This window comes from Ranitomeya imitator, chromosome 2 (assembly GCF_032444005.1).
Source record: "Ranitomeya imitator isolate aRanImi1 chromosome 2, aRanImi1.pri, whole genome shotgun sequence".
Classification (NCBI taxonomy): Eukaryota; Metazoa; Chordata; class Amphibia; order Anura; family Dendrobatidae; genus Ranitomeya; species Ranitomeya imitator.
In genome coordinates this window covers 284,470,224-284,614,402 of record NC_091283.1, presented here as the reverse complement: position 1 = coordinate 284,614,402, position 144,179 = coordinate 284,470,224, and the positions used below count along the sequence as shown (strand labels likewise).

The following is a 144,179-nucleotide window of genomic DNA, read 5'->3' as shown; positions in this document are numbered from 1 at the left end:
GGTGCTGGAGGCTCCATTATTCTCTATGTGGAGTGCGGCTCTGCGGGTGGAGGCTCCATTATTCTCTATGTGGAGTGCGGCTCTGCGGGTGGAGGTCGGTGCTGGAGGCTCCATTATTCTCTGTGGAGTGCGGATCTGTTGGTGGAGGTCGGTGCTGGAGGCTCCATTATTCTCTATGTGGAGTGCGGCTCTGCGGGTGGAGGTCGGTGCTGGAGGCTCCATTATTCTCTGTGTGTAGTCCAGCTCTGCGGGTGGAGGTCGGTGCTGGAGGCTCCATTATTCTCTGTGGAGTGTGGCTCTGTTGGTGGAGGTCGGTGCTGGAGGCTCCATTATTCTCTATGTGGAGTGCGGCTCTGCGGGTGGAGGTCGGTGCTGGAGGCTCCATTATTCTCTATGTGTAGTCCAGCTCTGCGGGTGGAGGTCTGTGCTGGAGGCTCCATTATTCTCTATGTGAAGTGCGGCTCTGCGGGTGGAGGTCGGTGCTGGAGGCTCCATTATTCTCTATGTGGAGTGCGGCTCTGCGGGTGGAGGTCGGTGCTGGAGGCTCCATTCTCTGTGGAGTGCGGCTCTGCGGGTGGAGGTAGGTGCTGGAGGCCCCATTATTCTCTATGTGGAGTGCGGCTCTGCGGGTGGAGGCTCCATTATTCTCTATGTGGAGTGCGGCTCTGCGGGTGGAGGTCGGTGCTGGAGGCCCCATTATTCTCTATGTGTAGTCCGGCTCTGTGGGTGGAGGTCGGTGCTGGAGGCTCCATTCTCTGTGGAGTGCGGCTCTGCGGGTGGAGGTCGGTGCTGGAGGCTCCATTATTCTCTATGTGGAGTGCGGCTCTGCGGGTGGAGGTCGGTGCTGGAGGCTCCATTATTCTCTATGTTGAGTGCGGCTCTGCGGGTGGAGGTCTGTGCTGGAGGCTCCATTATTCTCTATGTGGAGTGCGGTTCTGTTGGTGGCGGTCGGTGCTGGAGGCTCCATTATTCTCTGTGGAGTGCGGATCTGTTGGTGGAGGTCGGTGCTGGAGGCTCCATTATTCTCTATGTGGAGTGCGGCTCTGCGGGTGAAGGTAGGTGCTGGAGGCTCCATTCTCTATGGAGTGCGGCTCTGCGGGTGGAGGTCGGTGCTGGAGGCTCCATTCTCTGGAGTGCGGCTCTGCGGGTGGAGGTAGGTGCTGGAGGCCCCATTATTCTCTATGTGGAGTGCGGCTCTGCGGGTGGAGGTCGGTGCTGGAGGCTCCATTATTCTGTATGTGGAGTATGGCTCTGCGGGTGGAGGTCGGTGCTGGAGGCTCCATTATTCTCTATGTGGAGTGTGGCTCTGCTGGTGGAGGTCGGTGCTGGAGGCTCCATTATTCTCTATGTGCAGTGCGGCTCTGCGGGTTGAGGTCGGTGCTGGAGGCTCCATTATTCTCTATGTGGAGTGCGGCTCTGCGGGTGGAGGTCGGTGCTGGAGGCTCCATTATTCTCTATGTGGAGTGCGGCTCTGCGGGTGGAGGTCGGTGCTGGAGGCTCCATTACTCTCTATGTCGAGTGTGGCTCTGCGGGTGGAGGTCGGTGCTGGAGGCTCCATTATTCTCTGTGGAGTGCGGCTCTGCGGGTGGAGGTCGGTGCTGGAGGCTCCATTATTCTCTATGTGGATTGCGGCTCTGCGGGTGGAGGCTCAATCATTCTCTATGTGGAGTGCGGCTCTGCGGGTGGAGGTCGGTGCTGGAGGCTCCATTATTCTCTATGTGGAGTGCGGCTCTGCGGGTGGAGGTCGGTGCTGGAGGCTCCATTATTCTCTATGTGGAGTGCGGCTCTGCGGGTGGAGGTCGGTGCTGGAGGCTCCATTATTCTCAATGTGGAGTGCGGCTCTGCGGGTGGAGGTCTGTGCTGGAGGCTCCATTATTCTCTATGTGGAGTGCGGGTGGAGGTCGGTGCTGGAGGCTCCATTATTCTCTATGTGGAGTGCGGCTCTGCGGGTGGAGGTCGGTGCTGGAGGCTCCATTATTCTCTATGTGGAGTGCGGCTCTGCGGGTGGAGGTCGGTGCTGGAGGCTCCATTATTCTCAATGTGGAGTGCGGCTCTGCGGGTGGAGGTCTGTGTTGGAGGCTCCATTATTCTCTATGTGGAGTGCGGCTCTGCGGGTGGAGGTCGGTGCTGGAGGCTCCATTACTCTCTATGTGGAGTGTGGCTCTGCGGGTGGAGGTCGGTGCTGGAGGCTCCATTATTCTCTGTGGAGTGCGGCTCTGCGGGTGGAGGTCGGTGCTGGAGGCTCCATTATTCTCTATGTGGATTGCGGCTCTGCGGGTGGAGGCTCCATTATTCTCTATGTGGAGTGCGGCTCTGCGGGTGGAGGTCGGTGCTGGAGGCTCCATTATTCTCTATGTGGAGTGCGGCTCTGCGGGTGGAGGTCGGTGCTGGAGGCTCCATTATTCTCTATGTGGAGTGCGGCTCTGCGGGTGGAGGTCGGTGCTGGAGGCTCCATTATTCTCTATGTGGAGTGCGGCTCTGCGGGTGGAGGTCTGTGCTGGAGGCTCCATTATTCTCTATGTGGAGTGCGGCTCTGTGGGTGGAGGGCGGTGCTGGAGGCTCCATTATTCTCTATGTGGAGTGCGGCTCTGCGGGTGAAGGTAGGTGCTGGAGGCTCCATTATTCTCTATGTGAAGTGCGGCTCTGCGGGTGGAGGTCGGTGCTGGAGGCTCCATTATTCTCTATGTGGAGTGCGGCTCTGTGGGTGGAGGTCGGTGCTGGAGGCTCCATTCTCTGTGGAGTGCGGCTCTGCGGATGGAGGTCGGTGCTGGAGGCTCCATTATTCTCTATGTGGAGTGCGGCTCTGCGGGTGAAGGTAGGTGCTGGAGGCTCCATTATTCTCTATGTTGAGTGCGGCTCTGCGGGTGGTGGTCGGTGCTGGAGGCTCCATTATTCTCTATGTGGAGTGCGGCTCTGCGGGTGGATGTCGGTGCTGGAGGCTCCATTATTCTCTATGTGGAGTGCGGCTCTGTGGGTGGAGGTCGGTGCTGGAGGCTCCATTCTCTGTGGAGTGAGGCTCTGCGGGTGGAGGTCGGTGCTGGAGGCTCCATTATTCTCTATGTGGAGTGCGGCTCTGTGGGTGGAGGTCGGTGCAGGAGGCTCCATTATTCTCTATGTGGAGTGCGGCTCTGCGGGTGGAGGTCGGTGCTGGAGGCTCCATTATTCTCTGTGGAGTGCGGCTCTGCGGGTGGAGATCGGTGCTGGAGGCTCCATTATTCTCTGTGGAGGGCGGCTCTGCGGGTGAAGGTAGGTGCTGGAGGCTCCATTATTCTCTATGTGGAGTGCGGCTCTGCGGGTGGAGGTCGGTGCTGGAGGCTCCATTACTCTCTATGTCGAGTGTGGCTCTGCGGGTGGAGATCGGTGCTGGAGGCTCCATTATTCTCTGTGGAGTGCGGCTCTGCGGGTGGAGGTCGGTGCTGGAGGCTCCATTATTCTCTATGTGGATTGCGGCTCTGCGGGTGGAGGCTCCATTATTCTCTATGTGGAGTGCGGCTCTGCGGGTGGAGGTCGGTGCTGGAGGCTCCATTATTCTCTATGTGGAGTGCGGCTCTGCGGGTGGAGGTCGGTGCTGGAGGCTCCATTATTCTCTATGTGGAGTGCGGCTCTGCGGGTGGAGGTCGGTGCTGGAGGCTCCATTATTCTCAATGTGGAGTGCGGCTCTGCGGGTGGAGGTCTGTGCTGGAGGCTCCATTATTCTCTATGTGGAGTGCGGCTCTGCGGGTGGAGGTCGGTGCTGGAGGCTCCATTATTCTCTATGTGGAGTGCGGCTCTGCGGGTGGAGGTCGGTGCTGGAGGCTCCATTATTCTCTATGTGGAGTGCGGCTCTGCGGGTGGAGGTCGGTGCTGGAGGCTCCATTATTCTCAATGTGGAGTGCGGCTCTGCGGGTGGAGGTCTGTGTTGGAGGCTCCATTATTCTCTATGTGGAGTGCGGCTCTGCGGGTGGAGGTCGGTGCTGGAGGCTCCATTACTCTCTATGTGGAGTGTGGCTCTGCGGGTGGAGGTCGGTGCTGGAGGCTCCATTATTCTCTGTGGAGTGCGGCTCTGCGGGTGGAGGTCGGTGCTGGAGGCTCCATTATTCTCTATGTGGATTGCGGCTCTGCGGGTGGAGGCTCCATTATTCTCTATGTGGAGTGCGGCTCTGCGGGTGGAGGTCGGTGCTGGAGGCTCCATTATTCTCTATGTGGAGTGCGGCACTGCGGGTGGAGGTCGGTGCTGGAGGCTCCATTATTCTCTATGTGGAGTGCGGCTCTGCGGGTGGAGGTCGGTGCTGGAGGCTCCATTATTCTCTATGTGGAGTGCGGCTCTGCGGGTGGAGGTCGGTGCTGGAGGCTCCATTATTCTCTATGTGGAGTGCGGCTCTGTGGGTGGAGGGCGGTGCTGGAGGCTCCATTATTCTCTATGTGGAGTGCGGCTCTGCGGGTGAAGGTAGGTGCTGGAGGCTCCATTATTCTCTATGTGAAGTGCGGCTCTGCGGGTGGAGGTCGGTGCTGGAGGCTCCATTATTCTCTATGTGGAGTGCGGCTCTGTGGGTGGAGGTCGGTGCTGGAGGCTCCATTCTCTGTGGAGTGCGGCTCTGCGGATGGAGGTCGGTGCTGGAGGCTCCATTATTCTCTGTGTAGTCCAGCTCTGCGGGTGGAGGTCGGTGCTGGAGGCTCCATTATTCTCTATGTGGAGTGCGGCTCTGCGGGTGAAGGTAGGTGCTGGAGGCTCCATTATTCTCTATGTTGAGTGCGGCTCTGCGGGTGGAGGTCGGTGCTGGAGGCTCCATTATTCTCTATGTGGAGTGCGGCTCGGTGGGTGGAGGTCGGTGCTGGAGGCTCCATTCTCTGTGGAGTGAGGCTCTGCGGGTGGAGGTCGGTGCTGGAAGCTCCATTATTCTCTATGTGGAGTGCGGCTCTGCGGGTGGAGGTCGGTGCTGGAGGCTCCATTATTCTCTATGTGGAGTGCGGCTCGGTGGGTGGAGGTCGGTGCTGGAGGCTCCATTCTCTGTGGAGTGAGGCTCTGCGGGTGGAGGTCGGAGCTGGAGGCTCCATTATTCTCTATGTGGAGTGTGGCTCTGCGGGTGGAGGTCGGTGCTGGAGGCTCCATTATTCTCTATGTGCAGTGCGGCTCTGCGGGTGGAGGTCGGTGCTGGAGGCTCCATTATTCTCTGTGGAGTGCGGCTCTGCGGGTGGAGGTCGGAGCTGGAGGCTCCATTATTCTCTATGTGGAGTGTGGCTCTGCGGGTGGAGGTCGGTGCTGGAGGCTCCATTATTCTCTATGTGGAGTGCGGCTCTGCGGGTGGAGGCTCCATTATTCTCTATGTGGAGTGCGGCTGCGGGTGGAGGTCGGAGCTGGAGGCTCCATTATTCTCTATGTGGAGTGTGGCTCTGCGGGTGGAGGTCGGTGCTGGAGGCCCCATTATTCTCTGTGGAGTGCGGCTCTGCGGGTGGAGGTCGGTGCTGGAGGCTCCATTATTCTCTATGTGGAGTGCGGCTTTGCGGGTGGAGGTCGGTGCTGGAGGCTCCTTTATTCTCTGTGGAGTGCGGCTCTGCGGGTGGAGGTCGGTGCTGGAGGCTCATTTATTCTCTGTGGAGTGCGGCTCTGCGGGTGGAGGTCGGTGCTGGAGGCTCCATTCTCTGTGGAGTGCGGCTCTGCGTGTGGAGATAGGTGCTGGAGGCTCCATTATTCTCTGTGTGTAGTCCAGCTCTGCGGGTGGAGGTCGGTGCTGGAGGCTCCATTATTCTCTATGTGGCGTGCGGCTCTGCGGGTGGAGGTCGGTGCTGGAGGCTCCATTATTCTCTGTGTGTAGTCCAGCTCTGCGGGTGGAGGTCGGTGCTGGAGGCTCCATTATTCTCTATGTGGAGTGCGGCTCTGCGGGTGGAGGTCGGTGCTGGAGGCTCCATTACTCTCTATGTGGAGTGCGGCTCTGCGGGTGGAGGTCGGTGCTGGAGGCTCCATTATTCTCTGTGGAGTGCGGCTCTGCGGGTGGAGGTCGGTGCTGGAGGCGAGGCTCCATTATTCTCTATGTGGAGTGCGGCTGCGGGTGGAGGTCGGTGCTGGAGGCTCCATTATTCTCTATGTTGAGTGCGGCTCTGCGGGTGGAGGTCGGTGCTGGAGGCTCCATTATTCTCTGTGTAGTCCAGCTCTGCGGGTGGAGGTCTGTGCTGGAGGCTCCATTATTCTCTGTGTAGTCCAGCTCTGCGGGTGGAGGTCGGTGCTGGAGGTCCCATTATTCTCTATGTGGAGTGCGGTTCTGTTGGTGGAGGTCGGTGCTGGAGGCTCCATTATTCTCTGTGGAGTGCGGATCTGTTGGTGGAGGTCGGTGCTGGAGGCTCCATTATTCTCTATGTGGAATGCGGCTCTGCGGGTGGAGGTCGGTGCTGGAGGCTCCATTATTCTCTGTGTGTAGTCCAGCTCTGCGGGTGGAGGTCGGTGCTGGAGGCTCCATTATTCTCTGTGGAGTGTGGCTCTGTTGGTGGAGGTCGGTGCTGGAGGCTCCATTATTCTCTATGTGGAGTGCGGCTCTGCGGGTGGAGGTCGGTGCTGGAGGCTCCATTATTCTCTATGTGGAGTGCGGCTCTGCGGGTGGAGGTCGGTGCTGGAGGCTCCATTATTCTCTATGTGGAGTGCGGCTCTGCGGGTGAAGGTAGGTGCTGGAGGCTCCATTATTCTCTATGTGGAGTGCGGCTCTGCGGGTGGAGGTCGGTGCTGGAGGCTCCATTATTCTCTGTGGAGTGCGGCTCTGCGGGTGGAGGTCGGTGCTGGAGGCTCCATTATTCTCAATGTGAAGTGCGGCTCTGCGGGTGGAGGTCGGTGCTGGAGGCTCCATTATTCTCTATGTGGAGGTCGGTGCTGGAGGCTCCATTATTCTCTGTGTAGTCCAGCTCTGCGGGTGGAGGTCTGTGCTGGAGGCTCCATTATTCTCTATGTGTAGTCCAGCTCTGCGGGTGGAGGTCTGTGCTGGAGGCTCCATTATTCTCTATGTGAAGTGCGGCTCTGCGGGTGGAGGTCGGTGCTGGAGGCTCCATTATTCTCTATGTGGAGTGCGGCTCTGCGGGTGGAGGTCGGTGCTGGAGGCTCCATTATTCTCTATGTGGAGTGCAGCTCTGCCGGTGGAGGTAAGTGCTGGAGGCTCCTTTATTCTCTGTGGAGTGCGGCTCTGCGGGTGGAGGTCGGTGCTGGAGGCTCCATTATTCTCTATGTGGAGTGCGGCTCTGCGGGTGGAGGTCGGTGCTGGAGGCTCCATTATTCTCTATGTGGAATGCGGCTCTGCGGGTGGAGGTCGGAGCTGGAGGCTCCATTATTCTCTATGTGGAGTGCGGCTCTGCGGGTGGAGGTCGGTGCTGGAGGCTCCTTTATTCTCTGTGGAGTGCGGCTCTGCGGGTGGAGGTCGGTGCTGGAGGCTCCATTATTCTCTATGTGGAGTGCGGCTCTGCGGGTGGAGGCTCCATTATTCTCTATGTGGAGTGCGGCTGCGGGTGGAGGTCGGTGCTGGAGGCTCCATTATTCTCTATGTGTAGTCCAGCTCTGCGGGTGGAGGTCTGTGCTGGAGGCTCCATTATTCTCTATGTGGAGTGTGGCTCTGCGGGTGGACGTCGGTGCTGGAGGCCCCATTATTCTCTATGTGGAGTGCGGTTCTGTTGGTGGAGGTCGGTGCTGGAGGCTCCATTATTCTCTGTGGAGTGCGGCTCTGCGGGTGGAGGTCGGTGCTGGAGACTCCATTATTCTCTATGTGGAGTGCGGCATTGCGGGTGGAGGTCGGTGCTGGAGGCTCCATTATTCTCTATGTGGAGTGCGGCTCTGTGGGTGGAGGTCGGTGCTGGAGGCTCCATTATTCTCTATGTGAAGTGCGGCTCTGCGGGTGGAGGTCAGTGCTGGAGGCTCCATTATTCTCTGTGGCGTGCGGCTCTGCGGGTGGAGGTCGGTGCTGGAGGCTCCATTATTCTCTATGTGGAGTGCGGCTTTGCGGGTGGAGGTCGGTGCTGGAGGCTCCATTATTCTCTATGTGGAGTGCGGCTCTGCGGGTGGAGGTCGGTGCTGGAGGCTCCATTATTCTCTGTGGCGTGCGGCTCTGCGGGTGGAGGTCGGTGCTGGAGGCTCCATTATTCTCTGTGTGTAGTCCAGCTCTGCGGGTGGAGGTCGGTGCTGGAGGCTCCATTATTCTCTGTGGAGTGTGACTCTGTTGGTGGAGGTAGGTGCTGGAGGCTCCATTATTCTCTATGTGGAGTGTGGCTCTGCGGGTGGAGGTCGGTGCTGGAGGCTCCATTATTCTCTATGTGTAGTCCAGCTCTGCGGGTGGAGGTCTGTGCTGGAGGCTCCATTATTCTCTATGTGAAGTGCGGCTCTGCGGGTGGAGGTCGGTGCTGGAGGCTCCATTATTCTCTATGTGGAGTGCGGCTCTGTGGGTGGAGGTCGGTGCTGGAGGCTCCTTTATTCTCTGTGGAGTGCGGCTCTGCGGGTGGAGGTCGGTGCTGGAGGCTCCATTCTCTGTGGAGTGCGGCTCTGCGGGTGGAGGTAGGTGCTGGAGGCCCCATTATTCTCTATGTGGAGTGCGGCTCTGTGGGTGGAGGTCGGTGCAGGAGGCTCCATTCTCTGTGGAGTGCAGCTCTGCGGGTGGAGGTCGGTGCTGGAGGCTCCATTATTCTCTATGTGCAGTGCGGCTCTGCGGGTGGAGGTCGGTGCTGGAGGCTCCATTTTTCTCTATGTGGAGTGCGGCTCTGCGGGTGGAGGTCGGTGCTGGAGGCTCCATTATTCTCTATGTGCAGTGCGGCTCTGTGGGTGGAGGTCGGTGGTGCTGGAGGCCCCATTACTCTCTATGTGGAGTGCGGCTCTGCGGGTGGAGGTCGGTGCTGGAGGCCCCATTATTCTCTATGTGGAGTGTGGCTCTGCGGGTGGAGGTCGGTGCTGGAGGCTCCATTATTCTCTATGTTGAGTGTGGCTCTGCGGGTGGAGGTCGGTGCTGGAGGCTCCATTATTCTCTATGTGTAGTCCAGCTCTGCGGGTGGAGGTCTGTGCTGGAGGCTCCATTATTCTCTATGTGGAGTGCTGCTCTGCGGGTGGAGGTCGGTGCTGGAGGCTCCATTATTCTCTATGTGGAGTGCGGCTCTGCGGGTGGAGGTCTGTGCTGGAGGCTCCATTATTCTCTATGTGGAGTGCGGCTCTGTGGGTGGAGGTCGGTGCTGGAGGCTCCATTATTCTCTATGTGGAGTGCGGCTCTGCGGGTGGAGGTCGGTGCTGGAGGCTCCATTCTCTGTGGAGTGCGGCTCTGCGGGTGGAGGTCGGTGCGGGTGGAGGTCGGTGCTGGAGGCTCCATTCTCTGTGGAGTGCGGCTCTGCGGGTGGAGGTAGGTGCTGGAGGCCCCATTATTCTCTATGTGGAGTGCGGCTCTGTGGGTGGAGGTCGGTGCAGGAGGCTCCATTCTCTGTGGAGTGCGGCTCTGCGGGTGGAGGTCGGTGCTGGAGGCTCCATTATTCTCTTTGTGGAGTGGAGGTCGGTGCTGGAGGCTCCATTATTCTCTATGTGGAGTGTGGCTCTGCGGGTGGAGGTCGGTTCTGGAGGCTCCATTATTCTCTATGTATAGTCCAGCTCTGCGGGTGGAGGTCTGTGCTGGAGGCTCCATTATTCTCTATGTGAAGTGCGGCTCTGCGGGTGGAGGTCTGTGCTGGAGGCTCCATTATTCTCTATGTGAAGTGCGGCTCTGTGGGTGGAGGTCGGTGCAGGAGGCTCCATTATTCTCTATGTGGAGTGCGGCTCTGCGGGTGGAGGTCGGTGCTGGAGGCTCCATTATTCTCTATGTGGAGGTCGGTGCTGGAGGCTCCATTATTCTCTATGTGGAGTGCGGCTCTGTGGGTGGAGGTCGGTGGTGCTGGAGGCCCCATTACTCTCTATGTGGAGTGCGGCTCTGCGGGTGGAGGTCGGTGCTGGAGGCTCCATTATTCTCTATGTGGAGTGCGGCTCTGCGGGTGGAGGTCGGTGCTGGAGGCTCCATTATTCTCTATGTGGAGTGCGGCTCTGCGGGTGGAGGCTCCATTATTCTCTATGTGGAGTGCGGCTCTGCGGGTGGAGGTCGGTGCTGGAGACTCCATTATTCTCTATGTTGAGTGCGGCTCTGCGGGTGGAGGTCGGTGCTGGAGGCTCCATTATTCTCTGTGTAGTCCAGCTCTGCGGGTGGAGGTCTGTGCTGGAGGCTCCATTATTCTCTATGTGTAGTCCAGCTCTGCGGGTGGAGGTCGGTGCTGAAGGCTCCATTATTCTCTATGTGGAGTGCGGTTCTGTTGGTGGAGGTCGGTGCTGGAGGCTCCATTATTCTCTGTGGAGTGCGGATCTGTTGGTGGAGGTCGGTGCTGGAGGCTCCATTATTCTCTGTGGAGTGCGGCTCTGCGGGTGAAGGTCGGTGCTGGAGGCTCCATTATTCTCTGTGTGTAGTCCAGCTCTGCGGGTGGAGGTCGGTGCTGGAGGCTCCATTATTCTCTGTGGAGTGCGGCTCTGCGGGTGGAGGTCGGTGCTGGAGGCTCCATTATTCTCTATGTGGAGTGCGGCTCTGCGGGTGGAGGTCGGTGCTGGAGGCTCCATTATTCTCTATGTGGAGTGCGGCTCTGCGGGTGGAGGTCGGTGCTGGAGGCTCCATTATTCTCTATGTGGAGTGCGGCTCTGCGGGTGAAGGTAGGTGCTGGAGGCTTCATTATTCTCTATGTGTAGTCCAGCTCTGCGGGTGGAGGTCTGTGCTGGAGGCTCCATTATTCTCTATGTGAAGTGCGGCTCTGCGGGTGGAGGTCGGTGCTGGAGGCTCCATTATTCTCTATGTGGAGTGCGGCTCTGTGGGTGGAGGTCGGTGCAGGAGGCTCCATTCTCTGTGGAGTGCGACTCTGCGGGTGGAGGTCGGTGCTGGAGGCTCCATTATTCTGTATGTGGAGTATGGCTCTGCGGGTGGAGGTCGGTGCTGGAGGCTCCATTATTCTCTATGTGTAGTGTGGCTCTGCTGGTGGAGGTCGGTGCTGGAGGCTCCATTATTCTCTATGTGGAGTGCGGCTCTGCGGGTGGAGGTCGGTGCTGGAGGCTCCATTATTCTCTATGTGGAGTGTGGCTCTGCTGGTGGAGGTCGATGCTGGAGGCTCCATTATTCTCTATGTGCAGTGCGGCTCTGCGGGTGGAGGTCGGTGCTGGAGGCTCCATTATTCTCTGTGGAGTGCGGCTCTGCGGGTGGAGGTCGGTGCTGGAGGCTCCATTACTCTCTATGTGGAGTGCGGCTCTGCGGGTGGAGGTTGGTGCTGGAGGCTCCATTATTCTCTGTGGAGTGCGGCTCTGCAGGTGGAGGTCGGTGCTGGAGGCTCCATTATTCTCTATGTGGAGTGCGGCTCTGCGGGTGGAGGTCGGTGCTGGAGGCTCCATTATTCTCTATGTGGAGGTCGGTGCTGGAGGCTCCATTATTCTCTATGTTGAGTGCGGCTCTGCGGGTGGAGGTCGGTGCTGGAGGCTCCATTATTCTCTATGTGGAGGTCGGTGCTGGAGGCTCCATTATTCTCTATGTGAAGTGCGGCTCTGCGGGTGGAGGTCGGTGCTGGAGGCTCCATTATTCTTTATGTGGAGTGCTGCTCTGTGGGTGGAGGTCGGTGGTGCTGGAGGCCCCATTATTCTCTATGTGGAGTGCGGCTCTGCGGGTGAAGGTAGGTGCTGGAGGCTCCATTATTCTCTATGTTGAGTGCGGCTCTGCGGGTGGAGGTCGGTGCTGGAGGCTCCATTATTCTCTATGTGCAGTCCAGCTCTGCGGGTGGAGGTCTGTGCTGGAGGTTCCATTATTCTCTATGTGAAGTGCGGCTCTGCGGGTGGAGGTCGGTGCTGGAGGCTCCATTATTCTCTATGTGGAGTGCGGCTCTGTGGGTGGAGGTCGGTGCTGGAGGCTCCTTTATTCTCTGTGGAGTGCGGCTCTGCGGGTGGAGGTCGGTGCTGGAGGCTCCATTCTCTGTGGAGTGCGGCTCTGCGGGTGGAGGTAGGTGCTGGAGGCCCCATTATTCTCTATGTGGAGTGCGGCTCTGTGGGTGGAGGTCGGTGCAGGAGGCTCCATTCTCTGTGGAGTGCGGCTCTGCGGGTGGAGGTCGGTGCTGGAGGCTCCATTATTCTGTATGTGGAGTATGGCTCTGCGGTGGAGGTCGGTGCTGGAGGCTCCATTATTCTCTATGTGGAGTGCGGCTCTGCGGGTGGAGGTCGGTGCTGGAGGCTCCATTACTCTCTATGTGGAGTGCAGCTCTGCGGGTGGAGGTCGGTGCTGGAGGCTCCATTATTCTCTATGTGGAGTATGGCTCTGCGGGTGGAGGTCGGTGCTGGAGGCTCCATTATTCTCTATGTGGAGTGTGGCTCTGCTGGTGGAGGTCGGTGCTGGAGGCTCCATTATTCTCTATGTGCAGTGCGGCTCTGCGGGTGGAGGTCGGTGCTGGAGGCTCCATTATTCTCTATGTGGAGTGCGGCTCTGCGGGTGGAGGTCGGTGCTGGAGGCTCCATTATTCTCTGTGGAGTGCGGCTCTGCGGGTGGAGGTCGGTGCTGGAGGCTCCATTATTCTCTATGTGGAGTGCGGCTCTGCGGGTGGAGGTCGGTGCTGGAGGCTCCATTACTCTCTATGTGGAGTGTGGCTCTGCGGGTGGAGGTCGGTGCTGGAGGCTCCATTATTCTCTGTGGAGTGCGGCTCTGCGGGTGGAGGTCGGTGCTGGAGGCTCCATTATTCTCTATGTGGATTGCGGCTCTGCGGGTGGAGGCTCCATTATTCTCTATGTGGAGTGCGGCTCTGCGGGTGGAGGTCGGTGCTGGAGGCCCCATTATTCTCTATGTGGAGTGCGGCTCTGTGGGTGGAGGGCGGTGCTGGAGGCTCCCATTATTCTCTATGTGTAGTCCAGCTCTGCGGGTGGAGGTCGGTGCTGGAGGCTCCATTATTCTCTATGTGGAGTGCGGCTCTGCGGGTGGAGGTCTGTGCTGGAGGCTCCTTTATTCTCTATGTGGAGTGCGGCTCTGTGGGTGGAGGTCGGTGCTAGAGGCTCCATTATTCTCTATGTGTAGTCCAGCTCTGCGGGTGGAGGTCGGTGCTGGAGGCTCCATTCTCTGTGGAGTGCGGCTCTGCGGGTGGAGGTCGGTGCTGGAGGCTCCATTATTCTCTATGTAGAGTGCGGCTCTGCGGGTGGAGGTCGGTGCTGGAGGCTCCATTCTCTGTGGAGTGCGGCTCTGCGGGTGGAGGTCGATGCTGGAGGCTCCATTATTCTCTATGTGTAGTCCAGCTCTGCGGGTGGAGGTCGGTGCTGGAGGCTCCATTATTCTCTATGTGGAGTGCGGCTCTGCGGGTGAAGGTAGGTGCTGGAGGCTCCATTATTCTCTATGTTGAGTGCGGTTCTGCGGGTGGAGGTCGGTGCTGGAGGCTCCATTATTCTCTATGTGGAGGTCGGTGCTGGGGGCTCCATTATTCTCTGTGTGTAGTCCAGCTCTGCGGGTGGAGGTCGGTGCTGGAGGCTCCATTATTCTCTGTGGAGTGCGGCTCTGTGGGTGGAGGTCGGTGCTAGAGGCTCCATTATTCTCTATGTGTAGTCCAGCTCTGCGGGTGGAGGTCGGTGCTGGAGGCTCCATTCTCTGTGGAGTGCGGCTCTGCGGGTGGAGGTCGGTGCTGGAGGCTCCATTATTCTCTATGTAGAGTGCGGCTCTGCGGGTGGAGGTCGGTGCTGGAGGCTCCATTCTCTGTGGAGTGCGGCTCTGCGGGTGGAGGTCGATGCTGGAGGCTCCATTATTCTCTATGTGTAGTCCAGCTCTGCGGGTGGAGGTCGGTGCTGGAGGCTCCATTATTCTCTATGTTGAGTGCGGTTCTGCGGGTGGAGGTCGGTGCTGGAGGCTCCATTATTCTCTATGTGGAGGTCGGTGCTGGGGGCTCCATTATTCTCTATGTGGAGTGCGGCTCTGCGGGTGGAGGCTCCATTATTCTCTATGTGGAGTGCGGCTCTGCGGGTGGAGGTCGGTGCTGGAGGCTCCATTATTCTCTGTGGAGTGCGGATCTGTTGGTGGAGGTCGGTGCTGGAGGCTCCATTATTCTCTATGTGGAGTGCGGCTCTGCGGGTGGAGGTCGGTGCTGGAGGCTCCATTATTCTCTGTGTGTAGTCCAGCTCTGCGGGTGGAGGTCGGTGCTGGAGGCTCCATTATTCTCTGTGGAGTGTGGCTCTGTTGGTGGAGGTCGGTGCTGGAGGCTCCATTATTCTCTATGTGGAGTGCGGCTCTGCGGGTGGAGGTCGGTGCTGGAGGCCCCATTATTCTCTATGTGTAGTCCGGCTCTGTGGGTGGAGGTCGGTGCTGGAGGCTCCATTCTCTGTGGAGTGCGGCTCTGCGGGTGGAGGTCGGTGCTGGAGGCTCCATTATTCTCTATGTGGAGTGCGGCTCTGCGGGTGGAGGTCGGTGCTGGAGGCTCCATTATTCTCTATGTTGAGTGCGGCTCTGCGGGTGGAGGTCTGTGCTGGAGGCTCCATTATTCTCTATGTGGAGTGCGGTTCTGTTGGTGGCGGTCGGTGCTGGAGGCTCCATTATTCTCTGTGGAGTGCGGATCTGTTGGTGGAGGTCGGTGCTGGAGGCTCCATTATTCTCTATGTGGAGTGCGGCTCTGCGGGTGAAGGTAGGTGCTGGAGGCTCCATTCTCTGTGGAGTGCGGCTCTGCGGGTGGAGGTCGGTGCTGGAGGCTCCATTCTCTGGAGTGCGGCTCTGCGGGTGGAGGTAGGTGCTGGAGGCCCCATTATTCTCTATGTGGAGTGCGGCTCTGCGGGTGGAGGTCGGTGCTGGAGGCTCCATTATTCTGTATGTGGAGTATGGCTCTGCGGGTGGAGGTCGGTGCTGGAGGCTCCATTATTCTCTATGTGGAGTGTGGCTCTGCTGGTGGAGGTCGGTGCTGGAGGCTCCATTATTCTCTATGTGCAGTGCGGCTCTGCGGGTTGAGGTCGGTGCTGGAGGCTCCATTATTCTCTATGTGGAGTGCGGCTCTGCGGGTGGAGGTCGGTGCTGGAGGCTCCATTATTCTCTGTGGAGTGCGGCTCTGCGGGTGGAGATCGGTGCTGGAGGCTCCATTATTCTCTGTGGAGGGCGGCTCTGCGGGTGAAGGTAGGTGCTGGAGGCTCCATTATTCTCTATGTGGAGTGCGGCTCTGCGGGTGGAGGTCGGTGCTGGAGGCTCCATTACTCTCTATGTCGAGTGTGGCTCTGCGGGTGGAGGTCGGTGCTGGAGGCTCCATTATTCTCTGTGGAGTGCGGCTCTGCGGGTGGAGGTCGGTGCTGGAGGCTCCATTATTCTCTATGTGGATTGCGGCTCTGCGGGTGGAGGCTCCATTATTCTCTATGTGGAGTGCGGCTCTGCGGGTGGAGGTCGGTGCTGGAGGCTCCATTATTCTCTATGTGGAGTGCGGCTCTGCGGGTGGAGGTCGGTGCTGGAGGCTCCATTATTCTCTATGTGGAGTGCGGCTCTGCGGGTGGAGGTCGGTGCTGGAGGCTCCATTATTCTCAATGTGGAGTGCGGCTCTGCGGGTGGAGGTCTGTGCTGGAGGCTCCATTATTCTCTATGTGGAGTGCGGCTCTGCGGGTGGAGGTCGGTGCTGGAGGCTCCATTATTCTCTATGTGGAGTGCGGCTCTGCGGGTGGAGGTCGGTGCTGGAGGCTCCATTATTCTCTATGTGGAGTGCGGCTCTGCGGGTGGAGGTCGGTGCTGGAGGCTCCATTATTCTCAATGTGGAGTGCGGCTCTGCGGGTGGAGGTCTGTGTTGGAGGCTCCATTATTCTCTATGTGGAGTGCGGCTCTGCGGGTGGAGGTCGGTGCTGGAGGCTCCATTACTCTCTATGTGGAGTGTGGCTCTGCGGGTGGAGGTCGGTGCTGGAGGCTCCATTATTCTCTGTGGAGTGCGGCTCTGCGGGTGGAGGTCGGTGCTGGAGGCTCCATTATTCTCTATGTGGATTGCGGCTCTGCGGGTGGAGGCTCCATTATTCTCTATGTGGAGTGCGGCTCTGCGGGTGGAGGTCGGTGCTGGAGGCTCCATTATTCTCTATGTGGAGTGCGGCTCTGCGGGTGGAGGTCGGTGCTGGAGGCTCCATTTTTCTCTATGTGGAGTGCGGCTCTGCGGGTGGAGGTCGGTGCTGGAGGCTCCATTATTCTCTATGTGGAGTGCGGCTCTGCGGGTGGAGGTCTGTGCTGGAGGCTCCATTATTCTCTATGTGGAGTGCGGCTCTGTGGGTGGAGGGCGGTGCTGGAGGCTCCATTATTCTCTATGTGGAGTGCGGCTCTGCGGGTGAAGGTAGGTGCTGGAGGCTCCATTCTCTATGTGAAGTGCGGCTCTGCGGGTGGAGGTCGGTGCTGGAGGCTCCATTATTCTCTATGTGGAGTGCGGCTCTGTGGGTGGAGGTCGGTGCTGGAGGCTCCATTCTCTGTGGAGTGCGGCTCTGCGGATGGAGGTCGGTGCTGGAGGCTCCATTATTCTCTATGTGTAGTCCAGCTCTGCGGGTGGAGGTCGGTGCTGGAGGCTCCATTATTCTCTATGTGGAGTGCGGCTCTGCGGGTGAAGGTAGGTGCTGGAGGCTCCATTATTCTCTATGTTGAGTGCGGCTCTGCGGGTGGTGGTCGGTGCTGGAGGCTCCATTATTCTCTATGTGGAGTGCGGCTCTGCGGGTGGAGGTCGGTGCTGGAGACTCCATTATTCTCTATGTGGAGTGCGGCTCTGTGGGTGGAGGTCGGTGCTGGAGGCTCCATTCTCTGTGGAGTGAGGCTCTGCGGGTGGAGGTCGGTGCTGGAGGCTCCATTATTCTCTATGTGGAGTGCGGCTCTGCGGGTGGAGGTCGGTGCTGGAGGCTCCATTATTCTCTATGTTGAGTGCGGCTCTGCGGGTGGAGGTCTGTGCTGGAGGCTCCATTATTCTCTATGTGGAGTGCGGTTCTGTTGGTGGCGGTCGGTGCTGGAGGCTCCATTATTCTCTGTGGAGTGCGGCTCTGCGGGTGAAGGTAGGTGCTGGAGGCTCCATTATTCTCTATGTGGAGTGCGGCTCTGTGGGTGGAGGTCGGTGCAGGAGGCTCCATTATTCTCTATGTGGAGTGCGGCTCTGCGGGTGGAGGTCGGTGCTGGAGCCTCCATTATTCTCTGTGGAGTGCGGCTCTGCGGGTGGAGATCGGTGCTGGAGGCTCCATTATTCTCTGTGGAGGGCGGCTCTGCGGGTGAAGGTAGGTGCTGGAGGCCCCATTATTCTCTATGTGGAGTGCGGCTCTGCGGGTGGAGGTCGGTGCTGGAGGCTCCATTACTCTCTATGTCGAGTGTGGCTCTGCGGGTGGAGGTCGGTGCTGGAGGCTCCATTATTCTCTGTGGAGTGCGGCTCTGCGGGTGGAGGTCGGTGCTGGAGGCTCCATTATTCTCTATGTGGATTGCGGCTCTGCGGGTGGAGGCTCCATTATTCTCTATGTGGAGTGCGGCTCTGCGGGTGGAGGTCGGTGCTGGAGGCTCCATTATTCTCTATGTGGAGTGCGGCTCTGCGGGTGGAGGTCGGTGCTGGAGGCTCCATTATTCTCTATGTGGAGTGCGGCTCTGCGGGTGGAGGTCGGTGCTGGAGGCTCCATTATTCTCAATGTGGAGTGCGGCTCTGCGGGTGGAGGTCTGTGCTGGAGGCTCCATTATTCTCTATGTGGAGTGCGGCTCTGCGGGTGGAGGTCGGTGCTGGAGGCTCCATTATTCTCTATGTGGAGTGCGGCTCTGCGGGTGGAGGTCGGTGCTGGAGGCTCCATTATTCTCTATGTGGAGTGCGGCTCTGCGGGTGGAGGTCGGTGCTGGAGGCTCCATTATTCTCAATGTGGAGTGCGGCTCTGCGGGTGGAGGTCTGTGTTGGAGGCTCCATTATTCTCTATGTGGAGTGCGGCTCTGCGGGTGGAGGTCGGTGCTGGAGGCTCCATTACTCTCTATGTGGAGTGTGGCTCTGCGGGTGGAGGTCGGTGCTGGAGGCTCCATTATTCTCTGTGGAGTGCGGCTCTGCGGGTGGAGGTCGGTGCTGGAGGCTCCATTATTCTCTATGTGGATTGCGGCTCTGCGGGTGGAGGCTCCATTATTCTCTATGTGGAGTGCGGCTCTGCGGGTGGAGGTCGGTGCTGGAGGCTCCATTATTCTCTATGTGGAGTGCGGCTCTGCGGGTGGAGGTCGGTGCTGGAGGCTCCATTATTCTCTATGTGGAGTGCGGCTCTGCGGGTGGAGGTCGGTGCTGGAGGCTCCATTATTCTCTATGTGGAGTGCGGCTCTGCGGGTGGAGGTCTGTGCTGGAGGCTCCATTATTCTCTATGTGGAGTGCGGCTCTGTGGGTGGAGGGCGGTGCTGGAGGCTCCATTATTCTCTATGTGGAGTGCGGCTCTGCGGGTGAAGGTAGGTGCTGGAGGCTCCATTATTCTCTATGTGAAGTGCGGCTCTGCGGGTGGAGGTCGGTGCTGGAGGCTCCATTATTCTCTATGTGGAGTGCGGCTCTGTGGGTGGAGGTCGGTGCTGGAGGCTCCATTCTCTGTGGAGTGCGGCTCTGCGGATGGAGGTCGGTGCTGGAGGCTCCATTATTCTCTATGTGTAGTCCAGCTCTGCGGGTGGAGGTCGGTGCTGGAGGCTCCATTATTCTCTATGTGGAGTGCGGCTCTGCGGGTGAAGGTAGGTGCTGGAGGCTCCATTATTCTCTATGTTGAGTGCGGCTCTGCGGGTGGTGGTCGGTGCTGGAGGCTCCATTATTCTCTATGTGGAGTGCGGCTCTGCGGGTGGAGGTCGGTGCTGGAGGCTCCATTATTCTCTATGTGGAGTGCGTCTCTGTGGGTGGAGGTCGGTGCTGGAGGCTCCATTCTCTGTGGAGTGAGGCTCTGCGGGTGGAGGTCGGTGCTGGAGGCTCCATTATTCTCTATGTGGAGTGCGGTTCTGTTGGTGGCGGTCGGTGCTGGAGGCTCCATTATTCTCTGTGGAGTGCGGCTCTGCGGGTGAAGGTAGGTGCTGGAGGCTCCATTATTCTCTATGTGGAGTGCGGCTCTGTGGGTGGAGGTCGGTGCTGGAGGCTCCATTCTCTGTGGAGTGCGGCTCTGCGGGTGGAGGTCGGTGCTGGAGGCTCCATTCTCTGTGGAGTGCGGCTCTGCGGGTGGAGGTCGGTGCTGGAGGCTCCATTATTCTGTATGTGGAGTATGGCTCTACGGGTGGAGGTCGGTGCTGGAGGCTCCATTATTCTCTATGTGGAGTGTGGCTCTGCTGGTGGAGGTCGGTGCTGGAGGCTCCATTATTCTCTATGTGCAGTGCGGCTCTGCGGGTTGAGGTCGGTGCTGGAGGCTCCATTATTCTCTATGTGGAGTGCGGCTCTGCGGGTGGAGGTCGGTGCTGGAGGCTCCATTACTCTCTATGTGGAGTGCGGCTCTGCGGGTGGAGATCGGTGCTGGAGGCTCCATTATTCTCTGTGGAGGGCGGCTCTGCGGGTGAAGGTAGGTGCTGGAGGCTCCATTATTCTCTGTGGAGTGCGGCTCTGCGGGTGGAGGTCGGTGCTCGAGGCTCCATTATTCTCAATGTGGATTGCGGCTCTGCGGGTGGAGGCTCCATTATTCTCTATGTGGAGTGCGGCTCTGCGGGTGGAGGTCGGTGCTGGAGGCTCCATTATTCTCTATGTGGAGTGCGGCTCTGCGGGTGGAGGTCTGTGCTGGAGGCTCCATTATTCTCTATGTGGAGTGCGGCTCTGTGGGTGGAGGGCGGTGCTGGAGGCTCCATTATTCTCTATGTGGAGTGCGGCTCTGCGGGTGAAGGTAGGTGCTGGAGGCTCCATTATTCTCTATGTGAAGTGCGGCTCTGCGGGTGGAGGTCGGTGCTGGAGGCTCCATTATTCTCTATGTGGAGTGCGGCTCTGTGGGTGGAGGTCGGTGCTGGAGGCTCCATTATTCTCTATGTGGAGTGCGGCTCTGCGGGTGGAGGTCGGTGCTGGAGGCTCCATTACTCTCTATGTGGAGTGCGGCTCTGCGGGTGGAGATCGGTGCTGGAGGCTCCATTATTCTCTGTGGAGGGCGGCTCTGCGGGTGGAGGTCGGTGCTGGAGGCTCCATTATTCTCTATGTGGAGTGCGGCTCTGCGGGTGGAGGTAGGTGCTGGAGGCTCCATTACTCTCTATGTGGAGTGCGGCTCTGCGGGTGGAGGTCGGTGCTGTAGGCTCCATTATTCTCTATGTGGATTGCGGCTCTGCGGGTGGAGGCTCCATTATTCTCTATGTGGAGTGCGGCTCTGCGGGTGGAGGTCGGTGCTGGAGGCTCCATTATTCTCTATGTGCAGTGCGGCTCTGCGGGTGGAGGTCGGTACTGGAGGCTCCATTATTCTCTATGTGGAGTGCGGCTCTGCCGGTGGAGGTCGGTGCTGGAGGCTCCATTATTCTTTGTGTAGTCCAGCTCTGCGGGTGGAGGTCTGTGCTGGAGGCTCCATTATTCTCTATGTGGAGTGCGGCTCTGCGGGTGGAGGTAGGTGCTGGAGGCGCCATTATTCTCTATGTGTAGTCCAGCTCTGCGGGTGGAGGTCGGTGCTGGAGGCTCCATTATTCTCTATGTGAAGTGCGGCTCTGCGGGTGAAGGTAGGTGCTGGAGGCTCCATTATTCTCTATGTGGAGTGCGGCTCTGCGGGTGAAGGTAGGTGCTGGAGGCTCCATTATTCTCTATGTGGAGTGCGGCTCTGCGGGTGGAGGTCGGTGCTGGAGGCTCCATTATTCTCTATGTGGAGTGCGGCTCTGCGGGTGGAGGTCTGTGCTGGAGGCTCCATTATTCTCTATGTGGAGTGCGGCTCTGTGGGTGGAGGGCGGTGCTGGAGGCTCCATTATTCTCTATGTGGAGTGCGGCTCTGCGGGTGAAGGTAGGTGCTGGAGGCTCCATTATTCTCTATGTGAAGTGCGGCTCTGCGGGTGGAGGTCGGTGCTGGAGGCTCCATTATTCTCTATGTGGAGTGCGGCTCTGTGGGTGGAGGTCGGTGCTGGAGGCTCCATTATTCTCTATGTGGAGTGCGGCTCTGCGGGTGGAGGTCGGTGCTGGAGGCTCCATTACTCTCTATGTGGAGTGCGGCTCTGCGGGTGGAGATCGGTGCTGGAGGCTCCATTATTCTCTGTGGAGGGCGGCTCTGCGGGTGGAGGTCGGTGCTGGAGGCTCCATTATTCTCTATGTGGAGTGCGGCTCTGCGGGTGGAGGTAGGTGCTGGAGGCTCCATTACTCTCTATGTGGAGTGCGGCTCTGCGGGTGGAGGTCGGTGCTGTAGGCTCCATTATTCTCTATGTGGATTGCGGCTCTGCGGGTGGAGGCTCCATTATTCTCTATGTGGAGTGCGGCTCTGCGGGTGGAGGTCGGTGCTGGAGGCTCCATTATTCTCTATGTGCAGTGCGGCTCTGCGGGTGGAGGTCGGTACTGGAGGCTCCATTATTCTCTATGTGGAGTGCGGCTCTGCCGGTGGAGGTCGGTGCTGGAGGCTCCATTATTCTTTGTGTAGTCCAGCTCTGCGGGTGGAGGTCTGTGCTGGAGGCTCCATTATTCTCTATGTGGAGTGCGGCTCTGCGGGTGGAGGTAGGTGCTGGAGGCGCCATTATTCTCTATGTGTAGTCCAGCTCTGCGGGTGGAGGTCGGTGCTGGAGGCTCCATTATTCTCTATGTGAAGTGCGGCTCTGCGGGTGAAGGTAGGTGCTGGAGGCTCCATTATTCTCTATGTGGAGTGCGGCTCTGCGGGTGAAGGTAGGTGCTGGAGGCTCCATTCTCTATGTTGAGTGCGGCTCTGCGGGTGGTGGTCGGTGCTGGAGGCTCCATTATTCTCTATGTGTAGTCCAGCTCTTCGGGTGGAGGTCTGTGCTGGAGGCTCCATTATTCTCTATGTGAAGTGCGGCTCTGCGGGTGGAGGTCGGTGCTGGAGGCTCCATTATTCTCTATGTGAAGTGCGGCTCTGCGGGTGGAGGTCGGTGCTGGAGGCTCCATTCTCTGTGGAGTGCGGCTCTGCGGGTGGAGGTCGGTGCTGGAGGCTCCATTACTCTCTATGTGGAGTGCGGCTCTGCGGGTGGAGGTCGGTGCTGGAGGCTCCATTATTCTCTGTGGAGGGCGGCTCTGCGGGTGGAGGTCGGTGCTGGAGGCTCCATTATTCTCTATGTGGAGTGCGGCTCTGCGGGTGGAGGTCGGTGCTGGAGGCTCCATTACTCTCTATGTGGAGTGTGGCTCTGCGGGTGGAGGTCGGTGCTGGAGGCTCCATTATTCTCTGTGGAGTGCTGCTCTGCGGGTGGAGGTCGGTGCTGGAGGCTCCATTATTCTCTATGTGGATTGCGGCTCTGCGGGTGGAGGCTCCATTATTCTCTATGTGTAGTCCAGCTCTGTGGGTGGAGGTCGGTGCTGGAGGCTCCATTATTCTCTATGTGTAGTCCAGCTCTGTGGGTGGAGGTCTGTGCTGGAGGCTCCATTATTCTCTATGTGGAGTGCGGCTCTGCGGGTGGAGGTCGGTGCTGGAGGCCCCATTATTCTCTATGTGGAGTGTGGCTCTGCGGGTGGAGGTCGGTGCTGGAGGCTCCATTATTCTCTATGTGCAGTGCGGCTATGCAGGTGGAGGTCGGTGCTGGAGGCTCCATTATTCTCTGTGTGTAGTCCAGCTCTGCGGGTGGAGGTCGGTGCTGGAGGCCCCATTCTCTATGTGGAGTGTGGCTCTGTTGATGGAGGTCGGTGCTGGAGGCTCCATTATTCTCTATGTGGAGTGCGGCTCTGCGGGTGGTGGTCGGTGCTGGAGGCTCCATTATTCTCTATGTGTAGCCCAGCTCTGCGGGTGGAGGTCTGTGCTGGAGGCTCCATTATTCTCTATGTGAAGTGCGGCTCTGCGGGTGGAGGTCGGTGCTGGAGGCTCCATTATTCTCTATGTGGAGTGCGGCTCTGTGGGTGGAGGTCTGTGCTGGAGGCTCCATTCTCTGTGGAGTGCGGCTCTGCGGGTGGAGGTCGGTGCTGGAGGCTCCATTCTCTGTGGAGTGCGGCTCTGCGAGCGGAGGTAGGTGCTGGAGGCCCCATTATTCTCTATGTGGAGTGCGGCTCTGTGGGTGGAGGTCGGTGCAGGAGGCTCCATTCTCTGTGGAGTGCGGCTCTGCGGGTGGAGGTCGGTGCTGGAGGCTCCATTATTCTCTATGTGAAGTGCGGCTCTGCGGGTGGAGGTCGGTGCTGGAGGCTCCATTATTCTCTATGTGGAGTGCGGCTCTGTGGGTGGAGGTCTGTGCTGGAGGCTCCATTCTCTGTGGAGTGCGGGTGGAGGTCGGTGCTGGAGGCTCCATTATTCTCTGTGTGTAGTCCAGCTCTGCGGGTGGAGGTCGGTGTTGGAGGCTCCATTATTCTCTGTGTGTAGTCCAGCTCTGCGGGTGGAGGTCGGTACTGGAGGCTCCATTATTCTCTATGTGGATTGCGGCTCTGCGGGTGGAGGCTCCATTATTCTCTATGTGGAGTGCGGCTCTGCGGGTGGAGGTCGGTGCTGGAGGCCCCATTATTCTCTATGTGTAGTCCAGCTCTGCGGGTGGAGGTCTGTGCTGGAGGCTCCATTATTCTCTATGTGGAGTGCGGCTCTGCGGGTGGAGGTCGGTGCTGGAGGCCCCATTATTCTCTGTGTAGTCCAGCTCTGCGGGTGGAGGTCTGTGCTGGAGGCTCCATTATTCTCTATGTGGAGTGCGGCTCTGCGGGTGGAGGGCGGTGCTGGAGGCTCCCATTATTCTCTATGTGTAGTCCAGCTCTGCAGGTGGAGATCGGTGCTGGAGGCTCCATTATTCTCTATGTGGAGTGCGGCTCTGCGGGTGGAGGCTCCATTATTCTCTATGTGGAGTGCGGCTCTGTGGGTGGAGGTCGGTGCTGGAGGCTCCATTATTCTCTATGTGTAGTCCAGCTCTGTGGGTGGAGGTCGGTGCTGGAGGCTCCATTCTCTGTGGAGTGCGGCTCTGCGGGTGGAGGTCGGTGCTGGAGGCTCCATTATTCTGTATGTGGAGTGCGGCTCTGCGGGTGGAGGTCGGTGCTGGAGGCTCCATTATTCTCTATGTGGATTGCGGCTCTGCGGGTGGAGGCTCCATTATTCTCTATGTGGAGTGCGGCTCTGCGGGTGGAGGTCGGTGCTGGAGGCCCCATTATTCTCTATGTGTAGTCCAGCTCTGCGGGTGGAGGTCTGTGCTGGAGGCTCCAATTATTCTCTATGTGGAGTGCGGCTCTGCGGGTGGAGGTCGGTGCTGGAGGCCCCATTATTCTCTATGTGTAGTCCAGCTCTGCGGGTGGAGGTCTGTGCTGGAGGCTCCATTATTCTCTATGTGGAGTGCGGCTCTGCGGGTGGAGGGCGGTGGTGGAGGCTCCATTATTCTCTATGTGTAGTCCAGCTCTGCAGGTGGAGATCGGTGCTGGAGGCTCCATTATTCTCTATGTGGAGTGCGGCTCTGCGGGTGGAGGCTCCATTATTCTCTATGTGGAGTGCGGCTCTGTGGGTGGAGGTCGGTGCTGGAGGCTCCATTATTCTCTATGTGTAGTCCAGCTCTGTGGGTGGAGGTCGGTGCTGGAGGCTCCATTCTCTGTGGAGTGCGGCTCTGCGGGTGGAGGTCGGTGCTGGAGGCTCCATTATTCTCTATGTGGAGTGCGGCTCTGCGGGTGGAGGTCGGTGCTGGAGGCTCCATTATTCTCTATGTGTAGTCCAGCTCTGCGGGTGGAGGTCTGTGCTGGAGGCTCCATTATTCTCTGTGTAGTCCAGCTCTGCGGGTGGAGGTTGGTGCTGGAGGCCCCATTATTCTCTATGTGGAGTGTGGCTCTGCAGGTGGAGGTCGGTGCTGGAGGCTCCATTATTCTCTATGTGGAGTGCAGCTCTGCGGGTGAAGGTAGGTGCTGGAGGCTCCATTATTCTCTATGTGTAGTCCAGCTCTGCGGGTGGAGGTCTGTGCTGGAGGCTCCATTATTCTCTATGTGGAGTGCGGCTCTGCGGGTTGAGGTCGGTGCTGGAGGCTCCATTATTCTCTGTGTGTAGTCCAGCTCTGCGGGTGGAGGTCGGTGCTGGAGGCCCCATTATTCTCTATGTGGAGTGCGGCTCTGCAGGTGGAGGTCTGTGCTGGAGGCTCCATTATTCTCTATGTGGAGTGCGGCTCTGCAGGTGGAGGTCGGTGCTGGAGGCTCCATTATTCTCTATGTGGAGTGCAGCTCTGCGGGTGAAGGTAGGTGCTGGAGGCTCCATTATTCTCTATGTGTAGTCCAGCTCTGCGGGTGGAGGTCTGTGCTGGAGGCTCCATTATTCTCTATGTGGAGTGCGGCTCTGCGGGTGGAGGTCGGTGCTGGAGGCTCCATTATTCTCTGTGTGTAGTCCAGCTCTGCGGGTGGAGGTCGGTGCTGGAGGCCCCATTATTCTCTATGTGGAGTGCGGCTCTGTGGGTGGAGGTCGGTGCTGGAGGCTCCATTCTCTGTGGAGTGCGGCTCTGCGGGTGGAGGTCGGTGCTGGAGGCTCCATTCTCTGTGGAGTGCGGCTCTGCGGGTGGAGGTCGGTGCTGGAGGCTCCATTATTCTCTATGTGTAGTCCAGCTCTGCGGGTGGAGGTCTGTGCTGGAGGCTCCATTATTCTCTATGTGGAGTGCGGCTCTGCGGGTGGAGGTCGGTGCTGGAGGCTCCATTATTCTCTGTGTGTAGTCCAGCTCTGCGGGTGGAGGTCGGTGCTGGAGGCCCCATTATTCTCTATGTGGAGTGCGGCTCTGTGGGTGGAGGTCGGTGCAAGAGGCTCCATTCTCTGTGGAGTGCGGCTCTGCGGGTGGAGGTCGGTGCTGGAGGCTCCATTATTCTCTGTGTGTAGTCCAGCTCTGCGGGTGGAGGTCGGTACTGGAGGCCCCATTATTCTCTATGTGGAGTGTGGCTCTGTTGATGGAGGTCGGTGCTGGAGGCTCCATTATTCTCTATGTTGAGTGCGGCTCTGCGGGTGGTGGTCGGTGCTGGAGGCTCCATTATTCTCTATGTGTAGTCCAGCTCTGCGGGTGGAGGTCGGTGCTGGAGGCTCCATTATTCTCTATGTTGAGTGCGGCTCTGCGGGTGGTGGTCGGTGCTGGAGGCTCCATTATTCTCTATGTGTAGTCCAGCTCTGCGGGTGGAGGTCGGTGCTGGAGGCTCCATTCTCTGTGGAGTGCGGCTCTGCGGGCGGAGGTAGGTGCTGGAGGCCCCATTATTCTCTATGTGGAGTGCGGCTCTGTGGGTGGAGGTCGGTGCAGGAGGCTCCATTCTCTGTGGAGTGCGGCTCTGCGGGTGGAGGTCGGTGCTGGAGGCTCCATTATTTATGTGGAGTGGAGGTCGGTGCTGGAGGCTCCATTATTCTCTATGTGGAGTGTGGCTCTGCTGGTGGAGGTCGGTGCTGGAGGCTCAATTATTCTCTATGTGGAGTGCGGCTCTGCGGGTGGAGGTCTGTGCTGGAGGCTCCATTATTCTCTATGTGGAGTGCGGCTCTGCGGGTGGAGGTCGGTGCTGGGGGCTCCATTATTCTCTATGTGTAGTCCAGCTCTGCGGGTGGAGGTCTGTGCTGGAGGCTCCATTATTCTCTATGTGGAGTGCGGCTCTGTGGGTGGAGGTCGGTGCTGGAGGCTCCATTCTCTGTGGAGTGCGGCTCTGCGGGTGGAGGTAGGTGCTGGAGGCCCCATTATTCTCTATGTGGAGTGTGGCTCTGTGGGTGGAGGTCGGTGCAGGAAGCTCCATTCTCTGTGGAGTGCGGCTCTGCGGGTGGAGGTCGGTGCTGGAGGCTCCATTATTCTCTATGTGGAGTGGAGGTCGGTGCTGGAGGCTCCATTATTCTCTATGTGGAGTGCGGCTCTGCGGGTGGAGGTCGGTGCTGGAGGCCCCATTATTCTCTATGTGGAGTGTGGCTCTGCGGGTGGAGGTCGGTGCTGGAGGCTCCATTATTCTCTATGTGCAGTGCGGCTCTGCGGGTGGAGGTCGGTGCTGGAGGCTCCATTATTCTCTATGTTGAGTGCGGCTATGCAGGTGGAGGTCGGTGCTGGAGGCTCCATTATTCTCTGTGTGTAGTCCAGCTCTGCGGGTGGAGGTCGGTGCTGGAGGCCCCATTCTCTATGTGGAGTGTGGCTCTGTTGATGGAGGTCGGTGCTGGAGGCTCCATTATTCTCTATGTGAAGTGCGGCTCTGCGGGTGGAGGTCGGTGCTGGAGGCTCCATTATTCTCTATGTGGAGTGCGGCTCTGTGGGTGGAGGTCTGTGCTGGAGGCTCCATTCTCTGTGGAGTGCGGCTCTGCGGGTGGAGGTCTGTGCTGGAGGCTCCATTATTCTCTATGTGGAGTGCGGCTCTGTGGGTGGAGGTCGGTGCTGGGGGCTCCATTATTCTCTATGTGTAGTCCAGCTCTGCGGGTGGAGGTCTGTGCTGGAGGCTCCATTATTCTCTATGTGGAGTGTGGCTCTGTTGATGGAGGTCGGTGCTGGAGGCTCCATTATTCTCTATGTGGAGTGCGGCTCTGCGGGTGGAGGTCTGTGCTGGAGGCTCCATTATTCTCTATGTGGAGTGCGGCTCTGCGGGTGGAGGTCGGTGCTGGGGGCTCCATTATTCTCTATGTGTAGTCCAGCTCTGCGGGTGGAGGTCTGTGCTGGAGGCTCCATTATTCTCTATGTGGAGTGCGGCTCTGTGGGTGGAGGTCGGTGCTGGAGGCTCCATTCTCTGTGGAGTGCGGCTCTGCGGGTGGAGGTAGGTGCTGGAGGCCCCATTATTCTCTATGTGGAGTGTGGCTCTGTGGGTGGAGGTCGGTGCAGGAAGCTCCATTCTCTGTGGAGTGCGGCTCTGCGGGTGGAGGTCGGTGCTGGAGGCTCCATTATTCTCTATGTGGAGTGGAGGTCGGTGCTGGAGGCTCCATTATTCTCTATGTGGAGTGCGGCTCTGCGGGTGGAGGTCGGTGCTGGAGGCCCCATTATTCTCTATGTGGAGTGTGGCTCTGCGGGTGGAGGTCGGTGCTGGAGGCTCCATTATTCTCTATGTGCAGTGCGGCTCTGCGGGTGGAGGTCGGTGCTGGAGGCTCCATTATTCTCTATGTTGAGTGCGGCTATGCAGGTGGAGGTCGGTGCTGGAGGCTCCATTATTCTCTGTGTGTAGTCCAGCTCTGCGGGTGGAGGTCGGTGCTGGAGGCCCCATTCTCTATGTGGAGTGTGGCTCTGTTGATGGAGGTCGGTGCTGGAGGCTCCATTATTCTCTATGTGAAGTGCGGCTCTGCGGGTGGAGGTCGGTGCTGGAGGCTCCATTATTCTCTATGTGGAGTGCGGCTCTGCGGGTGGAGGTCGGTGCTGGAGGCTCCATTCTCTGTGGAGTGCGGCTCTGCGAGCGGAGGTAGGTGCTGGAGGCCCCATTATTCTCTATGTGGAGTGCGGCTCTGTGGGTGGAGGTCGGTGCAGGAGGCTCCATTCTCTGTGGAGTGCGGGTGGAGGTCGGTGCTGGAGGCTCCATTACTCTCTATGTGGAGTGCGGCTCTGCGGGTGGAGGTCGGTGCTGGAGGCTCCATTATTCTCTATGTGGATTGCGGCTCTGCGGGTGGAGGCTCCATTATTCTCTATGTGGAGTGCGGCTCTGCGGGTGGAGGTCGGTGCTGGAGGCCCCATTATTCTCTATGTGTAGTCCAGCTCTGCGGGTGGAGGTCTGTGCTGGAGGCTCCATTATTCTCTATGTGGAGTGCGGCTCTGTGGGTGGAGGGCGGTGCTGGAGGCTCCCATTATTCTCTATGTGTAGTCCAGCTCTGCAGGTGGAGATCGGTGCTGGAGGCTCCATTATTCTCTATGTGGAGTGCGGCTCTGCGGGTGGAGGCTCCATTATTCTCTATGTGGAGTGCGGCTCTGTGGGTGGAGGTCGGTGCTGGAGGCTCCATTATTCTCTATGTGTAGTCCAGCTCTGTGGGTGGAGGTCGGTGCTGGAGGCTCCATTCTCTGTGGAGTGCGGCTCTGCGGGTGGAGGTCGGTGCTGGAGGCTCCATTATTCTCTATGTGGAGTGCGGCTCTGCGGGTGGAGGTCGGTGCTGGAGGCTCCATTATTCTCTATGTGGAGTGCGGCTCTGCGGGTGGAGGTCGGTGCTGGAGGCTCCATTATTCTCTATGTGGAGTGCGGCTCTGCGGGTGGAGGTCGGTGCTGGAGGCCCCATTATTCTCTATGTGGAGTGCGGCTCTGTGGGTGGAGGTCGGTGCTGGAGGCTCCATTCTCTGTGGAGTGCGGCTCTGCGGGTGGAGGTCGGTGCTGGAGGCTCCATTCTCTGTGGAGTGCGGCTCTGCGGGTGGAGGTCGGTGCTGGAGGCTCCATTATTCTCTATGTGTAGTCCAGCTCTGTGGGTGGAGGTCTGTGCTGGAGGCTCCATTATTCTCTATGTTGAGTGCGGCTCTGCAGGTGGAGGTCGGTGCTGGAGGCTCCATTATTCTCTGTGTGTAGTCCAGCTCTGCGGGTGGAGGTCGGTGCTGGAGGCTTCATTATTCTCTATGTGGAGTGCGGCTCTGTGGGTGGAGGTCGGTGCAAGAGGCTCCATTCTCTGTGGAGTGCGGCTCTGCGGGTGGAGGTCGGTGCTGGAGGCTCCATTATTCTCTGTGTGTAGTCCAGCTCTGCGGGTGGAGGTCGGTGCTGGAGGCCCCATTATTCTCTATGTGGAGTGTGGCTCTGTTGATGGAGGTCGGTGCTGGAGGCTCCATTATTCTCTATGTTGAGTGCGGCTCTGCGGGTGGTGGTCGGTGCTGGAGGCTCCATTATTCTCTATGTGTAGTCCAGCTCTGCGGGTGGAGGTCTGTGCTGGAGGCTCCATTATTCTTTATGTGAAGTGCGGCTCTGCGGGTGGAGGTCGGTGCTGGAGGCTCCATTATTCTCTATGTGGAGTGCGGCTCTGCGGGTGGAGGTCGGTGCTGGAGGCTCCATTCTCTGTGGAGTGCGGCTCTGCGGGCGGAGGTAGGTGCTGGAGGCCCCATTATTCTCTATGTGGAGTGCGGCTCTGTGGGTGGAGGTCGGTGCAGGAGGCTCCATTCTCTGTGGAGTGCGGCTCTGCGGGTGGAGGTCGGTGCTGGAGGCTCCATTATTTATGTGGAGTGGAGGTCGGTGCTGGAGGCTCCATTATTCTCCATGTGGAGTGTGGCTCTGCTGGTGGAGGTCGGTGCTGGAGGCTCAATTATTCTCTATGTGGAGTGCGGCTCTGCGGGTGGAGGTCTGTGCTGGAGGCTCCATTATTCTCTGTGTGGAGTGCGGCTCTGCGGGTGGAGGTCGGTGCTGGAGGCTCCATTATTCTCTGTGTGGAGTGCGGCTCTGCGGGTGGAGGTCTGTGCTGGAGGCTCCATTATTCTCTGTGTGGAGTGCGGCTCTGCGGGTGGAGGTCGGTGCTGGAGGCTCCATTATTCTGTATGTGGAGTGCGGCTCTGCCGGTGGAGATCGGTGCTGGAGGCTCCATTATTCTCTATGTGGAGTGCGGCTCTGCGGGTGGAGGTCAGTGCTGGAGGCTCCATTATTCTCTGTGGAGTGCGGGTGGAGGTCGGTGCTGAAGGCTCCATTATTCTCTATGTGGAGTGCGGCTCTAGGTGGAGGTCGGTGCTGGAGGCTCCATTATTCTCTGTGTGGAGTGCGGCTCTGCGGGTGGATGTCGGTGCTGGAGGCTCCATTATTCTCTATGTGGAGTGCGGCTCTGCGGGTGGAGGTCGGTGCTGGAGGCTCCATTATTCTCTATGTGGAGTGCGGCTCTGCGGGTGGAGGTCGGTGCTGGAGGCTCCATTATTCTCTATGTGCAGTGCGGCTCTGCGAGTGGAGGTCAGTGCTGGAGGCTCCATTATTCTCTATGTGGAGTGCGGCTCTGCGAGTGGAGGTCAGTGCTGGAGGCTCCATTATTATCTATGTGGAGTGCGGCTCTGCGAGTGGAGGTCAGTGCTGGAGGCTCCATTATTCTCTATGTGGAGTGCGGCTCTGCGGGTGGAGGTAGGTGCTGGAGGCTCCATTATTCTCTATGTGGAGTGCGGCTCTGCGGGTGGAGGTCGGTGCTGGAGGCTCCATTATTCTCTATGTGGAGTGTGGCTCTTCGGGTGGAGGTCGGTGCTGGAGGCTCCATTATTCTCTATGTGGAGTGCGGCTCTGCGGGTGGAGGTCGGTGCTGGAGGCTCCATTATTCTCTATGTGGAGTGCGGCTCTGCGGGTGGAGGTCGGTGCTGGAGGCTCCATTATTCTCTATGTGGAGTGCGGCTCTGCGGGTGGAGGTCGGTGCTGGAGGCTCCGTTCTCTATGCTGCCTATCATCCTGCAACATTCCCTTCAATGAAGGTATTATCTTGTGCAAGGAGGTATGGTTGTAGCCAGGCTCAGTGCCTTTAATCATGTAACCTCATGTAACTGAGTCCTATAAATTTAGTAGCATCTTAAGGGGTGCATGCATGTGGGGTCAGGCACGCGTATCCCTGCAGCTAAGCATAGAAACGCCGCAGTTATTTCAATGCCAGGAGTCAGGACTCCACTCTGTATCTGTCTCTTTTGGGTATGTCTGCTGAATAAGCACTTCTTATTACTTGAACCTAGCTTTTCTATTAACCCATCTTACTCCATAATGTTTACATATGCCCCTACAGTGCTTGCTCCACTAATCCTCTCTCTCCTTCGCTATCCACAAACCCCAGCACCCTCTAACCAAATAATCATCTCCACTGCACTTCTACCTCCCCACCTGTCCTCCTCTACTGACCTGCTCCTCAACCTCAAATCTGTCCTAATAAAACAAGTCGCCCACTCCCTTTCTCCCACCTGCTCTCCCTTTCTCTGCTTCTCACTGCTGGCGACATTTCTCCCAACCCTGGACCTCCATAGCTCATACCTCGCATGACTACCCACTCCTATCGCTCCCTATCTAATAGGAACTACCACAATCTTTCCAACATAAAACCTGTGCCCCTTACACCCACCCCTCTGCTCTCTCTGGAGCACTCTGGAATTCCCGCTCAATCTGCAATAAGCTTCATGTGATTCACAACCTTTTTCTTACAAGCTTGCCTTCCTTGGCCTCACATAAACATGGCTAACACCCTCTGACACCGCCTCCCCTGCTGCGCTGTGTTACGGCGGCCTCCACTTCATCCACACCGCTCGTCCCGGCAACAGACATGGTGGAGGAGTGGGTCTTCTCCTTTCTTCTAACTGCACCTTTAACCCAATTCCACCTCTACCCTCCCTTATCCTAGCCTGTTTTGAAGTCCACTCTGTCCGCATCTACTCTCCCTCCAACCTCTAAGTGGCCGTCATATACCGACCTCCAGGCCATTGCCTTTGTTGACCAGTTCTCCACATGGCTTCTTCACTTTCTCTCTGCGGACATTCCCACCATCATCATGGGTTACTTCAACATCCCCACTGATGCACCTCAGTCAACAGCCTCCAAACTTCTGACCATTACTTCATCTTTTGGACTTACTCAGTGGTCCTCCACAGCCACCCACATAGACGGACATACCATAGACCTGGTCTTCACTGCTCTCTATCTAACTTCACCACCTCCCCTCTCACTCTATCCAACCACCGTGTGCTCACTTTCTCATCCCTGTCCTCCTCACTGGTCACCCATGTCCAGCAACATGCGCACCCCCGCAGAAACCTTGCACACCTAGACTCCCACATGCTCTGACGCTATCCTACCACTGGCATCCATATCCTCACTCCATGACACAGACACTGCCACTGCTTTCTATCATGCCACTCTCGCATCAGGTATTGACACGGTTGCCCCTCTCGTTCATGGCAGAGTGCGACGTATCAATAGACAACCCTGGCACAATAACGCCACTAAAAAGCTCCGGCAACAGTCCTGGGTTGCAGAGCGGCATTGGAAGAAAACACATTCACAAGACAACTTCACTTCATTCAAACAGGCAACACTCGCTTTTAAATCTGCTCTCACCTCTGCTAAACAGGCCTACTTCACAACCCTTGTATCCTCCCTATCCTACAACCCTAAACAGTTATTCAAAACCTTTAACTCCCTCCTCCGTCCCCCAGTGCCCACTCCAACCTCCCTCATCTCTGCTGAGGACACACTTTAAAAATAAGATGGACCAAACAAGGCAAGTCTTCATTGTTCAACAACCACAACCCCATTGAATACAAGACAAATGCCCAAACCCCATAACCTCCCTCTCCAAAATTACTGAAGAGGGGCTTAATTGTCTCTACTCCAAATCGCACCTCACCAACTGTACGCTCGACCCCATCTCACCTCCTCCCCAACCTCACCACCACACTTATCTCATCCCTAACCCACCTCTTCAACCTATCACTAACTTCTTGCACCTTGCCTTCTGCTTTCAAACATGCCACAATCATGCCACAATCATGCCTATCCTTAACATGCTAACCCTTGACCCAACAGCTATGTCCAGCTATTGCCCAATATTGCTGCTCCCATTCGCTTCCAAACTCCTGGAGCAGCACGTCCACGCTGAACTTTCCTCCCACCTCTCCTCTAACTTGCTCTTTGACAATCTACAATCTGGTTTCTGCCCCCATCACTCAACTGAGACTGCCCTGACCAAAATCACTAATGACGTACTTACAGCCAAAGCTAACAGACAATACTCTGTACTCCTCCTTCTAGACCTGTCTTCTGTTTTTGACACAGTTGACCACTGCCTCCTACTACAGATCCTCTCCTCCTTTGGCATCAATGACCTTGCCCTATCCTGAATCTCCTCATACCTTTCCAACCGCACATTCAGCATCTCCCACTCCCACACTACCTTCTCATCCCACCCTCTCTCTGTTGGAGTCCCCCAAGGCTCTGTTCTAGGACCCCTACTCTTCTCAATCTACACACTTGGCCTGGGACAACTCATAAAGTCTCATGGATTCCAGTACCACCTTTATGCTGATGACACTCAGATCTACCTTTCTGGCCCAGACGTCACCTCTCTGCTGTCCAGAATCCCGGAGTGTCTATCAGCCATATCCTCCTTCTTTTTCTCCTCTTGCTTTCTCAAACTCAATGTGGACAACTCTGAACTCCTCATCTTTCCTCCATCTCATAGATCTTCCATACCTGACTTATCGCAACTAACTACATCACGCTTTCCCCCATAACGGAAGAGTGCGACGTATCAGTAGACAACCCTGGCACAATAACCCCACTAAAAAGCTCCGGCAAGTGTCCAGGGTTGCGGAGCGGTGTTGGAAGAAAACACACTCGCAAGATGACTTCACTGTATTCAAACAAGCAACACTCTCTTTTAAATTTGCTCTCACCTCTGCTAAACAGGTCTATTTCACAACCCTCATATCTTCCCTATCCTACAACCCCAAACAGTTATTCAAAACCTTTAACTCCCTCCTCTGCCCCCAGTGCCCCCTCCAACCTCCCTCATCTCTGCTGAGGACTTCGCCACACACTTTAAAAATAAGATCGACCAGACAAGGCAAGTCTTCATTGTTCAACCACCACAACCCCTTTGTATACCAGACCAGTGCCCAAACCCCATAACCTCCCTATCCAGAGTGTGGCTCTGCAGGTGGAGGTCGGTGCCGGAACCTCCATTATTCTCTATGTGGAATGCGGCTCTGTAGGTGGAGGTTGGTGCTGGAGGCTCCATTATTCTCTATGTGGAGTGTGGTTCTGCGGGTGGAGGTCGGTGCTGGAGGCTCCATTATTCTCTATGGAGTGCGGGTGGAGGTCGGTGCTGTAGGCTCCATTATTCTCTGTGTGGAGTGCAGCTCTGCGGGTGGAGGTCGGTGCTGGAGGCTCCATTTTTCTCTATGGAGTGCGGGTGGAGGTCGGTGCTGGAGGCCCCATTATTCTCTATGTGGAGTGCGGCTCTGCAGGTGGAGGTCGGTGCTGGAGGCTCCATTATTCTCTATGTGGAGTGTGGTTCTGCAGGTGGAGGTCGGTGCTGGAGGCTCCATTATTCTCTATGTGGAGTGCTGCTCTGCGGGTGGAGGTTGGTGCTGGAGGCTCTATTATTCTCTATGTGGAGTTCGGCAAATTTTAGGCCATGCCCCTGACCACACCCATTCATAATTAGTCACACCCATATCCACGTCCCAACCACACCCATTTAGCACTGCTGATCCCACTGTTTCAGATATACAATAATTATAAACACAAAAATATGGCCACACAGTGCTCCATACTGTATAATGACCCCACATGATGCTCAATACTGTATAATGGCTCCACATGATGCTCCATACTGTATAATGACCCCACATGATGCTCCATACTGTATGACCCCACATGATGCTCCATACTGTATATTGGCCGCACATGATGCTCCATACTGTATAATGACTGCACATGATGCTCCATACCGTATAATGACTGCACATGATGCTCCATACCATATAATGGCGACACATAGCTACTCCTACACACGCGGCTGCGCTCTGTACACTTTGCACACACGGCTCTGCTCCGTACACCTCGTACACACACGGCTCTGCTCCGTTCACCTCGCACACACACGGCTCCGCTCCGTACACCTCGCACACACACACGGCTCCGCTCCGTACACCTCGCGCACACACGGCTCCGCTCCGTACACCTCGCGCACACACGGCTCCGCTCCGTACACCTCGCGCACACACGGCTCCGCTCCGTACACCTCGCGCACACACGGCTCCGCTCCGTACACCTCGCGCACACCTCGCGCACACACGGCTCCGCTCCGTACACCTCGCGCACACACGGCTCCGCTCTGTACACCTCGTGCACACACACACGGCTCTGCTACATCCACACTGTACACCTCCTGACCCCACACAAGGCAGCATACTTACCTCATCCTGCGGCTGCAGCACCATGTGGCAAGTTGGGAACCAGCACAGGCAGCAGAGTCCTGCAATCCACGGAGGTCCCAATCATGTGACCCCTGACTCCTCCCCTCCTGTGACCTCATCACAGGTCCTGTGCACAGAAAGCAGGCAGCCATACGGAAAAGTAAGGGCCCGGGGCATGGCTTGCACAAAGGGGCGTGTCGGTCCTGCTGTCTGCGGGATCAGAGCGTCCCGTGCTGGACAGCAGGGCAAAGGCTCAAAACTGGGATAGTCCCGCACAATGAGGGACGGTTGGAGGCTATGACAATAGGGATGAAGGGACAATGTATACCTGGCTTATACTCAAGTCAATAAGCTTATCCAGTTTTTCGTGTCAAAAGCAGGTGCCTGAGCTTATACTCGAGTATATACGTTATATGGAATCCAAAGCAAAAATGCTAAAAAAAAAACCAAAAACCTATCCAGAAAAAAAACACTGTACATTTGCATTAGATAACTCCTGTCTTGTTGTTCTTACAAACCATCTTTTATAAAAGCCTCAAACTTCTGTGTGTGAATCAGACCTGAGATCTAATGTGATAGATGATTACAGTGCGGGGAAGACGGGAAACCTTCATATAGAGGCCGGTGGTGATGGAGTCAGTGATGGACTCTGGACAAATATGTTCCTAGAGCCGTAATAGAAGATGAAGATGTCGTCCTCATCATGAAGTAGTTATTTCTCCTGTCACGTGTAATGAATATCTCCTGCAGTATTGCTAATGCCGATTCCAGTGTCGGTAAATGAGACAAGAATTTGCGTTATGGAAGATGAGTCTATGAGGAACGAATTCAGCTGCTTACTCCGAGGAAGACACTGCTTGTTGTCTGTGGCCTAAATATATAGGTTTTATTAGTAGATGTAAAGAAGAAGATTAAATACTGTAAAATAATAAATCTCATATGTTTCACTTATTATCTCCAGTAATTGTATTATTACACATGATTTTTATGATGTTACATCGGCTCATCTTCTCATTCAGGTCTCTACAATATCGGATCCTCTCAGTGAAGATCTTCTATATAAGAGAATTTTCCTGATTTACCCACCAAAGATGGATATGGACAGAGACAAGATGGTGGAGAGGATATTACACCTCACCCTAGAGATTCTCTTCCGTCTTACTGGAGAGGTGAGAGATTCTGATGACGTCACATTACATCATTCTTATCTATGGCAATAACAGATGGACAGAACTGGAGAGGTGAGGACTCTGGAAATGTCTGTAGTGAGGTTTATTAATGTGTCTCTCCATAACCAGGATTACACAGTAGTGAAGAAGACCTCTAGTGAGCGCTGTCAGGCCCCTGTGTCTGAGGGATGCGGAATACCCCTGAGCCCAGTCACGGGGCCTCCACCTCACCCCCTGATACATGAGGACATCAATGACCAGAAGATCCTAGAACTCACCTACAAGATGATTGAGCTGCTGACTGGAGAGGTGACACTGCTGGGAATGCTGGGACATTATACAGTAACACTATGAAGGGATCGGGGGATGACTGTATCATTGTATGTGTCAGGTTCGTATAAGGTGTCAGGATGTCGCTGTCTATTTCTCCATGGAGGAGTGGGAGTATTTAGAAGGACACAAAGATCTGTACAAGGACGTCATGATGGAGGTTCCCCAGTCCCTCACATCACCAGGTAATAGACAGGACTAAATACACACGGCCTATAATTATCTGTATGTAAAGAATGAATTCAGTCCCTGTATGTGTTTCCTCCAGATCTATCCAGTAAGAGGACAAAACCAGAGAGATGTCCCCGTCCTCTTCTTCCACAGGACAGTAAACAAGAAGATCCCAATGTTCCTCAGGATCATCAGGTAGATGGAGAGAAGGTGTCATGAGATCTCCCCTATAATGTGTAGACGGCTGTGAAGGTCTTGTGCTCAGTCTTGTTTTATCCACCAGTATTATATGTTTTATACTTGTGAAATGAGAACGGTGGAGATGGCAGGATTAGAGCTGATCATAGGTGTGACTTCTCCATCTGTCTGTGACTTTTACAATATTTGTTTCAGGGTGAAGATCTGACCCATATTAATACTACAGAGACATATGTGAGGGGTGATGAGCGGTGTAAAGAGGAGATTCCTACATATGACTACCCAGGTGAGTAGTAACTACTAAATGTTGAGAAGTCACAGATTCTTCTCAGTCACCGGCTGTGGCTGCTTTATCGGTGGTGTATTCCGACAGTATCACAATTTTGTGATCACCATTTTGCCTCTAGACCATCACATTCTCCTTCACACAAAAATGTTCAAATCACTTTGGGCATCAAAAGCCCTTTTCCATAGAACGTATAGCCTGGAGGATCCACCTACTCCCCTTGGTTTAGGAGACACTGACTCTTACCTGCCAAGATCTGTAAACTACAAAGCCAAATGACAGCGTACGTAGAATGTGCTGACAAGTTAGAAAATCACTTATTATAAATTAAAATTATTATAATGGCCTGTAAGAGAAAGCGGAGGGTAATGATGCTGTTGGCTTCCTAGATCCCTGATATCTTATTGGATGAATCTACCTTCTCCCCCTTCTGTGCTGCTGAATGTGATCATATGGTCCCTACAAGACCAGGTCCCGTCTTTCTTGCCAAACTTCACTTTTATGATCGACAACATTAAATGTGAAGTGAGGCCAAGTGTGAATCTCTGTACAATAACAACAAAGTTTTACCCCTCTTCATGACAGCACCCACTAGAGAGAGGGGATCCGCCCATAAGAACAGGAAACCTACAGAAATAAAAAGGGCGGTCAACCTCTCCTCCTCAGTTGGTTTCCTGTTCCTATGGGAACCGAAACATGGACACCTACGGAAGAAAGAGATACCTGGGCCAATTCACGCCGCCTGTGTGGTTTCCGTGGGAACGGCAGGGCTGCGGTCCAGAAGCAGCGTCTGGGTAGCTCTATCAGCCTCCCTCCTTGTCTGGTAAGGAGTCCGTGTGTCACGGGTCTGGGAATGGGTGAGGCCACCCAGACTCGCTCAACACTGCGGGGAGCATCCGGTCCAGATTCCGGCCGCCTCCGCTAGTATCGGTTCCATGGAGTGAGCAGGGCGGCCGGGGTACGAGCGGCATTATGCCGGGGAGCGCTCCTGCCCCGGAAGTGATGGTTACTTCCGAGGCAAAATGGAAGAGGCGGGGTTAGCCATCAGGAACCACGCCAAATTCAAATATAAGAACGAAAAACATGGGAGAATGGTGTGCTAGGATGTCGTTCCCACAGGAGAACGTGCACCCACCAGAGATGGACCCTCAGGCGCAGAGTGCTGAATCCGGCCACTCCAGCAAAGGTTCTGCAGGCAGGAGTCGGAAAGGTGATATGGCAGATGCACCTAGGACTAGGACTGTACCTCATCCTCCAGAACCGGTGTTGTATAAGCTTCACTGGGTGAGTATATAGAACTCTGCCTATTAGGCTGACTTTTTCCTTTGCTGTATACCCCTTCTTTCAGACTAAGAAGAGACAGAAAACAAAACATAAAGATTGTGCCCTGTGTACCAAGCCCCTCCCTGACTCCTACCCCAAGAGATTGTGTCGGGATTGTATTTGTAAAACAATACAGGAGGAGATGGCGGTGTCATCAGTAGACATCCGCAGGATGATAAGGGAAGAGCTGCAGGCACTAAACCGGACCAGTATACCCGAGAGGCACAGGAGCAAGAGGAAGGAAATATCCCACATCCTCAGTTCGGATTCCGACAGTGACATTAAGGGAGCCTCCGACTCCTCACATTCATCTCCGATACCTCTCTCATCAGACATAAAGGACGCTCGTGCTTTCCTATAGACAGTATCGACAATCTAGTTAGATAGGTTAGAAATACTATACGGTGCGCAAATACTAACGAGGCCCAAACACCGTAAGAAATAATGTTTGCAGGACTAGCAGAAAGTAAAAGAGCCTTTCCCTTAGTTCCAGCAGTAAAATCCCTAATTTAAAAGGGAATGGGACAAACAGAATCAGCGGGGCTTCCTTCCCTCGGCGTCTAAGAAGAATCATCCGTTTAGTGATGAGGAGCTACTGAACTGGTCTAAGGTCCTTAAGGTAGACGCAGCTGTAGCCTCTACTTCCAGGCAGTCGGTTCTACCAGTAGAAGATGCAGGCATGTTGGTAGAGCCACTTGATCGCAAAGTAGAATCTTCACTTAAAAGGTCGTGGGAAGCCACTACAGGAGTGTTTAAACCAGCCATAGCCAGTACATGTATGGCTAGGTCCATGCTGGTATGGATTGATCAGCTGGAGCAGAAAATTCAGCAGAATGTGTCTAGAGACCAATTGCTATCTTGCATTCCGTTATTCAGAGGGGCTGCAGCATTTATGGCCGCTGCTTCGGCTGACTATTTATGCCTGGCAGCCAGGTCAGTGGGCCTGATAATAATGCAAGACGCGCTCTATGGCTCAAGAGGTGGAAGGGGGACACGCAGTCTAAATCAAAACTGCACTATCCCGTGTCAGGGTGAGTTTCTCTTTGGAAATGTCCTAGATGAAATTCTCACCAAGGCAAAAGAGAGAATGAAAGGTTTCCCTAATCCATCTCTCCCATTCTTTAGGAGAACATTTAGGAGACGTCCATTTAATAGGAGGGGGGAGTCGGAAAGACAGAGCCGTTGGACTACAAGGGAAGACAAGCATAAAGGTACCATATTTAAAGGATCTTCCTTCCGGAAAGGTGGTGGATACTGATAATCCTGATCTTCCAGTAGAAGAAAGACTAAAAAATTTTTCCCAAAAATGAGAAACAATAACAGCGAGTACCTGGATCTTGAACATAGTTAAAGAAGGACTGAGATTATAGAACCCCTGACAGGTTGTTCAAGGCTGGGCTTAGGCAGAACTCGGAATGCCCTCGGTGCTCACAATCCCAGGCGGGGATATTGCATATGATGTGGCAGTGCCCTAGACTGTCCTCTTTCTGGATAGTTGTTTTAAATCGTATTGAACTGGTGTATGGATGTTCTGTCTCTAGGGTTCCACTGACTTGCATATTGGGATATGTGGAGGAAATTGTTACGGACAACATGTTTAAAATAGCTATTGCACGATTGTTATTCATTGCTAGGAAATTGATCGCCAAATTTTGGATTAGAGAAGAACCTCCAAAAAGAAGAGACTTTCTTAAGCAAACGGAGCATATACTTACTTTGGAGAAAAGTATCTACACCAAATGGAATAAGCTGGACATCTTCCACAAGCTGTGGCAACCGTGGATGGACTTGAATTAGGATGATAAATGAAAATATAGGGAGCCTAGTATTCAATGGAAATATAACGGATGTTTATTCAAATGTTTGAATGATGGGAAGTGGGATGGCTCTGGCTGAGGGCTCTGGCTGAGGTCTCTGGGGTTGGGCGGGGTGGGGGGGCTCTGGGTCGGGGGGAAAAAGTTATCTGTAAATGTTTAATGAAACATTGTCATGAGAAATATTCTGATTGTTTATTCTTTGCGGATAATAAAAATGTATCTGATTAAAAAAAAAAAAAAAAAAAAAAAAAAGGACTGAGATTAGAATTCCATCAGGTTCCTCGGGAATCATTTATAGTGACATCTCTCAAGTCGCCATTACAACAGGCGGCTCTTGAGTCAGAAATTTGCACCCTATTGTCTAAGGCAGTTCTAATAAAGTATAAATAGCAAAAAGGAAAACCTAAAATATAACATTTAATAAATACTAATTAAAAAACTATACGACACAACAATACATATGACAAACTCATGTATTGACCAACAGGTCAATCAGACAGAGAACTGATAAACAGTCCAAAGAGAAAAAAACAGTAGTAAATTTGGAACCCTACACAACCTTCAGGGCTTATTATCGTAATATGCACCCAGTCAAGTAAAGCAGAGGAAACCAACATAACAAGTATATACTACTGTGAAAAAAATATAACTTGAGGTTCTATATAAGGTGAACGGGGAAAATACCACTATCTATCACCAATAAGAAACCTTCAAATACATGGGGATACACATAAAGCTATTGGAACAATCTCACCCAGATGTGATGCTGCAGCATATTGAAATGTGCTCCCCATGTCAAAATCAGAGTCCTATGGATCAGGTTCCGACCATCTAAGATCCGTTGGACTCCCGGACCACTTCCTGCGTAAAAGACCACCTCCCTACGCGTTTCATCTCAGGGAAGAATCCTCAGGGGACACGGCAGTCAGTACGTGGTCAGGATTTGATGGAGTGCTCAACCGAGACAAAAAATCTCCAGGGAGCCTCTCAACAAACCACCCAAGAATGGCGTCTCTTTTATATGGTACTCCTATCAGGGATCATGCCTATTCCTCCAGAACAGCTGAGATTCAGCCAATCAATCCTGGGCCTATAACCCACATACAGCGGTCCAACTAACCTCATTGGTGAATCAGGGTTAATGGCGGCGGCATGAACTCCACGTGGGATACACAACAATGAAGGTGTGTGTTAGGTACACTTCCGTCTCTCAGTGAAGAGCACGCACCTCTGACTCAAAACAATGAGTCATGGACATGCGCAGTGACTCTGGAACGCAAGCGGCATTAGTGTTGTCGGAGCATGCGCATCCGCCTCAACATAGTGAGTCACAACCCTGCGCCTGGAACGCAAGCAGCGGCTAGTACATTTCTGCCCAGGCGCGCATATATGACTCACCAGAGTGAGTCACAGCCATCCGCCCGTGCTACAGACAGGAGGGGGGCGTGGATCACACTGTGGCTAATGCAAATACCAGGTTCACAGTTCTGACGTAAGGTGTGATCAACACCCTGATGGTACTGCACAAATCAATAGTCAGTAGAGATCCACGCAAGCAAAGCTCACCCACCGCTTCCAAGCCCGAGCCCACCCAGCATAATATTACAAAAAACGGCATTAGCAAAAAGTTCTATTCCCTTAGTATTTTATAATATAAGACACATCGTACCATTTAGTGCCATGCACAAAAAATTGGAAACATCCTATTATATGTCTTTTAACCTAAGGGGAATATAAGAAAAAAAGTGTCGTGACTATTACGTGGGGGATTCACTTTATAAGGAAGGCGGACCACTGAGTTTGGGAAATAAGCACTAGGCTGTTGTGTCTTACCAAAGAGAGAAAAAATAATTCAAAAAAACTAAAAATTCCTCTCTTCTCAACTGGGATAGACACAAACCATTGGCTCACTGAGGTCAAGGACATTTTTTCTGATCGGGAATTCCAACAAAAAAAAGTACACTCCATCATTTAATTCTGCCTTTAAGGAACTCACACGAGTGTATAAAAATCAGATTATCTCTTGGTGGGAGGTACAGGGACTCGAGAGTTATATTAAGGCCGGTATTGTGCCACGCCACTTGAGGATTTCTTTGGCACCTGGCCTTAGATATAAGAGCCCAGACCTCCTCACTAAATGGGAAAGAGAGGCTACAAATAGCTCATTGAAGTTCATGCAGATCTTATTGGATGAGGAACGGTTAATTTTGAATAAATCTAACGAAACACTTAGAGAACAAGTTGAGATCACTAAAAAATTCTCAAGTGAACCTGATTTTGCCGCTAAGGAACTTTCTTTGCAAAATACTATTGAACGCTTTCAGTTCCATTTAAAAGACCGGAAACATAAACAGTTCATTCGAGATCTGCAGGACTTCAGGGACAATAAAGCCTATCTCTACCCTAATCGGGATTCAAGGGTACCTGAAGTGGACTACACATCAACTGATACAGATTTATCAGACGTTGAGGGTCATCAAAAAACACAAAGAGGGAGGCAGAAAGGTCGGGGGGGTAATCGTGGGAGAGGAAAAGATCGAAAACAAGTTCCTCCTACACCTTTTTTAGATCAGGTTTACCCCCTGCGGAACAGACTAAATCCAGGGGGGGCCCCAAGCCTGAATGCCAATCCCAGGTCTTGAATCTGTCATCTAGAAACCTGACAACGGAAGAGATGTGTGTCCTAAGCAAAGGTTTGTCTTTTGTTCCATCCAGCGATTTTAATACTTTTGAAGCGATCAAGGACCTCCACCTATTTATTCGAAAACTCAAATGGAAGAAATTCCATATCCAGGAAGATAAAAATAAGTATGAGCTTGGGGGTACCCGATTCAATGTTGGAGGACATTAGACTTCTGTATGGTTTGGCAGATGAGGACCCTAGTATGAGAGGTGAGGGACCATTTACAGATCTCAGATGTAAAAGTAATAAAATGCCCCCACCCCAAACCGACTTAACGTCGATGGACATCTTTCTTAATTTGGTCTCCAAAGACATCGAAAGTCTAGATAAATCTTCTGTCAATTCACATTTTAATTTGACAAGAATTGAAATGTCAGCTTTGGGTAACCTGGAAAAAGACCACAGCGTTACGATTAAACCTTCTGATAAGGGGGGTAACGTTGTGGTCATGGATACTCCAGATTACAAGCTGATGTGCCTACGCATTCTTCGTGACAAGAATTGCTATAAAGTATTACCCTCTAACCCTACAGATAAATTTCTATCTGATTTGAAGAACATTGTCACTCATGGTCTGACCTTAAAAGTCATAAACAAGACCGAGATGGATTTCATTTTGCCCAGATTCCCGATTACAGCCACATTTTATTGTCTGCCCAAGATTCACAAAGGCTTGTCCCCATTAAAAGGTAGACCTATTGTGTCGGGTGTGGGCAGTCTAACTAAGAACTTGGGGATTTATCTGGACAAGATTTTGAATCCCTTTGTCCTTGCATTGAGTTCTTATACCAGGGACACAACCGATCTTCTGATGAAAATTCAGAATTTGACTTTGGATCCTGATACCATCCTTGGGAGTATTGATGTGGAAGCCCTCTACTCGTCAATTCCCCATCATAAAGGGTTGGAAGCGGTCCATTACTATCTGATGGGTAGAGGGAATCACTTGAAGGAACATAATAGTTTTGTGTTGGAGTGTCTTGAATTCCTATTGACACATAACTACTTCACCTTTGACGGTAAGTACTTCCACCAGCTCAGGGGTACTGCGATGGGGAGTCCCTGTGCCCCGTCGTATGCAAATTTGCTCCTGGGCTGGTGGGAGGAAACTGTGGTCTTCGGTGAAGGAAGTTCAGTGAATGATGATAGAGTCATGTTATGGCTCAGATTTATTGACGACGTGTTTGTTGTCTGGAAGGGGTCTGGTGAATCTTTTTCAAATTTTGTCAACAGCTTAAATACCAATGATTTTGGTCTCTCTTTTACATTTGAATGGGATCCTTTCAAACTCCCTTTTTTGGATGTGATGATTGAGAGGTTGGCTGATGGCACCCTTGGCACCAGTGTCCACAGAAAGTCCACCGCCACAAATTCCCTCCTCCGGTGGGAGAGTGGGCATCCTCAGGCCCTAAAGAGAGGAATACCGAAAGGGCAGTATATGAGGATGCGCAGGAACTGTTCCGATGACAACAATTTTTTGAGACAGTCACATGATTTACGAAATCGTTTCCATGAAAGGGGCTATCCGGATCGTATTTTAAAAAATGCGTTCAATGAAGTAAAAAGGAAGGAGAGAACAGAACTCCTGATACCAGCCCCTATAAAAAATGACACTTTTTCAGGTATGCGTTTCATTACTACCTATAACAATGGCGCAAAGGAGTTAAGACAAATTCTCAATAAGCACTGGTCAATTCTAAAAATGGATAAGGATATTGGGGACTCCTTACCTCCGTTCCCTCAAATTACATTTCAAAAGGGTCGATCAATTAAGGATCGATTAGTGCATAGTCATTTTTTTGAACCACAACCCCACACATGGTTAACATCCAAAGTGACTGGTTGTCATAGGTGCAGTGGCTGTGTAGCCTGCAAAAATATTGAAGTTGGAAAAATCTTCAAATCAACGGATAAAAGTGAAACTTTTGAGATTCGATCTTTCATAAATTGCAGAAGTGAGGGTGTCATATATAGAGCCATATGTGACTGTGACCTGATTTATGTTGGTAAAACAATCAGAGAATTAAGGAGGAGAGTTGGAGAGCATTTGAGGGATGTTGTAAAGAAAAGAGAGACTCCATTGGCTAGACACATTAACTTGGTCCATGGGGGTGATACGTCCACAGTAAAATTTATGGGCATAGAGAAGGTTACCAAACCAATACGGGGGGGCGATTGGGACAAGATAATTCTCCAGCATGAGACAAGGTGGATATATAAACTGGGCTCTACATATCCAGCAGGACTAAACGAACAACTTTCCTTTGTCTCTTTCCTCTGAAGTGGTGAGGGACCAATAGGGTACACCAGCTAGGGATAGCCGCCGTCGAGTGGGGGCGCCACTGCGCAGGTTTAGGGTGCCAACCTCCGCTGTTAGGCAGGGTGGAGGTAGTATAGTATGTCATCAGGGCCTCATTTAGGCTTACCTCCCCCATCTGTCTTTCAACCTTTCCGTTTTCTGTCCCCTTTTCTATTATGGCCCTTATGGTTTGGATTCTCTTGTGGACCTGGTGCCCGGTTTGTCTCTCCCTCCTCATCATCCTTCCTCCCCTTGTATGCCCTTGTACCCTGGTGGGTCTTTTTGTTTGTCTGTCCGTGTTGTACTTTATGAAGCCAGCCAAAATACTCGTTATTCTATACTGATAGACATATCAGGTACTTTTGTGCCCCGGGTCATTATTAGTTCTAGACCTGGGAGCCCTAAGTTGAGAAGAGAGGAATTTTTAGTTTTTTTGAATTATTTTTTCTCTCTTTGGTAAGACACAACAGCCTAGTGCTTATTTCCCAAACTCAGTGGTCCGCCTTCCTTATAAAGTGAATCCCCCACGTAATAGTCACGACACTTTTTTTCTTATATTCCCCTTAGGTTAAAAGACATATAATAGGATGTTTCCAATTTTTTGTGCATGGCACTAAATGGTACGATGTGTCTTATATTATAAAATACTAAGGGAATAGAACTTTTTGCTAATGCCGTTTTTTGTAATATTATGCTGGGTGGGCTCGGGCTTGGAAGCGGTGGGTGAGCTTTGCTTGCGTGGATCTCTACTGACTATTGATTTGTGCAGTACCATCAGGGTGTTGATCACACCTTACGTCAGAACTGTGAACCTGGTATTTGCATTAGCCACAGTGTGATCCACGCCCCCCTCCTGTCTGTAGCACGGGCGGATGGCTGTGACTCACTCTGGTGAGTCATATATGCGCGCCTGGGCAGAAATGTACTAGCCGCTGCTTGCGTTCCAGGCGCAGGGTTGTGACTCACTATGTTGAGGCGGATGCGCATGCTCCGACAACACTAATGCCGCTTGCGTTCCAGAGTCACTGCGCATGTCCATGACTCATTGTTTTGAGTCAGATGTGCGTGCTCTTCACTGAGAGACGGAAGTGTACCTAACACACACCTTCATTGTTGTGTATCCCACGTGGAGTTCATGCCGCCGCCATTAACCCTGATTCACCAATGAGGTTAGTTGGACCGCTGTATGTGGGTTATAGGCCCAGGATTGATTGGCTGAATCTCAGCTGTTCTGGAGGAATAGGCATTATCCCTGATAGGAGTACCATATAAAAGAGACGCCATTCTTGGGTGGTTTGTTGAGAGGCTCCCTGGAGATTTTTTGTCTCGGTTGAGCACTCCATCAAATCCTGACCACGTACTGACTGCCGTGTCCCCTGAGGATTCTTCCCTGAGATGAAACGCGTAGGGAGGTGGTCTTTTACGCAGGAAGTGGTCCGGGAGTCCAACGGATCTTAGATGGTCGGAACCTGATCCATAGGACTCTGATTTTGACATGGGGAGCACATTTCAATATGCTGCAGCATCACATCTGGGTGAGATTGTTCCAATAGCTTTATGTGTATCCCCATGTATTTGAAGGTTTCTTATTGGTGATAGATAGTGGTATTTTCCCCGTTCACCTTATATAGAACCTCAAGTTATATTTTTTTCACAGTAGTATATACTTGTTATGTTGGTTTCCTCTGCTTTACTTGACTGGGTGCATATTACGATAATAAGCCCTGAAGGTTGTGTAGGGTTCCAAATTTACTACTGTTTTTTTCTCTTTGGACTGTTTATCAGTTCTCTGTCTGATTGACCTGTTGGTCAATACATGAGTTTGTCATTATATGTATTGTTGTGTCGTATAGTTTTTTAATTAGTATTTATTAAATGTTATATTTTAGGTTTCCCTTTTTGCTATTTATACATAATTCTTTGGGCACCCATTTTTTTCAGTGAGTGGTTCATTACCCTCTTTTTGCTATATTGTTCAGTTCGAATAAAGGTTCCAAAGGACCAGGAAGGTCCCCTTTTATTCCTGGTCTCTAAACCAGATGGCTTGTTTATGACAATCATTACTTTAAGAAAATTAAACATATTTAGCCGCAATCATAAATTTAAAATGGAATCAATTAAATCCACCATAAAACTTCTGTTCCCAAGATGTATGATGGCTGGCCTAGATCTGAGAGATGCATATTCTCATCTACCCATACATGGCAAACATCAGAAGTACCTGAGTGGCGGTGTCCTTCGCGTGAGGGATCCACCACTTCCAGTTCACAGAGATGCCCTTTGGTCTCTCTATGTCACCCCGAGTGTTCACTGAGGTGATGTTGGAGGTTATGGCTTTCTTACGCCAGAAGGACACATTTATACCATATCTTGATGACTTCCTCATCGTAGGAAATTTGGCCACCCAATGTAAAGATCATGTAGCTGATACAATTTTGTCCTTACAGGCATTAGGGTAGATCATCAATTTCAAAAAGTCCAGGCTCGTACCACAAACCCTCCAGTCCTTTTTGGGTCTTCACCTAGACTCAACGAGTCAGAGGTGCCTACTTCCAGAGATAAAGATATTGCGCATTAAAGAAAAAATTAGGGCAGCAATGGACAGACCCCGGATGTCTCTAAGGGAGGTGATGTCCCTACTAGGTTCCCTTTCCTTTTGTATCCCAGCGGTCCAATGGGACCAATATCATACTCAGAAGCTGCAGCCTCAGATCCTTTTTGAGGAGAGATGTTTGCAGGGTCACCTTGGAGGAATAATAACTCTATCTGCTGAAGTCTTATCCTCTCTGGTTTGGTGGTTAGATAATACACATCTATCTATCGGCATCCCTTGGGTGGTGAAACCTTCATGTATAATCACTACGGACCCTAGCCCTACGGGATGGGGGCCCATATGGGACACAATTTCACACAGGGTCAGTGGAATGGAATAGAATTACAAAGGTCATCAAACCTAAAGGAATTAAATGCAGTTAGTTATGCTCTGCACCATTATCTCCCACAGCTTCAAGGAAAACACGTAAGAATCATGTCGGACAACACCACAGCAGTCGCCTATGTGAACAGGCAGGCGGGAATCAGATCAGAAAGCGTGATGTCTTCCACAGAAGAAATTTTCAATCTAGCCGAAGGTCATTTACTATCCCTCTCTTCTGTTCATATCAAGGGCAAGGACAATCTAAAAGCAGATTTTCTAAGCTGCCATACGTTGAGGCAAGGAGAATGGTGTCTGAACCACCAAATATTCAGAAAGATCGTGGACACGTGGGGTCTTTCTCAAATGGATCTTTTCGCCACAAGAAACAACAAGCGAGTACAGAGATTTGCCTCCCTGAAAGTAACGGATTATCCAGAAATAATGGGTGCTGTTATGTAGGCAATCCAGTGACACAGTGTGCCAGCAATCAGAGCACATACAGTGATCTGACAATAACCCAAAAACAATAGAACGAGCTCTGAGACGTGGAATCTCTGTAGACCGCAATACCTGAACCTATCCTAAACACAACTAAAGGCAGCTGTGGATTGCGCCTGACACTACCTATGCAACTCGGCACAGCCTGAGGAGCTGACTAGCCTGAAGATAGAAAAACAAGCCTGACTTGCCTCAGAGAAATACCCCAAAGGAAAAGGCAGCCCCCCACATATAATGACTGTTAGCAAGATGAAAAGACAAACGTAGGGATGAAATAGATTCAGCAAAGTGAGGCCCGATATTCTAGATAGAGCGAGGATAGCAAAGAGAACTTTGCAGTCTACAAAAAACCCTAAAGCAAAAAACCACGCAAAGGGGCAAAAAGACCCACCGTGCCGAACTAACGGCACGGCGGTACACCCTTTGCGTCTCAGAGCTTCCAGCAAAATGAATAGACAAGCTGGACAGAAAAAGTAGCAACAAAAGCAAAGAAGCACTTATCTAAGCAGAGCAGCAGGCCACAGGAAAGATCCAGAAGCTCAGATCCAACACTGGAACATTGACAAGGAGCAAGGAAGACAGAATCAGGTGGAGTTAAATAACAAAGCAGCCAACGAGCTCACCAGAACACCTGAGGGAGGAAGCTCAGAAGCTGCAGTACCACTTGTGACCACAGGAGTGAATTCAGCCACAGAATTCACAACAGGATGCTCTTCAAGCTCCATGGCATTTCAAACTAGCCTTTCCACAAATAATATATATTTTTTTTAAATCCGATACATTTTTAGTTAACCAAATTCAAGGTACAAAGCAATAAAAAAAAGCACAAGGGAAACAGCATTAACAAGTAGGCTTGTCATGAAGAGTTCCTGTCATGTTACGTCTTGGAGGGCATACTAACTCCCATTGTCTTAGGTCTCCCTTGGTTGAGAAGACACAACCCTGTCATAGACTGGCGGTCCAGAGAAGTAGTCAGCTGGGGTCACTCAAGCGTGGGAACTTTTCTGAATATTCTCCCAGGCTCGAGTTCATATGAGGACATCCAGCAGAGGGCGCATCACCGCGAATGAAGGTAACTACAGGTCATTGACCTACTTTCCATTCATTCGCTGGGGTTTTATAGGCAGGAGCACAGCTGCATTATAGCAGAACTCCTGCCTGTAAAATAATTTAGCCCCTTCAGATGGATTTACATCGTGGGACATATCGACGGAAGGTATGAGATATTGTTGGTTTATTATTTTTACTTTGTTACAAGTCGAGGGTCTTCAGGTGGATTGAGAGTGGAATAAAATATTACAACAACCTGTGTGTTTATTTCATTAAAATACTTTGCAATATTGTGTGTGTGTGTTTTTTATTTTATTTTATTTTTTTTAACCATTTCATGCTATTGGATTAATAATGGATAGGTGTCATAATTGACGCCTCTCCATTATTAATCTGGCTTAATGTCACCTTACAATAGCAAGGTGACATTAACCCTTCATTGCCCCATATCCCACCGCTACACGGGAATGGGAAGAGAGTGGCGAAGTGCCAGAATAGGCGCATCTTCCAGATGTGCCTTTTCTGGGGTGGCTGGGGCAGATGTTTTTAGCCAGGGGGGGGGCCAATAACCACGGACTTGCTCCAGGCTATTAATATCTGCCCTCAGTCACCGGCTTTATAACTCTGGTGGAGAAAATTGCGCGGGAGCCCACGCCAATTTTTCTGCCATTTAACCCTTTAATTTAATAGCTAGACAGCCCAAATTTTGCACATAGTCATGGCCAAAATTTTTGAGAATGACACCAATATTATATTTTCACATGATCTGCTGCCCTCTGGTTTTTATTAGTGTTTGTCTGATGTTTATATCACATACAGAAATATAATTGCGATCAGATTATGAGTACCAATAGGTTATATTGACAGTTAGGCTGCCATCACACTAGCCGTATTTGGTCAGTATTTTACATCAGTATTTGTAAGCCAAAACCAGGAGTGGGTGATAAATGCAGAAGTGGTGCATATGTTTATATTATACTTTTTCTCTGATTGTTCCACTCCTGGTTTTGGCTTACAAATACTGATGTAAAATACTGACCGAATACTGCTAGTGTGACGGCAGCCTAAGAATGAGTTAATGCAGCAAGTCAATACTTGCAGTGTTGACCCTTCTTCTTCAAGACCTCTGCAATTCTCCCTGGCATGCTCTCAATCAACTTCTGGACCAAATCCTGACTGATAGCAGTCCATTCTTGCATAATCAATGCTTGCATTTTGCCAGAATTTGTTGGTTTTTGTTTGTCCACCCGTCTCTTGATTAACCACAAGTTCTCAATGGGATTAAGATCTTGGGAGTTTCCAGGCCATGGACCCAAAATCTCTGTTTTGTTCCATGAGCCATTTAGTTATCACCTTTGCTTTATGGCAAGGTGCTCCATCATGCTGGAAAAGGCATTGTTGAGCGCCAAACTGCTCTTGGACGGTTGGGAGAAGTTGCTCTTGGAGGACATTCTGGTACCATTCTTTATTCATGGCTGTGTTTTTAGGCAAGACTGTGAGTGAGCCGATTGCCTTGGCTGAGAAGCAACCCCACACATGAATGGTTTCAGGATGCTTTACAGTTGGCATGAGACAAGATGGTGGTAGCGCTCACCTCTTCTTCTCCGAATAAGCTGTTTTCCAGATGTCCCAAACAATCGAAAAGGGGATTCATCAGAGAAAATGACTTTGCCCCAGTCCTCAGCAGTCCACTCCCTGTACCTTTAGCAGAATATCATTCGGTCCCTGATGTTTTTTCTGGAGAGAAGTGGCTTCTTTGCTGCCCTCCTTGAAACCAGGCCTTGCTCAAAGAGTCTCCGCCTCACAGTGCGTGCAGAAGCGCTCACACCAGCCTGCTGCCATTCCTGAGCAAGCTCGGCACTGCTGGTAGTCCGATCCCGCAGCTGAAACAGTTTTAAGATACGGTCCTGGCGCTTGCTGGTCTTTCTTGGGTGCCCTGGAGCCATTTTGACAACAATGGAAGCTCTCTCCTTGAAGTTCTTGATGATGCGATAGATTGTTGACTGAGGTGCAATCTTTGTAGCTGCGATACTCTTTCCTGTTAGGCCATTTTTGTGCAGTGCAATGGCTGCACGTGTTTCTTTGGAGATAACCATGGTTAACTGAAGAGAAACAATGACACCAAGCACCAGCCTCCTTTTAAAGTGTCCAGTGATGTCGTTCTTACTTAATCATGACTGATCGCCAGCCCTGTCCTCATCAACACCCACACCTGTGTTAATGGATCAATCACTAAAACGATGTTAGCTGCTCCTTTTTAAGGCAGGATTGCAATTGTTATGATCCGGTGACCTTGGAGCTGCATGAGAACTTTCACTGGAGTAGGTGGTCACTATACTGACCGCAAATCCTGATCTTAACACCGCAACTAGAAGTAGCCGTGGAGTGTACCTAACAATCCTAGACACCTCGTCACAGCCGGAGGACTAAATACCCCTAAAGATGGAAATAGTATTCCTATCTTGCCTCAGAGCAGAACCCCTAAGGATAGACAGCCCCCCACAAATATTGGCGGTGAGTTGGAGAGGAAAAAACATACACAGGCAGAAAAACAGGATTTAGCACAAGAGGCCACTCTAGCTAAAATAGGACAGGATAGGACAGAGTTCTGTGCGGTCAGTATTAAAACCCTTCAAAAATATCCACAGCAGAATATACAAAAACTTCCTCCATCTAACTAAAGACGTAGGAGCGTATATCTGCAACTCCAGCGACTCCTACATTCAGAGCAGGAATACAATCAAAAACAAGCAGAAAAAGAAACAGACACTTATCTTTGCTGAAATGGCAGCCAAGCAGGAGAAGCCAGAAAGAGATCCATCATATCCCAAAAAACATTGACAACTGGCAAGGACTAATAAGTCCTGCAAGCCTAAATACCCCAGTCAGAACTGCAATTAGCAGATACACCTGTCCAAGACTGCAGCCCAGGAACAACTGCATTACCATCTGCTACCATCAGAGGGAGCTCAAAAGCAGAATTCACAACATGCAATGATGTTGAAATGTGTTTTGGGGGTTAAAGTTCATTTTCTGGGCAAATATTGACTTTGCAAGTACAGTAATTGCTGTGACATTCAGGAGTATATGCAAATTGCCATTAGAAAAAATGAAGCAGTAGACTTTGGAAAAATTAATATTTGTCTCATTCTCAAAATTTTTGTCCATGACTGTACACACTACTAACATTAGTAGTGTGGAATATGCAAAAAAATGGGGATATGAGATGGCTTACTGTATGTAAACCATGTCTCATATCATGTCGGGTTTAGGAAGGAGATCGCAAAAGCCGGCAATTGAATTACCGGCTTTAAAGCCATCTTGCGCTGTATGATATATATATATTTACGATTTTTTTGAGAGCATGGATCCATTGTATGTCCGTATTGCAAGCCTGCGAGAAAATCTCGCAGTACGGATGCCATACGGATTACATACGGAGGATGCCATGCGCAAAATACGCTGACACACCCTGCCTACGGAGGAGATACGGACCACTATTTTGGGGACTTTTCTGCGTATTACGGCCGTAATTTACGACCCCGTATTGTCTTACGCCGAGTGTGACGCCGGCCTTAAAGGATGGAGGGAGTGGTCAGCACAAACATCAGCTGACCCAGCAGCAATGCAGTAACATCAGCGGCCACCGGGGGGAGTAAACTGCATTAACCCCCGATGACCAGAAAGGAAAAAAGGTCTAAAACTGAGGCAAACCAGATCTGCCACAAATCCAAAATTGGATCGTGACAGCTTTATTCTCATACCGCCAAACAAAAAGTGGAATAACACGCGATCAAAAAGACTGATATAAATAACCGTGGTACCGCTGAAAACATCATCTTGTCGATCAAAAAATGTCTTGTGCCCGAAAATATTACCAATAACCACGTCAACTCGTCCTGCAAAAAACAAGACCTCACATGACTCTGTGGACCCAAATATGGAAAAATTATAGCTCTCAAAATGTGGTAACGCAAAAAATATTTTTTGCAATAAAAAGCGTCTTTCAGTGTGTGATGGCTGCCAATCATAAAATTCCGCTAAAAAAACAGCTATAAAAGTAAATCAAACCCCTCTTCATCACCCCCTTAGTTAGGGAAAAATTAAAAAATGTATTTATTTCCATTTTCCCGTTAGGGTTGGGGCTAGGGTTAAGGGTTGGGGCTAGGGTTAATGCTACAGTTAGGGTTGGAGCTAAACTTGGGGTTAGGGTTGGGGCTAGGGTTAGGGTTGGGGCTACATTTACGGTTGGGAATAGGGTTGAGATTAGGGTTAGGGGTGTGTCAGGGTTAGAGGTGTGGTTAGGGTTACCGTTGGGATTAGGGTTAGGGGTGTGTTTGGATTAGGGTTTCAGTTATAATTGGGGGGTTTCCACTGTTTAGGCACATCAGGGGCTCTCCAAACGCGACATGGCGTCCGATCTCAATTCCAGCCAATTCTGCATTGAAAAAGTAAAACAGTGCACCTTTACTTCCGAGCTCTCCCGTGTGCCCAAACAGGGGTTTATCCCAACATATGGGGTATCAGCATACTCAGGACAAATTGAATAGCAACTTTTGGGGTTCCATTTCTCCTGTTACCCTTGGGAAAATTCAAAACTGGGGGCTAAAAAATAGTTTTTGTGGGAAAAATTTTTTTTTTATTTTCACGGCTCTGCGTTATAAACTGTAGTGAAACACTTGGGGGTTCAAAGCTCTCACAACACATCTAGTTAAGTTCCTTGGGAGGTCTAGTTTCCAATGTGGTTTCACTTGTGGGGGATTTCTTCTGTTTAGGTACATTAGGGGCTCTGCAAAAGCAATGTGACGCCTGCAGACCAATCCATCTAAGTCTGCATTCCAAATGGTGCTCCTTCCCTTCCAAGCCCTCCCATGCGCCCAAACGGTGGTTCCCCCCCCCCACATATGGAGTATCAGCGTACTCAGGACAAATTGGACAACAACTTTTGGAGTCCAATTTCTCCTGTTACTCTTGGGAAAATACAAAACTGGGAGCTAAAAAATAATTTTTGTGGGAAAATTTTTTATTTTTTTATTTTTACGGCTCTGCATTATAAACTTCTGTGAAGCCCTTGGTGGGTCAAAGTGCTCACCACACATCTAGTTCCTTAGGGGTCTAGTTTCCAAAATGGTGTCACTTGTGGGGGGTTTCAATGTTAAGGCACATCAGTGGCTCTCCAAACGCAACATGGCGTCCCATCTCAATTCATGTCAAATTTGCATTGAAAAGTCAGACGGCACTCCTTCGCTTCCGAGCTCTGCCATGTGCCCAAACAGAGGTTTACCCCCCATATGGGGTATCGGCGTACTCAGGACAAATTGTACAACAACATTTGGGGTCCATTTTTTCCTGTTACCCTTGGTAAAATAAAACAAATTGGAGCTGTTTAAAAAGTTAAATGTTCATTTTTATTTAAAGGGAACCTGTCACCTGAATTTGGCGGGACTGGTTTTGGGTCATATGGGCGGAGTTTTCGCGTGTTTGATTCACCCTTTCCTTACCCGCTGGCTGCATGCTGGCCACAATATTGGATTGAAGTTCATTCTCTGTCCTCCGTAGTACATGCCTGCACAAGGCAATCTTGCCTTGCGCAGGCGTGTGCTACGGAGGACAGAGAATGAACTTCAATCCAATATTTCGGGTAAGCAAAGGGTGAATCAAACACCCGAAAACTCCGCCCATATGACCCAAAACCAGTCCCGCCAAATTCAGGTGACAGGTTCCCTTTCAACATTCAAAAAATTCCTGTGAAACACCTGAAGGGTTAATAAACTTCTTGAATGTGGTTTTGAGCACCTTGAGGGGTGCAGTTTTTAGAATGGTGTCACACTTGGGTATTTTCTATCATATAGACCCCTCAAAATGACTTCAAATGAGATGTGCTCCCTAAAAAAAAATGGTGTTGTAAAAATGAGAAATTGCTGGTCAACTTTTAACCCTTATAACTCCCTAACAAAAAAAAAAATTATTTTCCAAAATTGTGCTGATGTAAAGTAGACATGTGGGAAATGTTACTTATTAAGTATATTGTGTGACATATCTCTGTGATTTAATTGCATAAAAATTCAAAGTTGGAAAATTGCAAAATTTTCAAAATTTTCACCAAATTTCCATTTTTTTCACAAATAAACGCAGGTAATATCAAAGAAATTTTACCACTATCATGAAGTACAATATGTCACAAGAAAACAATGTCAGAATCGCCAAGATCCGTTGAAGCGTTGCAGAGTTATAACCTCATAAAGGGACAGTGGTCAGAATTGTAAAAAATGGCCTGGTCATTAACGTGCAAACCACCCTTGGGGGTTAAAGGGTTAAAAAAAGGTCTCCATTGCCTCTTCCAAATGTAGGATCTAAATTTCACACATCAGCTCTGCACTATTATAAAGAGACCTATTTAAAAGTATATTTCTTGTTGAAACACATGTGATAGAAAATATTGGCCTTTACGACAGTTTATATTGCCAAGAGCCACCGAGACCCACACTAATAACCCTGAAAGGTTTTACCATTAGTTAAAGACCATATAATGAGAAGAAAAATGATGCAGCACTCACCCTTGCGCTTCTTCCAAGTGTGCTCTTTATTCAGCAAAACATACTATGCATAGTATGAACCGGCATACGCAGTGATCTGTGAGGGAGCGGGAGTGAGGAGAGACCGGACGACGGCCGTTTTGCGCTACGGCGCTTCTACGGGTCCATGCTCAGGCATGGACCTGTAGAAGCGCCGTAGCGCGAAACGGCCGTCGTCCGGTCTCTCCTCACTCCCGCTCCCTCACAGATCACTGCGTATGCCGGTTCATACTATGCATAGTATGTTTTGCTGAATAAAGAGCACACTTGGAAGAAGCGCAAGGGTGAGTGCTGCATCATTTTTCTTCTCATTATATGGTCTTGTACAAAACTCTGACGATTGCATAGCACCACCCGCAGCTCACAGCAAGGGAGACCTCATCTGTCCTTCTGAAACAGATCGTTTAAGCGAATCTCCAATTGCGCTATAGTGAAGCTCTGTGCCGATCATCTTTCTGTTTCTTGGTATAACGAAGTTTACCATTAGTTACTCTTTTTTTTTTTTTATACTTAAAAAGACTGTTCAGCTTGATTATTTCAGTAGATGTGTGTTAGGGCTAGTGGAACGCACCGAGTAAATATAGATGTTTTTATGGTTATTGATGCGTTCGCAGCCCGGGGTCCACCGTGCAGAAGAACCTGCTGCTACCAAACGGCGGCACTATATGGCGGTATGGACTTACTCAGTTAATTCACCAAGTAGCCGTGAAAGCAAAGCACTGTGCCCTAGACTTAGACTTCAGAGAGGCACAGGCTAACTGCCCAAACAGAGAGCAGTCAGAGGTCACGCATGCACAAAACTCCTCGCCGGAGGTGCCAGCATTCTAGGGGCTTATTTCAGCCGGGTCCCTGAATAAACTCGTACGTGACCACACTTGCGCAAAGCACAGAACAATACTAGCGCATGGCCATTAAATAGTTGCAGCACGTACAAGACCTTCCTAGAAGGACCAATGAGAGGCTGCCACAGAGCGTGAGCACCTACAGGACCTTCCTGAAGGACCAATGGCCTTAGCTGCAGTATCTGATCATGTGACCCTCGCTCTCCACTGAAAGATCTTACTCTGGGCATGCTCAGAACGAGAAAAGCAAGACTTAGTCCCAGAAGCGTCTGCTCGCCACTGCCCAGCACTGACTCCAATGGCAGAAGCAGGAAAAGCAGCAGTAACTCTCTGTACAGAGTCAGACTGAGCGAGACGCTGGGATCGACGTCTCCGCTGAGCAGGCTCCACTGCGGCAGGAGAAGAATGGGAGACTGCAGCGGAGATGGCCCGAGATTCCCCCTGTGCAGAAGCGTGAACTCGACCCCTAACAATGTGTTATTGTCTATAGTCACAGTTTTGCCCATCATCCTTTAACTTCTTTAACCCCTCTATATCTGGACTTGCACACAGACCCCTAGGCTTGGGCCACGTTGAAACTTGCTTTTCTGTAGTATGATACAAAAATTGAAAGGAACGGATGGCACTCACCGGTTAAAAAACTTCTTTGTTCCAATACTTTAAAACATCGGCGTCGGGAGGATGGGATCAGGAGTGGAATGGACGACAGCCGTTTCTCGATGCAGTGGCACTTCTACTGGTCACCAGTAGACCAGTGACCAGTAGAAGTGCCACTGCAGCACGAAATGGCTGTCGTCCATTCCACTCCTGCTCACATTCTCCCGACGCCAATGTTTTAAAGTATTGGAATAAAGAAGTTTTTTAAGTGGTGAGTGCCATCCGTTCCTTTCAATTTTTTTATCCATTGTGGCTATTTTCTTTGGAGTGGCACCCCGGCTCTCGGAGCACTTACTTCTGTAAACATGCTTGCAGCATCAGTTCATGCAATTACCTGTTCACTGAGTGGGCTTCCCTGCTGTGCGGATTAACACTTTGTTGGAGCTTTTCTGTAGTATGAGATTACAAGAAGAATAGTCAGGTAGTCTGGCTACAACCGAGAGGGCAGAGAAAATACAAAATCAGAAGACGCAAGAGTAGTCAGTAAACAGGCCGGGGTCACAACAGGAAACAAATGCACAAGCTGGGAGCTGAGTACAGAGGACAGAACCAGAGGAGGACAAGCTTGTATCTCTCAGATTCCAGCAATATGACTCGAGCTTTAGTAGAGTGTGGTGCTTTCCAATTGGCTGAAGTAGGGAGCAGATTACTTTAACTGGACAGCGTACACACCCAAACTGCCAGAATGGATGGTACCACAGTGTCGCAGGCACCTTAATCTTAGTGGCTGCACAGTCTGCACCCCCCCCCCCCCCCCAGAGCTTCTGATTCTGATGTCTCCTCCATTACCAGATTACCAGCACCACCTGCAGAATGAATAAGCAGACGTCCTATCCCAGAGGAGATGGGACACAGCATTTGTAAAAGCCCTAATATGACAAAACATAAGAAAATCAGAGCAGTAAAAATGCTCATAAAGTGACTCCATTTTGAACAATCTAACCCTCAGTGAGTTAATCTATAGCAGTAGTGACAATTTTGACTCCATAGCCACTTTCTGGTAATTAGCACGCAGTCGATGCTGGAGAGTAGAAATTGAAAATATACCATTTTAATAACCAAGCCATAGTGCCCAGATTGTGCTCCAGAAAACACACTCACCGTAAATTAAGTGGGTTCTTTTCACTATAGTGATGCCAAATACATTAAAATGGTAGAAATCTGGCACACGATAGATACATTTTTAACACTTTATTGTGCTGAAACAAGGAAATCAACAGTTTCGAATAATAGACCTATATGAATACAGATGTGTTTAAATCCTCAACGTTTCAGCGCGAATCTGCTTTTCTAAAGATTCATCTGTTTTTACATGTTCAGGGTCCCCAGATGATAGTGTAAGGTGTCCATGTGTCACGTGGAAACCAATGCACATGTGTGACGCCCCAGGGTCCTGGTGGCATTGCTTTCCTCACAGGGAGAGTGAAGTCACGCTTGGAAGCAAAGGAAGATCTCTTCTATCAGGTAACCACAAAGCACACAACATGTTAACACTCCAGGCCAGAAGGGGGAGCTCTGAACCTGGTTTTCAGGGGAACTTCCCTATAAATAGATTCTGGCTTGGAGGGAAAGCCGCTAGTCTGTCAGAAGACAGAGAAGAGAGCAGTCAGACAGTGAATGTTGGAAGGACTGAAGGGGCCGTGCAGTCAGAGTTGCTGCAGCTCCTGGATAGTGAGATACTGAAGGAAGAACAATGTTTAGTGAGAGAGCAGGAGAGCGAAGCACAGGCGAGTGACACCTGGGGAGGAAAGCTGCGACACCAGTAGCCGGAAGACCGAGGTTGTGTCGGACTCTGAGGCACAGCAGAATCCGGCAGGACAGCTGAACTACATGTAACCTGTCCACCCTAATACCCAGGAGGCACAGTGGCACATAGAGCCCGGGTTGTGATAGAGACCCTATAAAAAGACTCGAGCCACCTGCCATACGAGTTTGTGTCCTAACCTCCACGGAGGACAGGAAGAACTGAGGACCTTGCCAGAAGCCATAGGCAGTAAGGGACTACAATACCACCGTGCTAATAGGAAGGCTTCTATCTCCACCTGGTAAAGGGGACTCTGAATTTGCTTCCATGCCGGCCGGACCCTGCTTGTACCCGTGATCTGGTGCCCTGGACTGCGGTTGCCTGAATCCTACAGTAAACCAGGTAAAGAGACTGCAAACCTGTGTCCTCCGTTCTTTACTGCACCACTCACCATCCTCCATCTACACATAGGAGTCCTGGGGACCTACTTCAGCTGTGGGAAGTTATACCATCTAGGTTCCATACCATCACCCCAGAGGAACTCTTTAAGCAGCGTCGGTTCCTACTGATCGAATACCACAGGTGGCGTCACAAACAAACTTTATTCCTAAAACCCTTTTAAGGACATTCCCTTTAACATGGGCGCCAAGGGCCACGGACCTGGTTGCAGCCACCCTGACATCCCCCTGTGAGTACCGGACCTGGTACCGAATACCCCACTGCCCTGGTGGGTGTTCCACATGGACACCTTACTCCACCACTCGGGTACCTTGAACCTGTAAAAACAGATGTATCTTGAGAAAGGCAGATTCGCACCAAAATGATGATTTAAACAGCTCTGTATTCATATGGGTCTATTATCTGAAATTGTGGATTTTCTTGTTTCAGCACAACAAAACATTAGATACATTTTTATCTTGTGCCGGAGTTCTACTATTTTGATCTATTGACTTTTTACTCCAGAACACCCATTCAACAGTAAGCACCCCATTTCTTGAGAAAAATACAGGGGCCAAAGGGCCAGTGAGCTCACCAACAGACCACAGGAGCACGTGAACCCGTCCTGACCCAGACGTAGCAACAGCTTGAAGACATGAGAAATGTGAAGATTGTTCCAGCTCCTTTTCGATTAAAAGTCCTTTATTGATCCATATCCTTAAAAATCATCCCTGCACAAAAGGGAATGTGAACAGCGACAAAAACCTGCTAATAGCAACGCGTTTCGATCTAATAGATCTTCATCATGGCTCATTTCTTGACTGTAAATGCCAAATACATTGATTCTAAATGTGCTTTGGGCACACTGCAAGACTCAGAAGCGAGGGAGAAGTTTGACTTTGGGACAGCTGATTTGCTGGACTGCTTTATGGAAGCCATGTTGCTTTTCAAGAGCCTTTGAGCCACTAAAAATGTAGAAACCTCTGTTTTTCCTTTGACAGATGATGGACCTGTGTGGGGACTTGTTTTTTTTATGTAAGATGAGTAGAACTTTTTATTGGTAGTATTTTTTTTTTTCTACATAACATTGCTTAGTGGCTTTTTATTCCATAGTTGGGAGGCAGAATGAACAAACAGTTGAACACCATGCTCAACTGGTTCATCCTATGAGGTTTTCTATTACGCTGAGAACTGTCATTTTCTTGGTGAATAATTCAAATTTTTTTACTTAACTTGCCATTTTTATTTACAGTTTTAATAGAAATGTTCATAAATATTAAGTATGAGGATATTTAATTGAAAAATAATTGGTTTTATTTTTGGCAGATGACTGTACCAGGAGATCAGAGGGACAGCTAACTTCTTCAATTTTTAAATCAGATAGTCTTGAGATCCCACAGGATACAATTGAAGTGAATGCTATTACTCCAGATATACCATCATCCCTTCACAGCAAAGATCTATCATCTGATCCTTTGAAACAGGTCCTGTCTTCTGATTCATTACCGACTACTAAGGAAAATCAAATTCGTAAAATAAGCATTAAAAAACGAACTGCTCCTAAATCAAAGATGCTGTTTTCACCTTCAGAATATGGAAATAGCTTTCCCCTTGAAAAGTCTTTTCTTAAACATCAAACAATTCTGACAGCAGACAACAGATATTCTTGTTCCAAGTGTGGGAAATGTTTTAACCAGAAATCAGATTGTGTTAGACACCAGAGAATTCACACAGGGGAGAAGCCTTTTTCCTGTTCAGAATGTGGGAAATGTTTTAACCAGAAATCAGATTTTGTTAGACACCAGAGAATTCACACAGGGGAGAAGCCTTTTTCCTGTTCAGAATGTGGGAAATGTTTTAACCAGAAATCAAAACTTGTTACACACCACAGAATTCACACAGGGGAGAAGTTTTCCTGTTCCGAATGTGGGAAATGTTTTAGCCAGAAATCATATCTTGCTATACACCACAGAATTCACTCGGGGGAGAAGCCTTTTTCCTGTTCCGAATGTGGGAAATGTTTTAGCCAGAAATCATATCTTGCTGTACACCACAGAATTCACTCAGGGGAGAAGCCTTTTTCCTGTTCCGAATGTGGGAAATGTTTTAATGAAAAATCATATCTTGCTATACACCAGAGAATTCACACAGAGGAGAAGCCTTTTTCCTGTTCAGAATGTGGTAAATGTTTTACCCGAAAATCGGTTCTTGATCACCACCACAGAACCCACACAGAGGATAAGCTTTTTTCCTGTTCAGAATGTGGGAAATGTTTTAACCGTAAATCAGATTTGCTAAAGCACCAGAGAATTCACACAGGGGAGAAGCCTTTTTCATGTTCAGAATGTGGGAAATGTTTTAACCAGAAATCAGATTTGCTAAAGCACCTGAGAATTCACACAGGGGAGAAGCCTTTTTCATGTTCAGAATGTGGGAAATGTTTTACCCGTAAAACGCATCTGGCTAGCCACCAGAAAACTCACAGAAGGGAGACGCCTTTTTCCTGTTCAGAATGTGGGAAATGTTTTAACCATAAATCAGATTTGCTTAAATGCCAGAGAAGTCACACAGGGGAGACGCTTTTTTCATGTTCTTAATGTGGAAAATCTTTTAAACTGAAATTGTATTTTTCTTAAATGGGTTGTTATCATGTTTGGCCTTGTTATAATATCAAAAAAATCACATTCACCTTCTGTGCCAGTGCTGTTCCAGCGGTATCGGCAATTGTGTTCCTGGGGCTCATATGAGGTTGTTACATCACATGAACCCTGTGCCCAATCAGCCCCAGCTTCACTGTCCCTGCCCTCAGACGTATTGAACATCAACAGGAAGCCAGGGCTGCGACTTCTCTTTGACTTCCTCCTATTGTTGGATTTTGTCTGAAGGTGAGAACAGTGAAGCCAGCACTAATTGGATGCAGTGCTCAGGTGACATAATAACCTAAGCCCCCAAAACGCAAGTGCTGACACTGCTGGATCGGCGCCAGCATGGGAGGTTTATACAAGTGTTTTTTTTTTTTTTTTTTTTCCAACAAATTTTATTGAATTTTAACTTTTTTTTTTTTTTTTTTAAACTGGGAAGGATAGACAGGGAAGGGGAGGGGGGGTAAGGGGAGGGATACGAGAGAGGGGAAAGAACCCCTATGAGAATAGGGGAAACAGGCAATCATATAATACTGTAAAAATTTACAAGATAGAAGTGGCATCATATAATAATACATAGTAGATTTTGAGTAGGATAAGCGTTAGTCTAGGAAATAATATATATAGCTCTATTAAACCAGGAAAGTATTGACTTTGGAGTTGCGGTAGGCTATAGAATTTAGGCTATTTGTAATGTTATAGCTTAGTATGGCTGAGACAACGTAGTAAACCCTATAAAATAATAGAATACCATTATTCGCCATAAGTATAGGGAATGTATGAAGAATCTGTATAAACTTGATTAGATCCGCTGTGACATTACGCTGTAGATTAAAGAAGAGAAAAACCTAGAATAAAAGGGATGGTTAAAGAATGCAATGACATACGTAATGCAATAAAGTTCTAAAGCTGTCCAGTAGACATGAGTATCACGTGAAGGCCTGTCAGATCCAGGTCAACTCCAGGTGACCTTAGGACTTTGTGGGCGGAAGAGTTCGGTTCATTTACATGCTACAATGTGGAGTATCAGAAGAAGAATATTTTCCTACATGCTCGGAGAAGATTTAGTTCAAGTTGAGGAAGTGGACCCCGAAGAAGACCTAGTCGAGTTTATACCTGCACGGTTCAGAAAGACCGCTGCCTCTGCTGGAGAAGAGAAGGTGTACCATTTAGCTGCAAAGTGAAACCTCAGGTTAGAAGACTGGTACCAATTATACTGAATTCCTGCCTGTTGCAGTCTTTGGGTAGAGGGCTGAAACAGTCTACGTTTTTGTAAGGTATCTTTGCACAGATCCCTGTAGAAAGTTAAATGGCCATATGGAGAGGACAGGAACCTTGGATTTCTTGCATAGTCCAGCAGTGAGTCTCTCAGCCAGTTGGGATAAAATGAAACAACAACGTCTGCGGCTATATTCGATGGTAGAGAAGATGGCCTGCGTATCCTGAATGTTTTTTCAACCAAATTTTTCCCTTGAGTAGTGGGGAACAAGTGGGAGATCATGGAGGAGACGTAGCCTCCCAATTGGGATTTTTTAACCGATTCGGGGATCCCTCGGATTTTCAGGTTGTTTTTCCTTTTGAAGTTCTCGAAGGAAGCCAGGCTATTCTGGAATGAGGTTATATCGTTCTTTATATTGACCAGAGGATCCGCAAGCACAGAAACGCCCCCCACAAGATCAGAGCGTATCGCTTCCTGATTTTTGCTAGGAGAAAACGATTTTAGAGTATAGGGATGTTTATCGGAAGCCAAATTAAAATCAGAGAGTGGGGCAGTAGTTAATTGTGAAAAGATGTCTTTGAAAAGCTTTTTAATGAATCTTTCAGATGTTTTAGCTCCATTTGCGTCCATAGAGGTTAGGAAAGCTTTGCATAGATTGGTCATAAATTTTTCTGAAGGGTGGTCATCAGAAGCTAAAATGTTATCTATCAGTGAATTATTAAAGTAACGTTGCCCTTGTGACAGGTTTTTCCCCAGATTACTAAAGACTTTTTCCCGTGGAAGCGTTTCAGCGGTCACAGAGTCCCCATGGCTTGTTAAGTCATCCAAGGCAGAGCCAGAGTGTGATGAGGATAATGATGATGATGATGACAAAGCATTATCAGGCTCGCTTTCCTCTGAGAATCCTTCACCGTAGTCACAGGAGTCCATCTCCTCAGCGAACTCCTCAGAATGAATGCTCTCTAGTTGATCTATAGAGCCGAGGGACCCCCCCAAACTCCCCTTATTTTGTTTTGCGTAGTCATGAGAGCTGGACGCTGTTTTTATTAGTTTCTCTTCCCTCTCCTCTGGGCTGCTGCTTCCGGCAGAGCAGAGGAAGGGGTTAACAGCATTGTGACTCATGTTGTTCATGCCTTTTATTAGCTGCTTTATTGATTTAGCAAGGGGAGTGTCCCGAGGTGAATGATCCTGTTGTGGGTCTGTGTCTGGTCCCTCATGTTGGAGTCTGATCCCATCCGAGACCCCATTAATGCCGCTTCTCTGAACTGAAGGGGATCTTCCCCCTCCGTTCCAGTGAGATATCTGGGGTCTGGCGTGCCCTCTTTCCAGTTGTGGTGTACCCTGCATAGCCCGCATAGTCCGCCGCTGCACTGTGCCTCCATCCCCTTCCACTACCATTCCCCCTGTCCGAGCTTTCCTTCCCCCTTCACTGCTGGGCGCGAACACCGGCGCATCATACCTCAGCGTGCTCCGGGGTGTCGGGAAGATCACTCCGCGGCTGGGCGGCCGCGGCGTGCGATCCTCTGATTTCCTCCGTTTCTCGGTGACATGCAGTGCTGGATAGGTCCCTCGGTGCTCCCTCTGATCCTCACTGTCTGGCACACGAGTCTCGGAAGGAGCAGGGATCCTCGTTGCCGGCAATGCTGGGCCGGTAAAATTATCCTTCCGCCGCGTCGCTGCAGAATAGTTCCTGGTGATCCCCCTGCTTCTCCCCAGATCTCTGGGGACTGGCACCGGAGTTGAGGCGGGGGACTCTTTGGCACCTGGTCTGTCTGTCGGCTGTGATCTTCCAGGCTGTGGGTTTTCTTGTCTTCGGTCCGGTGCTTGATTTCCCTGAGGCATGGGACTACCTTCTCCTCCTCTGGACTTAAGCAGGCTTCCATTAGGCCTCCTCGGGGAACTTCTCTGCCCCGGTAAAAAAAGTTTTCTTTGGTGTGCCAGCTTTTTCTCTCTGCCATCTCATTCCTGGCATGTTCCAATGCGTAGTGGAGTTAAATAATCCACTTTTAGTATGCTTAAGCAGCAGTAAATAGGGGATTAACAGGAGCCCTGTAAACACACGTCCACTCCTGTCCCCTGGCAAACCACGCCCACCACAAGTTTTTTATTTTAACAGGAACAAACATGAGGAATTAGAAGTCAAAATCCCACAAAGAGGAGTTATCATACCTAGAGTGTGAAAGTGTGAAATATTATTTACTGGAAAATCATATTTTGTTGACCATCAAAAATAACTCTGAGAAACAATATACGCTATTGACAAATTGTACAAAAACATAGAACAGCCAGACATATTATTGAATGAGAAAGGGAAATCACTTTAGAGCTTGCCATATTTCTTGGACTGTAAGACACATCTTTGCATTACGTCCCTCCAGACAGCACCATAGAGGTAGACCTTCCTTGCCCTGTAGCGGGACAGGATTGCAGAGAGGTTAAAAGGCCCCTCCCTTCTCCACCCTCCAGTGTTTTTTCCTGTCCCTACAGGGGATGGTTGTATGAGAGGTTGCTCCTAGAGTGAAGATAGTCCGTACATCGTCCACAGGCTAAGGGGGATCTCTCGCCCTTCCCTTCCCCCTGCCAGTCCCACTATGCTGGCATCCGTGTACAACACAAACGGTTGGTCATATTCTGGGTAGGCCAGTACCTCATCTACCGTGAGAGCCATCTTCAACCGAGCAAAGGATCCCTCCAGCCTGTCGTTCCAGTCAAACGGGATATTCTTAACCTTGGTTTTCTTAGATTGGCCAAATAACAGGTCTTGCAGTGGTGCGGCTATCTTGGTGAAGTCTTTAATAAATCTTCTGTCGTAGCCTACCAACCCGAGGAACTGTCGGACTTCATGGATGTTGTTTGGCTTTGGCAAGTCTCTGATCACGGTGACCTTGTTAGGGTCTGGTGCCACTCCTTCAGAATTTACCACATGGCCCAGGTACTGTACCTTGGATTTCAACAGGTGACATTTAGATGGTTTTACCTTTAGGCCAAAGTTGGACAGAGCTTTGAACATCTCAGCCAGGTGCTTCAGGTGGTCTTCGCATGTCTTGGAGAAGACAATGACATCGTCCAGGTACAGCAAGACGTTTTTGAAATTCTTGTGCCCGAGACAGCACTCCATCATCCTCTGGAACATTCATGGGGCGTTGCACAGTCCGAACGGCATGTAATTGAATGCTGAGAGACCCATCGATGTTGTGAAGGCCATCTTTATCCACCTCTGCCACAGGAATCTGCCAGTAGCCACTGGTGAGATTCAAGGTGGAAAAGTAATTAGCAGATTTTAAAGCAGCCAAGGATTCTTCGATCCTAGGCAATGTGTATGCATCCTTGTGTGTTATGCGGTTTATCTGCCTGTAATCAACACACATTCTTATTGTGCCATCCTTTTTCCTGACAAGGACTAATGGAGCTGTCCAAGGGCTACAACTATCTCGAATTACCCCAGCCTCCTTCATCTCTCATAGCATACTTTTGGCACACTGATAATGAGCTGGAGGCACAGTCCGGTACCTCTCATTAATGGGTGGATGACTATCCGTGGGGATATGATGTTGAACCCCTTTTACCTGCCCAAAATCTATTGGGTGTTTGCTGAATATCCGTTCATACTCATGGACTACCCGGTAAGCCCCATGTTTCTTGCGTGATCGGGTAGAATCTGTGCCCACGTATAGCTTCTGGAACCAATTCTCTAATTGTCCTGCAGAGCCATTGTCCTCTGCCTGGTTGGACGGGACCAAGGGTTCTGTTGCCTGTATCACATTATTATCAACAGTAAACAGTTTGGCAAGTGTGACATATCTGGTTAAGTGGACCTTTCTACAGTTAAGGACACGTACTGGTACCCTCCTTTTGCGGACTTCAACCACCCCTCTGGCTGTCAGGATTGTGGGCCTACTGTCTGAATACACAGGTTCTATCAGGGCCTTGTAATCTTTTACCTCTGAGGCCTATTGCTGCCCGACACCATATCAACATTTCACTCCTGGGGGGTATTGCAGTGGGGATTGGATCACTCACTGTGACTCTGCCAATTTCTCCACCAGACATTTCTACCTGCTTTCTCTGCACCAGAGCTCTGATTTCCTTTTGTAGGACACTCTCTGCTCACTGGAACCAGCAGTCTCGGCCACCTGTTGTAACAAAATAACCTCGGCAAGACAATTTTCAATCACATTAGTACCAATGGTCATCATAGGGTTACATTCACGTCCGTCAACATCAACAATCACCATTCCTTGGACCTTTAATTCTACCCACCATGTGCATGGCAAGATCAATGTTGGTATGGATAGACCAGCTAGAGCAACAGATCGAGCAGAATGTGTCCAGGGACAAATTATCTGCCCTTCCATTAATCAGGGGAGCGGCGGCTATCCAGGCGGATGCATTGGCGGATTCGTTAAGATTAGCAGCTAGATCAGCTGGTCTAGTTAATGCCGCTCAACGCGCTTTGTGAGTTGGAAGGGAGGTACGCAGTCAAAAACAAAACTCTGCGCGATCCCATGCCAGGATGAGTTTCTCTTCAAAAGTGTACTGGATGAGATACCAAAGTGGGAGAAAGGAAAAAGGGTTTCCCTGATCAATCTCTTCCATTATATAGGAGAGCATTTAAAAGACATCCATTCAACAAAAGGAAGATGTCGGAAGGCCGAGACCGTTGGGCTATGAAGGAGGTCAAACAAAGAGGGGCTATGCTTAAAGGGCCTTCTTCCCAGAAAGGTAGTAGATTCCAATAGCCCAGATCCTCCAGTAGGAGGCAGACTAAAAAATTTTCACCAAAGATGGAAGAAAATAACAGCAAGTACCTGGGTCCTGAACCTAGTAAAGTTCGGATTGGAATTGGAATTCTGTTGTATTCCCCAATATTCATTTATTTTGACATCACTTAAGTCACCAGAACAACAAATCAGAAATTCTGAACTTAGTGTCCAAAAATATCCTAGTAGAAGTTCCGGTGGGTCAGGAAGGAAAGAGTTTTTATTCCCCTTTGTTCCTGGTCTCTAAATCGGACGGGTAATTTAGGACCATTAAAAATTTAAAGACATTAAACACCTTTCTTTACAATCGTAAATTCAAGATGGGGTCAATTAGATCCACTATCAGACTTTTATTTCCTAGATGTATGATGGCCGGATTGGATCTAAAAGATGCATATTATCATCCTCCTATACATGTCAAATACCAGTGGTATCATAGGGTGGCAGTGATCTTGGCAGGGAGAGTCTGTCATTTCCAGTTCGCAGCAAAGCCCTTCGTTCTTTCTATGGCACCTCGAGTATTCACAAAACTAATGTTGGAGGTGATGTCTTTTTTTCTGATAGTAGGAAACTCGACCTCCCAATGTAGTAACCGCCTTGCTGACACAATTTCATCTCTACAGGCATTGAGATGGATTATAAATTTCGAGAAGTCCATGCTGGTGCAACAGACCCTTCAGACTTTCCTGGGTCGTCATCTGGATTCCACTAGTCAAAAGTTAATCATAAAGGTGAAAGTTAGGACAGCAACGGACAAACCTCGGATGTCCTTAGTAGAGGCTATGTCCCTTCTAGGATCTCTTACCTCCTGCATTCCGGTAGTCCAATGGGCACAGTACCATACCCGGGGGTTGCAGCATGAGGTCCTCCACATGGAAGAAAGTTTGCGGGGTCATCTGGAGGGAGTAATAACCTAGTCTACAGAAGTGTTAACCTCCCTGGCCTGATGGTTGGTTGATACCCATCTTTCTAGAGATGTCCCATGGGTAATAAAACCATCCAGTATAATCACCACTGATGCTAGTCCTAAAGGATGGGGTGCCCATATAGGGGACAGCCTATCACAGGGACAGTGAAACATAGAGGAGATGCAGGACTCATCAAACTTGAAAGAGCTGAAGGCGGTCAGTCATGTATTACATAATTTTCTTCCACAGCTTCGAAGTTCGCATGTAAGAATCCAGTCAGACAACACCATGGAGGTTGCATATGTGAACCGACAAGGCGGAACACGATCAAAGAAGCTGATGTCTACCGCGGTACAAATTTTCAGTTTAGCCAAGACCCATCTACTTTCTCTCTCAGCGGTCCATATTAAGGGAAAGGACAACTCAAAAACAGACTTACTGAGCCGTCATGTGCTACGTCAAGGAGAATGGCGTCTCAACCGCCACATATTCTGAAAGATCGTAGAATTATGGGGTCTTCCTCAAATAGACCTTTATGCCACAAAGAAGAACAAGCAGGTGGGGAGATTTGCCTCCCTGAATACAGCAGATCATCCAGAGATATTGGATGCCCTCAAGCTTCTTGGCAGTGCAAACTAGCATATACCTTTCCGCCAATAATGCTGCTACCTCTGGTCATCAGAAAGATCATGGAAGAGAAAGCAAGGATAATCCTCATCACACCATTCTGGCCCAAGAGGCCTTGGTTCTCCTGGCTGCAGGTCATGTCCATGACCGACCCATGGGTCTTCCCATCGATCCCGAATCTACTCTCTCAGGGTCCATGCCTTTATCCTCGAGTGGAGAGCCTCCACTTGACGGCATGGAACTTGAGAGGCAGTTATTAAAATTAAGAGGATTTTCGGAGGGCTTAATTAACACACTCCTATTTTAGAATTTCTGCAGAGAGGTAGAGAACTGGGTCTGTCCATTAGTACACTAAAGGTTCAGGTATCTGCCTTAGGGGCACTTTATGGTTATAATGTGGCAGGAGATAGGTGGGTCTCTCGATTCATCGCAGCTTGTGAACGAAGTGACCAGCTTCACATTTCTAGAGTTTCTCCCTGGGATCTAAATTTAGATCTGGAGGCCCTGACAGGTTCCTCATTTGAGCCATTAGAGTCCGTTTCCCTGAAATACATATAACTAAAAACAGCCCTTTTGTGTTATCCAGTGACCTTGGAGCTGCATGAGAACTTTCACTGGAGAAGGTGGCCACTATACTGACCGCAATCCTGAACTTAACACCGCAACTAGAAGTAGCCGTGGAGTGTACCTAACACACCTAGACACCTCGTCACAGCCGGAGGACTAAATACCCCTAAAGATGGAAATAGGAATACTATCTTGCCTCAGAGAAAATCCCCAAAGGATAGACAGCCCCCCACAAATATTGGCGGTGAGTTGGAGAGGAAAAAACATACACAGGCAGAAAAACCGGATTTAGCACAGGAGGCCACTCTAGCTAGATAGGACAGAGTTCTGTGCGGTCAGTATTAAAACCCTTCAAAAAACATCCACAGCAGAATATACAAAAACTTCCTACATCTAACTAAAAGATGTAGGAGCGTAAATCTGCAACTCCAGTGAATCCTACAATCAGAGCAGGAATAAAACTGAAACAAGCACACAGCAGTGTGCCACAGATACAAAAACCAAACACTTCTCTTTGCTGAATTTGGCAGCAAGCAGGAGAAGCCAGAAAGTGATCCAACACTTCACAAGGAACATTGACAACTGGCAAGGGCTAAAGAATCCTGCACACCTAAATATCCCAGTCAGAATTGTAATCATCCGATACACCTGGCCAGGACTGCGACTCAGAGACAACTGCATTCCCACCTACAACCACTGGAGGGAACCCAAGAGCAGAATTCACAACACTTTTGGTAGTATTGACTTCAGCCAGAAGAGGTAGCGATATCCAGGCTCTTTCCATAGATCATCCCTTCCTGTTAGTATCTCAAGACAAGATTATACTGAAACCAGATCCATTATACCTACATAAGGTGGCAGCAAAGTTTCACAGGTCACAGGAGATCATTCTTCCCTCCTTCTTTACGATACGATACGATACGATACACTTTATTGATCCCGTGGGAAATTATGGTATCACAGCAGCACAACTTAAATCATAAAAATCATAAAGGAATTACATAGTTGACATGACAGTGGAGTTGACAGAAGAACATTATACATTATACGTTAGAACAGGACATACACAACAAGTGAACTGAAATGTAGAGAAATAAGTAGACATTCACCTTGGTGGTTTAACCCTAATGTTATTGTTGTACATTCCCATGGCAGTTGGCACAAACGATTTCCTATATTTTGCCTTACACCTCAGAAGTATTAGCCGGTTACTGAAGGTGCTCTTCTGTCTCATGAATAGCTCATATAATGGATGTGCATTATTGTTCATAATTGCCATACACTTTTTCAGAGTTCTTCTCTCCACTACCTCCCCAAAAGAGTCCAGATTACAGCCGACAGCAGAACTTGCCTTCTTAATAATCTTATTCAGCTTATTAGCATCAGAGGCCCGCACACTACTACCCCAGCACGTGATTGCAAAAAAGATGGCACTTGCCACTACAGATTGGTAGAACATTTCTAACATTTTGCTACACACATTTAAAGACCTCAGTTTCCTTAGGAAATACAATCTGCTCATCCCCTTCTTGTAGACAGACTCTGAGTGGTATCTCCAGTCCAGTTTGCTATCCAAATGGACCCCCAAATATTTGTAACTCTCCACCTGCTCTACCTCCTGACCAGCAATAGTGATCAGTAAGCATTCCATCTTTATCCTGCTATAGTTGGCCACCAACTCCTTAGTTTTCTTAACATTTAGTTGTAGATAGTTACCATTGCACCAATCCACGAAATTCGACACCACCCTTCTCTATTCCTCATCCCCCTGATCTCCCCTAATACATCCCACAACCACGGAGTCATCCGAAAATTTTTGAAGGTGGCAAAGTTCAGATTTATACTGAAAGTCTGAAGTATACAGTGTGAATAGAGAGGGCGCAAGCACCGTTCCCTGGGGGGCACCTACACTGCTCAATAATCTGCTTGACACCACTGCTCCCATCTGTACAAACTGTGGCCGATCTGATAGGTAGTCAGTTATCCAATTTCTCATCCCCACCTCAACCTTCATATCAGTCATCTTTTTGTGTAGTAAAAGTGGCTGCAGGGAGTTAAATGCACTCGAGAAATCAAAGAACACCGCTCGCACCGTGGTTCCGTCAGTCTCCAGAAATGAGTGTACCCTATGTAACAGAGAAAGAATAGCATCATCCACCCCCAATCTATGTCGGTAGGCAAACTGAAGGGGATCGATAAAAGCATTGACCCTTGGTCTTAAGTGAGCAAGCACTAATCTTTCCAAGGCCTTCATAGCGTGAGATGTTAAGGCTACAGGACGATAGTCATTTAGGGTTGCAGGAGAAGAAGTAAGTAAGAAGTAGTAATTCTTCCACTCCAGAGGAAGAGATGTTTCACACCCTAGATGTGAGGAGGGCTGTCCTGAAATATATAGATAGATCTAGGGCCTGGAGACAGAGTAGGGCTCTGATTGTATCCTTCCAGGGCTACAGAAAGGGGTACGGGGTCACAAAGGGCACATTATCTTGTTGGATCAGGGACGCAATCTACTTGGCATACTCCGCGAAAGGCAAAAATTCTCCGGAGGGTATAAATGCGCATTCAGCGCGAGCAGTGGCATCCTCTTGAGCTGATAGGCAGACATCCCAATTGAGCTTATATCTAAGGCCGCAACGTGGTCATCTCAATCTACCTTTTATAAAACTACTATAGCCTGGATCTTTCATCTTCTTCAGAGCTAGCCTTTGGGAGAGCTGTCCTCAGCATGGTGGTCCCTCCCAGGCTATGGTCCTCTGAAAATCTCTCATGGGTTGTGCTGTCGTGGCGAAGAGTAAAAAGCCGGATTACTTACCGGTAATACTCTTTTAATGAGTCCGCTACAGCACCCACTCACTACCCTCCCTAAGTTAGATATAAGTAGAGCACTTAATGGTGGTTGTATATAGGTATTTATATATATATATATATATATATATATATATAATCTTTATTTTTATATAGCGCTAACATATTCCGCAGCGCTTTACAGTTTGCACACATTATCATCGCTGTCCCCGATGGGGCTCACAATGTATGTATGTGTATACGGTAGGTTATTAAAAAAAAACAACAACTTCTGTTTTGTCCAAATTCTTGGGCGGTTCCTCTGGTACTCTGAAATCCAACTGAGGAGGAGAGGCGGACCGCCCTTTTATTTCTGTAGGTTTCCTGTTCCTATGGGCGGATCCCTCTCTCATGTGGGTGCTGTCGTGGACTAAATAAAAGAGCATTACCGGTAAGTAATCCAGCTCTTTTTTTTTTTTTTTTTTTTAGTAAAATGTACATTGTTGTTTTATTCTATAAACTACTGACAACATGTTTCTGAACTTTAAAGCTAAAAATTTTGTATTTGCAGCAAATGAGAAATCGACAAAATAATAAAGAAACCGTGCTTTCAGACCTCAAATATTGCAAAGAAAACAAGTTCTTATTCATGTAGAAACAACAATATTAATGTTTTAACTCGGGAAGAGTTCAGAAATCAATGTTTGGTGGAAAAAACATGATTTTTAATCATAGCTTTCATTCATCTTGGCATGCTTTCCACCAGTCTTTCACACTGCTTTTGGGTGATCTTATGCTAATCCTGGTACAAAAATTTAAGCAGTTTTTCTTTGCATGATAGCTTGTGACTATCCATCTTCCTCTTGATTACATTACAGAGGCTAGCCATAACAGGGTCTTGATGTGGTGCTCCTTTCTCCACACATTGACCTAGCTGTGTGGCATGGCGCATTGTCCTGCTGGAAAAACCAGTAATCAGAGTTGGGGAACATTGCCTGAGCTGAAGGAAGCAAGTGTTTTTCAAGGATAAACTTGTATGCAGCTTGATTCATACGTCCTTCGTAAAGATTAGCCTGCCCAATTCCAGTCTTGCTGAAGCATCCCCAGAACATCACCGATCCACCACCAAATTTCACAGTGGGTGCAAGACTCTGTGGCTTGTACGCCTCTCCAGGTCTCCATCTAACCATTAGATCACCAGGTGTTGGGCAGTGCTGAAAATTAGACTCATCAGAGAAGATTACCTTACTCCAGTCCTCTGTGGTCCAATCCTTATGGTCTTTGGCAAACATCAGCCTGGCTCTCCTCATTGATGAAAAGCTTTTTTCTAGCTTTACATGACTTGAGTCCTGCCTTTAGGAGCCTGTTACGAACTGTTCTTTCAGTGCACTTCACCCCAGCTGCCATTTGCCATTCATTTTGTAAGTCACTTGATGTCATCCTGCGTTTGCTGAGTGACATTCGAATAAGATGACGGTCATCCCGGTCAGTGGAGAGTTGCTTTCGCCCTCTGCTGGTATTGTTGCCCCCAATGTCTGCTGCTTGACCTTGTTGTAATGGACTGCTGTTTTTAGAAATTTTAAGGATGGAGGCAACATGACGCTCACTGTATCCCTCTGCTAGTAAAGCCAGAATTGAGCTCTTCTTTTCCTCACTGAAGACTTTTCTTTTCAACTCCTTTGACATGGTTAAAAGTTATTTTCTCATTCAAATTAATTTTGGGCTATTCCTTGTACTTGTTTGGCCATCCAGCCTGTCCTATTGCAAGAGGATTGTGAAGACCACAGCAGTGTTTTATACTTTCGCTCGTTAAATAATATTTGGTTCAGGTGATCACCTAATCAGAAGCACATTAGGTAGAATGAGGGGTACTTTGGTTGGAATTCAACTGACACTGGATTGGAATGGCTGTCAGACTTGTAGAGATGGTGATTTTTATAAAACTCTGCAGTGGTCTCTTAATTTTTGCCAAAGCTGTATATCAGACACTCACTACGATGATTTATGTTTTTTGATTTCTTTAGATATCTGTATTTCTTTAGATCTTTCAGTTCATTTCTATATCTAGCCTGGTTTTGCCTTGGACTTTGGTCCTTGGGCTTCTGTACCCACCCTGGGAACTTTTCTTTGGTATTCTCCATGGTGCTGTCAGTAGGGAAGTAATGGAAAAAGGGAATTAAACCTAATTCTGTTTCCAGAAGTCCCTCAGGACAGCACTATTATTGCCCTCCCTTATGTTTGTCTTTAGACTTGCACAAGATCGATCTCCCGGCAGATCGTTCATCTATCAAGTTGCCTTGGCTCAAGATTGAGATGGAGCCGTTAAAGGGTTTCTTACATATGCGTTTGTAAGAGCGTGTTATTATTATTTATATAGCACCATTCATTCCATGAGGCTGTACATGAGAAGGGGTTACGTACAAAGTTATAGATATTTACAGTAAACAAATTTACGATGAGAGACTGGTACAGAGGGGAGAGGACCCTGTCCTTGCGTATTTACCTTCTATGTTTAGACTTTTTCCATCCATACTTCTGTGGAACTTTGAAAAAACACTGGAGGGTGGAGGAGGGCCTTTCAACCTCTCTGTGATCCTGTCTCGCTATAGGTCAAGGAAGGACTACATCCATGGTGCTGACCTGAGGGACTTCTGGAAACAGAATTGCCAGTAGGTCGAATTCCCCTTTTTTTTTTTAATGTAATCATTTTTACACAGTTTTTACATAGAGACATCAGTAGAACAAAGATATTTTGATATTTTCAATGTTACATGGTAACGTTATACATTATTGTTATACATAAAATACAATAAAGTTGTCACCTTCTTCCAAGGATTCGATTTTTTTTTTCATTCAAACTAATAAAAAAAACCTCCCCGAAAACACTCCAGAGAAATCTGTATTCATATTATTATTTTTATGATGTGTGTACATTAGAATTTCTGCCATTCAGTTATAATAATTAGTTTGCATGTGTACTGGCCTTTCTTAGATCATTTAACCTGGATTGATGAAACCACAAGTGTTCCTGAAGCCAGAAATTGCCATATGTTCTCTCAGGAGTATTCCAGATGGTAGGCCTGGAACATTCATCCAGGATCCCCAGATGTTGTCAAATTTCCAACCAAATAATAATATTGTTTTGCTTATTTATTAACTCATTAACTGTGGATGGTTGAGCATCTGGCCAATGTTGTGCAATAAGTTTGCGAGCTTGAGACAATGTTCGCGAAAGAGATATCGGGGATTCAAAACTTCCATAAGTCTCACATCTGTTTCCTATTTTAATATAGCTGTCAGGGGATGGTCTCCCATGCGAGACTGTGAGAGTTAAACCGGTCATGTATTTTGCCGCCGTTACTGAGCCTAGTAAATATTTTTTCTGTATATCCGGTGCCGTAGCGCTAAGGTAAGTCAAATCTGCATGCCTAAGTTGTAGGTATCGAAAGAAGAGGCCGTGAGGCAATCCAAACTCTTGTTATAGTTTGTTAAAGCTTTTAAATGTTCCATTTTATACTAACTGATCCGAAGTCTGATTTCCCCTTGATTCCCAACTTTTGAAACCAGTAAATTTGTCAAACTCCACCAGTCCCTGATTTTGCCATAATAGGGTAAATTTAGAGTATTCCCTAATCCCGAACAGTCTCTCCCCCTGCCCCACACCTTGTACATCATTGCTAAGGTCGGTCTCTATCTGTACTTAGTGCCCACCTCCAGCACATATATGGGTGACACACACATTTTTTGTCTTGAAGGACATGACAACCATTCTTGCGTAGACTCTCTCTTTTTCCCATCCATGAAAATGTTGCATAAGCCATGAAATACTGTAGATCCATGGATCTGGATTCTTCAAACCTTCCCCAGTTTTGTCCCTTTGAAGTGACGCCAGTTTTATCCTTGCATTTCACTTGCACCATATCAGTTCTCTGAACACTGACTGCACCTTTTGGAATACAGGAAGAGGGATCCAACATGGGGAATTGTGAAGAAAATACAACAATTGTGGCGTCAAAATCACTTTAATGAGGTTTCCCCAACCTACTACAGACTGAGGCAATTTGCACTACACATTTATTTTGGATCTAAATCTCTCTAGTAAGGGGTTAATGTTTAACGCTATATAGTCTGTGATATTAGACCCGACAACCACACCGATATATTTAATCTGTTCCACCACTTGTGTCGGAGCTGGTGCAATAGTTTCCATATGTGGGAGAGGGTCAGTGGGAATATAGATGACTTATCCCAATTGATGTTTTTGTCTGATCTCGGACCAAACTCCTTTTATATCTGTCATTATTGGCCACATATCACTCTATATCGCCAACATACAGTAGCGTCATCGGCACACAGACTCACCTTCTCTATGATGTTATTACACGTAAAACCAATGAAGTCCTTGGAATCTCTCAGTTAACATGCCAGCGACTTGTTGCTAATGCAAATAGGAGAGGTGAGAACGGGCGCCCCTGTTGTTCATCTCTTGTTTCCTGGCCTCTTTACACCGGCTGAGGGAAAATGATGGGGACAGAACAGTCAATACTAGATCAATCTGTCCCCATACAGTATCATGTAATCAGCAGCACATCTGCAACTTACACCGGGCGACGTGCTGCTGAGAACAAGGATTTCTGTTCCCACATAAACAATCCAATCACTCGATGAATAGGCAGCATTTTGATTGTTTAGTATAATACACCCCATAGTCCTCCATATATTATAATGCACCCCATAGTTCTTGATATAGTACAATGCATCCCCCATAGGAGTATGATACAGCCCCCCCAGAGTAATATAATGCAGCCACCCCATAGGAGTAGTAGAGGAGTACTCCATGGGAGTATAATACATCCCCCCCATGGGAGTATAATGCAGCCCCTATAGTCCTACAGTATTCTGGCCACAATGTACTCACTGATTTGAAAAATAAATAACTGCAGTTCTCTCCTTGTTGCGCGGTGCAGTGTGGCTCCTCACCTTAGCAGCTCCATGGCGCCCGCTGCATCAGATGCAGAGGGGAGATGATGGGAGAGGGAGTGTCATGTGATGCTCTCTACTTCATCATTGCCTTCAACAGTATTGGCATCGTATATCCGTCCTCTGTGTAAACCCTCCAATACGATGTATTCAGCCTGAGGATCCAGTGAGCTTCACAGTTCAGTAATGCGGATCTGCAATCTCCCCTTCTGGATAAACATGCCACAAAACTGAAAGTCCTTTAAGTCACCATTGTGTTCTCTTAGGAAATGTTTGGACACATTGGAGGGGTTAATGGCCTCGGGATTAGTTGGGTCTCCTATGTGCTCATTTAATTCTCTGCTGTAATTTACTTTCAGGGAGGTTAGCAAAAGGTCATTGAAGGTTAAATGTTCAACCAGATGGTCAACTGAAACAAGGAATGCAAATGACCGGTCATTTAGTTATTAGTAAATGTATTTGTTGTCAGTAACTGACCAGTATTTGTTGTTAGTAACTGACTGGTTTAAGGAGGTTTCTCCCTGGCACTCCAGTGAAGATCAAACCTTTTAACTGAAATCCATTAGATGCATTAGGACTAGTGATGAGCGAGTGTACTCGTTGCTCGGGTTTTCCAGAGCATGCTCGGGTGATCTCTGAGTATTTGTGACTGATCGGAGATTTCGTTTTTGTTGACATAGCTGCATGGTTTGCAGCTACTAGACAGCTTAATTACATGTGGGGATTCCCTAGCAACCAGGCATCCCCCACATGTACTCAGGCTGGCTAGCAGCTGTAAATCATGCAGCTGTGTCAACTAAAGCCAAATCTCCGATCAGTTACATATACTCGGAGACCACCCGAGCAACGAGTATACTCGCTCATCACTAAAAAGAGAACTGAACATTTTAGAGGGGAGACACAGATACAGAGGAGAGATGTGACATCTAGAGACAGAGAGAAAACCTGATGACTTCTACCATAATAATGTAATGTTTGAATAATGTACTTTATTATTTATTAAGTAAATTCAATTTCCAGGTCGCCACCTGACAGCACGATGGAAGACGTCCTTCTTATCCATAGTGGGACAGGAAACCACGAGCGTTTAAAAGGATCCTCCCCCTAACACCCTTCAGAGTTTTTCCTGTCCCACTGTGGATGGGAACGACGAGAGATCGTCCGTCCGTCCCGTGCAGAGTGAGGATCGGGGGGGCTCGGCCTCTTCCTTCCCACTACAAGACTGCCGTGCTGACACCCGAGTCATAGGGTCCATCAGCAGCACCAGTGTAGCGCTGCTCCTGGTTCAGGGTCGCTTCCCCCTGGGGGGGCTCTCGACCCTTGGCGCAAGACCCCGATGTACCTGTCATTTGAACGCCACTGCAAGGTACAGCCTTAGCAAGCGGATTCGGGGGTAGCGCCGCAGGTCATCTTGGAGGCGGCCGGTCTGTCTGCAGGATCCAGGAGCGCGGCGGGTCCCCGCTTTTGGATCGCACTCCTGCGCGAGTCACTTCCAGTTCGCGGCTGCTGCGCACGACACTTCTGGGTCCCGGTCAGAAGCATGGGGCAACGTCTTCTCTCCTCCTACTCCTTTGGCCGTCAGGAGGTCCGGGACAGGGCGGCAACAGCATAAATGTATGTGTGGGCTATGGGGGTTACCAGCTAACCAGCGGTATGGATGATAATGCGAAACCCGAGATACTGCAGGAGCGCCAGGCGCATGTAAGTCCCAGGCAGGGGCCTGCTCCCTCAGTTCTTCACTAAAGCATATAGGCCCATGCGACATTTTTATATTGTGTGTTATAGGGCTTGTCCTCTTCGGTGGCTAAGAAGTCTGGGAAGTACAAGAAATGTCCCATTTGTGCCATAAGACTTAAGGACTCCTGGCAGAAGTCTCTCTGCGAGTCTTGCACCAGCCATATTGTGGGAGAAGAACAGGCCTCTCTCATGACGAATATGAGGGCCATTGTCAGAGAGGAGGTGCAGGCCTCAATATCTGGCTTAACATTTCCCCAGCCCATGCAGTCTGACCCCAAGGATTCTTAGAGATCCAAGAAAAGGCAGAGAGAATCGGATCTGTCGTCCGAGGACAGCTCTTTTGAATCAGATCTGGAAGAGGAAGAGTTATGCAGGGATCCTGCAGAGAGAGGGAAGAAATATTTATTTTCGTCTAATGATATAGAAGAGCTTCTGGGAGCGGTTAGACAGACTATGCAGATTGAGGAACCGGCATCTACTCCGACAGTTCAGGACAAAATGTTTGGGGGGCTATGTTCTCAGATCTCAAAAGTCTTTCCTGTTAATGCCCATATACGTTCTATGATTTTAGAAGAATGGGAAGAAGCGGAAAGGAGGTTATCAATTCAGGCGGATGGGCTCTTAAAAAGAGCCTGGGAAAGCTCAGCGGCGGTAATCCGCACAAATATAGCGGCAACATCTGTGGCGTGGGCTATGCATTTATGGGTAGATCAGTTGTCAGCTAGAACCCCTAGAGAGACCATTATAAAAGCAATTCCTCTACTAAAGCTAGCGACCGGCTTTCTAGCAGATGCTACTGCAGAGTCGGTTAGGTTCCCAGCTAGAGGCCAGTCTTTATCAAACGCAGCCAGGAGGGCTATATGGTTAAAAAACTGGTCAGGTGATGTTCATTCTAAAATAAGCTGTGCTCCTTCCTTTTCTTAGTGGGTAGAATTTTTGGACCCATTCTTGATATTCTGGAAAAAGCTTCAGATGAAAAGAAAGGGGTTTTCAAAGGAAAAACGTGGAAAGTATCAGCCCTTTCGCAGGCCCTATTATAGTCAAAGATCAGACTATATGGGTAAGGGAAAGCAGGAGAGATGGAGCTATCAAAAAGGGGTAGAAAGTAGGAACAAAAATAGGGATTCAGGTCCCTCGACCTCTAGGTCACGATTTTCGAAGGAAATTACACCATCAGAATAGGGGGGTGGCTGTCAAACTTCCGGATAGAATAAGGGAAGATTATCAGAAGTCCTTGGGTTCTCCAGGTTATTTCCCAGGGGTACAGAATAGAATTCGACACCCTTCCCCCAGAAAAAATTTTTGTGTATTGGATGATTTTTTGGCTGCCATGGCATTAATGTTTGATGACCCTAACCGCCGCACCTCTGCTGAAACCGCCTTACTGTCTTTACGCCAGGGTAAACGTTCAGTAATTGAATATGCCACTGATTTTAGAAGGTTAGCAGTTGATACTAATTGGGATTGTTATGCACAGTTGCCTATTTTCAGGAGAGGTCTGTCTAGTGTTATAAAGGATGAACTAGCCCGCTCTGAGGCACCACAAGAGCTAGAAACATTTATCCAACATTGTGTACGCATTGATATTCGCCTTACTGAGCGTAGACAGGAGAAAATGGCAATATTTAATCGCATGTCTAACTATTCCCTTTCTCCCAAGGAACCTGCAGGTAAAGCCACTCGGGAGTCTGAGGTGGTGCCTATGCAAATTGACTCCGTACAGAGGCGTGAGAGTAATGAACGCCGGGAACACCGCCTCCGGGAGAGTCTATGCTTCTATTACGGCCAATCTGACCACTTCCTGATCAACTGTCCCAAGCGGCCTAACAAGGTGTTAGCAGCAGTAGGGGAATATGATGACTGTGATGCTGAGTCAGATGTCTCTGAATTTAGTCTACCAATGAATGCTGTTTTTCATGCACTCTCAATGACTACTTCTTCCACTAAGCAGAAGGAGAGGAGTTCTCACTGTTCACTCCCTATAAAGGTTTTATGCTCTGGACAGTGGATCTCTAGTGCAGCCATGATCGACTCTGGCGCAAGGGGTAATTTCATGGACATTGCTTTTGAAAAGGAACACGGTATAGAGATTCTGCATAGAGCTTCTCCAATTACCATGGAGACTGTAGATGGCTCACCATAAATCTCTTGGGCCTGTCGATCAGGAGACTTTACCTCTTACCATTGTATTGGAGTCAGATCATCAGGAGCAGCTCTCCTTATTAATCTCTTCTCATTTTCCTGTGATTCTAGGCATTCCCTGGCTGCGTTCACAGAATCCAACGATCAACTGGGAGACCAGAGAGATTACATTTCCAACAAGGAGTGATTCAAAATTACTGGAAACTGTACCGAAGTCCCTTGATTCGGAACCTCTGGAACCGGTATTCACTTTACCTTCTGTTTATAAGGAATTCTCTGATATCTGTGATAAGAAGAAGGCAGATCAGCTTCCACCACATAGGTCTTATGATTGTCTTATTGAACTGCTTCCAGGGGCTGCCATTCCTTTCAGTAATGTAAATCCATTAGCAGCTCCTGAACTCTAAGCTTTGAAGGAGTATATCGATGAGAATTTGGCCATGGGCTTTATACGTCCTTCTTCCTCACCAGCAGGGGCACCTTTTTTTTTTTCTGTGAAGAAGGATGGGACTCTGAGACCTTGTATCGACTATCAGGAACTCAACAAGGTGACCATCCGGAATAGATATCCCTTGCCTTTGATTCCAGAACTACTGGAAAGAATCCGTCATGCCTAGGTATTTTCTAAATTGGATCTTCATGGGGCATATAATCTGGTACGTATTCGTCCTGGTGATGAATGGAAGACTGCTTTCAGATGTCAGCATGGGCATTTTGAATACTTGGTGATGCCTTTTGGGCTGTGCAATGACCCTGCAACCTTTCAACATCTTGCCAATGATATCTTTAGAGATTTGCTGGACCAGTTTGTCGTAATCTATCTGGACGACATCCTAATTTTTTCTGACTCCCTACAGGAACATCAAGAACATGTCAAAGTGGTTTTGAGACGTTTGCAAGAAAACCATTTTTATATCAAGCCAGAGAAATGTGACTTCCATTGTTCTGAAATACAATTCTTGGGGTATGTCATCTCTCCTCAAGGGATAAACGTGGAATCTGGTAAGATTCAAGCGATCCTTGATTGGCCGGCACCTAAAAATGTTAAGGAAGTTCAACGCTTTATCGGCTTTGCAAATTTTTATAGACGTTTTATCCGAAATTTTTTAGAGATCGTCCATACCATCACTTCTCTGACCAAGAAGGAGAAATCCTTTAAGTGGTCTTCACAGGCTCAGGAAGCCTTTGATCGGCTTGTCATGTTTCACTTCAGCTCCGCTCTTGATTCATCCAGACCAAACACTTCCTTTGAACGTGGAGGTGGACGCTTCTGATTGGGCATTGGGTGCCATTCTCTCTCAAAGAACTGGAGAGAAGGCTGTTACATCCTTGTGCTTTCTTTTCCCGTAGGCTTACCTCTGCAGAGAGGAACTACAACGTGGGAGATAAGGAACTTCTAGCGATTATTGCGGCTTTTAAGTAATGGAGGCACCATCTCCAAGGGGCAACAGATCATAGTGCTGACCGATCATCGCAATTTAGAGTTCCTCAGATCTGCTAAGAGTCTGTCTCCACGTCAGGCTCGGTGGAATTTATTTATAAACCAATTTAATTTTATTTTGCACCATCCAGGTTCACGTAATGGGACAAAAAAAACACAAAAATTGAGCTATACTTGAGTTGGTACACATGCAGAGGTTAAACGCATGTTCACATTGGCCACAAAACATTAAAACCTACAAGAGAAAAAAGTAAGCGAAAACCCTGATGTAACTAAGTAAAAAAGCAAAAGTGCATTTAAATAACAGAGTTTTTAGTAATACTGTTTTTTGATAAAAAAAATAGCACAAAAGCCATCCCACATCGGGACAGTCCTACACTGTCTAATATTAAAACCTTACCATGTGTCAATGTTGACCTCAGTGTGAATAAGGGCAGACAAAAAGGACTGGGCCCAACCAGTGAAACACTAGACTGGGGAAGCCTTATATAGTTCAGAAACAGGGAGGCCACACCCCGGCTTGCACAGAATGCAACAATACAGAGAAAAAAAAAATTGAGCTATACTTGAGTTGGTACACATGCAGAGGTTAAACACATGTTCACATTGGCCACAAAACATTAAAACCAACAAGAGAAAAAAGTAAGTGAAAACCCTGATGTAACGAAGTAAAAAAAGCAAAAGTGCATTTAAATAGCACAGAGGTTTTTAGTAATACTGTTTTTTTTATCAAAAAATAGCACAAAAGCAATCCCACCTTGTCACGGTAACTCTGATCGGGACAGTCCTACGCTGTCTAATATTAAAACATTACCATGTATCAATGTTGACCTCAGTGTGGCTATAGTTAACTATTGACGTGCGGGCGCACGCCTACACGTCAATAGGAAACCGCCGCAGCGCCGGTAGGGGCCCGGTGAGCAGATGAGACGGGGCCCGATGTGGGCCCCGTCTCTCTGCCCACCGGGTCCGGGGACCCATAAATGATACGCCAGTCTGACAGGGGCACGTGCAGTAATGCCCTGATGGCGGCGGCCCACACCACTGGGCCCTGGGCTACCGCCCAGATTGTCCCTCTTATAATCTGCCCCTGCGTCAACCACATGACAAAGTGCAAAAGACACAACTGTTAAAAACATTGCCATATTATTTGTATCAAAATGTCTGTAAAGAGAAAAGAAAGACCACACCTGTGTCACATTACCGGAGAAACAATTTCTTCATATAAACTTGTCGGGGAGCTATTATTGTGCCTGGCTTGGCCTGTAGCAGGGAGAAAAAAAAAACGGATCTATGTGCCCTTAGGGACCAGTCCTACCTAGTTATTTCACAGGAATATGGACGTGTCCATTCAATCATTTAACCCCATAGGTCCCATTGCGCCTGTGCGCATGATCCATTTTGCTTCTCGCTGCAACAACAATCTATGCAAACTTCCACCTCTAGGTGGCAGCACTACGCTCTCCAAACCTGCGAACATTGAGACATTAGGATTAGGGTTGAGTGACTTTTACTTCTTTAGGGTCGAGTCGGGTTTCGCGAAACCCGACTATCTCAAAAGTCGAGTCCAGTGCAATCGGCCGATTATCTCGAAAAGTCGGGGATCGACCGAAACACGAAACCCAATGCAAGTCAATGGGGAAGCATAGTCGGCAGTGAGTGGGGGCCAGGAAAACACCTACAGTGCCCATTTTAATGGCAAAAACATCCATTCTTGTTACTGAAGCTTGTCAATCTTAATTTACCTTATAATAATAGTTAGGCATTGGAATTTAGGGGTCATTTGGCTAAAGTTGTGGGGGGTAGGGCTGGTTCAAGTATTTAGTGGGCCAAGGAAATGTGGACCACGTCACGGCAGTGGAGCAGGGAGAGGTAAGTATTTCAACTTTGCAAGTGCTGTGATCCTGAGCAAGCAGGGGGGGGGCCCACTCGTTGGCATTGCCACTGGCACAGGGCCCCTCAAAGTACGGCAGTGTGTTTGCACGGCGGGGGCGCCTCCCACCGGCAGCGACACTTTTGCGTACTATGAGGGGCCCTGTGCCAGTGACGTCGCCAACGATTATTCCCCCCCACACCTGATGAAGGAACCTGCACTTTCATCGGCACCTTCCTCTTTGTCCCCGTGTAAGGTGGTATAGTATGCGGGAAGGGGAACCTGACTTTCAGCAGGGTCAGATTCTGGCTGTGTAGAGTGCAAGGGAAATGTAGTGGTGTGGGTCAATGTACCAGCAGACACATCTAGCAGTGGCTGGGCAATGAGCAGGATGAGGAGGAAACACAGATATAGTCCCAAATAATAAAGTAGGCTAAATACAGTTCAAAATTGGTAACAGGACAAAACAGGCGGCATTGCTTTGTTCAGTGGAGGACAACTGTAATGAGTGGCAGACACAGTTAGTAGGCCCAAATAATAAAGTAGGCTAAATGCAGTTCAAAATTGGTAACAGGACAAAACAGGCGGCATTGCTTTGTTCAGTGGAGGACAACTGTAATGAGTGGCAGACACAGTTAGTAGGCCCAAATAATAAAGTAGGCTAAATGCAGTTTAAACTTGGTAACAGGACTAAACAGGCGGCATTGCTTTGTTCAGTGGAGGAGAACAGCAAGGAGCGGCAGACACCGTTAGTAGGGCCAACAAAACAAGTAGGCCAAATGCAGTGTTATATTAAAAACAATTTAACGAGAGCCTCAAGATTGAAGCTCAGGAAAGGCAACCTGGAGAACACCTTGGAGCGGCAGACACCGTTTCTAGAACCCAAACCCAACTTGTAGGCCTAATGCAGTGTTATATTACCAACTACTTAACGAGAGCCTCAAAATTGAAGCTAAGGAAAGGCAACCTGGAGAACACCTTGGAGCTGCAGACACAGTTTGTAGACCCCAACCAAACTTGTGGCCCCAATGCACTTTTAAAATTCCGACAGGCTGAACACCTGACAATTGCAGCTCACTTTTTTTAAGAGGAGGACAGCTGTATTGAGTGGCGCAGACAGACATTGCTAGTAGACCTTACACCACAAAGTTTGCTCGCTGCAGGTTAAAAAAAAGGTTACATGGGTACACAGGCAGCATTGTTGTGGTCAGCGGAGGACAATTTAAAGGATGGACCGCCGACAGACTTAGTAGGCCTAAAATAACAAAAATAGGCTTAATGCAGGTTCGATTATGTTGCAGGGGTACACAGGCAGCATTGGTGTGGTCAGCAGAGGACAAATGGAAGTAGTGTCTGACACAGTTAATACTCCAAAATAATAAATAGATGTTAATGTCTCTAAAAAAAAAAACAAAAAACAGGTGGCATACTTAGGTACAGGGGTGGGCTCCTCTGTTGACTTTCAGACATTGTTATTTGGCACAAAGTATTTACTGGTGTAAATGTAGGACAGGGCCCCTGAATATTTCAACTAGCATCATACATGTCAACAATTTGGTATTGTTCGTGACAGGCATTGAAGGATTTCACCGCATAGACTAAACAGTGGTGGAGCAGTGAGAGATAATTTTGCAAGTGGTAGAGCACTGTTTGAGCTGGTGGGGGGACACTCTCTTGTGGCCGGCGGTACTGGCCCAGGGCCCCTCATGTTACAACGGTGTGTCTGACGTTGGGTGCGCGCCACCACCGCCAGAGACACTTCATTGTACTATGAGGGACCTAGTGCCAGTGCCGTCACCCAAAAGTGGGCACACCCACCTCTTCAGACAAATGGCACTCTCACAGGTGCTTGCGCCAAGTGGCGACCACGGCCCCGTGGGGGGAGTCAGCCCATTTAGGGAGGTGTAAACATGTCGTATGCTGGACATACAGCAACTGCAAATTAAGAGATTGGAACAGTTAGTAAGACCAGTCCAAAAGCAAGACCTTTTTACAGGAAAGCTAGGTTTCAGCCGGGAAAGGTGGGGCAAAATAATTAGAAATCTATGAGTGGTTCATTTTAATGAAGGTTAGATCATCTACATTTTGGGTAGCCAGACGAGTCCTTTTTTTGGTCAGTATTGAACCAGCAGCACTGAATTCTCTTTCCGATAGCACACTAGCTGCTGGGCAAGCAAGCTCCTGTAATGCATATTCGGCCAATTCAGGCCAGGTGTCTATTTTGGATGCCCAGTAATCAAATGGGAATGACGGTTGAGGGAGAACATCGATAACGGAGGAAAAATAGTTGGTAACCATACTGGACAAATGTTGTCTCCTGTCACTTTGAATTGATGCTGCAGTACCTGTCCTGTCTGCGGTCATTGCAAAATCACTCCACAACCTGGTCAGAAAACCCCTCTGTCCAACGCCACTTCTGATTTGTGCACTTCTAACACCTCTGCCCTGTTGCCCCCTGCAGCTCGTTTGAGAATGATCACCGGCGCTGTGTGCTAGGAATGCCCGAATCAAACAGTCTACAAGAGTTGCTTGTTTGGTTGCCAAGATTTGTTCAAGGTTCTCACGTGGCATGATATTTTGCAATTTCCCTTTATAGCGTGGATCCAGGAGGCAGGCCAACCAGTAATCGTCATCGGTCATCATTTTTATAATGCATGGGTCCCTTTTGAGGATACGCAAGGCATAATCCGCCATGTGGGCCAATGTTCCAGTTGTCAAATCACTGCTTGTGCTGGGTTGAGGAGCACTTTCGGGGAAATCAACGTCACTTGTCTCCCTCAAAAACCCTGAATCTGGCCTTGCAACGCCAGCAGTTTCTATTGCCCACTGAGAAGCTTCCTCATCCAAAAAATACTCATCCCCATCATCCTCCTCGTCCTCCTCACCCGCCACCTCGTCCAGTAGACTTCCCTGACCAGACAATGGCTGACTGTCATCAAGGCTTCCCTTGTCCTCGGCTGCAGACGCCTACTCCTTTATGTGCGTCAAACTTTGCATCAGCAGACGCATTAGGGGGATGCTCATGCTTATTATGGCATTGTCTGCACTAACCAGCCGTGTACATTCCTCAAAACACTGAAGGACTTGACACAGGTCTTGTCACAGGCCTGCCCGTGTATGTGTATCCTCCCACAAATTAATCACAGCACGCCTCTGTTCGCACAGTCTCTGAAGCATGTGCAGTGTGGAGTTCCACCTTGTTGCAACGTCGATGATTAGGCGATGCTGGGGAAGGTTCAAAGATCGCTGATGGTTCTGCATATGGCTGGAGTGTACGGGCGACCGGCGGATGTGCGAGCAAATTCTGCGAACCTTCAGGAGCAGGTCGGGTAACCCCGTATAACTTTTCAGGAAGCACTGCACCACCAGGTTTAAGATGTGAGCCAGGTAAAGAATATGTTTCAGTTGTGAAAGGGCTATGGCAGCCATAAAATTCCTTCCGTTATCACTCACTACCTTGCTGCCTCAAGATGTACAGTGCCCAGCCATGACTGAGTTTCGGCCGCAAGAACTCCGACAACTTCCGCGGTGTGTCTGTTGTCACCCAAACACTTCATTGCCAATACAGCCTGCTGATGCTTGCCACTAGCTGTTCCATAATGGGACACCTCGTGTGCAACAGTGGCAGCTGCGGATGGAGTGGTCGTGCGACTGCGGTCTGTGGACGAGCTCTCGCTTCTGCTGGAGGCCGAGGAGGAGGAGGAGGCGGGGCGAACGCCTACAGCCAACTGTTTCCTAGACCGTGGGCTAGGCAGAACTGTCCCAATATTGCTATCCCCTGTGGACCCTGCCAGGGCCGGCGTCAGCACCCGGCGCACCTGGGCAAATGCCAGGGCCATAGAGAGAGAGGGGGGCCCACTCACGCCGTCATAGATACAGCTGGGAGAGCAGAGCAGGAGAACATGCTCTCTCCGCCCACAAAGTCATTGCTGGCTGCGTTCTCTTAACCCCTATGTGCCAGCTCTGACACAAGCATCTTCTCACTCAGTCAGTGCAGCCAGGCAGGCACACATAGGGGTTAAGAGAATGCAGCCAGTGTGACATTGTTTGTGGGCGGAGAGAGCCCCTGGCTGGCTGCAGTGCTGAGCTGAACTTATGAGGCAGATTCCAGAGGAGCTCCTACCAGTGCCTGAGTGAGTGCAAAGGTATCCAGCAGTGGTTGCAGTTGGACTTGTGGCTCAGTCTGCTGCCTAAAAATGTCTCCGCTGCCTAAAAATGTGGGTGATGTCTGGAGGAGCAGCTGGTGGGGTGCAGCCTGCAACCTGCAGCCGCCCATCTCACCCAGAACCCCAGAATACATGCATGCCCCACCTGAACCTGCACCAGTGGGGTAGGAAGAAGCTTAACCCCTTCCCATCTGTATGAAGGTTATTGCTAAACCTTAAAGATAACAATCCGACCCGCATAAATGGGGTTAACCAGATGCCAGAAGGAAGGGGAGCTGCTGCCATGGATAAAACTGAGCTGTGGGCTGTACGTTGGGGCCCCGTGGCCCCAGGCTGGTGACTGGAGGGACTCTGCCCAGTGCTGGCATGTGGGTGATTTCTGCTCCGGAGTCTCAGCTTCTCTCCTCCACATCACACTGTGCAGTCACAGCAACATTGGTTGTCTCTGTCCAGGTCCAGCAGCTGCCACTGCTCCCACCACGGACATGGCATCACTTAACCCCCTGCAGCCACCGGCAACAAATCCACATTATTCCTTGATTAAATCAGGTTCCAACCCAATAGAGGAGCAGACATTTCCTGCTGCCATTAGGGTCCGGGAGGGGGTGACATTGGCTGCCCTGCTACTCTGTAGTGGGGGATGACAAGTGTAACATGGGGTAACGATGACGGAGAAATGCACAGGATAATAGTGAGCGCGACAGAGGGCAGTGTATGGTATGGAGCAGTCAGGGGGTGGGCTGCAGGATCCCCCCATACTGTACATGACTGCTCGGGACAGGGAGGCGTTTAATGAGCTTCTAATGACGGGGCACTAATTGGGTCATTAGGGTTTGTGGAAAGGATTAAGCATCAGGTCCCTCATTAATGCCCGAGCCGCCTGTTACTTTGTAGCACAGATCTGTTGGAGCCGCAAAACCAAACAACGTTGTTTATGTAGAAAAGTCTTTGTTTCATAGAAAAACTCAAAACAGAAAAGCACCTCTCCTGTATATATACACTGCACAGCACCTTTCCTCCTGTATATATACACTGCAGAATTTACAATAGCTGTCACTCATGTAAGAAGTGAAATCTGGCATTGTACTATACATTTCTTTGCCGTATCTGTGCATCATAAATCGGGGTATGTGTTAAAGGGGGGGCCCACTGAGACTCTTTCGCCCAGGACCCTCGAAAACCTGGAGCCGGCACTGGACCCTGCATCCACCACATTAACCCAGTGTGCCGTGATGGAGATGTAACGCCCCTGGCCATGCCTACTGGTCTGGTTTCTACTCACAGATTGCCTGAGTGCATGGACAATGCGGTCTTTTACATGCTGGTGGAGGGCTGGGATGGCTTTTCTCGAAAAGAAGTGTCGACTGGGTAGCTCGTAGCATGGTACAGCGTAGTCCATCAGGGCTTTGAAAGCTTCGCTTTCAACTAACCGGTAGGGCATCATCTCTAACGAGATTAGTTTAGCAATGTGGGCGTTCAAACCCTGTGTACGCGGATGTGAGGATGAGTACTTCCTTTTCCTAACGAGAGTCTCTTGTACGGTGAGCTGGACTGGAGAGCTGCATATGGTGGAACTAGCGGGGGTGCCGGTGGACATGGCAAACTGACAGAGGGTTGGAGATGGTATTCTTGCTGTTGGCCTACATACAGTGTTTCCTACCACGAACCTGGTGATTCCCTGACTGCTTTGGCCTTGCGACGACACCTCCACATTTGCTGCAGGTGGTGTGGTAAACGGTGGGCTTATAGTGAGGGAAGGAATGTAGCGTTGCTGACTAGCTTCATTGTGAGAGGGTGGAACAACATTAAGGGACGTTTGGTAGTTAGTCCAGGCTTGCAAGTGCATGGTGGTTAAATATCTACGCATGCAACTTGTATTTAGATTTTTAACATTCTGACCTCTGCTGAAGGTCCTTGAGCATTTCTTACAGATGACTTTGCACTGATCATTTGGATCTTGTTTAAAAAAGTGCCAGACTGCACTCTTCCTACTATTGGATACCTTTTCAGGCATTGCACACTGAGCTACTTTAACCGGATGGCCACGCTGTCCTAAAACAGTTTTAGGTTTTGCCACATGTTTTTGGCTAGATACGGGCCTGCCAGATGGAAGCTGTTGCAATGTTGATGCCTGCTGCAGCTCCTCCTCCGCTTCAGAACTACTGCCGGCTGCACCCTGTTCCCCCAATGGCTGCCAATCGGGGTCAACAACTGGGTCATCTATGACCTCCTCTTCTATGTCCTGTGCACCTTCCTCTGTGTCACCATGTAAGCTGGTGCTATAGCGTTCGTGACGGGGCTCCATAGTCTCATCAGGGTCAGATTCTGGCTCAGTACACTGCGAGGGCAATGTTGTGATCTGAGTCAAAGGAACAGCATAATAATCTAGCCGTGGCTGTGCATCTGTGCACTCCATGTCCGATTTATCTTGTAATGGGCATGGCCTGTAAACAATTTCCCTTTCTAACCCAGGCACGGTATGTGTAAAGAGCTCCATGGAGTAACCAGTTGTGTCGCCTGACGCATCCTTCTCTGTTGTTCTGGGTGAAGAACACAAGGAAGCGACTTGTCCCTGGCCGGGAACATCCACTGACGACGCGCTGCTTTTACATTTTGCACTTTCCGAAGAGGAGGCGAAAGAGCTAGAGGCAGAGTCAGCAAGGAAAGCCAAAACTTGTTCCTGCTGCTCCAGCTTTAAAAGCGGTTTTCCTACTCCCAGAAAAGGGAGCGTTCGAGGCCTTGTGTAGCCAGATAGATGACGCTGGCTCAACACCTCGAGACTTAGGTGCTATATTGCTTTTCCCACGACCACCTGATGCTCCACCACCACTACCATCATTACCAGCTGGCAATGACCGTCCACGGCCACAACCTCTTCTACCAGACTTCCTCATTCTTTGAAAAATGTAACCAAACTAACAAACGTTATATGGTACTGTAAAACCAGTTAGAAGGTGTACGCAAACTTGTTGTGAATTTAAATCTCCCTTTATAATAGGTGTGTGAGACTGCAGGGAAAATCAGGCCCACTGTATAACTGTACACAGCTTCAGTGGCAGACAGTGGCTGACAGATATGCCACTAACAGGACTGACGCAGATGCACACACTGGCAATAACAATCTCCCCCTTTTTTATATGGGAGACTAGTGAATAAATCTGGCCCACTGTTGAACAGTATATTTTCTGTGGCAGAAAATGACAGATGCCACAGACGGGACTGGCACAGATGCAGATTTGCCAATTTTAATCTCCCCTTATTTTTTTTTATGGGACACTAGTGAATAAATCAGGCCCACTGTATTACAGTATAGTTTCTGTGGCAGAAAATGACAGACAGATGCCACAGACAGGACTGGCACAGATGCAGATTTGCCAATATTAATCTCCCCCTTTTTTTATTTATTCTGGGAGACTAGTGAATAAATCTGGCCCACTGTTGAACAGTATAGTTTCTGTGGCAGAAAATGACTGACAGATGCCACAGACAGGACTGGCGCAGATGCACTGATTGGCAATATAAATCTCCCTTCTTAGGTGTGGGACAGTGCAGAAAAATACAGGCCCACTGTTTTACACTACACAGTTTCAGGGGCAGAAAGTGGCTTGAAGATATATTAAAAAAAAAAAGGGACTGTACTACAATTACTATCTCCCTACAATAATCTCAGAAAAGTGTGAACAAACAAACAACATAGCTGTGCAGAAAGGAAGGAGCAACAGGATTTGTGCTTTGAAAAAAGCAGTTGGTTTGCACAGTGGCGTACAAGCAGCAATGCAGCTATCAGGGAGCCTTCTAGGGCAGCCCAATAGGCTACAGAGCTGATGAAGAAAAATCTAGCCTCCACTGTCCCTGCAAAACAAAATTTGGTGTTGGACAGTGGAAATCGCTACAGCACAAGCGGTTTGGGGGTGAATGTACCCTGCTTAACGCTATCCCTGCTTCTGACGAAGCGGCAGAAACCTCTCCCTATGCTCAGATCAGCAGCAGTAAGATGGCGGTCGGCGTGCACGCCCCTTTATAGCCCTTGTGATGCCACAGAAAGCAAGCCAATCACTGCCATGCCCTTCTCTAACATGGTGGGGACCAGGACCCACGTCATCACGCTTCCCACACTCTGCGTCCTCCTTCATTGGCTGAGAAATGGCGCTGAACGCGTCATATGAAACGCGACTTTGGCGCGAAGGTCGCATACCGCATCGCCGATCCCACAGTGGGATCGGGTCGGGTTTCATGAAACCCGACTTTGCCAAAAGTCGGCGACTTATGAAAATGACCGATCCGTTTCGCTCAACCCTAATTAGGATCACCCATGTGCTTTTCTTTAATGTGATTGATCGATCGTGGGACGCCTTTACCTGTCATTACAGATTTATAGTGTTCTCTGAAACGTACGTATAAGGGGCATATTGTTTTGCCTAATATAGATAGACCCGCATGTGCATAAAATGACATATACCACAAAGTTTGTTTCACAGGATATAAATTGATTTACAGTGTGTTTTATTGCCCCCATGCGGATTTCACGATCCGTGATATGCATCCGACAAAAGGGGCAATGTAGTGCTGCCACCTAGAGGTGGAAATTTGCATAGATTGTTGTTGCAGCGAGAAGCAAAATGGATCATGCGCACAGGCGCAATGGGACCTATGGGGTTAAATGATAGAATGGACATGTCCATATTCCTGTGAAATAACTAGGTAAGACTGGTCCCTAATGGCGCATAGATCCGTTTTTTTTTCTCTTCTCCCTGCTACAGACCAAGCCAGGCATAACAATAACTCCCTGACAAGTTTATACTAAGAAATTGTTTCTCCGGTAATGTGACACAGGTGTGGTCTTTCTTTTCTCTTTGCTATACAGATATTTTGATACAAATAATGTGGCAAAGTTTTTAACAGTTGTATGTCTTTTGCACTTTGTCATGTGGTTGATATGACGGGAGGAGCTTGTCCTGGACTAAGATAAATACACAAGGTGGATGAACGGAAGGTCACCAACATTATTACAAAAACCCATTCAGGGTATATCAATATATATATAGTGTAACGGGACCCTATGTAGGACCATATTGGACACACTGCATGATAATAACCAAAACCAAGAGAAAGAAAAAAGCAGCAAATAGTCCGGAATAATACAAAAAAATACAAAAAACTTTATTAATAATCACAACAGGTAAAAACATAACGGGGGGATATAACAATCCCCATACTACACATAGCATGCACAAGAAATGGGCAGGTGGTAGGTGCCAGTAGTATAAAGCTTATACACACTACTACCCTGTGGATACAATCCACCAAGCAATATAGGTACTGCAAAAGTAGCCAAAAATATCTACATATATTGAGACTCATATGATACAAGTAATAGGGCCAATGCATAATACCACATATACATACCGGGTAGAGCGCTAAGATCACGAGTATCGGAAGGCACCACACACCTGTCCCCCCCGACGCGCGTTTCGGCTACTGCCTTTTTCAAGGGGTGGACTAAGGTATATCACTCACCGTCATATCCTCTGACATATAGACCCGTTGAAGCACTAAGTGGAGCGAAACGGCCGTCGTCTTAGGCCGGGGACACACACAACGTATAAAAAAACGGACCGTTTTTGACGGACGAGAATCGCACAAATGTTACCAAAACATTGATCCGTGTGCAGTGCGAGGATGCAATTTTCTCGCATCAAATGATCCGTGTGACATCCGTATGGCATCCGTATGGCGAGATTTTCTCGCAGTCTTGCAAAATGAACATATAACGGATTTTCCACCTGAAAAAATTTAAATCATCACCAAGAACATTATTTAATGGCCCTAAACACAGGTGCCACACACCAATCTATGCAGTAGAGTCCCTGCTTGTGTTGGTGCACTTCGGATTGATGAGCAACATGTCTGATCTACTGACTTTTAACACCACAGAGCGTGTGCTTTACAACTGGGTACTTTCCCAACGTTTTGGCCAGCCATACCCAGTTATTGTAGATCCGAGGAGGCGGAGACGGATGTGGGTACATCCACTTATAAAGCAACGGATCAATAAAGGCCATTTCAGCCGTCTGTATGCTGCTCTGAGGTCAAATCCAGACAAGTTCTTCAACTATTGTCGGATGAGGATTTAAACCTTTGATATTTTGTTGGATATTTTGCCACCAGGGATAACAAAGAAGGACACCAGGATGCGCAAATCTATTTCAGCAGAGGAGTGCCTTATCCTTACCTTACGGTATGTATAAATACTCTTTGTCCCAAATTTATTAACACTTTAATGTTTTTCCCCCTTATTCAAAGTAGCTAATTAAATGTTTAGGTAACTTCAACATCATTTGGCCTTCTTAGATAATATTTAATTTTGCCAAAGATGAAAGCCATCGCATGTCCTTAATGATTTATTAAGCATGCCATTTTTGAATAAATTTTTGTTGTTGCAAATATAACACTGTATTGTGTTCACTTTACATTTATAAAGAATACTCTCTTTTCTTTTAGCTTCCTTGCCACTGGCCTATCATATGCGGCACTGCATTTAGAGTTTCTACTGGGCAAATCTACAATTTCTGGTATTGTGCGTGATACATACACGGAAATCTGGAGAAGACTCCATCAAGAGGTGATGCCTGAACCCAAAATGGCAGACTCGTTAAATATTGCTCAAGGATTTCAGGACACCTGCCAGTTTCCACACTGTATTGAGGCACTTGACGGAAAGCACATCCGTGTGCGTAAGCCGCCAGGTTCAGGGACCCAATTCTATAATTATAAACAGTTTTTCTCTGTAGTGCTGTTGGCCCTAGTCGACAGCAACTACAGGTTTATAATTGTAGATATTGGGGCCTATGGGAGAACTGGAGACTCTAGAGTCTTCAGTTCTTCCATTATGGGTCGGCGGCTGCGCAACAATGAATTGGATCTCCCACCCCCAAGTCACATACCAGGTGCTAATTTGGATGCGGTGCCTTACATGATGGTAGCAGATGAGGCGTTTCAATTATCAAGGAACGTCATGAGGCCCTATCCACGAAGAGGCCTGGACTACCGGCGCAGAATTTTTAATTTGTGTCTTTCCCGTGCCCGCCGTCTGGTCGAGTGTTCATTCGGCATTCTCAGTGCAAAATGGCGGGTACTTCAGTCAGCAATCCAACTGAGTGAAGGCAATGTAAATGGCGTGATAAAAGCATGTGTTGTTCTTCACAACTTTACAAGATACCATGATTGCCCATCATCTGCTGCTGATGAAGTTGATTCTGCAAATACTGTCTTGACAACAACACGTGTTCTTCCTTCACTTCGTCAGCCCTCTGGCCTAAAAGTTTGTGATGTTTTAACAAATTATTTTGTGTCACCAGAGGGATCGACTGTTTGGCAAGACAATGCTGTTTTGCAGTAAAGTTAAGTTAGATTGTAAGTTAATAAATACCCTAATTTTCCGGATGCAATTGTGTATTATGTATCTCAACCAGAAATTAGCTAAGTGTGTGAAGTTGACAAATCATGTATGTAGTTTGACCAATACATAACACTCCGATTTTTGAACAAATTTTTACTGCTCATAGTATATATATACATATTCTCCAAACATATTATCAGCATATGTAATTAGAGCCATATGAGAAAGACAGATTTCCATGCCAAGGAAAAATAAAACTTAGGCCATAGAACAGCCAAAATGACAGGCCAACAAAATGGAAACAAAATTACAGGTTCTGGTAGGTTGGGGGTGGTGATGGTGATGGCGGGTGTCCAGCATGTGCGGAACTTTGCCTGGATGGTTGACCAACCAGACTGTCAACCTGTGTTAGTGTTGATCTAAATTGAGGTTGTTGTGGCAAGTTCCGATCATGTGTCTGACTTAACACTTGATGTTGAGGGTAGAAGGGCATCAAGTCCTGGGTACCGGCTTGTCCCATTTGGTCAGACCCCCCAATATGGCCATGTCGAGCAGACACATGTTGGGACCAGCCTCCAAACATGTGTCTGTTCAAGTGGTCATATTGGGCAGTTGCAGGATAATCATAAATTGCCCTGTTTTGGGGTTGTTGGGTGCTTTGGGCATGCTGATGTTGTGGAGCTATAGGTTGCGGGGGTGGTGCTGCTGCGACAGTTTGTGATTGGTCCTGTGGAAGGTCTTGCACCGCAAGAAGGTTGGTAGCTGACATTTGTCACCGTTCAACATAATTAAAAATATCAGTGGGGTTGTTTGGGGGTGTGGCTGCATCTATCAATATTTGTATACAACCTCTGGTCCGCAGCCTGAGCGAGCGTGGAATGGGCCGTAAATAGCGGGCAAGACTGCGGAAGTAAGCTTCCTCCCCATCGTCATGGGCAGCTCTGGACAAATAGTCCAACACCCCTGTATCCACTTGCCTCCTAGTGCCAATGTTCGAAACCATCCTTCTGCGCCGACCACGGATTGGTCTGGTATTAGGCTGTGGTGAGGTATCCAGAGCCAAGGTTGGACTGCTGCTCTGGGCTCCTTCCTCCACCTCTGGATTTGCCTCCTGTGTGGCAGAAGACGCTGCTGCTGGTTGTGGTGGTGGTTGGTTGCTGCCTGTTGTTTGCCCAGATGGTCCAGCCATTTCTGCCTCTTCACCAACAGGGTCAATCACCAACTCAGAGTCAGATGCAGTCTCCCTTTCTGTCAGATTTGACTCTTCTGTATTTCACAAAAGATTTTTATTTAGATAAAAAACATACATATTCACGTAATAAGATGTGTCACATTTTTTGAGACATGCATGCACTTACGGTCTGAGCTCCATCACCGGTGCCAGAAAATTAAGGCGATCAAAATAAAGGTATTTCCTTTTTTTGGTCGCTGCATCACCACTCCGCCCAGAAAGTTGTCGTTCACGCCGGTATTGGTCCCGGCAACTCCGCCAGCGCCTAGTGACATCATTGACTGCAAAGATACAACATTTTTGGTATATAAAAATCACGCACATAACTCAAACAGGGTTTGCAATCACACACGGGCCCAGGAGCCGAGGGGGACATAAAATTCCTTGGGGAATATATTAAAGGACAATAGCTATTAAATTTCATCCAAATTTGTGTGTCTTGGTAATGTTTTTGCATCTTCAACCTAGAGCATGGATCATTTACTTCAATCATAAACACACCACATATGATGTGTTCATGCTTATTTTTATCATGAACCCAATATAAAAACCCATTTTTGCATAAAGGATGGTACTTACAAATTTCTTGCTGAACCTCTTGAGGTCGATCATCAAAATCGGGGAACATGTGGCGACATATTGACCTCCATGCTGCGTCTTTACGTGCACGGTCCGCATAATGTGCGTCGCGTTGGTCCCATAATTCGGGTCTATCATGGACCAGAGCAATGAGCATCTCCACATTTATGTGCCTGGCCATGCTGCTACACAGTACACTCCGTGGAGGCGTGCTTCCTGGTTTGCAATCCAGCGTGGGCCAGAAATTAGCATGCCAAAGCTTCCTGATAATGGATGATTCAATTTCCTGTCACCTGGAGAAGTCTTCCGTATTTCTCGCAATGCACACACATGGTCCGTATGTAATCCTATTTTTTCTCGCACCCATAGACTTGCATTGGCGATTCTCGGCCGAGATACGCTGACAATCGCAGCATGCTGCGATTTCACTCGGATCCTGAATACGGCCGAGAAAATATCGGATGATGAGAGCTGCCCCATAGATTAACATTGGGACGAGTGCTATGCAATTTTTTAGCGTACTGCACTTGTCCGTATTACGGTCTAGTGTGACCCCGGCCTTACACCAGCTCGCACATCCCAGCAACCTGTTCCTCTGGCCATGACATTTTAAAGTTTGAATAAAGGATGAAGTTTTAAGGACCGGTGAGTGCTATCTACCTTTTTCTTCTTTGCTGCATACACCCTGTTTTTGCATGAGCACCCGGAGTCCATAGAGGCGGTCTCTATCCGGAAAGCACTCCATTCAGCATATGGTTGTCTAGCCCCACAGCAGTGCTGTTATATTTTTCTTCTTTTTTGCATTACAGTACCATGTAAACCTATGGAAAACAAAATCCGCAGTGCCCATGCTGCGGAGAAAAATGCGCGGAAACGCTGCGTTATTCCGCAGCATGTCAATTCTTTGTGCGGATTCCGCTGAGTGTTACACCTGCTCCATAATAGGAATCCGCAGGGGTAAAACCGCAGGTGGAATCCGCACAAAAACCGCAGTAAATCCACAGTAATTCCGCAGGTAATCCGCAGGTAATCTGCAGTGTGGTTTACCTGCGGATTTACAAAAACAGGTGCGGAAAAATCCGCAGACATCCCACCTACGTTGTGCACATACCCTAACTTTAGCCCCAACCGTAACTTTAGCCCAACTCTAAGGCCGGCCTCACACTCAGCGTATAAAAATACGGTCCGTTATTTACGGCCGTAATACGCAGAAAAGTCCCCAAAATAGTTCCCACGCTCAAGTTCATATGAGGACCTCCAGCAGAGGGCGCATCACCGCGACTCAAGGTAACTACAGGTCACCCTGCTTCCCATTCACTTCCCGGGGTTTTACAGGCAAAAGCACAGCTGCATTATAGCAGAGCTCCTGGCTGTAAAATGATTTAACCCCTTCAGATGGATTTACAATGTGGGACGTTACAGATCGACGGAAGGTATGGGATATTGTTGTTTTTTATTTTACCTTTTTTACAGAACGAGGGTCTTCAGGTGGATTACCAGTATAATAAAATATTTCAAAAACCTGTGCATTTATTTCATTAAAATACTTTGTAATAATGTGTGTGTGTGTGTTTCATTAACCATTTCATACTATTTGATTAATAATGGATAGGTGTCATAATTGACTTCTCTCCATTATTAATCTGGTTTAATGTCACCTTACAATAGCAAGGTGGCATTAACCCTTCATTACCCCATATCCCACCGCTACATGGGAATGGGAAGAGAGTGGCCAAGTGCCAGAATAGGCGCATCTTCCAGATGTGCCTTTTCTGGGGTGGCTGGGGGCAGATGTTTTTAGCCGGAGGGGGCATAATAACCATGGTCCCTCTCTAGGCTATTAATATCTGCCCTCAGTCACTGGCTTCACCACTCTGGCGGAGAAAATTGAATGGGTGCCAATTTTTTCCGCGATTTAACCCTTTAATTTAATAGAGCACCCAAATTTTGCACATACACACTACTAACAGTAGTGTGGAATATGCAAAAAAAAAAGGGATAAGAGATGGTTTACTGTATGTAAACCATGTCTCATATCATGTCGGGTTTGGGAAGGAGATAGCAAAAGCCGGCAATTGAATTACCGGCTTTTCTGCTATATCGCACTGAAGTAAATATATATATGTGTGTGTCTCACTGACATAGAATAGGTGTGTATATATATATATATATATCTATATATATAGATATATATATATATATGTACACATTTATTCTACCTATTGTATTCTATTCTGTTAGTGTGATTAATACTGTACACCGCACTGAATTGCCGGCTTTTCGCTAGAACACCGGTGCGTATTTCTCGCAAGTCACACTGCTGGTCCGTGTGTAAACTGTATTTTTCTCGCCTCCATAGACTTTCATTGGCGGATTTTTTGCGCAATACGGTGACAAACGCAGCATACTGCGATTTTCTATGGCCGTACAAGACCATATAATACGGATCAGTAAAATACGGCAGATAGGAGCTGGGCCATAGAGAATCATTGTACCGTGTGCAATCCGTATTTTCTGCACCTCTCATACATCCGTAAAACTTGCTAGTGTGACGCCGGCCTAACTCTAATGGGAAAATGGAAATAAATAAAAAAAATTTATTTTATTATTTTTTCCTAACTAGAGGGGTGATAAAGGGGGGTTTGATTTACTATTTTTTTTTATTTTGATCACTGTCATAGGGTCTATCACAGTGATTAAAATGATCCAATAGGAAAATATCTCCTGTTGTTCCTGGCTGCCAGCCGGCAGATCTCGGCGGGCTCACTGTGCATACGCCCGCCATTTTCTCCCGGAAGAAGCCGGCGGCCCGGGGGACTTCAGGGGGGCTTGCAGGGAGAACATAGGGGGGAGGAGCGGTGGACCCTGTTTCTTTCCTATTAATTGGAAAATAGTACTTTTTTTTGCGGTCGCTGCTATACCAATAATAACATCAATCACAACATCGGGGTCGGTAAAAACCAACCCGAATCATGTTCTCTGGGGTCTTGGCTACCCCTGGCAACCGAGACCATGGATAAATTCTGACGCTGGGGGGCGCTATAACCTTAAACCTCAGCACCGTTAAAAAGCGGCGCTGTGGTTTAAGTACCCTTAACTGCCATCATTAGAAGGCATATGGGCGGTTGTTAAGGGGTTAAATGTAACTGTCATCATTCTCCCCTGCTTGCGCCGATCGCCAGCAGAGCAGGAGAGAATGACGAGCCGTGTTCAGCACCTGGCGCCGGGGAACAGCTATTTCTGTAACGCTTCTTCCCTGCCGCCCGTACTTGTTGGTACTGATGCGGCACACGTGTGCCATAAGTATAAGGCTGGAGTCACACTAGCGAGTTTTACGGACGTAAGAGCACAGAAAATACGTCCGTAAAACTCACCAAACAAACGTCCCAATTCTTCTCTATGCCCCTGCTCCTATCTGCCGTATTTTCCTGATCAGTATTATACGGCTTTCTACGGCCGTAGAAAATCGCAGCATGCTGCGATTGTCACCGTATTGCGCAAAAAAAAGCCAATGAAAGTCTATGGAAGCCCCAAAAATACGGATTACAAACGGACCAGCAGTGTGACTTGCGAGAAATACGCAGCGCTGTTAGAGAGAAAAGCCGGCAATTCAGTGCGGTGTACAGTAAAATCACACTGACAGCTTACAGTGGAATAGGTAGAATAAATGTGTACACATAGAATAGTTATATATATATATATGTCAGTGAGACACATATATGTATATATATTATTACTTCATACAGCGCTAGATAGCTTTAAAGCCGGTAATTCAATTACCGGCTTTTGCTATCTCCTTCCTAAACCCGACATGATATGAGACATGGTTTACATACAGTAAACCATCTCATATCACCATTTTTTTTGCATAATCCACACTACTAATGTTAGTAGTGTGTATATGCAAAATTTGGCCGTTCTAGCTATTAAATTAAAGGGTTAAATGGCGGAAAAAATTGGCGTGGGCTCCCGCGCAATTTTCTCCGCCAGAGTAGTAAAGCCAATGACCGAGGGCAGATATTAATAGCCTGGAGAGGGTCCACGGTTATTGGCCCCCCCGGTTAAAAACATCTGCCCCCAGCCACCCCAGAAAAGGCACATCTGGAAGATGCGCCTGTTCTGGCACTTGGCCACTCTCTTCCCATTCCCGTGTAGCGGTGGGATATGGGGTAATGAAGGGTTAATGCCACCTTGCTATTGTAAGGTGACATTAAGCCAAATTAATAATGGAGAGGCGTCAATTATGAGTAGTAATAAAGGGTTAAAAAAACAAACACATTATTAAAAAATTTTTAACCAGCAGAGGGCGCCCTCTTATGAACTCGAGCCTGGGAGCTTTCTAGGAAAGTTCTCACGATCTAGGGACAACCAGCAGAGGGCGCCTCACCGCAAATGAAGGTAAATATAGGTCATTGACCTACTTTACCTTCATTCCCCGGGGTTTTGCAGCCACGAACAACGCTGCATTAGCAGAGCTCGTGGCTGCAAAATATTTTAACCTCTTCAGATGGATTTACATCGTTGGACGTTACAGATCTTCGGAAGGTATGGATATTGTTGGTTTATTATTTTTTTTTTGTTACAGATCGAGGGTCTTCAGTGAGTGGATTGAGCGTAGAATAAAATATTGCAACAACCTTTGTGATTTTTTCATTAAAAATTTTTTTAATAATGTGTTTGTTTTTTTAACCCTTTACTACTATTGGATTAATAATGGATAGGTGTCATAATTGACGTCTCTCCATTATTAACTTGGCTTAATGTCACCTTACAATAGCAAGGTGACATTAACCCTTCATTACCCCATATCCCACCGCTACAGGGGAGTGGGAAGAGAGTGGCCAAGTGCCAGAATAGGCGCATCTTCCAGATGTGCCTTTTCTGGGGTGGCTGGGGGCAGATGTTTTTAGCCGGGGGGGGCAATAACCATGGACCCTCTCCAGGCTATTAATATCTGCCCTCAGTCACTGGCTTTACTACTCTGGCGGAGAAAATTGCGCGGGAGCCCACGCCAATTTTTTCCGCCATTTAACCCTTTAATTTAATAGCTAGAACGGCCAAATTTTGCATATACACACTACTAACATTAGTAGTGTGGAATATGCAAAAAAAAAATGGGGATATGAGATGGTTTACTGTATGTAAACCATGTCTCATATCATGTCGGGTTTAGGAAGGAGATAGCAAAAGCCTGTAATTGAATTACCGGCTTTAAAGCTATCTAGCGCTGTATGAAGTAATAATATATATACATATATGTGTCTACTGACACATATGTATATATATATAGACAGTATATATGTTTGGTTTTTTTTACACATGGATCCCTTGTATAGCCGTATGTCGGTTTTGCAAGCCTGCGAGAAACACACGCAGTACGGATGCCATACGGATTACATACGGAGGATGCCATGCGCAAAAAATGCTGACACACCCTGCCTACGGAGGTGCTACGGACCACTATTTTGGGGACTTTTCAGCATATTACGGCCGTAATATACGGACCGTATTGTCTTACGCTGAGTGTGACTCCAGCCTTACACACACGGACATTGACATCTCCAGTATCGGAAATATCAGGACGTGTGAAAGAAACCTTATAGCGGGTTTTTATGATTGGCAGTTGTCACACACTAAAAGACGGTTTTTATTGCAAAAAATAGTTTTTGCATCACCACATTTTGACCACCATATTCTTCCATATTTTGTCCCACAGAGTCATATGAGGTCTTTTTTTTTGTGGGACGAGTTGCCGTTTGTATTGGTACCATTTTCGGGCACATGACACTTTTTGATCTCTTTCTATTCTGATTTTTGGGAGACAGAATGAGCAAAAACCAGCAATTCATGTATTTCTTTTGGGGGGCGTTTATACCGTTCCGCGTATGGTAAAATGGATAAAGCAGATTTATTCTTCGGGTCAGTACGATTACAGCGATACCTCATTTATATAATTTTTTATGTTTTGGCGCTTTTATACGATAAAAACTATTTTATAGAAAAAATAATTATTTTTGCATTGCTTTGTTCTGAGATCTTTAACTTTTTATTTTTCTGGTGATGGCGCTGTATGGACGGCTCGTTTTTTGCGGGACAAGATGACGTTTTCAGCGGTACCAAGGTTATTTATATCCGTCTTTTTGATCGCGTGTTATTCCACTTTTTGTTTGGTGATATGATGATAAAGCGTTGTTTTTTGCCTTGTTTTTCATTATGGTGTACACTAAAGGGGTTAACTAGTGGCACAGTTTTATAGGTCGGGTCGTTATGGACACGGGGAAACCAAATATGATACTTTTATTGTTTAGATTTTTTTTCTATTCAAATATTGATTTAATGATAGAATAAAGATTTATTTTTTTATTATTATTTTAAAAAAAAAATCTATTTTTACAATTATTCAAAATTTTTTTTCTTTATGCTTCATTCTATCTTTTACACTTTGTCCCACTATGGGATGAAGCAATATCTGCATGCTACAGAAGCTGTCAGCACTGCACTCTGCGCATACACTGAGGTCCCTGATCATGTGACCCCTGACTCCTCCCCTCCTGTGACCTCATCACAGGTCCTGTGCGCACAAAGCAGCAGTATATGTGGTGTGCGGCTCTGCAGGTGGAGGTAGGTACTGGAGATTTCCCATTACTGAGCATGGGACGTTGACCCATTCAGTACAGGGCCGGCTCCAGGTTTTTGTGGGTCCCGGGTGAAAGAGTCTCAGTGGCCCCTTTAACACATACCACAATACATGATGCACAGATACGGCAGAGAAATATCGGTATAATACAATGCCAAAGATTTCACTTCTTACATTACATGAGTGATATCAATAGCTCAGAAATTGGACATTATAGTCGTCCATGCAATATAATGGGCCCCGTATAATTCTCCATATATTGCTCCAGACAATAAAGAAATGAAATCCTCCCTTCTCCTCGCAGGTCCAGACTCCTCAGCATCGTCATCTACTGGCTCTTTGCGCAGAGGCGTAGCTAGGGTTTTGGTTCAGGGGGGTGAAACTTCTGAGTGGGCCCCTAACCAGGTAACCTTCATTACAGCTGGTGATGCCCCCTAAGGCTAGGTTCACATTGCGTCAAGTACATGGCGTTAAACGGATGCGTTAAACGCATGTACAGAAACGGAGCAAAAATATGAGAAATTCGTCGTCACGGTAACGCTAGCGTTAACGCATGTGATCGCGTTTTTTCATTTTGATGTCCGTTTACGAAGTATCCGTTTGTCTGCGTTTGTCACTGTCAATAAAGTTGTTCTTTTTTTTTTTTTTCCCTTTTGTCATTGTCGAGTGTGGGCACAGACTCATTCTCCATTTTGAAAGCATTGAGTGAACTTCTGCTAGCAAGATGTTTGTTAAGTAAAAAGGGCAGCACACTGTAGCGCCAAAACATGCAAACTTGAAAACACGAAATTTGAACTGCATTACTGCACTAGAAATATGAAAAATGAGAGCTTTTAGCGCATAAAAATGGCCATATTTATGTGTACCTCGTAGCCACTTTACGGCATCTCTCTTATACGAGGTCCTACGCTTGACCTACCTCACCGAGAATAAACGTCTCCATCTGAATGGGTACATGTGAAACCTCTTCTTGGACTCAAATTCTCTCTTTCTGTGGAGGGGTATTGGACCTACTATAATTAAAACACCTGTGGCTAGGAGGCGGGGAGTGCACGATCAGAAGGCTAAAGAATACATTTCAAAAACCTGACCTGCACATCTAAACATAGACTGAGTGTGAACAGGTGCTGAACCCAGAGTCGCCAACTCGTATATAGTTAAGTAAAAAGGGCAGCACACTGTAGCGCCAAAACATGCAAACTTGAAAACACGAAATTTGAACTGCATTACTGCACTAGAAATATGAAAAATGAGAGCTTTTAGCGCATAAAAATGGCCATATTTATGTGTACCTCGTAGCCACTTTACGGCATCTCTCTTATACGAGGTCCTACGCTTGACCTACCTCACCGAGAATAAACGTCTCCATCTGAATGGGTACATGTGAAACCTCTTCTTGGACTCAAATTCTCTCTTTCTGTGGAGGGGTATTGGACCTACTATAATTAAAACACCTGTGGCTAGGAGGCGGGGAGTGCACGATCAGAAGGCTAAAGAATACATTTCAAAAACCTGACCTGCACATCCAAACATAGACTGAGTGTGAACAGGTGCTGAACCCAGAGTCGCCAACTCGTATATAGTTAAGTAAAAAGGGCAGCACACTGTAGCGCCAAAACATGCAAACTTGAAAACACGAAATTTGAACTGCATTACTGCACTAGAAATATGAAAAATGAGAGCTTTTAGCGCATAAAAATGGCCATATTTATGTGTACCTCGTAGCCACTTTACGGCATCTCTCTTATACGAGGTCCTACGCTTGACCTACCTCACCGAGAATAAACGTCTCCATCTGAATGGGTACATGTGAAACCTCTTCTTGGACTCAAATTCTCTCTTTCTGTGGAGGGGTATTGGACCTACTATAATTAAAACACCTGTGGCTAGGAGGCGGGGAGTGCACGATCAGAAGGCTAAAGAATACATTTCAAAAACCTGACCTGCACATCCAAACATAGACTGAGTGTGAACAGGTGCTGAACCCAGAGTCGCCAACTCGTATATCGTTAAGTAAAAAGGGCAGCACACTGTAGCGCCAAAACATGCAAACTTGAAAACACGAAATTTGAACTGCATTACTGCACTAGAAATATGAAAAATGAGAGCTTTTAGCGCATAAAAATGGCCATATTTATGTGTACCTCGTAGCCACTTTACGGCATCTCTCTTATACGAGGTCCTACGCTTGACCTACCTCACCGAGAATAAACGTCTCCATCTGAATGGGTACATGTGAAACCTCTTCTTGGACTCAAATTCTCTCTTTCTGTGGAGGGGTATTGGACCTACTATAATTAAAACACCTGTGGCTAGGAGGCGGGGAGTGCACGATCAGAAGGCTAAAGAATACATTTCAAAAACCTGACCTGCACATCCAAACATAGACTGAGTGTGAACAGGTGCTAAACCCAGAGTCGCCAACTCGTATATAGTTAAGTAAAAAGGGCAGCACACTGTAGCGCCAAAACATGCAAACTTGAAAACACGAAATTTGAACTGCATTACTGCACTAGAAATATGAAAAATGAGAGCTTTTAGCGCATAAAAATGGCCATATTTATGTGTACCTCGTAGCCACTTTACGGCATCTCTCTTATACGAGGTCCTACGCTTGACCTACCTCACCGAGAATAAACGTCTCCATCTGAATGGGTACATGTGAAACCTCTTCTTGGACTCAAATTCTCTCTTTCTGTGGAGGGGTATTGGACCTACTATAATTAAAACACCTGTGGCTAGGAGGCGGGGAGTGCACGATCAGAAGGCTAAAGAATACATTTCAAAAACCTGACCTGCACATCCAAACATAGACTGAGTGTGAACAGGTGCTAAACCCAGAGTCGCCAACTCGTATATAGTTAAGTAAAAAGGGCAGCACACTGTAGCGCCAAAACATGCAAACTTGAAAACACGAAATTTGAACTGCATTACTGCACTAGAAATATGAAAAATGAGAGCTTTTAGCGCATAAAAATGGCCATATTTATGTGTACCTCGTAGCCACTTTACGGCATCTCTCTTATACGAGGTCCTACGCTTGACCTACCTCACCGAGAATAAACGTCTCCATCTGAATGGGTACATGTGAAACCTCTTCTTGGACTCAAATTCTCTCTTTCTGTGGAGGGGTATTGGACCTACTATAATTAAAACACCTGTGGCTAGGAGGCGGGGAGTGCACGATCAGAAGGCTAAAGAATACATTTCAAAAACCTGACCTGCACATCCAAACATAGACTGAGTGTGAACAGGTGCTGAACCCAGAGTCTCCAACTCGTATATAGTTAAGTAAAAAGGGCAGCACACTGTAGCGCCAAAACATGCAAACTTGAAAACACGAAATTTGAACTGCATTACTGCACTAGAAATATGAAAAATGAGAGCTTTTAGCGCATAAAAATGGCCATATTTATGTGTACCTCGTAGCCACTTTACGGCATCTCTCTTATACGAGGTCCTACGCTTGACCTACCTCACCGAGAATAAACGTCTCCATCTGAATGGGTACATGTGAAACCTCTTCTTGGACTCAAATTCTCTCTTTCTGTGGAGGGGTATTGGACCTACTATAATTAAAACACCTGTGGCTAGGAGGCGGGGAGTGCACGATCAGAAGGCTAAAGAATACATTTCAAAAACCTGACCTGCACATCCAAACATAGACTGAGTGTGAACAGGTGCTGAACCCAGAGTCGCCAACTCGTATATAGTTAAGTAAAAAGGGCAGCACACTGTAGCGCCAAAGCATGCAAACTTGAAAACATGAAATTTGAACTGCATTACTGCACTAGAAATATGAAAAATGAGAGCTTTTAGCGCATAAAAATGGCCATATTTATGTGTACCTCGTAGCCACTTTACGGCATCTCTCTTATACGAGGTCCTACGCTTGACCTACCTCACCGAGAATAAACGTCTCCCTCCATCTGAATGGGTACATGTGAAACCTCTTCTTGGACTCAAATTCTCTCTTTCTGTGGAGGGGTATTGGACCTACTATAATTAAAACACCTGTGGCTAGGAGGCGGGGAGTGCACGATCAGAAGGCTAAAGAATACATTTCAAAAACCTGACCTGCACATCCAAACATAGACTGAGTGTGAACAGGTGCTGAACCCAGAGTCGCCAACTCGTATATAGTTAAGTAAAAAGGGCAGCACACTGTAGCGCCAAAACATGCAAACTTGAAAACACGAAATTTGAACTGCATTACTGCACTAGAAATATGAAAAATGAGAGCTTTTAGCGCATAAAAATGGCCATATTTATGTGTACCTCGTAGCCACTTTACGGCATCTCTCTTATACGAGGTCCTACGCTTGACCTACCTCACCGAGAATAAACGTCTCCATCTGAATGGGTACATGTGAAACCTCTTCTTGGACTCAAATTCTCTCTTTCTGTGGAGGGGTATTGGACCTACTATAATTAAAACACCTGTGGCTAGGAGGCGGGGAGTGCACGATCAGAAGGCTAAAGAATACATTTCAAAAACCTGACCTGCACATCCAAACATAGACTGAGTGTGAACAGGTGCTGAACCCAGAGTCTCCAACTCGTATATAGTTAAGTAAAAAGGGCAGCACACTGTAGCGCCAAAACATGCAAACTTGAAAACACGAAATTTGAACTGCATTACTGCACTAGAAATATGAAAAATGAGAGCTTTTAGCGCATAAAAATGGCCATATTTATGTGTACCTCGTAGCCACTTTACGGCATCTCTCTTATACGAGGTCCTACGCTTGACCTACCTCACTGAGAATAAACGTCTCCATCTGAATGGGTACATGTGAAACCTCTTCTTGGACTCAAATTCTCTCTTTCTGTGGAGGGGTATTCAGATGGAGACTCCATTCAGATGCAGACGTTTATTCTCGGTGAGGTAGGTCAAGCGTAGGACCTCGTATAAGAGAGATGCTGTAAAGTGGCTATGAGGTACACATAAATATGGCCATTTTTATGCGCTAAAAGCTCTCATTTTTCATTTTTCTAGTGCAGTAATGCAGTTCAAATTTCGTGTTTTCAAGTTTGCATGTTTTGGCGCTACAGTGTGCTGCCCTTTTTACTTAACTATATACGAGTTGGCGACTCTGGGTTCAGCACCTGTTGACACTCAGTCTATGTTTGGATGTGCAGGTCAGGTTTTTGAAATGTATTCTTTAGCCTTCTGATCGTGCACTCCCCGCCTCCTAGCCACAGGTGTTTTAATTATAGTAGGTCCAATACCCCTCCACAGAAAGAGAGAATTTGAGTCCAAGAAGAGGTTTCACATGTACCCATTCAGATGGAGACGTTTATTCTCGGTGAGGTAGGTCAAGCGTAGGACCTCGTATAAGAGAGATGCCGTAAAGTGGCTACGAGGTACACATAAATATGGCCATTTTTATGCGCTAAAAGCTCTCATTTTTCATATTTCTAGTGCAGTAATGCAGTTCAAATTTCGTGTTTTCAAGTTTGCATGTTTTGGCGCTACAGTGTGCTGCCCTTTTTACTTAACTATATACGAGTTGGCGACTCTGGGTTCAGCACCTGTTCACACTCAGTCTATGTTTGGATGTGCAGGTCAGGTTTTTCAAATGTATTCTTTAGCCTTCTGATCGTGCACTCCCCGCCTCCTAGCCACAGGTGTTTTAATTATAGTAGGTCCAATACCCCTCCACAGAAAGAGAGAATTTGAGTCCAAGAAGAGGTTTCACATGTACCCATTCAGATGGAGACGTTTATTCTCGGTGAGGTAGGTCAAGCGTAGGACCTCGTATAAGAGAGATGCCGTAAAGTGGCTACGAGGTACACATAAATATGGCCATTTTTATGCGCTAAAAGCTCTCATTTTTCATATTTCTAGTGCAGTAATGCAGTTCAAATTTCGTGTTTTCAAGTTTGCATGTTTTGGCGCTACAGTGTGCTGCCCTTTTTACTTAACTATATACGAGTTGGCGACTCTGGGTTCAGCACCTGTTCACACTCAGTCTATGTTTGGATGTGCAGGTCAGGTTTTTGAAAAGCAAGATGTTTGTGTCTGAGCTCGTCAGATTTCGCTTGATGCGGTTGCGACTTCGGCAGAGAAAGCGTAGTTCGCAAAGGAGATATTGGATCCACGAAGTGAATTTCTTGCGGAGTACATATGGTGCCTTTCACACCCTGTATGTGCAGCTTCGGAATCATCCCTACAAATTCCAACGCTATCTACGGATGTCCATTGAGAGCTTTGATGTTCTGCTCACACATGTGAAGGATGAGATACATCATCATCGCAGCACTTTTCGTGAAAGCATCAGTGCGGAGCAACGTTTAGTAGTGACTGTGAGGTAATTATACATTTTTTTATCATTCCATTGACAAAGACTAGATCTCGGTATCGTGTTGCCTAACGTTCATTTAGCAATTGTATATTATATTGTAAACTTGCCTTTAGATGATCATTAAAATCCTAATTTTTTTGTTTTTGAATGTCGACAGATATCTGGCTACCGGAGAAACTTTTGCGTCACTGCATTACCAGTTTCGACTTGGGAAGTCAACAATTTGTCAACTGGTTCGGGAAACTTGTGATGCCATTTGGAACAACTTGCAACCACTTGTGCTACCAACACCAACATCAGAAATGTGGCTAGCAATTTCCCAACAGTTCGAGGATGTGGCTAATTTCCCCAATTGTATTGGTGCCGTGGACGGAAAGCACATTCGGATTCAGAAACCTGCGCATAGTGGTTCCCTCTACTATAACTATAAGAAATACTTTTCTATAGTATTGATGGCGATTGCGGATGCCAGGTACCGTTTTGTTGCTGTGGATATTGGAGCTTATGGCCGGACTAACGATTCCAAAGTATTCAGAGACTCCAACATGGGCCAATGTTTGTACAGCCAAAGTTTAAACATACCGTCATCACGACCTCTTCCAGGGACCGAAGGCCCAAGTTTGCCCTATGTTTTAGTTGGTGATGAGGCCTTCCAACTAGGACAAAATCTCCTCAAGCCCTACTCAAGCCGTAGTCTAGACTCCAGCAGGCGCATTTTTAATTATCGCTTGAGCCGGGCTAGACGTTATGTGGAGTGTGCCTTTGGGATTTTGACATTAAAATGGCGGATTTTACTAACCTGCATGCAACTGCAACCAGACAATGTGGACCGTGTTGTGAAGGCGTGCATCTGTCTGCATAATTTTGTGGCGAGACATGAACCCCAGTTGGTAGACCCCAATGATTGTGAGTCGAACCTCAGTAGCATTGAATCGACTGCAGTTCGTTCTGCATCACAAATAATGAGGATTCGTGATCAATTTGCACACTACTTCACACATGAAGGCCAGGTTCCATGGCAAGACAGACACGTGTGAAAATAATTTAAAGTCTTCCTGATGTGGTGTAAAAATTTAAGTAGTGTAAAAAGTTATGTTGTTTAACCTGATGTCGTGTAAAAAGTTACGTAGTGTAAAAAGTTATGTTGTTTAACCTGATGTCGTGTAAAAAGTTACCTTATGTCGTGTAAAAAGTAAAAGTTAAAGTCATACAAGAATCTGAACTTTGAAACAGTTTACTAAATGTTTTTGTATTTTTCCAACAAACTGTTGGTACACAGGTGTAACATATCATATCCCATAGGGATGAACAAAAAAAAGGAAAATAGAAATTAACAACAAACCCCCCCCCCCCCAAAAAAAAAAAAAATTGCACTGCGGTAATTGCACCTGGCTGTGGACAGTGAACTGTACTAAAGACTTTGGTACTGCACGGGAGTATTGTCTGCCCAACTATATGATGGACTGCTACATTGTCTTTGAGGTTCCACGCTCGTTTCACCCCGGCCTCTATATTGAGGGTTGTAGGGCGGCATGTCCAGTCTTCTTCTTCCCGATGGAGCGGGTTCCTCGGTGCCCACAAATTCCTCTACAAGCTCGTTAAGTCTTTGTCGAAACATAAGGTTTCTATGTGCCGGGATATTTTGTACAACAGGCACATAGGATAATAAAAGTAGCTTCCACTCATTAGCAGAGTAGACCGACTCGCGTGCTTGCAGCTCAGTAATTTCTCGTCTCAGGTCTTTGAGCTCACTTCGACACATGTCCTCTACCCGTTGGAGTCCATCCACGATAATTGCATCAGCTTCATCTTTTTGAGATGCTCGCTTGCGTCCACGCTGTGATTGCAACCGGGCACTCACACCTGCAGCAACAGTGTTTCTATCCGCAGATCGTGGCTCGCTGATGCCAGACACATCTTCAGGTTGCGTTGGTTCCACTGAAGAAGGCTCAAGTTCCTCTGCTGGTCTAGGAGCAGCGGTACTGCATATCGTGCTGTAACCCAAAAACAAAAATTAATTATTTTCCTTTAAACAATGTAGTCTCGCTCAATTTGCACACTACTTCACACATGAAGGCCAGGTTCCATGGCAAGACAGACACGTGTGAAAATAATTTAAAGTCTTCCTGATGTGGTGTAAAAATTTAAGTAGTGTAAAAAGTTATGTTGTTTAACCTGATGTCGTGTAAAAAGTTACGTAGTGTAAAAAGTTATGTTGTTTAACCTGATGTCGTGTAAAAAGTTACCTTATGTCGTGTAAAAAGTAAAAGTTAAAGTCATACAAGAATCTGAACTTTGAAACTGTTTACTAAATGTTTTTGTATTTTTCCAACAAACTGTTGGTACACAGGTGTAACATATCATATCCCATAGGGATGAACAAAAAAAAGGAAAATAGAAATTAACAACAAAACCCCCCCCCCAAAAAAAAAAAATTGCACTGCGGTAATTGCACCTGGCTGTGGACAGTGAACTGTACTAAAGACTTTGGTACTGCACGGGAGTATTGTCTGCCCAACTATATGATGGACTGCTACATTGTCTTTGAGGTTCCACGCTCGTTTCACCCCGGCCTCTATATTGAGGGTTGTAGGGCGGCATGTCCAGTCTTCTTCTTCCCGATGGAGCGGGTTCCTCGGTGCCCACAAATTCCTCTACAAGCTCGTTAAGTCTTTGTCGAAACATAAGGTTTCTATGTGCCGGGATATTTTGTACAACAGGCACATAGGATAATAAAAGTAGCTTCCACTCATTAGCAGAGTAGACCGACTCGCGTGCTTGCAGCTCAGTAATTTCTCGTCTCAGGTCTTTGAGCTCACTTCGACACATGTCCTCTACCCGTTGGAGTCCATCCACGATAATTGCATCAGCTTCATCTTTTTGAGATGCTCGCTTGCGTCCACGCTGTGATTGCAACCGGGCACTCACACCTGCAGCAACAGTGTTTCTATTCGCAGATCGTGGCTCGCTGATGCCAGACACATCTTCAGGTTGCGTTGATTCCACTGAAGAAGGCTCAAGTTCCTCTGCTGGTCTAGGAGCAGCGGTACTGCATATCGTGCTGTAACCCAAAAACAAAAATTAATTATTTTCCTTTAAACAATGTAGTCTCGCACACAGACCTTTTTGTACTTACGAGCGCTGAGACACTGTTTTCTGAAGAAAGAGCAGTTGGTCATAATGCACATACGGTGTCACCCGTTTGCCACTTGATCCGCTCGGTGCATTCTGACTGTTCCGGTAGTCACGGACAAAGCGATCGCGGATGGACTTCCAACGGGTATGGACAGCATCGGCTTTAAATTAAAAAAAAATATATATATAAAAATAGTAGATAGATTGTTTTAAGATATAGGAAAAATTGTTCATAGTTTGCTACGATAGTTGATATATAAATAGTAGATAGATAGTTGTTAGATAAGAAATAGTGTAGAAATAGTGTATAGATAGATAGATATATAGTGTACAGATAGTTGATACTTGAGAGATAGATAGCAGACAACAAGTGGATAGGTTGATAGGATAGAAATTTTTTTTTTTTTAAACATTTTCCGATGTTATGTCACCAATATTTACCAATTTTTTTCTTTGAGGTTGTCGACTTCTCCATGTATCGGGGATCAAAGTGACAGATTATTTGATCCCACAACTTCCGGTTCTTCACGATGTCATGGTGGGAGCTGTCGCTCTGGTCCCATATGGAGGGGTTGGCTTCCATAAGGTTAATAAGTGTCTCATTGTGGATAGTCAATGGCTCTTCGTCAACGACAATCCTTTTTTTTTTAGTCGCTGACTTGGACTATGTAAACACAAAACGTTATGTTGATAGTGTCAACCAGGGATTCAAGCTTCAGGAGGCTAATTTGCATATTCCAGGTGCCTTCTGGGAGAAGCGAAGTCTCCCTAAGCTAGAAGATCGTTGGGTACAGCCGGGACCAGCTGCTTCGAAAGCATCACCAAACCAGGGATTCAAGCTTCAGGAGGCTAATTTGCATATTCCAGGAGCCTTCTGGGAGAAGCGAAGTCTCCCTAAGCTAGAAGATCGTTGGGTACAGCCGGGACCAGCTGCTTCGAAAGCATCACCAAACCAGGGATTCAAGCTTCAGGAGGCTAATTTGCATATTCCAGGTGCCTTCTGGGAGAAGCGAAGTCTCCCTAAGCTAGAAGATCGTTGGGTACAGCCGGGACCAGCTGCTTCGAAAGCATCACCAAACCAGGGATTCAAGCTTCAGGAGGCTAATTTGCATATTCCAGGTGCCTTCTGGGAGAAGCGAAGTCTCCCTAAGCTAGAAGATCGTTGGGTACAGCCGGGACCAGCTGCTTCGAAAGCATCACCAAACCAGGGATTCAAGCTTCAGGAGGCTAATTTGCATATTCCAGGTGCCTTCTGGGAGAAGCGAAGTCTCCCTAAGCTAGAAGATCGTTGGGTACAGCCGGGACCAGCTGCTTCGAAAGCATCACCAAACCAGGGATTCAAGCTTCAGGAGGCTAATTTGCATATTCCAGGTGCCTTCTGGGAGAAGCGAAGTCTCCCTAAGCTAGAAGATCGTTGGGTACAGCCGGGACCAGCTGCTTCGAAAGCATCACCAAACCAGGGATTCAAGCTTCAGGAGGCTAATTTGCATATTCCAGGTGCCTTCTGGGAGAAGCGAAGTCTCCCTAAGCTAGAAGATCGTTGGGTACAGCCGGGACCAGCTGCTTCGAAAGCATCACCAAACCGCGCGCCTTACAGCGCGCAAATTTTTGCCTGTAGGACATTATTGCAAGAGAGCTTGGTTGAGTAGATTACACAAGAAGGAAAACACACAGCAAGTCAGCAGGATCTAGGAGCAACATGGCAGATGTGACAACCTACATGGTGAGCTGCAGCATGTGCTACATGTTCACAGATCGACCAGAAGAAGAATCCAATTTCACCTGTCAGAAGTGTAGACTAGTGGCCCTTTTAGAAGAAAAGGTGCGGGGTCTGGAAGAAAGAATAGCAACTTTGAAACTCATCAAAGAGAATGAAGACTTTCTAGACAGAACAGAAGCATCTCTACTGGTCACAGAAGGTGCAAAAAGTGTCAGAGAACCTCCAAAAGCAGATGAGTGGAAGCATGTGACCAAAAGAAGCAAGAAGACCATGGAGAAATCACCAACCACACAACTGAAGAACCGATATCAAATCTTTGTAGAGGATGAAGATGGCACACCTAAGAATGAAGCAATACCAGCAAGCAAAAAAGAAAAGGGCACACAGCAACAAGTGACAGCAAAAAGTACAGCCAAGAAGCAACGAAGAGTGGTGGTGGTGGGAGACTCACTACTGAGAGGCACAGAAGCAGCCATCTGCAGACCGGACATAACTGCAAGAGAAGTATGCTGCCTTCCAGGTGCGATGATCAAGGATGTGACCGATAGGATACCAAAGCTCTTCAGCTCCAAGGACGTCCACCCATTTCTTCTGATACATGTTGGCACCAATGACACGGCAAGGAAGGACCTACCGACAATCTGCAAGGACTTTGAAGAGTTGGGGAAGAAAGTAAAGGAACTGGATGCACAGGTAGTTTTTTCTTCTATCCTTCCAGTAGATGGGCATGGCACCAGGAGATGGAACAGGATCCTTGATGCAAACAACTGGCTAAGACGATGGTGCAGACAACAAGGATTTGGATTCCTGGACCACGGTGTGAATTACTGGTATGATGGACTCCTCGCCAGAGACGGACTACACCTCAACAAACCTGGGAAACACACATTCGCCAGAAGACTCGCTACACTCATCAGGAGGGCGTTAAACTAGAAGAAGAGGGGACGGGAAGAAAAACATTAGACTCGAACAAAGACGACCCAGGAAAACATACTCAGAAGGGAGGTAAGAACATTTCTAAAACAATCCACAGCGAGGAGATTGGAACAAAACAAAATCCTCTAAACTGCATGCTCGCAAACGCCAGAAGCCTGACAAACAAGATGGAAGAACTAGAAGCAGAAATATCTACAGGTAACTTTGACATAGTGGGAATAACCGAGACATGGTTAGATGAAAGCTATGACTGGGCAGTTAACTTACAGGGTTACAGTCTGTTTAGAAAGGATCGTAAAAATCGGAGAGGAGGAGGGGTTTGTCTCTATGTAAAGTCTTGTCTAAAGTCCACTTTAAGGGAGGATATTAGTGAAGGGAATGAGGATGTCGAGTCCATATGGGTTGAAATTCATGGAGGGAAAAATGGTAACAAAATTCTCATTGGGGTCTGTTACAAACCCCCAAATATAACAGAAAGCATGGAAAGTCTACTTCTAAAGCAGATAGATGAAGCTGCAACCCATAATGAGGTCCTGGTTATGGGGGACTTTAACTACCCGGATATTAACTGGGAAACAGAAACCTGTGAAACCCATAAAGGCAACAGGTTTCTGCTAATAACCAAGAAAAATTATCTTTCACAATTGGTGCAGAATCCAACCAGAGGAGCAGCACTTTTAGACCTAATACTATCTAATAGACCTGACAGAATAACAAATCTGCAGGTGGTTGGGCATTTAGGAAATAGCGACCACAATATTGTGCAGTTCCACCTGTCTTTCACTAGGGGGACTTGTCAGGGAGTCACAAAAACATTGAACTTTAGGAAGGCAAAGTTTGAACAGCTTAGAGATGCCCTTAATCTGGTAGACTGGGGCAATATCCTCAGAAATGAGAATACAGATAATAAATGGGAAATGTTTAAGAACATCCTAAATAGGCAGTGTAAGCGGTTTATACCTTGTGGGAATAAAAGGACTAGAAATAGGAAAAACCCAATGTGGCTAAACAAAGAAGTAAGACAGGCAATTAACAGTAAAAAGAAAGCATTTGCACTACTAAAGCAGGATGGCACCATTGAAGCTCTAAAAAACTATAGGGAGAAAAATACTTTATCTAAAAAACTAATTAAAGCTGCCAAAAAGGAAACAGAGAAGCACATTGCTAAGGAGAGTAAAACTAATCCCAAACTGTTCTTCAACTATATCAATAGTAAAAGAATAAAAACTGAAAATGTAGGCCCCTTAAAAAATAGTGAGGAAAGAATGGTTGTAGATGACGAGGAAAAAGCTAACATATTAAACACCTTCTTCTCCACGGTATTCACGGTGGAAAATGAAATGCTAGGTGAAATCCCAAGAAACAATGAAAACCCTATATTAAGAGTCACCAATCTAACCCAAGAAGAGGTGCGAAACCGGCTAAATAAGATTAAAATAGATAAATCTCCGGGTCCGGATGGCATACACCCACGAGTACTAAGAGAACTAAGTAATGTAATAGATAAACCATTATTTCTTATTTTTAGTGACTCTATAGCGACAGGGTCTGTTCCGCAGGACTGGCGCATAGCAAATGTGGTGCCAATATTCAAAAAGGGCTCTAAAAGTGAACCTGGAAATTATAGGCCAGTAAGTCTAACCTCTATTGTTGGTAAAATATTTGAAGGGTTTCTGAGGGATGTTATTCTGGATTATCTAAATGAGAATAACTGTTTAACTCCATATCAGCATGGGTTTATGAGAAATCGCTCCTGTCAAACCAATCTAATCAGTTTTTATGAAGAGGTAAGCTATAGACTGGACCACGGTGAGTCATTGGACGTGGTATATCTCGATTTTTCCAAAGCGTTTGATACCGTGCCGCACAAGAGGTTGGTACACAAAATGAGAATGCTTGGTCTGGGGGAAAATGTGTGTAAATGGGTTAGTAACTGGCTTAGTGATAGAAAGCAGAGGGTGGTTATAAATGGTATAGTCTCTAACTGGGTCGCTGTGACCAGTGGGGTACCGCAGGGGTCAGTATTGGGACCTGTTCTCTTCAACATATTCATTAATGATCTGGTAGAAGGTTTACACAGTAAAATATCGATATTTGCAGATGATACAAAACTATGTAAAGCAGTTAATACAAGAGAAGATAGTATTCTGCTACAGATGGATCTGGATAAGTTGGAAACTTGGGCTGAAAGGTGGCAGATGAGGTTTAACAATGATAAATGTAAGGTTATACACATGGGAAGAGGGAATCAATATCACCATTACACACTGAACGGGAAACCACTGGGTAAATCTGACAGGGAGAAGGACTTGGGGATCCTAGTTAATGATAAACTTACCTGGAGCAGCCAGTGCCAGGCAGCAGCTGCCAAGGCAAACAGGATCATGGGGTGCATTAAAAGAGGTCTGGATACACATGATGAGAGCATTATACTGCCTCTGTACAAATCCCTAGTTAGACCGCACATGGAGTACTGTGTCCAGTTTTGGGCACCGGTGCTCAGGAAGGATATAATGGAACTAGAGAGAGTACAAAGGAGGGCAACAAAATTAATAAAGGGGATGGGAGAACTACAATACCCAGATAGATTAGCGAAATTAGGATTATTTAGTCTAGAAAAAAGACGACTGAGGGGCGATCTAATAACCATGTATAAGTATATAAGGGGACAATACAAATATCTCGCTGAGGATCTGTTTATACCAAGGAAGGTGACGGGCACAAGGGGGCATTCTTTGCGTCTGGAGGAGAGAAGGTTTTTCCACCAACATAGAAGAGGATTCTTTACTGTTAGGGCAGTGAGAATCTGGAATTGCTTGCCTGAGGAGGTGGTGATGGCGAACTCAGTCGAGGGGTTCAAGAGAGGCCTGGATGTCTTCCTGGAGCAGAACAATATTGTATCATACAATTATTAGGTTCTGTAGAAGGACGTAGATCTGGGGATTTATTATGATGGAATATAGGCTGAACTGGATGGACAAATGTCTTTTTTCGGCCTTACTAACTATGTTACTATGTTACTATGTATGTTAATTTCACTGGATGGCCATATTCATATATACAGAGATAGATAGATACATAGATATAACAATAGATAGATATATAGATAGATAGATAGATAGATGTAGATGGATATAGATTGATAGATAGATACATAGATATTGATAGATAGATAGATATATAGATAGATACATAGATATAGATAGATAGATATAGATAGATAGATACATAGATACAGCAATAGATAGATATATAGATAGATAGATACATAGATATAGATAGATAGATAGATATATAGATAGATAGATAGATACATAGATATTGATAGATAGATACATAGATATAGATAGACAAATAAATGGAGCGATAGATAGTTGATAGATAGTTTATAGGTATAGTAGATAGAAAGTGAATAGATAGATTGTTGGTAAATATTGGATAGAATATTTCAAGTTTTATATTTACCACTGGCAGTTGTGGCGACGACAGACGGCTAGGGACCTTTTTTCTTTTTTGTCCTCCGTGTGCCACAACCTATTGTGTATGTAAAATGTAAAAAAAAATATTTTAACATTAAATAATGTTAACATTCATTGGATCAATAAATTTATGCCTGAAAAATTCAACATGTGTGCTATGTACCTTTGTTGTTTTTGCGTGTTTTTTGGGGGGAGGTCTAGCAGCCTCGGGCTCAGAAGACTCCTATTCACAATGAAACAATAAACAGGATTGTTATGCCTAGCTCAATACAATGGAGTTTCACACAACATGGTATTTTAAAGTGCAAGCCTACCGACTCAGAAGAAAAAATCGCAGACACGCTGCTGCTGCTGCTGACATCTGTATCCGACATCTGTGTGCAACAAAACAATACATTTTTAGTACACACACATCCGACAGACATTACAGACTCCCATGATGTATACTGAGATATATATATATAAATGTACTTACATTTTACAAGAGCTACGGCACAACACTCTGTCACGTGCAGGAGACTTTGTGTGAGTGGGATATTAATGGCCGAAATCACATTTCCTGTCACATGACCACATGTGACCACCCTCAAACGCTATTAAAACGTGTGGTCCTATTTGGAAATTTTTCATGATTTGCGTCTGACTGCGTTTGCCATAGCCTTCTATGGCAGAATGAACGCTTCCGTTAGTAGTGCGTTAGCTTGGCCGGACCCAAGAACGCTGCAAGCCGCGTTGAAGGTCCGTCAGAAAAAAAACGTTATGTGACAAACGCATACCAATTTAGGGATGCGTCACGATGCGTTAGACAATGCAAGTCTATGGGCGCGTTAGTATGTGCGTTACATTGCGTTTTTACTACTTAAAAACGAGTCCGTTAGACGGACACACCTAGCGCAATGTGAACCCAGCCTAATAGTGTAGGAGAACCTCAGCAGATGACCGTGCTGTTACTGAAAATAATCTCTATATAATGATTGCATAAGGTCCACTTCTATCTGTAACTTCCGTCTGTAACATAAATCCCACGTCCCTGATTGGTCGCGCCTGGCCGGCCGCGGCCAATCAGCGATATTGGGGCAGGATTTAAATACCGCTTCAATTTTTACTATTGATGCTGCCTATGCAGCATCAATAGTAGAAAGATATAATGTTAAAAATAATAATTAAAAAAAAAACACATTATATTCTCACCTTCCGGCGTCCACGCCAGCCTTTCCCGCTCCTCGTGATGCTCCGGTCCCAAGAATGCATTGCAACAATGACCCGTGATGACGTAGCGGTGTCGCAAGACCGCTACATCATCACGGGTTATAGCCCCAAGGCATTACTGGGACCGGAGCGTCGCGAGGAGCATCGCTAAAGGCCTGGGCTGGATCCGGGGGCCGCCAGAAGGTGAGTATATAACTATTTTTATTTTAATTCTTATTTTTTAAGAGGGATATGGTGCCCACAATGCTATATACTACGTGGGCTGTGCTATATACTACGTGGGCTGTGTTATCTACTACGTGGGCTGTGTTATATGCTGCGTGGGCTGTGCTATATACTATGTGGCTCTGCAATATACTACATGCCTGTGCTATATACTACGTGCCTGTGCTATATATTACGTGGCTATGCTATATACTACATGGCTGTGTTATATACTACGTAGTTGTGCCATATACTACGTGAGCTGTGCTATATACAACGTGGCTGTGCTATATACTACGTGGCTGTGTTATATACTGTATGGGCTGTGCTATATACTACGTGCCTGTGCTATGTACTACATGGCTCGGCTATATACTACGTGGCTGTGCTATATACTACATAGCTGTGCTATATACTACATGGGTTGTGTTATATGCTACGTGGGTTGTGAGACTCTTTCGCCCGGGGCCCTCAAAAACTTGCAGCTGGCCATGGCTTCACTTATTGCTCGTGGCCGGCCGGCCGCAAACGATCAGCGACAGGCGCAGTCCAGCCGCGAATTGACGTGGGATTTGAACTACGCTTCGCTAATTGGTTGCGCCCAGCCGGCTGAATCCTGTGTATTCATTGCATTATTCTGAAATCTTCATAAATAAACTACATACGTATTCTAGAATATCCGATGCGTTAGAATCGGGCCACTATCCAGTCTCTATATAACGACCAGCACTGATATTACCGCCATATGGTCAGTGGTAGATACCAGCCCTACAGAACAAGTAAGAGATCACAGCACAGTTACAGATAATGACTTACCGCTGACGTTCTTTCTGATGGAATCTTTCACTTTTCCCCTCTTCTCCATCTGGCCCAGATCGACATGACAACTTCTTCCAGCCACAACTCGTCTGCAGAGAATACAACAAAGACATGTTTCACTTCTCTTATTTTTAGCCTTCACTATCTATTCCCAACCTGCACAACCTCCTCATCCTGCTGATACCCCAATACTGAGCCGCTGCTGCCATATGTGACCCTATTACTGCACCTGCTGTGTGGTTCTCTGCCCTCTAAATTCTAAAGCACCCATCTATAATATAGTAATGCCAGATGCAAGTGCCCTAGAACACAGTGCCCACATTGTGCCCCCTAGAAAGTAATATTGCCCTGTTTGCCCCTTTGATAGTCACAGTAACCTGAGTTCCCCTATTACAATAAGTGCCCACTTTACATTTAATAATGTCCCTAGTCTCCCCCTGTACAGCTCCCTTATACACAGCATGATGCCCTCTTATACACAGTATACTGACCCCTTAGTAGCCTCCAAACTGTTTGATGGGTCCAACACTGTATGATGGCCCTTTCACTGTAATCCCCACACTGTATGATTCCCCCTCACTGTAATCTCCACACTGTATGATGCCCCTCTAGATAACCTCCATATAGTATAATGCACCAGATAGTCCTCAATATAGTATAATGCACTCCCCATAGGCCTACTCTATATTGTATAATGCACCTCCATAGGCAGACTCTATAGCACAAGGCAGCACCCATAGGCAGACTCTGTAGTATAGGCAGCACCCCTATAGGCAGACCCTATAGTATAAAGCAGCACCCCCATAGGCAGACCCTGTAGTATAAGACAGCACCCCTATAGGCAGACCCTGTACTATAAGGCAGCATCCCGCAGGCAGACCCTGTACTATAAGGCAGCACCCCTATAGGCAGACCCTGTACTATAAGGCAGCACCCCCATAGGCAGACCCTGTACTATAAGGCAACACCCCCATAGGCAGACCCTGTACTATAAGGCAGCACCCCCATAGGCAGACCCTGTACTATAAGGCAGCACCCCCATAGGCAGACCCTGTACTATAAGGCAGCACCCCTATAGGCAGACCCTGTAGTATAAGGCAGTACCCCCATAGGCAGATCCTGTAGTATAAGACAGCACCCCCATAGGTAGACCCCCCATAGGCAGACCCTGTAGTATAAGGCACACCTCCCATAGGCAGACCCTGTAGTATAAAGAGCAGAAGAAGCCACAGCGGACGAACGGGGAGAAGTAAGTATTGCAAGTAGTGGGGCCCTCAGTAAGTGAGATGGCGGGCACTCACGAGCACAGGCATCGGGCCCCTTAGTGTACCGGTGTCCCCAGTGGTGAGTGGACACCGTCTGACTTCAGCACAGAGACTCTTTCAGGGTTTTTGTTAGATACAAGCCAAATATTGAAGACAGGAACCAAGGAAACGTGTATTACCCTCCTAGTTTGGGGTCTCCTACACAATATAGTGTTTCCACAGTGCCACCAGCCCCAATTTTATTTTATTTTATTCTGTTTTTCATGCAGTATATAGAAGTTAAAGCAAAAATGTTAAAAAAAACCCCACAAAATATCCTGGGAAAAATAAACACTGTACACGGAGACATTGGCATCAGATATCTCCTGTCTTGGTTCTTACAAACTCTTATAAAAGCCTCAAACTTCTGTGTGTGAATCAGACCTGAGATCTAACGTGATAGAAGATTACAGTGCGGGGAAGACGGGAAACCTTCATATAGACGGCCGGTGGTGATGGAGTCAGTGACCGACTCTGGCCAAATCTGTTTCTAGAGCCGTAGTAGAAGATGAAGATGTCGTCCTCATCATGAAGTAGTTATTTCTCCTGTCACGTGTAATGAATATCTCCTGCAGTATTGCTAATGCCGATTCCAGTGTCGGTAAATGAGACGAGAATTAGCGTTATGGAAGATGAGTCTGTGAGGAACGTATTCAGCTGCCGACTCCGAGGAAGAAACTGCTTGTTGTGTGTGGCCTAAAATATATAAGTTTTATTAGTAGATGTAAAGAAGGAAACTAAATACTGTAAAATAATAAATCTCCTCATGTGTTTCCCTTATTATCTCCAGTAATTGTATTATTACACAGGATTTTTAAAGATCTTACATCGGCTCATATTCTTCTCATTCAGGTCTGTACAATATCGGATCCTCTCAGTGAAGATCTTCTATATAAGAGAATTTTCCTGATTTACCCATTAAGGATGGATATGGACAGAGACAAGATGGCGGAGAGTATATTACACCTCACCCTAGAGATCCTCTTCCGGCTTACTGGAGAGGTGAGAGATTCTGATGACGTCACATTACATCATTCCTATCTATGGGAATAACAGATGGACAGAACTGGAGAGGTGAGGACTCTGGAAATGTCTGTAGTGAGATTTATTAATGTGTCTCTCCATAACCAGGATTACACAGTAGTGAAGAAGACCTCTAGTGAACGCTGTCAGGACCCTGTGTCTGAGGGATGGGGAAGACCCCTGCGCCCAATCACAAGGCCTCCACCTCACCCCCTGATACATGAGGACATCAATGACCAGAAGATCTTAGAACTCACCTACAAGATGATTGAGCTGCTGACTGGAGAGGTGACACTGCTGGGAATGCTGGGACATTATACAGTAACACTATGAAGGGATCGGGGGATGACGGTATCATTGTATGTGTCAGGTTCCTACAAGGTGTCAAGATGTCGCTGTCTATTTCTCCATGGAGGAGTGGGAATATTTAGAAGGACACAAAGAGCTGTACAAGGACGTCATGATGGAGGTTCCCCAGCCCTTCACATCACCAGGTAATAGACAGGACAAAATAAACACGGCCTATAATTATCAGTATGTTTAGAATGTATTCAGTCCCTTTATGTATTTCCTCCAGATCTATCCAGTAAGAGGACAACACCAGAGAGATGTCCCCGTCCTCTTCTTCCACAGGACTGTAAACAAGAAGATCCCAATGTTCCTCAGGATCATCAGGTAGATGGAGAGAAGGAGTCATGAGATCTCCCCTATGATGTGTAGACGGCTGTGAAGGTCTTGTGCTCAGTCTTGCTTTTGTCTCCAGTATTAATGTTTTGTACTTTTGTTATGAGAACGGTGGAGATGGCAGGATTAGAGCTGATCATAGATGTGACTTCTCCATCTGTCTGTGACTTTTACAATATTTGTTTCAGGGTGAAGATCTGACCCATATTAATACTACAAAGACATATGTGAGGGGTGATGAGTGGTGTAAAGAGGAGATTCCTACATATGACTACCCAGGTGAGTAGTGACCACTAAATGTAGAGAAGTCACAGATTCTTCTCAGTCCTGGCTGTGGCTGCTTTATCAGTCGTGTAGTCCGGCCATATCACAGTCGTGTTATCGCCATTTTTTCACTCAAACACAACGTTTTCTTTCACCCAAAATTGATCAAATGATTTTGGGCATTCAACCCCCTTCTATGGAGCATACATCCTGCAGGACCCTCCTACGTAAATGAGAAATCAATGACAGTTTCCTGTCCAGATCTGTAAACTGCAAAATGAAATGACAGCAAACATAGAATGTGCTAACAAGTTAGAAAATCTTTCAAAGTAACTTTTATCTTTGACCTCTAAGATAGAGATGAGCGAATATGTTCGAAAAACGATCGCCAAACATAAATTCGACACAAAAACGGCACATTCGGATTCGTTATTGGAAGCAGAAGCAAATTTTTATAAAATCGGAAAAAAATCAGTAAGATATGTTAAACAGTGTCTGAAAATATTTGCATTGCCACAAAACATCTTGATAAGTTTGACTAGGATAGTGGTGATGTATCATGAGCAGCGTGGGGCACGTGTTTGATGAGGGGAGTGGGTGAGGAGAGCTCATAGGAGCGGTGTGCTTGTAAATTTTATTTTTCTTTATGCGAGCACATTGCAGTTAGCCAATCAGGGCACAGGAAGCGCCCACAATGTCCTGACACAATGTCATGTGTCATTGGCTTCTGAAATCACATGTCCTTCTCTATATAAAGAGCTGACATTTTGTTTTAGTGCCATTTTGTCACTAGCACAGCGCAGAGAGGCTGCTCCTGATGCTGGGCCTAAGTGCTGATAGAAACAACCATCTAGCTATCTAGCTAAAAATCTAAGTCAGATAGTTTAGATGGCTAATGTCCTGGGTGGATGTGAAATCGACCTTCCAGCAGATTTTTTTTTTGTGCCATTTCTAAATTCCACAGACAAAAACAGCAGGGCACATTTAGCCCTCAACTGGTGAGGTGGAGTTTTCGTCACTCAACTAGTGATGTGGGGGATTGCTAAATAAGAGATTTAGAAATCTCTTATTTTTACAGAAAATGCAAAGATCACGTTTGCTTTAATCGTTTTCTTATTGGCGATTGATTACACATGAGTATAAAAAATTTTTGACACTCACAGGTATCGGAAAATGTAATACTTTGATAAAAATAAAGACGTTTTCAAAATTTGAAAATGTGTAAAAAAGAATTACATGAGTGGTGATGTGGGGTTCAGCAAGGCCAAGACAGCACTTAGCGACAGCTAGCTCTGTTATGCGTGGCCAGAAGAGAGAGGCCTTGACGACATCCTGTTGACAAGGAAATGGATGGAAGCTAGTGAGACCCGTATCCTCATACCAGCATTTTTCAATGAATGGCAGCAGAATACAAATTCCCTGGGGTGTGGCAAACCCCACCTCACCAGTTGAGGGTTAATAGAAGTGTGTTGTGCACTGCTTCTATTGTGCTCCATGCACAAGTAGACCTTTCTAAATCTTATATTTTCAGTTGCTAAACGTGATACAGCACACGATATTTCTTGTTATTTAGTGGCGGTGAAATTGTTCTGTGATTTGACTTGTTGCACAGTAAAAAAAAAACTTTTTTGGCAGTTGCTGACGTGATTCAGCATGCCATATCTCATCTTGTCATTTAGTGGTGGTGAAATTCATCTTTCTGCACAGCTGTTGCAGAGTAAAAAAAAATATTTTTTTTGTTGTTTAACGTGATACAGCCTGCCATATCCCACCTTGTCATTTAATGGCAGTGAAATTCAGCTGCGTGCAGGGCTTATGCAGAGGTAAAAAAACAAACATTTTTTTTCTGTTACCAAATGTGGTGCAGGCCACTATATCCTACTTTCATTCAGTGGCGGTGAAATTGTTCTATGATTTGACCTGTTGCACAGTAAAAAAAAGAATTGCAGTCCCTAACATGATTCAGCACGTCATGTCCCACCTTGTCATTTAGTGGTGGTGAAATTCAGCTGTGTGCAAAAATCATGCAGAGTAAAAAAAAATATATAATTTTTTTCTGTGACAAACGCGATACAGCAGGCTAGATCTGAGTTTGAAATTGTTTTGGGCATATATTCTATTGTATACAGGCCTCATCCACAGTAAAAAAAAAATACTTTCTTCTGTTAGTAATGTCATACAGCAGGCCAGATGTCAGTTTGAAATTTGTGGGTGTTGATATTGTTCTTCATACTGGGGTACACATAATTAAAATCGAAATTGGTTTTCTCACTATCGTGCTACTTAAAGCAGGCTACATTTCCTTGTTTTATTCTTTGGTGCACATATTGCTCTCCATACAGGTATACACATGATAAAACATAAATTTGTTCTGTTACTACCATGCTCCAAAGTTTGGCCACATCTGAAGTTGTAATTCTTTGTGCTCAGATTCTTCTGTATCCAAAGCTCGTCCACAGTAAAAATATATTTTTTTCTGTTACTACCGTGATACATAAAGCAGGCCACATTTTATCTTTTAATTATTTTGGGCCCCTATTGTGCTCCAGCCAGAAGTCCACATTTCACAATATAAATTCTTTGTGCTAATAGCATGGTCTTTAACACTCGGAGCTTTTCTCGGTTTTGCGTTTTCGTTTTTCGCTCCCCTTCTTCCCAGAGCCATAACTTTTTTTTTATTTTTCTGGAAATATGGTCATGTAGGGCTTGCGTCTTGCTAGACAAGTTGGAATTTTGAACAACACCATTGGTTTTGCCATGTCATGTACTAGAAAACGGGGGAAAAAAGTGCAGTGAAATTGCAAAGAAAGTGCAATCCCACACATGTTTTTTGTTTTGCTTTTTGCTAGGTTCACTAAATGCTAACACTGACCTGCCATTGATTCTCCAGGTCATTCCGAGTTCATAGACACCAAACGTGTCTAGGTTCTTTTCTATCTAAGTGGTAAAAAAAATTCCAAACTTTGCTAAAAAAAATAAATTGTGCCATTTTCCGATACTCGTAGTGTCTCCATTTTTTGTAATCTCGGGTTGAGTGAGGGCTTATTTTTTGCTCAGCGAACTGCGCCGACCAAAACAACGTAAGTTTGGGGTTTTTACTTTTTTTTCTCTCTATGCCATTTAGTGATCAGGTTATTCCTTTTTTTTTAATTGATCGGGTGATTCTGAACCCGATGATACCAAATATGTGTATGTTTGATTTTTTTTTTTTAATTATTTTATTTTGAAAAGGGGGTGATTTGAATCTTCCTCGGACAGTGATATAGGGGGCCGACCATGTTTCCCAACTTTGGATGTAGAAAAACTGGTCAAAGCAGTCCGGTCTACAATGGGCCTTAAAGGGACTCTGTCACCTCAATTTGGAGGGAACAATTTTCAGCCACAGAGGCGGGGTTTTCGGGTGTTTGATTCACCCTTTCCTTACCCGCTGGCTGCATGCTGGCTGCAATATTGGATTGAAGTTCATTCTCTGTCCTCCATAGTACACGCCTGCGCAAGGCAAGATTGCTCCGAAGCTTGGGAAAAAATCCCTAAAATCGATGGTGCCATGGCTAGATCCTTAAGGCTGGTTTCACACTTGCGTTTTAAAACGCAGCGTTTTTAACGCAAACGCATTTGATGCAAAAACGCGTTTAAATGCATGCGTTTTTAAACGCATGCTTTTTTTGTGTTTTTTACCGCAAAAACGCAAAAAAAAAAAAACGCAAATGTGAAACCACCCTAAAAAAATCATCCTTACCATTAGAGGACTCGGGCGTACTAAAAGACTCGCTAGATAAAAAGGCAGACTGCTTTTTAAGACACGTCTGGGAAGCGACTGTAGGAGGATTAAAACCAGCAATAGCTGGAACATGTACGGCCCGTGCTCTCATGATCTGACTACAGCAGATAGAGGATCAGCTGAGAGATAAAGTGCCAAGAGACAATATGCTAGCAAATATGACCTTAGTGCATGGAGCAGCAGCTTTCTTAGCAGATTCCTCAGCGGATTCCTCAAGATTACCAGCCAGAGCAGCGGGCTTGTCCAATGCGGCAAAACGAGTCCAGTGGCTCAAAGGGTGTCCGGGGGATTTACCGTGAAAACATAGACTGTGCTCCATCCCGTGTGATGGTCAGTTCCTTTTTGGTAAAAAATTGGAAGAAATTTTGGATCAAGCAGGGGATAGAAATAAAGGCTTTCTCCATTTTCCTGTAGAATCGAAAAAGCCTTCCTTTGGGAGGAGAAGATTTAATAGATGTCATCCCCCAGGAAATAGGAGAAATTGAGACTTTAAAGAAAAAAGAGGGTCAGGCTACATGTTCAAAGGATCCTCTACATCAAAAAAATCTCCCCAATGACAGCAGACCGGAGGTAGGGGGAAGGCTCTCCCCCAGTTTGTGGGTATTAAACATAATCAAAGACGGTTTAAAAATAAAATTCATCCGTCCACCCAAGCAAAACTTTATAATGACACCCTGAAGGAAGTCCCAGCAGGAACAATCGGCTCTGGTGACTGAGGTCTTGGGACTTTTTGAGAAGCAAGTTCTACAGAAAGTCCCGATTCAGAAGGAAGGAAGGGGATTTTACTCCCCCCCTCTTTTTGATACAAAAACCGGATGGTTCCTGGAGAACCATAGTCAACCCGAAGAAGCTCAATCAGTCAGTAGAGAATTGCTCCTTCAAGATGGAGTCTATCAACACGACCACAAAAATTTTGTACCAACACTGCTTCATGGCAGTGATAGACTTAAAAGATGCCTATTACTTTTATCCCAATCCATTGGGAGTATCGGAAGTACCTGAGGGTAGTGCTTTATGTCCAAGGTCAGGTCAAACATTACAAGTATACAGCCCTTTTGTTCAGCGTGTCTACAGCTCCAAGGGTCTTAACCAAAGTAATGGCCAAAGTAATGTCATACCTTCGATCCCGGGACATAGTAATTGTTTCATACCTGGACGACTTCCTTGCAGTAGGGAGGTCGGAGACCCACTGTACCCACCAAATAAGAGAAGTGACGTCAACTCTAATAGAGTTAGGATTGATAATAAATACCCCAAAGTGAAGATTAGTGCCAGAAAAAGTGCAATCCTTCCTAGGGTTAATACTGGACTCTAAAGGTACCTTCACACTCAGCAACTTTACAACGAGAACGACAACGATCCGTGACGTTGCAGCATCCTGGATAGCGATCTCGTTGTGTTTGACACGCAGCAGCGATCTGGATCCCGCTGTGATATCGCTGGTCGGAGCTAGAAGTCCAGAACTTTATTTGGTCGTCAGGTCGGCGTGTATCGTCATGTTTGACATCAAAAGCAACGATGCCAGAAATGTTTTACATGGAGCTAACAACCAGCTACAACGATAAGTGAGTCGCCGTTACGTCACAGGATCGCTCCTGCATCGTTCTGGAGCTGCTTTGTTTGACGTCTCTACAGCGACCTAAACAGCGACGCTGCAGCAATCGGCTCGTTGTCTATATCGCTGCAGCGTCGCTGAGTGTGATGGTACCTTACGCGACAGCTCTGCCTCCTGACAGAGAACAAGGTAATCAAGATATGGAACTTGGCTCCTACGGCAATACAACAGCCAGCAATGACACTAAGAAACGCAATGTCCCTACTAGGCTCATTAACATCATGTATAATAGCGGTAAGGTGGGCACAGTTTCACCTAAGGCTAGGTTCACATTGCATTAATTGACTGCGTTAAACGGACTACGTTACACCACGGCATAACGCGGTGTAATGTAGTCCGTTAATGCCGCCATTGAATGCAATGGCAAATGCATCGCTAGCGCACGCCCACAATGGGCGTGCGCTAGCGATGTGCCGTCATTTGAGTGACGGACCCGAGACGCTGGCTGCAGCGTTTCTGGGTCCGTCACTGCTAGCGCAGATGGAGCTAGCAGATGCTCCATCTGCGCTAGGCGTGATGTAGCGCAGGCACTTGCGCTAGCAGCAGCCCGTTAGCGTATGTGCTGAACGGGCTGCTGCTAACGCAATGTGAAACTAGTCTAAGACAGCTGCAGTGGGAAGTTCTGTCAGCGCAGAAATTATTGAAAGGACATTTAGAAGGAGAACTATATCTTTCCTTGGGCATAAGAGATTCCCTAATCTGGTGGACTGTGAAGAAGCATTTGACATTGGGGGTCCTGTGGCAAAAACCAGTCATGGACATTATTACAATGGATGCAAGTGGTACAAGTTGAGGAGCATACATGAGATTCCACTCAGTACAAGGAAACTGTTCCTCGCTAGAAAGGAGTCACGGTTTGAATGTGAAAGAACTGTGGGCAGTGGAAAAGGCCTTGAGACATTTTCTCCCCTTGCTTCGGGGCCGCCATACTCGAGTTATGTCGGACAATCGAGCAGTGGTAGCTTATATCAACCACCAAGGGGGGACGAGGTCCCGGGGTCTCATGGAGGTGTCAGATCTACTATTCCAATTAGCGGAACAATACCTGTTATCTCTCACTGCACTTCATATAAGGGGCGTTGAAAATACCCAAGCAGACTTCCTGAGTCGCAGAGACTTGAGACAGGGAGAATGGTCCTTAAATACTCAGGTTTTCCAACAAATAGTGCAAACTTGGAGCAAACCAGAGATAGACCTGTTTGCCACCTCACACAACAAAAAAGTCAGGATGTTCTGCTCCCTAAATCCAAGGGAACATCCATTTGCTGTAGATGCCCTACAAATACGCTGGACATTCTCCCTTGCCTACATCCCCCCCCCCCCCCCCCCGATGGCAATGATTCCGACAGTAGTCCAGAAGATGAGAGAGGATCAAGCGAGGGTAATCCTTATAGTTCCATTTTGGGTGAAGATGCCATGGTTCTCCCTTCTGAGGCAGATGTCAATTACAGATCCATGGATTTTGCCGGAAGTTCCGGACATGCTTACCCAGAGACCAGTGATCCACTCTCAAGTGAAGGGCTTCCATCTGGCAGCCTGGAATTTGAGAGGGCACTACTGAATCTCCAAGCATTCTCACCAGGGTTAGTCTCCACCCTGTTGAAAAGTAGAAAATCTATCACATCCAAAATATACGGTAGAACATGGTAGAAGTTCCTAGACTTCCTGGGGGAACCGTTGGAGATGTAGCGCCGGTGGGACCTATCCTAGAATTTCTACAGGCAGGGTTGCAACTCGGGTTAGCAAGTAGCACCCTCAAGGTTCAAGTTTCAGCCCTGAGGGCCCTATATAACTGCAACCTAGCTTCCAATAAGTGGGTGTCTCGGTTCATAAAGTCTTGTAGTAGATCTAGGCCGGTCATTGTCCCGAAGATCCCTCCCTGGGACCTGAATCTGGTCTTGGAGGCTTTAACCAGAAACCCCTTTAAGCCTTTACAGGAGTTATCACCAACATTACTTACACCTAAAACAGTATTGCTGGTAGCCTTAACATCAACCCATAGAGTGGGCGACTTACTGGCCCTGTCTATATGCCCTCCATATACTTAAATTTTTGAAGACAGTAGTTCTAAGACCATATGCAGCCTATCCCCCCAAGGTAGTCCTTAAGTTCCATAGGAGTCAAGAGATCACCTTACCATCATTTTGCAATAATCCTAGGAACCCAGGGGAGCAAAAGTTCCATACATTAGACGTGACGAGGTCCATGTTACATTACTGGATCATAACTAGTCAGTGGAAGAAAGATCAGTCCCTATTTGTAGCCTTCCAGGGTAGTAAAAAGGGGTATGGGGTAGCTAAAGTACCATTGCCAGATGGATCAGGGAGGTCCTTAGTTTATCCTACTCTGCGAGTGGCGCTCCAGTTCCTGAAGGCATCAAGGCTCACTCCACCAGATCCGTGGCTACCTCCTGGGCAGAGAAGGCTGAGGTATCAATTGATCAGATATCTAAGGCCGCTACCTGGTCCTCACCATCAACCTGGTCCTCACCCTCAACCTTCTTCAAACACTACCGGCTACATCTATCTTCCGCTGGTGACCTTTGGTAGAATTGTGCTGCAAGAGGTGGTCCCTCCCTAAGGTGTTTCATTCTACAAAAGTCTCTCAGGTTCGCTGTCATGGGGGAAGGGAAAACACCAAGGTTACTTACTGGTAGCCGTTTTTTCCAAAACCCATGATAGCACCCGTATATTCCTCCCCTTTATCACTCCTTTGGTGAGCACTATAGTTTGGGTGTTTTTAGTTCATATAGTGTGGTGATGGTTTTGCCATGTGTACTAACCAGGGGGGCCTCTTATGCTCTGTAAACCAACTGAAGCGAGGGAGAGGTACCGCCCTTTTATTTTCAGTAGGGTTCCTGTCCTGACTGGGCGGATCCCTTCTCTCAGGTGTGCTGTCATGGGTTCAGGAAAAAACAGCTACCGGTCAGTAACCTTGGTGTTTCTTGCTAAAATTTGATCAGTAATTGGTGGATGAATGACAGTTGTGGCCATGGTGCTCTGAGAGCTGTGCTAAATTCAGGCAACACAAATGAAGGAGACCCAACTTGGATACCAAACATTTCCAAAAATTATTGACAGATACCACTAAAATTTCTCTTTACCGTATTTTGTGGTTTATATGACGCACCCCAAATTTTGAGGAGAAAAATAGGAAAAAAAACTTTTTTAATAAAACGTTGTTGCTTCTTACAATCCATGCATCTTATTGCTTACCGGGGGTGGTAGCTGCTGTGAAGCGGGGTCCCAGGACGCTACTGGCAGAGGCAGGAGTGGGGTGATGCTGTGGACCCCAGACTGGGAGAAAGGGGTTGTTCGGATGTGCGACGCTGCGAGTGTTCGGAGGTGCAGGGGTTCTGCCGACATTTTGTGAAAGCCCGGAGCCCCCTTACTTTCATGGTTTACTTGTGGACTCTGGGAAAATGGCCGCTGGGGGCGGCGCATGCGCAATCTCATCTTCCGAGATCTTGGAGTTGAGATGTCCATCTGTGCATGCGCTGCCCCGGCAGCCATTTCCCAGAGTCCACCGCAATGTTAACCATAGAAGTGTAGGGGTCCCGGGCTTTCCCAAAATATCGGCGGAGCCTCCACACCACCGATAACCTGCAGTGTTGCACCTCCAAACACCCCATCATCCCAGCCTGCAGCATTGCGCCACTCTTGCCTCATCAAGCAGTGACCCTGGGACCCTGCTCCACCGTGGCCAGTAAGGTATACTCGAATTATAAGATGCACCCCCATTTTCCCCAAATAATTTTTTTGGGAAAAAAGTGCGTCATAATCCGAAAAATACGGTATTTTTTTTTTTTACTCACTTATATTGCGTCAATAATTTCACAGCACTTTACAGACATTAATGGCACTTTCCCCATTGGATCTCACAATCTAAATTTCTTATCAGTATGTCTGCAAGAAAGCGCTTATGGGCCGGTCTCTTTCATGAGGTCCAAGTCTATAGTTTGTTGTTAGCAGGATAGCACTTAAGCTTGCTTAATCCATCACCCCGGGGCAACCACTGTCAACTGACAGAGCACTGACCACTGACAGAGAGTGAATAATTATCCTCTTCATTACCTAACTTTTGCGCATCCATCACCTCTTCCTCCTTGTCCTTCTCCATTTGTTTCTCCAATGGCAACCACCAGTGAGGCAACAGACTGGAACTTAGAGATATTGTTAACCATTCCTCATCCTCCTCTGCTTCCTCCTCTTCCCCCCCCCGGGACCACCACCACCCCCTCCCACAGACTATTTATAGTGTGATCCAGCATGTAGATGACCGAAATAGTGATTCTGATGACTGCATAGTCAGCGCTAATCATCTTAGTAGCCATTTCAAAAATGTGCAAAAGGGTGCAGAGGTCCTTCATCTGTGCCAATCTGTAAGTGTGAATTGCACCATGTCCATACTGCGTTGTGCCAGGCTATGCAAAATGTCATACTACACCACGTCTTGGAGCTGATACCACAGTTGCTGCAACATGTGCAGAGTTGAATTCCATGGTGTTGTCTCATTGCATATCAATCAGTTAACCGGTAGGCTGAAAGATCTTTATACCAACTTACGAGGAATGCTTTAAGGGAGCACACAATGACAGTGGTTTCTGCAGCAGAGCATCCACACTGGGACAGTGGCGGAGGAATTGCGGTACCATCAGTTGAGCATGCGAGCCGTTAAGGGCACGTGTGTGTATGGTTGCCCTCGCATAGGGCCGCCACCAGGTTTGCACCGTTATCGCACACGGCCTTCCCTGGCTCCTAGTTCAGTGGAGAAATCCAAGGATTAGCATGGATAGTTGTCCACAACTATTGATTTGTATGACTGCAATCTCCAAGTCATATTAATTTAAACACTGCCTGATTGCATTGAGCCCTGGCTGCGCAGTACGGAGGTGGGGGGATTCTTTCTGCAGTGTTGGAACGTGCGTCTCATTAAGGGAGAGGTTGAGGGTGTAGGTGGAGGCCCTAGAGGAGGTGGAGCAGGCGGAAGTACTGAAGGAAGTGTTAGAGGGTCTCCTTCACATTATAGGATCCAATTTAAACTGCTTGTTCTCACCCACAAAGCTCTCCACAGAGCCGCACAACCCTCCCCCCCCCCTTCCCTACTTCTCCTCCCTCCTCCCCTACTTCTGGGGTTTGTCTCTGGTAACTCCCAGAAAAAAAGTTAAATTAAATGTATAATAGGTAGATAAAATGACAAGAAATAAGTGATTCATAGGAGAGTCCAGAGACAAAAGTACACATTATAGCACAAGGTAAAATAGGTAATTATCAGCAATTATAGACAATATCATGCAAGGATATGAGGATAAATCCAGGCCCAAAAAAACCCACATATAAATACCCAGGGTCCAGAGGGCTATAATGTATCCCCTTAAACGCATACACTGGATACAGTATACTAGATACACTATAGCCCTCTGGACCATAAATAATGTGGACACCCTCTGTTTTTCCACAGACAGATGACGAACATGAATTGGGGTTTATTTTTTGCTGGATCAGTAGAAGTGTTTATTGGTATTATTTTCACCTACTTAACATTGTTAGGTGACTTTGGGAGGCAGAGTGAACAAACAGTTGAGCACCACGCTCTACTGGTTCATCCTATGAGGTTTGCTATTAATAATAATAATAATAATAATCTTTATTTATATAGCGCCAACATATTCCGCAGCGCTTTACAGTTTAACAGTTTCAAACACAAAAGTCATAAGTAACAACGTTAACAATACAATAATTAAAGCAAAATAAGACGACCCTGCTCGTGAAAGCTTACAATCTACAATGAGGTGGGGGAGATGCAAAGTACAGGTGTGTATTTACAATGATGTATTTACAATGATGGTCCAGCCATCTTCAGGGGTTGGGGAATAGATGGGGATAGTGAATGGGCTACACACACACACAAACATAAAATGACTTTGATTAGTGAACGTGATAGGTCACTCTGAACAAATGTGTTTTGAGCGAGCGCCTAAAACTATGCAAATTATGGATGGTCCTAATATCTTGGGGTAGAGCATTCCAGAGGATTGGCGCAGCACGGGAGAAGTCTTGGAGTCGGGAGTGGGAGGTACGGATTAGTGCAGAGGTTAATCGAAAGTCATTTGCAGAGCGCAGTGGTCTGTTAGGCTGATAGACAGAAATGAGGGAGGAGATGTAAGGGGGTGCCGCACTGTGGAGAGCTTTGTGGGTGAGAACAAGTACTTTGAATTGTATCCTGTAATGAATGGGTAGCCAGTGTAACGACTGGCGAAGAGTGGACGCGTCCGAGTAACGATTAGCCAGATGGACGACCCTGGCTGCTGTATTAAGGATGGACTGGAGAGGGGAAAGTCGAGTGAGGGGGAGGCCAATTAATAGAGCGTTACAGTAGTCCAGGCGGGAGTGGATCAGGGCGACAGTGAGGGTTTTAGCTGTCTCCATGGTGAGAAAAGGGCGGATTCTAGAGATGTTCTTTAGGTGTAAGCGGCACGAGCGGGCAAGAGATTGTATATGGGAGGTGAAGGAGAGATCGAAGTCAAACATAACACCCAGACAGCGCGCCTGCTGCCGGGGTATTATTATGGTGCCACCCACGGAGAGGGAAATGTCAGATTTAGGGAGGTTAGTAGATGGTGGGAGCAGAAGAAGTTCAGTTTTGGAGAGGTTGAGTTTCAGATAGAGATCGGACATGATGTTGGAGACTGCGGACAGACAGTCAGTGGCGTTCTGTAGTACAGCGGGGGTAAGGTCATGGGATGACGTATATAGTTGTGTGTCGTCGGCATAAAGATGGTACTGAAAGCCAAATCTGCTGATGGTCTGTCCAATTGGGGCCGTGTAGAGAGAGAACAGAAGGGGGCCAAGGACTGAGCCCTGAGGTACCCCGGCAGCGAGAGGAAGAGGAGATGAAGTGGAGCCAGAGAACAGAACACTGAAGGAGCGGTCAGAAAGGTAGGAGGAGAACCAGGAGAGAGCAGTGTCCTTAATGCCTAGTGACTGGAGCCTAGAGAGAAGGAGAGGGTGGTCAAGAGTGTCAAAAGCTGCAGAAAGGTCGAGAAGAATGAGCAGAGAGTGGTCACCATTACGTTTTGCTGTCAGAAGGTCATTGGTCACTTTGATGAGTGCAGTTTCTGTCGAATGTAGGGGGCGGAAACCGGACTGTGAAGGTTCTAGGAGGGAGTGAGTGGAGAGGTAACGGGTAAGGCGGGAGTATATCAGGCGCTCCAAAAGTTTAGAGATGAAGGGGAGATTGGAGACCGGTCTGTAGTTGTTTGTGAAGGATGGGTTGAGGGTGGGTTTCTTCAGTAATGGAGTAATGATAGAGTGTTTGAAGGAGGAGGGGAAAATGCCAGAGGAGAGGGAGAGATTAAAGATTGTAGTTAGGTGACTTGTGACAACTGGAGAGAGAGAGACTGGAGGAGATGTGAGGGAATGGGGCCGGTAGTGCATGTAGTCGGACGAGAAGAGGAGAGGAGCTTGGAGACTTCTTCTTCTGTGATGGGATCGAATGTGGAGAGTGAGCCAGGGGCAATGAGGGGAGGGATGGGAGTCACTGAACTTAGTTGTTGGGAGCAGATTTCCTGACGGATATTGTCTATTTTCTCTATAAAGTGGGAGGCCAGGTCACCAGCACAAATATCTGTGATAGGGGCTTGTGCTTTTGGCCTGAGGAGGGAGTGAAAGGTGTCAAAAAGTTTCTTGGGGTTGTTGGATAGTGAGGAGATCAGAGTGGTAAAGTAGGTCTATTATACTGTGAACTATTATTGTCTTGGTGAATAATTCAAAATTTTTATATAACTTGCCATTTTTATGGTTAGTAAGTATAAATGTTCAAAAATATGAAATTCAAGGATATTTTATTAAAAAATAATAATTGGTTTTATTCTTGGCAGATTACTGTACGAGACGATTAGAAGGACAGCTGACATCTTCAAATTTTAAATCAGATGATCTTGAGATCCCACAGAATACAGTTGAAGTGAATGCCATTACTCCAGATATACTATCATCCCTTCACAGCAAAGATCTGTTATCTGATCCTTTGAAACAGGTCCTGTCTTCTGATTCCTTACCAACTACTAGGGAAAATCAATGTCACAAAATAAGTAGTAAAAAACGAATGGCTCCTAAAGTAAAAACAGAATATGGAAATAGTTTTCCCCTCGAAATGTCTTTTCTAAGGAAAGCAAATTGTATCAAACATAAAAAAATTCACACAGTAGAGAATATATTTTCTTGTTCCAAGTGTGGGAAATGTTTTAACAAGAAATCAAATTTGGTTAGTCACCAGAGAACTCACACAGGTGAGAAGCCTTTTTCATGTTCAAAATGTGGAAAATGGTTTAACCGGAAATCAACTTTGGTTAGTCACCAGAGAATTCACACTGGGGAGAAGCCTTTTTCATGCTCCGAATGTGGGAAATGTTTTAACTGGAAATCTGATGTTGTGCTACACCAGAGAACCCACACAGGGGAGAAGCCTTTTTCATGTTTAGAATGTGGGAAATGTTTTAACAGAAAATCAGATCTTGTTTCTCACCAGAGAATTCACACAGGAACGCAGCCTTTTTCATGTTCAGATTGTGGAAAATATTTTAACCAGAAATCACGTTTGGATAGTCACCAGAGAAATCACACAGGTGAGAAGCCTTTTTCATGCTCAGAATGTGGGAAATGTTTTAACAGAAAATCAGATCTTGTTAATCATCAGAGAATTCACACTGGAGAGAAGCCTTTTTTATGTTCAGAATGTGGAAAAAGTTTTACCTGGAAATCTGATGTTGTGCTACACCAGAGAACCCACACAGGGGAGAAGCCTTTTTCATGTTCAGAATGCGGGAAATGTTTTAACAGAAAATCAGATCTTGTAACTCACCAGAGAATTCACACTGGGGAGAAGCCTTTTTTATGTTCAGAATGTGGAAAATCTTTTAACCAGAAATCAAGTCTTGTTGGTCATCAGAGAATTCACACCGGTGCAAAGCCTTTTTCATGTTCAGAATGTGGAAAATGTATTGCACTAAAATCAAATTTTTTAAAGCACCAAAGAATTCACACAAGTGAGAAAATGGTTTCATGTTCAGAATGTGGAAAATGTTTTACAAAGAAATCAACTCTTGTTACACATCAGATAACTCACACATAGGTGAAGCCATTTTAATGGGAAACGTTTTGTGAAGGAATAATCTCTTCTTAGTCAACAGAGCAGTCGCAAAGGTGAGAAGCCTTTTTAGATTCTTAATGGTGGAAATGTTTTACTTGGAAATACACACTAAGCAAGAAAAAAAATCTTGCTGATAAGCGAGTGCATCTTATAGACTGGAGGCAGGTTCCTGTGACGGAAGAGAACAATAACACAGTGCCCTTCCTGATCACTGAGAGAACTGCTCTCTCCTCCAGCCCCACACTTATGTAATTAATTTGTGCAGAGCAGGAGAGGAAGGTACTGGGACCTGCACAGAGGCTGCACATCCTGAGTGAGCAGCTAAAGAACTTTCCACCCGCTAAGTTCAAGGCCCTTTCAGATCATGTAACACTGTGTTACATATTTTCAAAAAGTTGTCAGGTTCAGTTATTAAATGAGCCATTTCTAAATGGTTTTGATCTCCTGAATTCAAATCTGACAATAAATTTTTTTTGTTTTCTCGTGTTTCTAGGATAGAGGTTTTCTTCTACTGCTACAAATAATTATTGCATAAAACATTATTACTTTTGCAAATATAAAGATGCAGAATATTTTGTTTGAGGAGTTGGCCACTTACTATAGACTATTGGACCAATGCATGTAGAGCGGAATCCACTGCTCTAAGTGATGCAGACTTTTTCCAGCACGGTGTACCAGTTATATCAATCTTATTGATGTGTTTTATTAGGCATTTGCTTGCTTGCATGTTCAGTCTCAGAAATCAATCTTTCCATTCAGTGACAGTAAGCAGAGGAAGACGTAGTTGGATCTTATGTAAACATAAGGCCAGAAAGGATATTTCTACAGGTAACTGTAAATCAATCATTCTTTCAATCTCATCAGTATCTGAGGAGTCTCAAGCCATTGTTCTCCCAGCCACTAGGCCCATTGTGTGGCTAGGTATAGTAGACCCAGGAGAGCCATCACCACTGGGGGACTTGCATGCAATCCCATGTGATGGGTTTCTGGAATATTCTTCATTCTTTGAGATAAAACCAATGTTTACCAATGTTTATGGGGAAGGGTGTGAACACTTCTGCCAATTCAGGGGGCTGATCACAGAGAGAGTAAAGGAAGACACATGTATTGTCAAGGAATTGGTGGAGTGATGTCAACGGGCAGGAATCTATCACTGAGGTCCTGAAGCACATGGATGAATGGCCCATGGAGTTTGGAGATCGGTTGTTGGCTGACGGGGTGTGATTTCAGTCAGCTAGAGGAACATAGGCTGTGACTGCACACTATACCCGCGGGAGATACCAAAAGCTGTGGGCCAACCAAAGTTGGGAGACAGTGGCTATCACCTAGTACAGGGGCAGTGGAACTACCGATCCTGGGTTGGGAATTTGTGGACTGAGGACATTGTATTTTGGCTATCTACCTAGATTTGCTATATAACCGTGTATGGCAGAAATAAAGCTAGCTGCATCGTTAACCTACCTGGTTGATTATTACAACACACAACCTCAAACCTTCACATTTTGTTATGCCAATTTTGTAATATTTATTCAGATGAAACATAGCAACCATATCAAATAACTAAAACCTGTCTCAACAATATTGCTGTAACGACTCTGTTGTTGGGTATTCCAGGAACAGGGGTTCTTTCGCTTTACCTAACGCTAGTGGTACCCTAGCTCACCCTGTTTCCCAGCTTACGTCAGATGGTGACACCGGCACCACATACCTTGCCTTAACTCCTGAATATGCCCTCTGTTTGTACCCTCCTCCCACCCAAGGAAGAGGGGAGTAGTAGTGTAATGTAATACACCAACCCGACTAACAAGGTAATACAAATAGGTATAAAGGAAAATAGCAATCATACAAAAATATACAAACAACAGAGGTAAACAACGGGGAGTGGAGAATGGGATAAAACCAAAGTCAGCGAAGGAGAGGATTAGCCCACAACCAAAACCACGCAACAGTCTCAAATAAATCCACCAAATGACTTCTCAAACAACAACAAAGCACCATCTCCTAGCCATGCAGCAGAAGCTATCTTTGACAATGGGTGCTTGTGAGGGCCCAGATTATATAGTAGATAGGAGTGGTTAACTGAGAAGCTGAGAGCCTTAATGCAGGAAGGCTTTAAAGAGCAGAGATGGGTGGTCACCT

General features: G+C 47.5%; 1 protein-coding gene across 1 annotated transcript; it reads left to right on the top strand.

The window, feature by feature from the left end:
- Nucleotides 1–25,028: 25,028 nt before the first annotated feature.
- On the top strand, nt 25,029–142,140 carry LOC138663183 (zinc finger protein 157-like). Its single transcript, XM_069749335.1, has 13 exons — nt 25,029–25,050; nt 36,740–36,889; nt 37,019–37,198; nt 37,281–37,404; nt 37,488–37,585; nt 37,784–37,874; nt 62,044–62,201; nt 126,376–126,525; nt 126,655–126,834; nt 126,917–127,040; nt 127,124–127,221; nt 127,419–127,509; nt 140,770–142,140. The coding sequence occupies exons 2-13, from the start codon at nt 36,812–36,814 to the stop codon at nt 142,020–142,022; spliced, it is 2,625 nt and encodes an 874-aa protein (XP_069605436.1). The 5' UTR covers nt 25,029–25,050; nt 36,740–36,811; the 3' UTR covers nt 142,023–142,140.
- The last annotated feature ends 2,039 nt before the right edge of the window (nt 142,141–144,179 follow it).

Coding starts and splice junctions, on each gene's coding strand:
- LOC138663183 (XM_069749335.1), top strand. CDS start 36,812: ATGGATATGGACAGAGACAAGATGGTGGAGAGGATATTACACCTCACC. Junction 36,890..37,018: donor TCTTCCGTCTTACTGGAGAG/GTGAGAGATTCT, acceptor CTCCATAACCAG/GATTACACAGTAGTGAAGAA. Junction 37,199..37,280: donor TTGAGCTGCTGACTGGAGAG/GTGACACTGCTG, acceptor TGTATGTGTCAG/GTTCGTATAAGGTGTCAGGA.